The sequence below is a fragment of the Leptodactylus fuscus genome, chromosome 6, assembly GCF_031893055.1.
Source record: "Leptodactylus fuscus isolate aLepFus1 chromosome 6, aLepFus1.hap2, whole genome shotgun sequence".
NCBI lineage: Eukaryota > Metazoa > Chordata > Amphibia > Anura > Leptodactylidae > Leptodactylus > Leptodactylus fuscus.
Window position 1 is genome coordinate 44,647,840 of NC_134270.1, and position 144,179 is coordinate 44,792,018.

Genomic DNA, 144,179 nt, shown 5'->3' on the forward strand with positions numbered 1-144,179 from the left:
TTCATTTCCATCCTAAGCCCCGGTGAAACTGCATAGGGGACGGCTTCCCGGCGGTCAGTTTTAAAACCCATTCATTTGTATGGGTTTTAAAAGCAAGCCGCGGGGAATCGTTTAATTTTTTTTTTGCATGGACACAAAGTCCTGGATGTCCAACTTTGAGTCCAGCCAAAAAAAAACAATTTCCCCGCAGAGAGGCTGCATATGGATACCGATGGTGAATGGATTTTGCTGCAGCCATGTGACATTTAACATCTTTCATGTGAATAGAGCCTAAGAGACGATGGTCTTAAGCAGAAGCCACCACCCTATGAACTCAGGAGTCCGTAATAGGACATTTGAAACTGTTTTTCCAAAACCAGACAAGAAACTGTTATATTACATATAAAGAGCACATTAAATGCTGAGAAGTCACGTCATGTGTGTCTGATTCCTATATGGCGGTTTTTGCAATTGCTGTTCTACATAAAATATATTTTAGCACATTAAATGGACATTTCTGTGAAATAAAATAACTTTATTGTGCTTATACAAAGTGAACTAGAAAATAAAATTACAGGATTTAAGAAGAAACATAAAACAAGTGACAAGTACAATCTTATAAAACGAGTAGATTCTGTGATGGCTTCACTTCGCCCTCTAGTGTACAAAGCAAGAATAGCACTATGTCCTGATTTATAAAATATTAGTCTACAAGGCTATTGAGTGACACAGATCAGTGTCTTCACCCCTGGAGATCTGGCTGTGTCATCCGGGTTATACATTAAAGGCCGTGGCTAAATCTATTCCAGTGTGAATGGAATGACGTGGTCCTGAGTGCTGGAATGCAGGTATCCTGATAAAGCGGGCAGAGGGATTGTATTGTTACAGGGGTCTCAGTGTGAGAGAACCTCTTTAATGCTGGAGTTCATGGAGTTGTGCACTCAACATTTACAAGGTCTCTGCTAATGTCAGTGAATGGAAAAAAATTCTGTTGACATTCGGTGGGTAGAAAATAGAGATAATCGAGTAGGTATTCGATTGAATACTACGGTATTCGAAATACTCGTACTCGATCGAGTACCACTCGCTGTTCGAATGGAAAAGTTCGATGCAGAACCAGCATTAATTGGCCGAATGCTATACAGTCGGCCAATCAATGCTGGTTCTTCTCCTACCTTTAGAAGTCTTCTCCGTGCAGCTTCCCCGCGGCGTCTTCCGGCTCTGAATTCACTCTGCCAGGCATCGGGCCTGGGCAGAGCCGACTGCGCATGTCTGCTTGTAGTGCGGGCATGCGCAGTCGGCTCTGCCTAGGCCCAATGCCTGGCAGAGTGAATGAAGAGCTGGAAGACGCCGCGGGGACGCTGCAAAGAGAAGACTGCACGGAGGATCCAGCCCGACCCTCACTCGTGGACTTGGTAAGTATAATTTGATCGAACGTTGCCTACCCCTCAAACGAGCATTTTCCCTCCATAGACTATAATAGGGTTCGATATTCAATTCGAGTAGTCGAATATTGAGGGGCTACTCGAAACGAATATTGAACCTCAAACATTTTACTGTTCTCTCATCTCTAGTAGAAAAGCAATTCTGACCTAGTCCTGCTCACACAATTGCTGTCTGTTACAATGTATAAGGCTTAGGCTGCCGTGATTTATCAGTACAAGCTGCACACGGGGAAGACCCCATGTGTTGCCCGTGCACAGGCTGTGTGTCCGTGGCTCCTTTCATTAAGTGAATAGGAGCCACGGACGCACGGGCCGCAAAATAGGACAGGAATAGGACCTGTCCTATCTGATGTGGCCCGGACTGTTAGCCCGCACATGGGACAGTGAAAATCACGGCCATGTGTATGGACCCATAGAAAAGAATGGGTCAGTGAAATACACACATAGCACACTGACCCACTGCACAGTCTGAGTCCACAAAGACTGAACATTTTCCACTGAGTATTTTGGTGCAAATCTGCAGGGTCTTCCACAACATGAAGCCTTGATTTTTGCACGACAAGCTTTTAAAAGTCCATATATATATTGTACTGGAGAATCTGCAGGGCAAATGTATTGTGTTTCTGCAACATCTACATGTGGCCTTAGTGTAGGAAATCCTTTGTAAGGAAAACTACACAGCAAAATAATCTATACAAGTCTGATCGTACATTGTAATAAACTGTGGCTGTATGAGCAGGACTAGCATTGGGGTTCAGTATCCACATGTGTTTACATTCCCTGGCAGCAAGCAAAGATATGGGAAAGGTGTATTATCTATAATCCTTTTTATCACTTAATATTTCAATAGGATTTCTGTAATAGAAAATCTCACTTTATGGGTTCAAAACTGAAAATTTCGCATATACACTGAGATACAATGGAAAGGACATGGATGAGACTGAAATCAATAAGGTATGTAAACCGCACGGTATGGACACCAAGTGTACAGAGATGTATATTTCCAGTTCCTGACATGGTATGGCGCATTAGTATATATCCAGCAGTGCACTGTACTGCAACCCCTTGTGTGTCAGTAGTAGTAATCCTTATATAAAAATCTAATAAAGCATCAGCATGGTGTAACACACAAATATATACATATAGCTATGGCTTCTTGATTTCTTACATGGAATACCCGGCAAGCTTTTCTTGATGAGATCTGTAACATTTCCTACCCACAGAGGGCGCCATTTCCATAGTAAAAGTGATATATCTTCTTTTTGTCTGTGACTGCCGCTATACTTTTTTGCATTTGTGCACATAATAACCAGTGACATAGCCAATGATGAAGATTATCCAGAACAGGGCAATTCCTGCCACCACCTTCATGGCGATCCCAATCCTCCCTGTGCATAGTAGATTGTTGGCTCTAGGGAAAGAAATGAACATATTAGATGACTCTCGGCTCAGCATGGGTAGTTTGTTGGGTAAGGTGACCTAGTGGAGGAGGAGGGTAATATGGGTACACCTGACAAATTGATGGAGAAAAAGCATTGCGCACAGTCATGATGGCTTCTAGCTAAGTGTTCCCTGGCAAACATATAGAAAAGCCTGGAGTCATCAGTCCACGTATCCATAGGGTTGCTATTTTGCCTGGCCATTTAATTTTACTAGATTCCATTTTTTTTTAACCACCCCCAATGATATTTTTAGCTTGCAGTCTAGCAGTACAGTCCTGGATTTCAAGCACTGCCTGCCCCGTGCTCGATTTAAGCTCTGCCTGCATCTTTAGAATGCATATAGAGTTTAACACACAATGGTGGAGCAGAAAGCTGACAACTCCCTGCTCCACCATTCACCCTGGTATCTATATTGTCTGCTGTTGACCCAGATGCAATATGATGAGATTATAGTGCTTGCTGCATCAAGCCACAAACAGGACAAGTCAGAAGAGACCTTTCCATGCAAGCAGGGGCTAGTTGAGTCATATATATATTTTTTTTTATGGCATGACGTCTGCATGGGGAGCCACTAAGGAGCATTATTATCTGTTGGAGCCACTAAGGCCTGGTTCACAAGTTTGTGGATTTCCCGAATGGAAACCTAGATGCGTTAAAAAGCGGTTAGCTAAGAAACCACACGGACCCCATTGAATATAATGGATTCCATGTGTTTTCCGTACTGTGTCGGCACAAATCATGCGGAGAGAAAAGTGCTGTGGTAGATATGGCTGTATGGCTGTGGCTGTATTGTGTGAGGGCTTTATACTATGTGGGGACCCTAAAGGTTCATTTTATTGTGTTGGTGCATTATACTGTGTGGGTATCACTAAGATGGAATTTATATTGTGTGGAGCCATAAAGGGGACATTACACTGAGTAGAGACCATTCATTAATATAGTGACACCCCTATATAAACCGTGTGGAGCCTCTACATTTACATTATTTATTTATTTAGTTTACTTAAATAGCACCATCATATCCAGAGAGATATTGTCAACACTGTCCCAGGCAGGACCCTGTCTGTACGTCTTTGGGAAGAAACCAGAGTACCTGGAGATACAAACACTGGGAGATCATACATAAGTCCTTGGCTGGATTTGAAGTCAGGATATACACTCACCGGCCACTTTATTAGGTACACCTGTCCAACTGCTCGTTAACACTTAATTTCTAATCAGCCAATCACATGGCGGCAACTCAGTGCATTTAGGCATGTAGACATGGTCAAGACAATCTCCTGCAGTTCAAACCGAGCATCAGTATGGGGGGGAAGAAAGGTGATTTGAGTGCCTTTGAACGTGGCATGGTTGTTGGTGCCAGAAGGGCTGGTCTGAGTATTTCAGAAACTGCTGATCTACTGGGATTTTCACGCACAACCATCTCTAGAGTTTACAGAGAATGGTCCGAAAAAGAAAAAACATCCAGTGAGCGGCAGTTCTGTGGGCGGAAATGCGTTGTTGATGCCAGAGGTCAGAGGAGAATGGCCAGACTGGTTCGAGCTGATAGAAAGGCAAGTGACTCAAATAGCCACCCGTTCCAACCAAGGTAGCCAGAAGAGCATCTCTGAACGCACAGTACGTCGAACTTTGAGGCAGATGGGCTACAGCAGCAGAAGACCACACTGGGTGCCACTCCTTTCAGCTAAGAACAGGAAACTGAGGCTACAATTTGCACAAGCTCATCGAAATTGGACAATTGAAGATTGGAAAAACGTTGCCTGGTCTGATGAGTCTCGATTTCTGCTGCGACATTCGGATGGTAGGGTCAGAATTTGGCGTCAAGAACATGAAAGCATGGATCCATCCTGCCTTGTATCAACGGTTCAGGCTGGTGGTGGTGGTGTCATGGTGTGGGGAATATTTTCTTGGCACTCTTTGGGCCCCTTGGTACCAATTGAGCATCGTTGCAACGCCAAAGCCTACCGGAGTATTGTTGCTGACCATGTCCATCCCTTTATGACCACAATGTACCCAACATCTGATGGCTACTTTCAGCAGGATAATGCGCCATGTCATAAAGCTGGAATCATCTCAGACTGGTTTCTTGAACATGACAATGAGTTCACTGTACTCCAATGGCCTCCACAGTCACCAGATCTCAATCCAATAGAGCATCTTTGGGATGTGGTGGAACGGGAGATTCGCATCATGGATGTGCAGCCGACAAATCTGCGGCAACTGTGTGATGCCATCATGTCAATATGGACCAAAATCTCTGAGGAATGCTTCCAGCACCTTGTTGAATCTATGCCACGAAGAATTGAGGCAGTTCTGAAGGCAAAAGGGGGTCCAACCCGTTACTAGCATGGTGTACCTAATAAAGTGGCCGGTGAGTGTATAGTGATGCAAAGTATCAGTGCTAGCCACTGAGCCACCATGTGCTAGGTCATTTTACTGGGTGGAGGCAAATAGGGACAGGGAGCAGTTTTCAGGACCTGAGTTGTTTGTATATTGTTTTGTATTTTCTGGTGTTGTTTGTCTGGGGATTTGGGCCGGTGTTCTCTGGCTCTTGGGTTGATCTCTTTGCTACTGAGCTGTGGAGTCAGGGGTTTGGTATCTGCCTAAGGGCTCGTTCACATCTGCGCCCAGGTGTCCGTACTGCAGGTTTCCGTTTCCTGCATAAAACAGAGCAGGAGACGGAAACCTGCAGGAGTCTTTCTCACCCATTCATTTGAAAGGGTGGAAAAGCTGTCCGGCCGTGAGCGGCGATGAGCGTTTTGCGCTCTCCGCCGCGAAACCGGGTTTTATAATCCGGACACAGAGTCGGACATGCAGTACTCTGTGTCTGGATTAAAAAATCCGGTTTCGCGGCGGAGAGCATAAAACGCTCACCGCCGCTCATGGCCGGACCCGGTCTGTGGTTTCCGTCTTCTTGCATGCAGAAGACGGAAACCACAGAACGGAGAGTAGAACGCAGGTGTGAACCTAGCGTCAGTGTATACTTGAGCTGGCTGGGTGTCTCAGTAGATGCGAGCTCCAGGTGTTTGACGTTGTCATCAACCAATCAAGTAGTTTCGGGGTCTGTGAAAGACTCACTACTGGCTTCAAGTCCTTGCTGGTTTTTGTTGTTACCAACTAGGATTCTTGGCCCAGTTTAGGAGGAGTGTTTTGTGGAAGTTGTACAGTCTCAGGAGCTGATTTGGAGGTGGTGTGAGTTTGTTCTGTTTGTCTGTTTCACCCTCAGCATTTATTCTCAAACTCTGTCCTGCATTTTCTGGTTGCCTGACACTGTTTTGGTATTAGTGAGTTTCTGTTTAGGGCTTCAGGTTTATTTTGGCCCTGTCCTGTAATACCCTTTCCTCACTACTCCACTGTTCCTCTCCTCACACTCCTGTTGTGTGTTTATGGTTGTGCTGCACCTGTTAGTTCTCCAGCACGTCCCTTCCTAGTTGTTACTGTTTGCAGCTGCACCTATTCTTCGTTAGGGGTGACCGCCTCTAGTATCCCAGTCCGTAGCCTCTTTTAGCTCTCACCCCACCTGTCTCTTAGGTCTTCACGTTTAGTGAGCCAGAGGTTGTCGGGGCCAAGCTTAGCTTGGGTACAGCTGACCAACACCCTCGGTCAGGGCCTAGTCAGCCGTCCTAGAGCCAGGCAAAGTTTTCCTTCCCCATTTCCCTAGAGGTGCAAGCAACATTCAGCATACAGTTGCTCGGGCATTGGCGCAACTGTGACCTCAGTCAAAGGAAAGATGGACAGGGTTAAGAGCATGGCTTACCACAAATACATTTGCTATGGTGCGCACTGTAAGACTTATCCCTCTTTGTGTCCCAGATATTTTGATATAAAGATATTTTCATGATTTTCCACAAAAAAAGCAAACTGGTTGACAGCAGGAACTGGTCTAAAATGAAGTATTTTTCATCTCTGCTTCTACCAGCAATTCCAGCTGAACCCACCAAACCTTGACGCCTCCTTTTCTTTTTATTGTGGGCAATATTTTTTGGTCCAAAAGGTAGAATACAGAGATGAAGAGAAAATTTTGACCATTACCAGATTCCTATTTGGCCTTCAAGTTGGAGACAAGTCAGCCTATAGCTGAAGACTACAGCCAGATTATTATACGCCAAGGAAGCAAAAGCACATTAGATAAATAAAATCCAAGACTTGTATTTCCCCAGTGTGCAGCGTACTTCCTGAATTCAGTAGGACAGTCCCAGATTTCAGGTGCTGTCCTGCTTTTCCAGGCAGTGGGCACTATATCCTGGCTTCAACTATATCTGTATCCTCAACACGCAGATAGAGATGAGCACAGAGGAGAAGCAAGGAGTCAGAATGAGATCCGGGACAGCAATCAGTGAATTGCTATGACAAATGGGACCCTATTGAAGGTTCCCAGGCTTGTTACAGTATAATTCTATCTATTACAGGCTGTGCTGGGTAGCCTCTAATAGATGTATTGGAATTTTACAATATACTGCAATGCATTAGCTTAGCAATGTATTATATTAGTGATAAGACCCCTAGGGAGTCTAAAAATAAAAGTTAAAATAAAAATAGTTTAACTCACCCCCCTTTTCCTAGATTAGATATAAAAATAAATAAAGTAAAACTCATCCACATTAGGTATCCCTGGGTCCAAAAATGCGCGATCTATAAATGAATGGAAATATGTGTCCCATACAGTGAACACTGTAGCCAACACAGTGTAGTATCTCATACTGGCCCATCCACACAGTATAATGCCCCAGAGTGGGGTACAGTGTTTGTTACATATATTGTAAATATCTTGGGTTCGGCTAATCCTGAAATTTTTGGGGTTCACCACCCACAAACTATTATTATACGCTATGGTCTCTTCAGACCGCAAAGTATAATGAGGGGAAGGGATTAAACATAACTAACAACAATGTTACCAGTCTTAGGGCCTCTTCAATGACATCACAGACCACTGAGGCCTGTAATTGGGTTACATCACATGGGTTAAGTTGGTATTGTGACACTGGCGTGACCATTGGTCTTAGCGGTCATTGAGGAGGCCCGAAGACCGATGCCAATCCCTAAGAGAGGTGAGTAACACTGTTTTTTATGTTTGCTGACCTCCCGTGGGCCACTACTCATTGTATCATAGGGTCTGAAGAGAACCCAGAGCATAATAATAGCAGTTTTGTTTCAGACGTTTTCAGTATGAACAAACCCGCTGGGTGAACCTCACAAGACAAATCTCACGAGGTTTACCTTACAAATACTCTAAGTGCCGTGGCCCTACTTACTGAACCTTGATTCTGTACACTCTCCCTTCAGGCTCAAAGGGGCCGATGCACCATGCTGCATAGAGTTAACAATGTCCTGATGTATGCAAATCCCGGGAGAGCTGAATTGGAAGTTGAGGTGGCTGTGGGCAGGTATCAGTAAGTAAATAGGGGCTGTTACCTGCTGATGTATTCCATCAAGTAACGGCCTATTAAAAACAAAAAGTAGCATGGATGTGACTGCATCCCCTAAGGTTGCAGGCCCTGAAGCAGTCGCTATGATTGCTATGGCCTTGGCTCCACAACTGCTGCACAGTGGACGCTCTAAAAATTAAGCTCATAAGAAAGTCACACAAATGCAGCTTCCCAGTACATTGTACAGAATATTAAATGTTATCATTGCAATGTACAATTTGTACCGCAAAAAAAAAAAGCTCTCATCTGACTCTGTGAAGAGAAAAATATAAAAAAAAAATATGGCTTTTGGAAGGTGGAGCATAAAAAACGAAAATCAAAAAATGGCTGTGGCAGGAATGGGTTAAAAATGGATGAAAATTAAAAATAAAGTCATCAAAAGTCTCCAAAGTGTTAGGCGCTCTGTACTGCGCATGCGCGGGTTATGTCACCTACAACTGGAAGAAAAGGACCACGGCTTCAGCTGGCTCACACTGGATCCAAGCAGTCAGTGCACCAATTTTAGGCAGTGTAAGGCAGTAGGAAGCAGTCTTTTACATGCTTGGCTCCAGTGTAGCCATGGCCTGGGGTCTCACCTTAGGTCATCTGTATAATAATAAAAAATGGATTTACATTACAGTAGTCCTGACACGAAATGCAGTATTGTGTTTAGGGCTTTGAGCGCTATAAAGTACTATGGATGGTTTAATGACATTTTTCCTTTTGACAGACTCCCTTTAAAGAGTCTTGAAACACGATGAGGGATATCAGCCAAACCTGAGACAACCATGGATGGTGTGGTTGATTCTTAATCATGTTTCGAAGGCTCTTTAACGGGCCAGACACTGATACTACCCTGACAGCTCTCCTCCAGAAAGGAGAAAGTAAATTTTTCCCAGTAATCTCTGAGTATGAGACTTTCTACACCAGTTTAGTCTCTACAAGGAGAACCACTAGCCCTATGAGCTTCGAGAAACAATCTGAAGTGAAACAATAACCACTGAACTTCTACAGTTGATATATTGATATATGGGATCACATTTGGAATAGTAGAGCTAGGCCGCCATTATGTTTGCCGCTGGGTAGCTCGTCCATTATCTTATGGTACTCACCTCCTCCAGGTAGATACTTCTATGTTAGACGTGTTTACACTGACTTCATCTTGGTTTCTTTCGTTCCACCGACTATACTGAACGCCAGGAGTTTCCTGTGACTGCATCCTCTGAACCTGCAGCTGTAAAGAAGCAACCGCAATAGATAATAAGTCCCCATGTCACATCCTGAACTATATATATATATATATATATATATATATATATATATATATATATATATATATATGTACTTTGTGTCACAATTAGGTAATGCTTGTTTCATTGCCCCAATTGCTGTATTTTTATAGGGGCACTGAATGTAGACTTGACCTCTAACATTGGATATACGCATACACTAGAAAGCTCATGATCCTTAATACTTCATGACACGTACCTCATAGATGTTATAAAAGTTGGTCATGTATAAACTAAATTTCCTCAGCCTGGTTTCCTTTCATGACTTGAGGCGACACCTCTCCCTATTGTTTTAACCTCCGTTCATAATATCCTGTATTGTCGGACTTCTCCCTCACTATTCGCCATAAACATTCGCAAACAATAAAATCAGACATATAAGGTGACGTGCAGGTCGTGGAAAGCTAAACTTGTGGTCAAGAGATGGCTTGGTAGGTCATTAAAAAGACTTGGAGATGATAAAAGGTTTACAGCGCCATAGTATGTTCTAGAATAGACCCAGTTCACTGTGAGAGCAGAGAGCAAACACATATACACCTACCTACCTAAATATATATATATATATATATATATATATATATATATAGTGGATAGATAGAGTATTTATACAGCACCATTAATTCCATTCTGTACATTATATTAATTTCATGGTGCTGTACATTATATTAATTCCATCAACATGTGAGGTTTACCGACTGGCCCAGTGGGGTAGAGGGCCCTGCCCACAAGAGCTTACAGTCTATGAGGGAAGAGGAGAGAGACAGAAGGAGAGGGGGGAGGCTGTGCAGATGGCAGTGCGGTGATAGTGCTATTGGAGGTTGGAGGCCTTCCTGAATAGGGGAGTCTTCAGGGCCTTCTTGAAGCCTGTGATTGTGGGGGTCAGTCTTATGTGTCTTGGTGAGGAGTTCCAGAAAATGGGGGATGCACAGGAGAAATCTTGGAGACGGTTGTGTGAGGAGCGGATGAGGGCAGAGCGGAGTAGGAGGTCATTGGAGCATCTGAGGTTACGTGTGGGCAGGTAGCGGGAGATGAGGTCAGAGATATATGGAGGGGACAGGTTGTGGATGGCTTTGTATGTCAGCATTAACATTTTGAACTCTATTCACTGGGCCGATGAAGAACGGGGGGGGGGGGGGGGGAAGAGGTGTATTAAGCGAGCGGCACAGTTTAGGGTGGATTGAAGGGGGGTCAGAGCATTTGCTGAGAGGCTGTGGAGAAAGGTGTTACAGTAGTCTAAGCAGGAGATTATGAGGGCATGGACTAGCATTTTTGTAGTTTCAGGGATGAGGAAAGAGTGGACTCGATGGATGTTCTTGAGTTGGAAGTGGCAGTAGGTGTTGAGGGTTTGGATGTGTGATCATCACAAGTGGGTTTTATTTATTAGGCTTTTGACCTCACAAGCCAGGTATATGTAGAATGATATCTAACCTCTTCCCACTTTGCACCATACTATTATGTCATGTACATGTAAAGAGATTGTCTAGGCAAAAATGGACAACCCGTTTAAACATTAAAAAAATGTAAAAAAAATACTCAGCTTTCTCCCAGCACGGTCCGGTTTTCTCACTCCTGTGCTGACATTTGGCGGAAGTCCCAAGTCACACATGTGACCGCTGAGACTAATCAGTGACTTCAGCGGAACTCAGAAAGAGACCTGTGAGAAGCCGCCGGAGAAGAAGAACCAAAATGCAGCAGACGGACCCCGGATCATCAAGGACAGGTGAGTGTGAGTTTTTTTTAAAAAATTTCACCTTCCCTTTTGTTCAGGCATTAAAAAAAAAAAGCCTGGAAACCTCTTTAATGCTCAGCGACATAATAGTGCAGCATTCTCAGGCCGCAGGAGTGTAATACAACCAAGACTAGTCTCCTGAATTAGAAAATGCTCTGGATTCATTCCTTAGAGGCTGTGATGAGATTGCGGTGTCTGAGGGGTTGCCATTGCACATAGGGATTCTATGTGTGATGTAAGTGCATTGCACTAGGGATCAAAAAATCCCAGGTTCCAGTCCCCATGAGGACGGGGGAAAAAAGGGAAAAAAAAAGCCCAAAAAGTAGAAAAAAAAGAAACCTTTAGGGCCCGTTCACATGGAGATTACGGGCGCACAATCTGGCACGTATACATGTGTCAGAGTTTGTGCGCTGAAATCAGATTCCATTCATTTCAATGTCGGGTTACGGGCATATAGCCCGCAAAATTACGCGCTTTATACTCCCGTAACCTGACATTGAAATGAATGGAATCTAATTTCAGCGCGCAAACTCTGACACATGTATACGTGCCAGATTGTGCGCCTGTAATCTCCGTGTAAACGAGCCCTTAAGTTATAGTCACATAGAGTTTTTTGCAAAACTCTATGTGACTATAACTTTAGGACACTTTAGGACACTTATTTTGATGCATTGTTTTACGTGATGTGTTTATGATGTGTTTTTTTGACAAGGATTTTTACTCCGGCACACTGTATAGACCTGGAAACTTCACTTTAAAAAAGGTAGTGGCTTTTAATACAGTTTTTGCAAAAACTGAATCGCGTTTTTCCACCGCCCATTGATTTCAATAGATTTTTCAAGGTGGAATCCGCCTGAAGATAGGTCATGAAAAAATCAGTGAGAGGAAAAAAATCTGCTGCTGACTCCCATTGAAATAATTGGGAGGTGTCTTTGAGGGTGATTTTGAGGCAGATTCCACATCAATGTCCTCCTGCAAAAACTCTGTGTATATTATTTATAACATGAATAATGTAAACTAACATATTGGGAATATCTTCCTCCTCCAAAAATAGCAATAAAAGTGACCAAATAGTTTAACCCCTCGGTGTTCGGCCGCTTACAGGAATACCTATGGCGGGAAGGTATTCAATCGAATACTACTTGCTCATCTCTAATACATACCCAAAATTGCTGCCACTAAAAACTACAACAAGTCAAAGTGCCAACATCAAACCGTAAAGTAAAAGTTATACCCATCAGAATACGGTGACAAATTTTTGTTTTGTTTTTCAAAAGACACGATTTATATAATAAAAGCGGTAAAACATAATAAGACCGATATAAATATAGTATCGCCGCTATCATAATGACCCATCGGACAAAGCTGCCATGTCAAGGTTAATGCAGAGGGAAAGCCAATAAAAACAAAAAATAATGATCAAATTTATAACACAGACCCTACAAAAACATTAATAAAAGCTCATCACAACATTACGTGTACCCCAAAGTGGTACCTACTGAAAGTACAACTCGTCACGCAAAGAATAAGCCATCACATAGCTATATCAACGGTAACGCCCAAACTACCCCGAATCAATAAAGGGCTAATGTTCTCTGTTATCAGCTATTCTGGCTTGGCTGACTATTTTTCTTATGTTGGTGCTATATAAATACCCACTCTAACTCTTTTGGGGTATCAGAATTCCCCCCTGCCATCCTTGGTCTCTGAAGTTCAGCCTGCTAGCCATCATTCCTCTAACTTCCCCCGACTCATAGGAACCATAGAGATGTCAAGTTCCTTCCACCCCTATTTCTTCCATGCCTGTCCATCCTAGCTATCCGTTCTGTATTTTTACGGGACGATAAGTTCTCCAGCAGCAGTTCTGCAGCCTAGTATACTTTGAAGAACTTGTACAGTTCCTTACGCATTAGAGCGAGACGTCTTCCTGGAGCTGATGACATTCCTTCACAATCCACAGAAGACACGTACATGACATACACTAACTCACCTCCCTGGGCCCCAGGCGTTAACTGTATCTCACAGCAGGCAGGGCGAGAGCTTCTGTAAAGTGGGTCACAAACACAGGGCTGCAATGCATATGACAGGGCTCCATGCACCGCTCAGCTGACTGGAGTTAGTTCCTTTCTGGACAGAATCCAGATTCTTCCCTTCAAAAGAGAGGAAAAAAAATGAGACTTTTCTGTTTAAGCCAATAGTAAACCTACGAGCGGCAGTGGAGGAGTTGTGCAAGAATGGGAAGATATTCACAGGAGGGGGGAGCTGAATATGTGGCTCAGGAGGAGGGAGTAGGAGAGATTTACTGTTACTGGGCTCTGCAGGGCCGTATTATGTATCATTATGTGTTATTTATATAGCACCAACATATTTCGCAGCGCCTTTCATTGAGCCTAACAGGGGCGAGGGTTGTAGTACAGTAGCTGGAAGTACTTTTGGACAGACAGACCTCATTATAGTCTATGGGATCCTTTTTAAGTGAACAGGCTCTCCAACTTTTGGGTTCTCATGCAGATCCGAAGGACTGAGAGCCAAACACTAGTGTGATCCTAGTAGCAGCTGTCATTACAGGGGTGGACAAGCCATATGTACCAAAGTCCTGCACACGGGAGGGATGAACACTGCAGCCTTACAAAATTGGCCCTGTTTTCTAGCATATTAAAAATAATTGTCTGATATATGGCTTAGGACGGTGGTGTGTGATTTTTGGAGAGTTGTATATAAAGTGATCTATGGCATCCTACTGCCGTCAGATTAGCAAGTGACAATCAAGGAGCCTATGTACTGTTGTTATTTACCTTGACCCCACAATGCATCTCACACAACTAGCCAGTAGGGTTGAGCGATCGGGATCTGGAAAGATTGGATCCCGATCAGCGATCGAGCAAATTTAACGATTGGGATTGGGATTGGCTGGAAAATGATCGGAAATCGGATTTTAAAAACAATCCTGAAATCTCAAGATCGGCTCAACCTTACTCCATAAATATAAAGTAATTAGGGTTGAGCGATCGGGAAAGATCGGATCCCAATCAGTGATCGAGCAAGTTTCACAATCGCGATTGGGATCGACTGAAAAATAATCGGAAATCGGATTTTAAAAACGATCCTGAAATCTCAAGATCGTCTTAACCCTACTAGCCAGTTATTTAATTCAAGTTTAATTCAGGACCGCTGCGATGACATTATAGGTGGTCACAATATTTTATAGACCCTTCTTAAAGGGTTCATTCAATAAACAAATTCAGTAAAGAAAGCTTTATAGTCACTAACGTATCCTCAGACTTTGCATAAATCAATAGTACAGTGTGACACCATTTCTGACTTATATTTTGCATCTTTAGCAGGTTTCAGCCCTGTATTCTCAATCTGTATTTGTCAGTTCTCTCTGAGCTGGTCAGGTTTCTGTCACATGTCCATTTTTTTAAAAACTGAAATTGCTGGATGAAATATCTGGGGTGTTAGTGCGCTATCTAGTCCAGCAGGTTATGACAGATCTGCTGCAGATGTGAACCTAACTTTACTTGCAGTATTTTTAACCCACACCTGCCTAAAAATTTTCATGGTACTGTATAGATTTGGTAGGGGAGAGGTCTGAGTGAATGTCAGTTGAGGAGGAGGGGGAGTAGAAAAAGAGGCAGAAAAGTGGGGAAAAGTGCATTTTTCTCTGATAAGATGTATTACAAATTTTCTTATATTTAATGATTAAACATATCTAGTAAGATCCGGCTTAACCTACAACTCATGACATCTGCTCATCTACGCCTTCATGTAACATTAACAGCTTTTCGGACGTCCGTAGCAAAGTACAGGCACTAAGCACAGTGTAGATAAGGAGGAAGGTGGCGAGGGGTCCTGTCTGATAGCATGCATAAGCTGTGTGCAAGACACTTCACATCAAGACATAGTTACATAGTAGATGAGGTTGGATAAAGACATCAGTCCATCAAGTCCACCCTATAACCCTACATGTCTGTGGCTTTCCAGTTTCTGTGAAACTACAACTCCCAGCATGCATGTGATAATGTTGTCTATACCTTTTTGGGCATATTTGTATAAAAGAAATCCAAGGGGCCTAAGTTACAATATAGATCTTATGTCAATGTCCAGTATTACCCAATGTACATTAAAGCAGCTTCACCAGCGGAAGATCGTCACCACATTCCTCGACATCTCCTTATAAAACACTAAGTATTCCTTCCCTCATCCCACGGCATTCCTCACCAGCACCTGATACTCCACTATTTATAGGCTTGCTCCCTCTTTTGGCAATATTACAAAGTGTTATTTTCTTTAACACTTACACTTGTGAGACATTCCTCAATTTACCAAATCCATTATCTCAATGTCTAATAGGATCCCCAGAACTATGGCCCAGTTTTCTAGCATAAAAATGTAATATTTGCTGCATGATGTGTTTGCACCACATTTCCAATTTTCTGCTATGTCCACCAATTCATATAGGAATGGGCAGCAAAGTAGCAGGTCTTCACAATGCAACTCATTTACTATTGCTTACGCCAGAATACTAGATGCATCATTTCAGTTTCTGGCACCTCCTAGGCTAAGGCTCCATGTAGTGGGCTGCAGCAAAAAGGCCCTGAGATAAAAAAAACATGCTGTTAATACATCAGGGTTTTTTTCGAAGCATTTTTCATAGGAAGTCCGCAGAGGTTTACTCTGTGGATTCCTGCTTCCATTATACCCAGTGATTAAATTGGGGGGGAACTCTGAATTAATGGCCAAACCCCCCAAAGACCCTGACCCTGCACATAGTATTATGCCTCATAGTGGCCCCTGCACACAGTATTATGCCCCATAGTGGCCCCTGTGCACAGTATTATGTCCCATATTGGCCCCTGCACACAGTATTCTGCCCCATAGTGGCTCCTGCGCTCAGTGTTATGCCCCATAGTGGCCCCTGCACACAGTATTATGCTCCATAGTGGCCCCAGCACACACTAATTTACCTCATAGTGGCCGCTGCACACACTATTATGCCCCATAGTGGCCCCTGCCCACAGTATTATGCCCCATAGTGGCCCCTGCACACAGTATTATACCACATAGTGGCCCCTGCACACAGTATTATGCCCCATAGTGGCCCCTGCACACAGTATTATGTCCCATAGTGGCCCCTGCACACAGTATTATGCCCCATTGTGGCCCCTGCACACAGTATTATGCCCCATAGTGGCCCCTGCACACAGTATTATGCCCCATAGTGGCTCCTGCGCTCAGTGTTATGCCCCATAGTGGCCCCTGCACACAGTATTATGCTCCATAGTGGCCCCAGCACACACTAATTTACCCCATAGTGGCCACTGCACACAGTATTATGCTCCATAGTGGCCCCAGTACACACTAATTTACCTCATAGTGGCCACTGCACACACTATTATGCCCCATAGTGGCTCCTGCACACAGTATTATGCCCCATAGTGGCCCCTGCACACACTATTATTCCGCATAGTGGCACCTGCACACAGTATTATGCCCCATAGTAGCACCTGCACACAGTATTACGACCCATAGTGGCCCCTCCACATAGTATTATACCCTGTTGTGGACAACCATGAACAATTATTATTCTCTGGGTCTTTTTAGACCTCAGAGTAAAATAATCGGAGACCAAGGGGAGGATACAAAAGTAAAAAATACTGTTACTTACCTCTCCCTATCTCTAGTGCACTCCCTGCAGATGTCAGCCATCTTCAATGATGTACGGGACATCGCTTGAGCAGGGGCTTGGGTCGTGACGCATAAGGACACAAGCCATGGCCCTCGTGATGTCTGGGACATCACCAAGTAGGCCTGAAGCCTTCTAGAGCCAGGAGAGGTAAGTAACAGTGTTTTTTTATGTTCCGCATTTCGGTTCAGATTATTGAGGCTTTGATTTCTTTATACTGGAAAGCTGAAAGATAGTTTGTAATTATGACGCAGAACATTCCGGCCCAATTTATGCACTGATTATACTTATAGGAAACCACTGGCGTTTCCGTAGGTATAATTGACATGCTGCGATTTCCAAAACTGAACTGATTTTAGAAGTCACAGCGTTTCGGCTGCCCGTATTTTTCTGAAATGTGTGGATAGGATTCTCTAGTATCCCATTCACTTTGCAGTGACTGTAAAATGCCACGGCCATAATAAACTTAGTACAGTCCTATGAAAAAGTTTGGGCACCCCTATTAATCTTAATCATTTTTAGTTCTAAATATTTTGGTGTTTGCAGCAGCCATTTCAGTCTGATATATCTAATAACTGATGGACACAGTAATATTTCAGGATTGAAATGAGGTTTATTGTACTAACAGAAAATGTGCAATATGCATTAAACCAAAATTTGACCGGTGCAAAAGTATGGGCACCTCAACAGAAAAGTGACATTAATATTTAGTAGATCCTCCTTTTGCCTCTAGTCGCTTCCTGTAGCTTTTAATCAGATCCTGGATGAAGGTATTTTGGACCATTCCTCTTTACAAAACAATTCAAGTTCAGTTAAGTTTGATGGTCGCCGAGCATGGACAGCCCGCTCTCAAATGATCTGAAAACAAAGATTGTTCAACATAGTTGTTCAGGGGAAGAATACAAAAAGTTATCTCAGAGATTTAATCTGTAAGTTTCCACTGTGAGGAACATAGTAAGGAAATGGAAGACCACAGGGACAGTTCTTGTTAAGCCCAGAAGTGGCAGGCCAAGAAAAATATCAGAAAGGCAGAGAAGAAGAATGGTGAGAACAGTCAAGGACAATCCACAGACCACCTCCAAAGAGCTGCAGCATCATCTTGCTGCAGATGGTGTCACTGTGCATCGGTCAACAATACAGCGCACTTTGCACAAGGAGAAGCTGTATGGGAGAGTGATGAGAAAGAAGCCGTTTCTGCAAGCACGCCACAAACAGAGTCGCCTGAGCTATGCAAAAGCACATTTGGACAAGCCAGCTTCATTTTGGAAGAAGGTCCTGTGGACTGATGAAACAAAGATTGAGTTGTTTGGTCATACAAAAAGGCGTTATGCATGGCGTCCAAAAAAAAAAAAAACAGCATTCCAAGAAAAACACTTGCTACCCACTGTAAAATTTGGTGGAGGTTCCACCATGCTAAACCTCATTTCAATCCTGAAATATTACTGTGTCCATCAGTTATTAGATATATCAGACTGAAATGGCTGCTGCAAACACCAAAATATTTAGAACTAAAAATGATTAAGATTAATAGGGGTGCCCAAACTTTTTCATAGGACTGTACATCTCACACCAGTCCTGAAGATGTTAATGAATCTGCACCATCGTGTCTCGGATTTGTCTGATGCCCTCCTTACCTTTGAGACATGGTGCTCATGTTGGAGAGTAACATGTCCTGAATGTGAAATGTATTACCTGTGTTTGATGATCTGGGATGTACATGGATTAATGGAGGTGGTTTTAGGCTGGAGAATGGTCCCATAATGTAACTTTGTTTAACCTAAAAAGTCTATGAGATTCAGAGAGCCCTTCACACAGCCAAAGGGTTACATGGGAAACATATTTACATGCGGCCACCATCATAGGAACTCACTGCAGGGTTCACACAGCTCCGACTGAACTCTACCATAAAGCCATAATGTAAGATATAAGTGTCAGGGTCTTGTCAATGGTTTAGAGGGGAGTTGTCAGGCACTTGAAAGAGCGCTTCATATTGTCTTCCATCTTCTGTACAACCGTTTTTGGCAGATGTTCCAGTGGGAATCTCCATCAATGGGATGCGGCTCCGGAGATAGTAGATAGTTATAATGTGTCTGAGTGATAATTCAGCATTGTTCAAGCATGGGGACTGTACAAATGATGAGGGGAGTAGTCGTATATGTGCAACAAAACACAACATGACACAACCATACATAACCATAAAGAACACAATAGCTTGTAACTTTACCAACCATTTAAAGAATGTAAATGTATAATAGATATGATACCATTTTACATGACATTTGACCCATGAATAAATACACAACATACATTTATTCTGTAGAGGACTCTCGTTCACAAATGGTAGGATGATCAAAAGGGGCAAGCTATAAAAAGCAGTGGGATCCTTAGCAATAGTGTGCCTACATTGTATGGCTTGTGTGGACTTATATGGGGTCTGCTCTTTCAATAAGGGTCGTACAGGATTCTAAAAACAGTGCGCCACCTGTCCATGAGCGGTACTGCAGCTCATCTTTATTATAGTACGTGGGGCTGAGCTGTAATACTACACATTACCTGTGGACAAGTGTGGCACTGCTGTTGAAAAAAAAGCAACCATTTTATGTTATTTAACCAAAGAAGTGAGAGGAGAAAAGGCCAAAGAATCATGGGACCCTTCTGTCCAGCCTAGATAAGGAACTACAACAGGTGTCAGGCCTTTCTGTCCTGGTAATGCGACTCATGATAGGAAAAAACACCTACGTCAGATGTTGAGTTTTAACTTTGGCGTCCACTCTACTCTGGTCTAGGCCTAACACTCCATGCACACGACCGTGTGCTTTGTCAGTGTGCTAGCCATGCTTTCACGAATATCGAAGTGACCTATTATCTTATATGGCGCCATACACACACCTCTGTATGATCACAGGTCCGTGTATGGGGCAGTAAGTCTGGGGCAAAACTCAGGACAGGTTACGGGTTTACTGAAGAAAATCAATGGGTTAGAGGCGGCACGCGAATATCATCCATGTTCTGTCTGTTTGATTTCACCACGGCCCTGGCACATGCAGACATTTGTGTACAGATAACCTAATATAAATCATGTTATACAGGATTATATACAAGTCATGACTTTATTCAGGACACTTAAAGTAGCTTGTGTGGAGCACATGAGCATAGTCTGGAGATGGCGTCACTCTTATGAGGCTTTCTTCCTTGAAGGAGATGATGTATGCTTGACAACAGAAGAGGTGTCTGATATATAAAGTGGAGGGACCTTCACTCCTTTCTGTTTTAGTTGTTGGTGAAAATCCGACCGATCTGTAATTATTTTCTACAAAAGATAAAAAACAGAAGAGATGCAGTAATGTGTATACAAGAGTGAGACGGCATTGCCATACATCGCGGTAATACCAGCATCTATATCGTCCCCATGTGGAAGTAATCTTTTATAATACTACGGTAATATACTAATATAACACTACTGTATAGCAAGACACTTAACCCTTGGAAGTATTTTGCAGATAAATCTGGAATGTATATTACATGACTTTCAAAAATATAGATAAAACAAGCCAACACTTCAAGCTAAAGTGCAGCACTCCATGGAAATCCTCTCCACGGTGGGTGCGCATTTACCGCCTCTGTACAAATAAAGGATGGAATGGGATTAGCCAGAATCCCATCCACTTTGCAGGTAGTGTAAAACACAGTGTTTTCGCAATGTGGGGCCCCAGCTTTAAGAATCCTTTTTCTTCATTACATCTCATGTAGTTTGAGTCCAGAATTCTGCTGACCTTCAGGTTTTGACCCACTAACAACTTACGGTGTCAAAAATTCAAAGAAAGCCCCATTGAAGTTCCTACAAATCATTTGGTTAAAACTGGTTCTTTCTAGGGAAGAAGCTAAAGAAGCCATTGTCCCCCAACAGGCCGTGTCCTCTATCCAATTGTTACAAGACTAGTTACAGACTGAATATAAACCAATGTCCACTTGCCACCTCCAACATCTGTTGTAAAGGTAACAGGTACAGTTTCGTTGCTAGGCCTTGATTCATTGGAGGATAATATTCCGATCACTGCTCAGCCATATATAATTGACAAGTGACATTTAGTATATGCCACAGTCCGCAAGTTACAACCCTGGTCAAACAAAGGCAAATAAGACTGTGGTCCATATTATGGCTGGAAATGGCTCCGATGGCCAAAACCTTGCCTGTGTTATGGTATATAATACCTAGGACATGTTCTATGGTTTGTTCTATGAATATAGGGCGAGTGTTGGGCTTTACATGTCCGAGATTATAAGACCTAGGAAAGGTGAGCCATTCATGTGTCCTGTTACAGGACTGGCTCTATACCCGAACCATGATGAGGATAAATACTTCACATTCTTGGTAGTCACCTCCTGAGAGACACCTGTCAGCAGCTTTATATTACCAATGGCCACTAATATAACAAAGCAGACATATTACTTCACATCTCCATGTGTACAATGGTTACCGGCATTGCAGTGAAAATCTCCTTAGGACTATTGTGCACTAGAAGTTTATGAGCCTCCTCCAAAAAATCTGAGATTTTTCCCCCCACCATAGGCATCTTGAGATTAATGTGTGTATGTGGGGGACAGGGAGTTATACTGAAGGGTCGGTCAAAATCGTACACCTATGTGCACTTTACAGTAGTCCTTAGTCTGATAATGTTGTGCTATAGAGTATGATAAAGTAGACTGTAAGGGTTAATTGACACCGCTATAATGCATCCATATTTCAGCTGCAAATCCTGCCCTGACTGCAGGTCTAAGAGGGGATTCACACAGAGTAAAGTGGCGCTGATTCTGCCATGATAACTCGCGGCAGAATCAGCGCTGATAAAAAGACTCCCATTGACTTTAATGGGTTCCATTTAATGCGTGTAACACATTGAAATCAATGGGAGGCTTTTTATCAGCGCTGATTCTGCTGCAAGTTATCGTGGCAGAATCAGCGCCACTTTACTCTGTGTGAATGCCCCTTTTGGTAGTATTTACACACAGAAATTTGAGGCCCTCAAATCAGCACCAAATTCTTCCCAGATTCTGCCTCCCATTGTTTTCAATGGGAGTCAGAGACAGCTGTGAGGGCCGTCTACTTCCAAAGACTCTCTGCCCACATCCCAGAATTCATATCTGCAGATGAGAAGAGGAAACTCTACATCCTACTGGGAGAAGAAGAGGCCACTGTGGAGATCGCTGCCCAATACGTGTCCAGCTGTCACCAACTAAGAGAAAGATGAGACCCCACGGACTGTTATACCCCAAATCACCCCCCCCCCCCCCATACCCACCACTCTCCCCCACAACCCCAACTCTCCCCCCGGCCACTTTACTGGCTTTGGCAATGCCAAATATCTATACTGACGTGCCAATAAAGCTTGTTTGATTTGATTGCAGAAAGACGCTGAGAAAATAAGTGTCCCACTTGCTGCGGATACTACGGTTGATTTAGCTGTGGAGTCGGCGGCTCCAGACTCCCCACCCATTCATCTGTGCCTAATCAGAGTGACATTGCACCGTGGGGAGCTAACGGCCAGAAAATGAACTGGAATTCCTGTTTGTTTTCCGCTGTGTGAAAAGCGTCTAAGGCTGGGTTCACATGGGGTTTTTTGGAGGGGAATTTGAGGTGGAGGCCGCCTAAGAATCCAGTCCTAAAATCGTCTAGCCCCGACTGGATGCCGGTGCAGTGCATACAGTGCACAGGCATCCAGTCGCGGCATTCCACTCCGGATTAGGCCCAAATCAATGGGCTTAGTTGGGAAGGAGTGTCGCGAGGCTGAATCTGCCGCGGAATCTGCCTGAAGAAAGGGCATGTTGCTTCTTTTTACTGCAAGCCAAACCACTCGTGGAAAAAGGAAATGACCGGCTCCCATTGAATTCAATGGGAGGCGGTTTTGAGCCGGATTTTGACACAGATTCGGCGTCAAAATCCGGACCAAAAAACCTCATGTGAACCCGGCCTAACAGTTGTATGATGTTCTAAGGTTAGGTCATTAGACCCTTGGTCAGGATTGCATTTGTGGCACTATTACATATAGGACTTACTGTCTTACCAGTACCAGATTACAGCTACATTCATACAACTGAGGTGCAAAACGGCGTGAAAACTGTTTACTTTTCATGGTCATCTTGCACACAAGGGGCCCTGTTTTCACAAATCCCTCATACATTAAAATGGACAAAAATAGAACATGACCTATATTTTTAGCCCACATTCACTGACATTGAATTTAATGATGCCATGTGACATCTGATAAAAAACACAGCCGTGACCCGGCCATAAATCACTCTCATGTGAATACAGCCTTACCCTGACAGAGCTCAGCTTCTCACCTTGTACATATACTGACGCTCGGCCTCTCATCTTGTCTTATATCTGTTCTCAGTATAAATCACTTTGTCAGGGGTAAGAATCATTCCAGTTTTTCATTGCAGTTATGAATAGCATATTTCTACCACTACAATAACCAAATAACCGCTTTATGCACAATGTAATCTAATAGCCGCTCTATGTAATGTCTAGAATAGAGTTAGTTAAGGCTAGGTTCACACCTGCATCGGTGTCTCCGTTAGATGACTTTTCTTTCTGTCAGTTTCAGTATAAAAACCCAGCAGACCCCATTATAGTTCATACGGAGGAAAATGGTGAGGAATTTGGTGTGAAATTTCAGCACTGAAAAAAAAGCCTCCCATTGACTTCAATGGGTTCCTTTTTCTGCTTGCAATGGCAGGCGTTTTTTTCAGCGCTGAAATTCCACACCAAATTCCTCACCATTTTCCTCCGTGTGAATGGACCCTTAAGTGGCACTGATTCTGCCATGATAACTGGCAGCAGAATAAGCACTGCTAAAAAGACTCCCATTGAGTTCAATGGGTTCCGACTTCCGCACGGAGTCAATGGGAGTCTTTTTATCAGCGCTGATTCTGCTGCGAGTTATCGTGGCAGAATCAGCGCCACTTTACTCCGTGTGAGCGCACCTTTCGAATCCCACACGCAGAACCCTCTTACCTGCATGGTTTCCAGGATGTCATGATCTGAGATTTCCACCTGGGGACCCTTAAATCCCGGGGCTGTGTATGCCGCCTGTATTATCTTACCGCGCACTCTTTCAAACTAAAAAGCAAACATGAGATGATAGGTATAATGCAATGTGAACTATGTCACCCTATATATTACAGAGCAAGAGGAGCTGAGCAGATTTGGGGGGAAAGATTCAGCATAACTTCTCATTTATCTATTGAATCTCTGCTCTTTCTATATTGAGATGTCACATAGGCAGTGCTCTTAATGACTGACAGCTATCTCTGTATGTACAGTCATAGACGGGAGGTTGTCAGTCACTGATAGCTCCTCGTCCTTGACGTCTCAGCATAGATAGAGCTGAGATCTTAATGAGTAAATGACAGATATCTGCTGTATATATCAGTCCTGCTCTATAACATGCTGCTTACAGGATATTCAGCATTTTTCATGTGACAGGATCCCTTTAAACTAACATAACTGTTATACAACATATATCAATATAACTTATCATCTGATCACATATATATCCCGGTATATTTTTAACTTGTAAGAAGTTACAATAGCAGAAACATAGCCAGCCTGCCTCAAGTAACAAGAACAGGTCTACAGCTCCACCTTGTGGTATAAATGTAAGTTGCAGTAACCTGCACAACTACCTATGCACACAATAATACCCACAATCCATCAATGGACAATTCCTGGACAACCCCTTTAAATCTATGCCAAATGTTGTGACTGTAGTTGTAGGCGCTACATTTCAGATCATGCAAATTGCTGAATGATGGAAACATAAGTAAGAACATAACATCTCCAAGGCACCTGCTTCCGATATTTCTTCTAAGTTGTGGAAGTGAATTTAATCCGCACCGGTAAGTTTCATGTCTCTAAAATTCTGCCTAGTAAAATGATAGATGATGACTTTTACCCTGGTCTGTAATGTCTCCAAAGCCACTTTAAGGTGTTGCTCAGAAGATGCCAAGTCTTCAGCCTTGCTCTGGATCTGACTCCTCTCCTCCTCCTGCTTCCTCGCCTCTGTCTGATATTTGCTTATCTCCTTTTGCAGTCTGTGAACTTCATTCTTTAATTCTGCAATCATCCCGCTCCTCTTCATCACCTCAGATTTCAGTTCGCACATCATCTGCAACGTCACATATGTTCAGCACTAGGTGGCGATGTTGTGATATTAAAGTGACCCCCAGACTCCCCTCTTGTGAAAGTCATTTATAATATCAGTCTACGCTAGCTGCAATGAAAATCTGCCTTCCATGCACTGATCTTCTGGTTATCCTGTCATAGACTTGTATTTATACATGGTAGCCAACCAGAGGACTCAGAGCTGCAGGGGGAGGGAGAGATCAGCAGCCTGAACCTATAATAAGACAGGGGGCGTGTCTCAGACTACCTAAGACTGCCTGTAGGCACAGTAAGTAAACTGTAGTCATAGATCACAGCTCTGATCTAATATACTTGGGCTAAGAAGCACCCCCCCCAAAAAAAATATCTGATAAGTAAAGAACATGTTTTCCGCCCCTATAGGGTCTGACGTACTTATCAATTTTGGCTCTTGACTGGACACTCCCTTTAAGTTTTCACAGAGGCTGTTCCTACCTTCAATGTTCATCAGCGTCATGAATTATATCATCTACCCTAGATTTATGAAATATTGTAATAACTGGGGATTGCGGACACTCTACATTACTGGGCTTTATCATTTGTATGCTCCATCAATGAACATGAAGGATCTCTTGAAAATAGAAGGTAAAAATCATCCTAATCATTGTGATGGAATAGAGGAAGCTTATAGCCCATGAACGTTAGTTGGGAAGCATTGCCTGCACGTTATTCATGATACCTCTCTAAAACTGCAGTTTTCCTTCTCTAAGGACATCATCAATTCTTCATGTTTTCTTTCTTCTCGCAAACTTGAAAACTTAAATAAGAATGAGAAGAGACATTAATAAGCCGCTGTAAGAACAAAGGTTTTAATGCTTATACCTTGTCTGTGAGAGTTTGGGGGGTCCATGCCAGATGAGTATACCACCCATCACTGGTGTCTGTGGTGACAATTCCATGTAGGGACATTACATGATTGACTGCAGGACCAGTGCGGGCCACCAGAGCAGCCGTGTTGTAGCCAGTGGAAAATTTAAGTGTGAATTTCTTAATTTTATTCCATATTCTACATTGCCGGACAGTCCTTTAGCTCAGGCCTGGTTCACATCTGCGTTCGAGCCATTCCGTTCCCCTATCCGCATTAAATATGAGTGCAAGCAGCACTTTTGTCTCCACATTTTTTTGTGCAGAAACCACACGGACCCTATTATAGTTTATGGGGTCCGCGGGTTTCCTTCGATAACCGCTTTTTTCATACGGATAGGTTTCCATTCCAGGGGTCCCTAAGCGGAATCCCTGAACGGAAACCCGAACGCAGATGTGAACCGGGCCTCAAATTTCTCTAATGGGGTATTAAGATCTGCAGTATCCTGGGGATCAGACACTATAGTGGGAAACCATGTTTTTTTAGGTGTCTATGGCCAGCATTGTGACAAAAGACAGGTTTGTGGTTGTAATGTGCCATCGGTTTCTGATGTATGATGCTGAATTGTCATCTACACTGCATCAGATAATGCCTATGACCACAAAATGGGGCATTCTAGGGTGACGTAAATATGGGACATGCCTGTCACCAATGTCACGCTATTGTACAGTAAATGCTGAATGTATATTGCAATACAGAATACACAAAAGATAAATGAAGTATCTTCTTAGCCACCAAACTGGTAGAACCAGTGCAGATAATTCGAGATAATGGTTGGTATTATCTGGATAACAATGGTGGAGTGACTGTATCCAGCAATCACGTGACCTGTAGTCGTGCAGGTCTCAAGCTGATGACAACCTGATCAGGTCTACTGTGACCTCTGATGTTTGACCCCTGTCTGTACCTTTTTGGACATGGCCTGTATCTGAATCTCTCTCTCCTTCAGTTCCTGCTGTAAAGCTTCTTTCTCAGAGACAGATTTTCTAAGTTTGGACTCTTGAGATGAAACTGCTTTCTGCAGGGAAGAAATGACTCCTAAAATAAAGATAATACACTATACAGTATAAGGCAAGGAGAAAATGTATAATGCATTGTCGGAAGCTAAAAACATTCAAAATGCCAGGGCCAGAATTTTTTTTAAAGAGGATTTGTCACCAGGTCTTACAATGACCTAGATCATCTGATAAGCGCTGCCAATCTGAGAATTCTGGTGTTTTATTTAGTCAAATCTATTCAGCCATTCCAAAGATAAAAGCCCTGTTTAGTATACTAGCCAAGTGGGCGGTAACACTATTGTTTTTTGTAGGGGTGGAGTCTCTGTATGTCAGGCAGTGCTACCAGTCTCTAGCTACTATACCCTAAGTTGCATTCACACCAACAGGGCTTATATCTTAGGAATGGTTGAACTGATTTGGCTAAATAAAACACCAAACTGCTCATGGTGATAGTATCTATCAGATGGTGTATGTCCTTGAGCTTTTCATGATATGGTGCTGTTTTTCGAAGAAATCAGTATATTTTATGGGACTAGAATCCCCGATCACACCCATCTTGATAATGAACAATATAATGGTGGTGATCTCAGTCTAAGACTATCAGAATTGGAAATATGGAAAAACATTTAGTTTTATATTATAGGTGGAATTATTACAGACAGGTTGTTACCTTTTGACATCTTATAGTCCTTCCTTATGGTCTCTATGTCCTCCTTTAGTTTTTGAATGAGTTGACCTTTGTCATCAGGTTGCTCTATGAATACATGAGATGCTTCTTCATCTTCTTTTCCAGTTATAGGGGATCCTTTTCTATTTTCTGATGTGGTGTCATCAGTTAAAATCTGAATGAAATTGAACATGACATTTCCTGGTTGTTATTGGAAACAGTCAACAAGTTCTTTGTCAGACAACATCCTGCAGAGCTCCTATAATGCACTTACTTAAGTTTATATTGTAAAAATAACACTTAAAGGGTAAGTATTGTTTCAAATACTTTTTTTAGATGAACAATTCAGGTGAATATAAGAAGCTTTGTTACATAACTTATCAGAGGAAGATGCTCCTATCTCTTGTTATCAGCCTTCTCCTGCCTGGTAAACTACTCAGTTTAGTGGAAGAAAATCCATCTTCACGGAAGACAGGCTGCAGTACATACAATCCTATGGAGGGAGGAGGAGGGGGCAAGAAGAGGAGGACTTCTCCTTCTGCTCTCACTCAACTTCCCATAGACCACAATGTAATCTGATCTGTGAGTGAGCTAAACCCATCTTCACAGTGAAGACAGATCTATCTGGGAGCTGAGCAGTTTGCCAGGCAGGAGAGGAGCTAATAACCAGAGATAGGAGGATGTTCCGCTGATAATATATATTACAAAGTTTCTTGAATTCGCATGAACTGTTCAGTTGCAAAAAACAAAAATAAATCTGAAACAACAGTTACTTTTTAACCACTTCCTGACCACCCTTTGGATATATACATCCAGAGAGTGGTTGTCTTGTTCTTCAAGGACGTAACATACATCCTTACAGTTTTAAACAGCTTCTCGAAATTGTGCAGCTGCAGAAACAGGGAGTCAGCTGTAACTACACATGAGAAGGCAGGGATGGTTTATTACTGTCCCTGCCTTCCCAATCGCTGTTCCTGGTCTCTGGGATCAGAGGAGTCCTCCAGGACCCAGATCAGCTCTGTAGTTATGGGCAGGAGTCTGTATTCCTCCTGCAACTGGGGCTAAATAAAAAAAATTTAAAACATGCAAAAATAAAAATAATATAAATATAAAGCCTTATGTGTCACTGAAAAAAGACACAGAAATTAGTTGAATTACCCGAATAATAATTTTTTTTATAGCCCTCAAAACAGCACATACAAAAAAAAAACCATAAAATGTGTCTGGTCCTGAACCAGAAATTGGCCCAGTACAAGTGGTTAAACCAGAAGGGAATAATGGAAGATTCCAGCTCTGAAGCCTAAAGACTTGTGAATGCAGTTGTGAAGAATGAGACAGGCTCAGATCAGTACTAACTAAGCAATGTGATCTACTTACAAAGTGACTCCATTTTTAGTATATGTAAATGATACAATGGTTGACATGTACTATCATTATACTGGTGCCACATTACATATAGGACTTGTCACCTCTGTTTCCATTGGTATAATTTGGCTTTTTCCCTGTTTCTCAGACAAACTCTCTGCCAGAGATACAGCAGATTCGCTCCTTTCCAAACTTGTTGTCAGATCCCTATGACTTGATCCTGATTTTTTCTCTGTTACAGCTACGGGGTATTCTTCGAAGACGGGAAGTTCATTTTCTGTGTGTGAGCTTAGGTGATCCGACTGGTCTATAGAAGACTTGTCCTATTGATACAAAAACATCGATTGTCAGCAGGAAGAGCATACAGTACTTGGTGTTATTGGCTGCATGTGTCCATCTGGAGGGCTAAAGCCAACTGAATAATCATCATTGGAATTCAGCAGAGCTGGGATTATATACGACCTAGATTCCCAACCTGTGTCACATGCACCACCTTGGGGGGATTATGATGTCATTTATTTTAGTAGTAGGTACTTGGCTTAGATACATTTTCCTAAAGGATACAGTCATTAAAGTGAATGGGGCTAACTTACAATATAGACACAACCTGTAGAACATTCTGGCCATTTGTAGGAGGATGCATGTTTTTCTAATTCTGGACAACCTCTTGAATGGGGCTGAAGAGTTCCCTATTACTCACCTCTTCTCTCCTGGTCAGTGAGTAAGAAGATTGATGGAGATCATTTTGGATCTGTAATACTTCATTCCTCAGATTGGAGATGATCTGATCTTTCCTCTTGCATTCTGCTTCATATCTGGAAAGCCGGTTTATCTCTTCTCCCAGTCTCAGAAGACAACGCTCCTAAAGACATAGATGTTCTTATAGAAAAGCATGATAAATCTTAATGATGAAAAGTCTTCTGTCTTTGTGTTTGTATCTGTAGTCATTTCTGACAACTATAGTTATCATGTAGTCACAGAGCCGACCAGGCTCCATAGAAATGTACCCGGACTGACTCTGCTCTCTTCTCATTTAACCCATTAGTGTCCAATCAGCAGGAATGTGACCTCCGTGTCCCTCTCTGACTGCGAAAACTAGGAAATTGCATTGCATGCATGGTATGTTCTATAGGTCGCATTTACAGCACATGTTAGCTAAGGCGTATAGACAAAGGGTACAGAGTATTAATATCAGATGAATAAAATGGATAAACAAATGGACACATAGATGAATGGAAAGATAGATTTAGAGATAGATATAGGATTGGTGGCTAGAGGGATGGGTGGAGAGATGGATAGAGCAATGCATGAATAAAGAGATAGATAGATAGATAGATAGATAGATAGATAGATAGATAGATAGATAGATAGATAGATAGATGCTTTACACTTTTACCTTCTCATTGAGAACACTTATGTACCATGGAGTCTTAATCTCTACAGACGTCAGGTAGGTTTGAATGGTTGGATTCCCGCAGTAATGTAGATTTACTGGGGAGCCGTCTATGGACGTGTTACTCTTGGACAGCTCAGAAGAGTTATGGATGTGAGGAAGTTTTCTGTCTAAATAACATAACATGGAAAACTTGTAAGGATATGGTGTAACATACATATGCTGTGTAGATAGATAGATAGATAGATAGATAGATAGATAGATAGATAGATAATACATGGATGGATGGATAGATAGATAGATAGATAGATAGATAATACATGGATGGATAGATAGATAGATAGATAGATAGATAGGAGATAGATAGATAGATAGATAGATAGATAGATAGATAATACGTGGATGGACATATAGATAGATAGATAGATAATACATGGATGGATAGATAGATAGATAGATAGATAGATAGATAGATAGATAGATAGATAGATAAAAATACATCAGTTACCTGGGAAGAAAGCAGAGTTGCTAAGTTTACAGGATCCATGTGATGTTCCATTAGATGTGTGCAAGTCAATAACTCGAGAGGAACTAAAGCTTTCATTGGAGGATGCCGAAAATGTAGGAGACTGCAAGGAAATACACACTGCTGGGAATGGTCAACCAATGTTATTTAAAGGTAACTTAAACATTAATAAATAGGACCGCCCCCTGGACTCCTAAGCTTAGCATCCACTGAAATTAAAATGAAAAAGTACAAGTTACACTGGAATCTTATCCAACAAAACTATATACAGTATTATACTGCGCTTCAATATTGCACATGTATTGGTCCTCTTTAATGGCTTGTTCACATTAGATTTTGTTTTTTGAGCCAAAGCCAAGAATGTCTACAGTTATGGAATGACAGCGCTGTATGTTGTCACCACATACAAAATACTAAATGCCATACATCATTTGGCGGCCTCTGGGTCTTATTTTGACTTTTTTTTTATTAATTCGCTCCCCTGTTCAAACAGATATGACCCCAAAATATACAGCAGCACAGCGGTAGTCAAATGATGTCTGGTATTTAGCATTTTGTGCTTGGTGACAGAAGCCCTTTAATATTAGGACTGGAGGTCATACACATCACACCCCTGTATACATTACTTGGATTTCGTTGGTATGACTGTGCTCCTGGGCTGACTTGCTGTAATTGTCCCTGCGTCCATCGGATTTCGGGATCCTCCATACGGCTGTATGAGGTCTGCGAGTTCCCGTCCACTGCAGCTCATGATAACTTCCCATCTTCATCGCAGGATTTTCTTTCATGTCTTCTTTTGAACTTGATACCATTTCAACGCAATCTGAGAAACAGAATTCTCCATTTATTAAAATAAAATAAAGGAATCGCAGTAGAGTATATAGGATGTGTAAGAAGCTGCAAGGTTCCTCCAACATGTAGTTATAAGTCTGTAGGTGAGATTGTACAAGCTTTTGTACTGGGATGTTTCCTTGGATACATATTAATGAATGTGCAACCTGGAATTAGTGACGTTCTCTGCTAATTAAACCTGCAAAGCTCATGTAAGTGTGGTATCTATGACCTGCAAACCTGGACTAGGTCACCTGAGAAGTTAGATCTCGTTTTAAGAAAGCTGAGTGGTAAGATGGACACCTTACTATGAAAATTCCAATAGAGGGTGTCACCCTAAAGTCTTGACCTTTGCTGTAGAGTACCAGTAACAATTTTCATCCCATGGTTTTTCTTGTTTTTGTGTTTTATTTTCTTCATGGTAGATTGATTTTGAGGATATGAAAACTATAAAGGGACAGATATAGAATGAAGTAGTAAAAAAAAAGAATATGTTTTAGATTTTTCATACTAGCCCCTTTCTGCTTTACACACTCTTGGCATTCTCTTAAATCAGCTTCATGAGGTAGTCATCTGGAATGGTTTTCAGTTAACAGGTATGTCTTGTGAAGAGTTAACTTGTGGAATTTTTTCCCTTCATAATTAGAGATGAGCGAACAGTGTTCTATCGAACACATGTTCGATCGGATATCAGGGTGTTCGCCATGTTCGAATCGAATCGAACACCGCGTGGTAAAGTGCGCCAAAATTCGATTCCCCTCCCACCTTCCCTGGCACCTTTTTTGCACCAATAACAGCGCAGGGGAGGTGGGACAGGAACTACGACACCGGGGGCATTGAAAAAAATTGGAAAAAGTCATTGGCTGCCGAAATCAGGTGACCTCCATTTTAGACGAATAGTGGATTTCAAATCCGGGTCATATGAGAATGTGAACTTTGTGACTATGAGACAGGGATAGCTGTACAGGCAGGGATAGCTAGGGATAACCTTTATTTAGGGGGGAATGTTATTAAAAATAACTTTTTGGGGCTCTATCGGGTGTGTAATTGTGATTTTTGTGAGATAAACTTTTTCCCATAGGGATGCATTGGCCAGCGCTGATTGGCCGAATTCCGTACTCTGGCCAATCAGTGCTGGCCAATGCATTCTATTAGCTTGATGAAGCAGAGTGTGCACAAGGGTTAAAGCGCACCCTCGGCTCTGATGTAGCAGAGCCGAGGCTGCACAAGGGTTCAAGCGCACCCTCGGCTCTGATGTAGGAGAGCCGAGGGTGCACTTGAACCCTTGTGCACCCTCAGCTCTGCTACATCAGAGCCGAGGGTGCGCTTGAACCCTTGTGCACACTCTGCTTCATCAAGCTAATAGAATGCATTGGCCAGCGCTGATTGGCCAATGTATTCTATTAGCCCGATGAAGTAGAGCTGAATGTGTGTGCTAAGCACACACATTCAGCTCTACTTCATCGGGCTAATAGAATGCATTGGCCAGCGCTGATTGGCCAGAGTACAGAACTCGACCAATCAGCGCTGGCTCTGCTGGAGGAGGCGGAGTCTAAGATCGCTCCACACCAGTCTCCATTCAGGTCCGACCTTAGACTCCGCCTCCTCCAGCAGAGCCAGCGCTGATTGGCCGAATTCCGTACTCTGGCCAATCAGCACTGGCTAATGCATTGTATTGGCGTGATGAAGCAGTGCTGAATGTGTGTGCTTAGCACACACATTCAGCTCTACTTCATCGGGCTAATAGAATGCATTAGCCAGTGCTGATTGGCCAGAGTACGGAATTCGGCCAATCAGCGCTGGCTCTGGCTCTTCATCGGGCTAAGGTCGGACCTGAATGGAGACTGGTGTGGAGCGATCTTAGACTCCGCCTCCTCCAGCAGAGCCAGCGCTGATTGGTCGAGTTCCGTACTCTGGCCAATCAGCACTGGCCAATGCATTTCTATGGGGAAAAGTTAGCTTGCGAAAATCGCAAACTGACAGGGATTTCCATGAAATAAAGTGACTTTTATGCCCCCAGACATGCTTCCCCTGCTGTCCCAGTGTCATTCCAGGGTGTTGGTATCATTTCCTGGGGTGTCATAGTGGACTTGGTGACCCTCCAGACACGAATTTGGGTTTCCCCCTTAACGAGTTTATGTTCCCCATAGACTATAATGGGGTTCGAAACCCATTCGAACACTCGAACAGTGAGCGGCTGTTCGAATCGAATTTCGAACCTCGAACATTTTAGTGTTCGCTCATCTCTATTCATAATGTGATTGAGGCCATCAATTGTATTGTGCAAGAAATTCTAATGTCTCTGGGAACGCCTATTGGAAAACCATTCCAAATGACTCCATCATGAAGCTGATTGAGATACTGACAAGTGTGAGCAAAGCTGTCATCAAAGCTATAAGGGACTTCTTTGACGAATCTAAAATATAAAACTTCTGGTTTGTTTAACACTTTCTTGTTTCCTACTTCATTCCATATGTGTCCCTTCATAGTAGAGAGCCTTGGACTGTATAAGGGGAGGGCTTTGGACTTATTGGCTAAGGGGCTGTCTTATTTTTAAAAGATGGTGACGTGGCTATAAGGAGGAGAAGGAGTTAAATGGGTCCATGAATAGGGGGCACGTAGGTGTTGGTGCTAACCTTCTGCCGTGCTGGGGAGAGGAACACCCGCGCACCCTGCCCTTCTGGTTTTCATTGGTTTATGGACTGGTGTTTCTTGGTCTTGGCTGTTTTTTCTTTGTTTTACAGGGATTTGTTGTCACAGCATGGCGGGAGTCCATATCCTGGAAATATAGAAAATGGCGCTCCTATGAGCCCGCCGTGTTACAGCAGGGCATCCAGGAAGAAGAGTAAGTTGATAAGGGTGGGCAAGGAATGTTTTGGTTGTCTGGTTTTGTTTATAAATTGGTGTAAATAAATCTGTGGCCTACCCCACATAGTCCATATTTCTGGTTTTTCTTTCAGGGGTTATGGTAATGCTAGTCACCAAGGTTTACTTTGCTTTAAAGACGGGTCCAGTAAGTCTTATCATAACCTTGAAATGTTATTTTCTGCATTGATTTCTATAATGCAGAAAATAACAACAAAACAAGTAAAAGCATGGAATAAAAAGGTGTTTCCAAACTTCTGCCTTGTAATTATAATATATATCCTCCAGAGGTTACATACAGTACAGTACATGACTACCTGGGTAGCAGCTACCTCAGTGTCCATACTGGTTATCATCCAGCTTTCCAGATGCCCTGAATAACATATACATTTGCATTGCTCTATTTTTATTTGAACATTTCCTTCTGTACTTTTCCCAATGCAATGTCAGTCTTAACAGTAGTTCTTGCATTCTATTCAGCAGCCGGGAAGCTCAGGATAAGGAGTGCAGCAGTACTCAGACATAGTGTGTGGAAATTTTGCAATGTACAGTGAAAGCCTCTAATGGCTGCCATTAGAGCTCCCATAGGGATGGCACCATAGTGAAGAATGGATGTGCAAAGCAATGCAGAGTTACAGTCTATGACATTTATGACCAGTGATTTCTCTGTGGTTGTCACTCATGTCGGAGACCAGAGCACTATAAGCTTTAACAAGAGGGGAAGGAATAAGAGGCATATTGTCTCCATTAGCAGTCACATTGTGAAGTTTGTTGTGTACCTGTCACCTCTCCGCACACTATTAGTACGGATTAATGTTATGGAGACTTGCAGAGTCAACGACTTTGTGGCTTCTAGTATCCAGGATGTAGATATGAGCTGTAATTCAATCGGAGGCTATAGAATGCTTTCTTGTATGATATCAAGGGTTAATCCCTGACTTTTGACTCTACTTGAGATATGAACCTGAGACCTCCTATATATACCATCCCATGTAGTCTAGGAATTGTACACTTATGTACACGAATAGTCACACTAACATAAATGCCTGTTGCTCTTATCCATCATAGACTGCAAGCAATAGATTTTAATGATACTAGAGTGAGGTCCACGTAGGAAAGCCCTGTCCGTCTGCATCCATTCCCATGGACTCTAATGAGAAAAACATGGCGGACGCTTTTTTTTTCCTGTTATTTTAGTTTATTTTGGTAACAAAAACAAAAGTCCTGTATACACGTCTTCTGTCAGAAAACTAATGGCTTCCGCACTACAGAGGGACACCACACCAAGGGGACACTGTCTGCATCAGTCCCTTAATGTCCGTTGCTCTCATCCTATGACAGATATATATATATACTGTATAATGCAGTAGTTATCCACTTAAGGGTATATTCATATATTCACATATGCATCAGAGACTCAGTTTGGAGCCTTCAGCACAGAGTCCTTCTAAAATCACATTATCAAAATGACAGCAAAAACATAGAGATACCTAACAGAAACCATTATAGACAATAGGGTCCCTTGGGATCCGTTGTTGTCTTTCTGTTCTTCAACTCCTATGAAGGAACAGAATAAGAGATGGAAACAGAAGAACAGATATCACCAGCCGTTGCCTTAGCTGCATATCAATATGCCAGTGCCAACTGGTGATATCTCTGGAAATAACACAGATAGAACTGTAATCTTGGTGCTGTATGAAAGGCAAAGCTTTTTTCTAGGTTTTATAATTCTGGAGATATATTTGTTTGAAGTGACCGCTGCTCTAAGTTTCCTGTACACCTGTACACCGAGTGAAGGCAGGGTACAGCTCTGAATACAGAAACAAGGGAAAGCATAAAGACATGCAGGATTTCACAGAAACGAACCAATAGGTGTTAATAAAGTATATTACAAAATATATTAATGAGACGTATACTGCCAAAAAATCAAAGGTCCAAAACTTTAGTTATGTTTTAAGGAATCTTCCCTTATTGAAGGGTCCATGAACATAAAAGGTTTATAACTTGGAAGTTTCTGTGAAGGTGAATATGCTAAGTGTATACTCTGACCTCACATGTTTGACTTCTGCCTGATTACCTGACTCCATACCTGTGCCGCTTCACTCCATACCTGTGCCGCCTGACCTCTGTCTGAATACCTGACTCCATACCTGTGCCTCCTGACCTCTGCCTGAATACCTGACTCCATACCTGTGTTTCCTGACCTCTGCCTGATTACCTGACTCCATATCTGTGTCTCCTGACCTCTGCCTGAATACCTGACTCCATGCCTGTGCCGCCTCACTCCATACCATTGCCTCCTGACCTCTGCCTGATTACCTGACTTCATACCTGTGTTTCCTGACCTCTGCCTGATTACCTGACTTCATACCTGTGTTTCCTGACCTCTGCCTGATTACCTGACTTCATACCTGTGCCTCCTGACCTCTGCCTGATTACTTGACTTCATACCTGTGTTTCCTGACCTCTGCCTGATTACCTGACACCATACCTGTGCCTCCTGACCTCTGCCTCATTACCTGACTCCATACCTGTGCCTCCTGACCTCTGCCTGATTACTTGACTTCATACCTGCGTTTCCTGACCTCTGCCTGATTACCTGACTCCATATCTGTGTCTCCTGACCTCTGCCTGAATACCTGACTCCATACCTGTGCCGCCTCACTCCATACCATTGCCTCCTGACCTCTGCCTGATTACCTGACTCCATACCTGTGCCTCCTGACCTCTGCCTGATTACCTGACTCCATATCTGTTCCTCCTGACCTCTGCCTGATTACCTGACTCCATACCTGTGCCTCCTGACCTCTGCCTCATTACCTGACTCCATACCTGTGCCTCCTGACCTCTGCCTGATTACCTGACTCCATACCTGTGCCTCCTGACCTCTGCCTGATTACTTGACTTCATACCTGTATTTCCTGACCTCTGCCTCATTACCTGACTCCATACCTGTTCCTCCTGACCTCTGCCTGATTACCTGACTCCATACCAGTGCCTCCTGACCTCTGCCTTTTTTTCATTTTGACCTTGTGCTACCTGCCCTGATTACTGCCTGATATAACATATTTCACATACTCTGCCTGACCTGACCTCAGTTGTCTTTTGAGCACCTCTATGTCTGACCCTTGAGTGTCATGCACCACTGTCTTTTAACTTGCTGTCACAAATACTGGGACTACTCCTAGAGGTACTGACCTGGTGGCAATGAAGTACAGAACCACATATATGGGATAAAAGGTGAAAACCAAAGAACCACTTAGATAACGTCCTCAGGAGTAGCTCAACGTCAATCCAATTTAGTGACCCACTGGAGCTACAACCACTGTGTTACTTGTGTTATTACAACCAGGGTCCCTATTTGAAATAGCTGCACCCCATACATATCACAGCCCACTAAACTCTATCTCACATCCTCTCTACTCCATCTAGTACTCCATTTATGGAGCGTTCACACTACCGTCGGTGTCCGACATGTAGTGTCCGCTCCTAGTGTCCGCTCAAAATCTGTCACTAGGAGCGGACACTAGATGTGTCCGTGACACCTGTCATTCACTTGAATGGGCATCGGGTGCGTTCTTTTGCACTCCGTGCCCGTCCTTCCCTGTCCGCAAGAGAAGATGTCCGACTTCTCAAGCGGATAGAGGAACCCTGCATGCAGGGTCCATTATTTGTGTTACATAGAGCCCATTCATTTAAAGGGATTCTCCATAACTACAATGTTGACAGCTTAAACATAGGGAGCAACTTATCAAACACAATAACCCCCAACTGCGCCAGTGCTACAGGAAACGACTGGCTTAGCACTTTGTCAAAACGTAACATAGAAGGCTAAAGACACACAGCAACATTAGTCACATGATTAAAAATTGCATTAAATGTGACGTGATGTCACAGCTATGTTGCGATTTTGTTGCAATTTCGAGAGAGCCAGCAATTTCTTGTTTTATTTTGTTACACAACTTTGGTGAGATTTTAAGTCTCGCAACAAATGTCGCCATGTTGCTCTGGCCTAAAAGGATCCAGAACTCTTACCAAGCAGAATGTATAGGCAGGGTTATTAAGCTGCCATGGAGGCAAATAACAAACATATCAATGGAGTTGGACCTGGGCCAGACAATGCGTGATATGTGGGCCAGCCTGCCAACAAACAGTAACTCATAACATTACTGGATGCTAACAAGTTACTTGATCAATGTGTACAATGACAACAACAGACGACTATGACGGATAACTACTGCAACACAATGGCTCACTGCAAGTATACAGTGATAATACTGACCATGTCAATAATCTGGCTGAATCTGAAAAAAACAATGGCAACAAATTTTACAAAAATGAACAAAATGAGAGGGGAGGAGAGCAGTCTGATATATAGAGAAAGAAGCATTTTTCTTTATTAAAATATATTACAAAGTCTATTATATTCACTTGTGTTATTCATTTATGATAGTTCTTTTATAATTGGGGGTACACTTTAGGGCCCCATGATCATGTGCTTTCTACTGTCCGCAAACCCACAGATCATGTCAATATCGCATCCACATCATCTGTAATCATGGAACAGCAAAAAAAAAAAAAAAAAATTATTGTACGATCCCGTAGACTTGAATTGGTCAGCTTGTGCAGCAAACATGAACAGGAGCTTCATATATTGGGGATGGTTTCTATGGTCCAGACAAGAAGCTGTCTGCATGAGACCATAAACAGGAATACAGGATCATATATAGAAAACAGCTAAAGTCATGTGCATGGGCCTAAAGCAGTAGTCCTATCTCAGACATGTATGGCATATACATACATATTATTACTGCATATGCTTTATTTGTGAAATAAGAATAGAGTGCTGTGCCAAAGTTTTAGGCAGGATGGGGGGGCTAAATGCTGCAGGAAGAATGCTTTCACAAATAGAAGTGTTAATAGTTTATTTTTGTCAATTAACAAAGTAAAGTGAATGACCAAAAGAGACCTCTAATCCTATCAATATTTGACTTGGCAGCCCTTTGCCTTCCATCAAGTCTTCTAGATACACTTGTACACAGTTTTTGTAAGATCTCGGCAGAGAGGTTGTTCCAAACACTTTTCATTTTTCCATCACTTTCTATGTAACCATCTAGTAAGGCCTCGTTCACATCTGCGTTTGGTAATCCGTTCGGGTAGTGTGCATGGGGACCCCCCTGAATGGAATACCAAACGCATTGGCAACCAGTGTGCAGTGAAAGCACATGGACCCCATAGAGTATAATGGGGGCCGTGTGCTCTCCGTGCAGTGTCCACACAGAACATGCAGACAGAAAAGTAGATCGTGATCTACTTTCATGTCCGCATGATTCCTGCGGGCAGCGCGCGGAAAGCACACGGACCCCATTATAGTCTATGGGGTCCGTGTGCTTTCACTGCACACTGGTTGCCAGTGCATTCAGTAGTCCATTTGGGGGGTCCCCATACGGACTCCCCGAACGGATTATCAAACGCAGAAGTGAACTAAGGGTAACCTGGATCTCAAATTGCTCCACCTAAAATTGTGCAGAATGCTGAAAGACCAAATCTATATAAAATAACCTCTGGTTGCACTATTACATAGAGTATAATGGGGGTCGTGTGGTCTCCGCACAGTGTCCGCACAGAACATGCGGACAGAAAAATAGATTGTGATCTAGTTTCATTATTTTGTTCTGTATCAGAAAATAATGGTGTTTTCTTCCCCCTTCGCATGTCAGTATAACTATATAAACACTTTCGTCTTGTCAGAGGGGTCCATCCACATGCACCTGTCACCAGAGGTCCCACTGTGATCTGTGAGGGTATCAGGAGTAAGTGCACCGTTTCTCTACAGTGCCACCACAGGAGAAATGAAGCATTACACAATCCCCTTTAAAATCATTAGGCTGCACATGTAATGAATCCACATATTAGGTCCTCCAAAGAGAGGCACAAGGTAGGCACTCTCCACTTAGATGAGGGTCCTGAGCATGGAAATAAATAGAATTAAGTAAATGACATCCCTTAAAGTCTCACCTCATCTTGGAGAAAGGAGGCAGCTGGGGAGGACTGTACCCCTAACACCAGAGTAGTTGTGACGGAGCAGGGTGCCCGGGCTGGTACGTGCACAGTAGTGACCACGTGTGCTGCCTTGTCACCTCCACAATACAACTTGCTATATCCTTTCATTGAGGAATGTCAGGGTGAAGCAGGGATTGGTGTGTGCGCTCGGTTACCAGGAGACTGATTGTTTGCTGGTGGGGACCAAGCACTGACTGCAGAACACTGTGCCTTGTTTATGAATGACACAGACACAATGTAAAAAAGATACGGACGGCAAATAAATAGAAAACTCACTGCCCTAATAGATACATATATGTGCAAGTATCCATGGTATAGTTCCAGCAGATCTCATAGATGCAATATAGGTATGTTGCTGGTACAGTTGTGGGAAATTCATGCACTTACCCTGTTGTGGGCACAGTGGAGCAGATTTACTATTGTGGTTACAATGCTACTTTAGCATAAAATGCACCAAATGTGGCACAGTTTGGTGCATCTAGTTTTAGATAACATTAAATTGACACCTACAAAAAGCGGGTGTATACACTGTCTACCTATAAGTATTTGGACACCTGTGGTCCGAGCAGCACGAGCAGTAATTACAGCCTCAGCCCTCCGGGGCTTTCCACAAATCCTTGTATGATGGCTAGTGGGATTTTATTCCATTCGGCTTGGAGAAGACAGGTAAGTTCTTTCACCGATTTTGGACGGCTGCTGCACCCCTTAGTTTGGCGATCCAACTTGTCCCAGAGGTGCTCGATAAGGTTCAAGTCTGGGCTCTGGGCAGGTCAGTCCAGTCGGTTAACCTGATTGTCACTGTACCAAGCCATGGTAGACCTCGCTATATGACAGCTGGCGATGTCATCCTGGAAGTAACATTGGTCCGAACCATGGAACCGCCATACTGTAGGAAGCACACTGTTATCTAAAATAGTGCATTAGGCGTCGGCGTTGAGTTTACCATGCACTGGGACCAAGGGTCCATACCAGGACAAACACCCCCAGACCATAACTCCACCTCCGCAGAACTTTACTGGGTGTCCAAATACTTATTGGTAGACAGTATATTTGTGGGAAAAGGCTTAAATGTCACACAAAATTTTGGCTTAAGGTTAATACCCAACACGTAGCGGGCTGCAGCAAGAAAGCACTGCAGGAAAATCCATGGCGGAAATGCATCACGGTTTTTCCCATAGCACAGTTTTCCACTGTGGACTTTCTGCTTCCATAGGGAAACTGCCGGCTTTTCTATAGGTATAATTGACATGCTGTGATTTCTAAAAATGCAATGTTTTTGGAAATCGGATCATTTCTGCTGTGCGTATCTTTTTGCAATGTGGGGATGGGATTTGAGAGGATCCCATCCACTTTGCAGGAGTTGTAAAACACCATGTGGGGCCCTGGCCTAAAGGGGTTTTATGGTCCCAAGTAAAAATTTCATACTAATGTGCAGGATATCCACAGGTGCTGGAAGCTGCTTCAAGTAACTGCAGTATGGTTCCTATTCAAGTTGTACAAACTTAAAGGGCTTGTCCAGGACTATAAATATCTAGTTGGGGGACGACAACAGTCAGCTGTATGAGGTCGCTTCTGGTGTCCCTGGTATATACAACAGTTGACTCCATGCTCTGTATAGTAGCCAGACAACAGTACTGCAGTTCAATTCTCATTTAGTCAGATGCTTATGGTTTATTCTAAGTGTAGGCCAGTGGATCTCAACTTGTGGTCCCTGTACCCCAGGGGGTACTCTGCACAGTCTCAGGGGGTATGCACAATGGCTAATAACTAGAGATGAGCGAACACTAAAATGTTCGAGGTTCGAAATTCGATTCGAACAGCCGCTCACTGTTCGAGTGTTCGAATGGGTTTCGAACCCCATTATAGTCTATGGGGAACATATACTCGTTAAGGGGGAAACCCAAATTCGTGTCTGGAGGGTCACCAAGTCCACTAAGACACCCCAGGAAATGATACCAACACTCTGGAATGACACTGGGACAGCAGGGGAAGCATGTCTGGGGGCATAAAAGTCACTTTATTTCATGGAAATCCCTGTCAGTTTGCGATTTTCGCAAGCTAACTTTTCCCCATAGAAATGCATTGGCCAGTGCTGATTGGCCAGAGTACGGAACTCGACCAATCAGCGCTGGCTCTGCTGGAGGAGGTGGAGTCTAGATCGCTCCACACCAGTCTCCATTCAGGTCCGACCTTAGACTCCGCCTCCTCCGGCAGAGCCAGCGCTGATTGGCCGAAGGCTGGCCAATGCATTCCTATGCGAATGCAGAGACTTAGCAGTGCTGAGCCAGTTCTGCTCAACTACACATCTGATACACACTTGATGAAGCAGAGTGTGCACAAGGGTTCAAGCGCACCCTCGGCTCTGATGTAGCAGAGCCGAGGGTGCACAAGGGTTCAAGTGCACCCTCGGCTCTGCTACATCAGAGCCGAGGGTGCGCTTGAACCCTTGTGCAGCCTCGGCTCTGCTACATCAGAGCCGAGGGTGCGCTTGAACCCTTGTGCACACTCTGCTTCATCAAGCTAATAGAATGATTTGGCCAGCGTTGATTGAAGCAGAGCTGAATCTGTGTGCTTAGCTCAACTACTCCACCGGTGTAGTTGAGCTAAACACACACATTCAGCACTGCTTCATCACGCCAATAGAATGCGTTGGCCAGCACTGATTGGCCAGAGTACGGAATTCGGCCAATCAGCGCTGGCCAATGCATCCCTATGGGAAAAAGTTTATCTCACAAAAATCACAATTACACACCCGATAGAGCCCCAAAAAGTTATTTTTAATAACATTCCCCCCTAAATAAAGGTTATCCCTAGCTATCCCTGCCTGTACAGCTATCCCTGTCTCATAGTCACAAAGTTCACATTCTCATATGACCCGGATTTGAAATCCACTATTCGTCTAAAATGGAGGTCACCTGATTTCGGCAGCCAATGACTTTTTCCAATTTTTTTCAATGCCCCCGGTGTCGTAGTTCCTGTCCCACCTCCCCTGCGCTGTTATTGGTGCAAAAAAGGCGCCAGGGAAGGTGGGAGGGGAATCGAATTTTGGCGCACTTTACCACGCGGTGTTCGATTCGAACATGGCGAACACCCTGATATCCGATCGAACATGTGTTCGATAGAACACTGTTCGCTCATCTCTACTAATAACCACTATTTGAGAGGTGGCAGGTTGAGTGTTCAGGTTCCTGGCCGGCTAGTTCTGCCAAAACCACTCACCATCTTCAAATATTGATACACAGTGGTTGGCAAGCAGAGGCAGGTGCCAAAAGAAGTTGCATTAGGGTTAAGGGGTCTCCTCTACACCAGCGGGTAGTCTGTGCTAATACTTTCTGATCTATCATCTGATTTTTCTGAAACCATATTTTTGTAATCCTGAATAGCCTACTATACAGTCTGTGCAATGTAGTGGGAAGCCGGGAAAAAGCAGAATGGGGTGGAATTGGGAGAAAAGCCAAAACACAATTGTGCCATTTTCTCTAGTGTTTTATTTTTATAACTTTCACTATGTAGTAAAAATGACATATTACCTATGTTCTGTGTTTCAGCCTGATCTCAATACAAAAAATACAAAAACTTTAAAAGAAGCAAAAACTTGTTTGTGTCGCCATCTTGTGATTGTAACTGAGGTGTATTTTTTTGCAGGGCAAGACGTAATTTTTCTTGATATAATTTTGGGGAATGGGTGACATTTAGATCACTGTTTATTCAAATGGGGGGGAGGGAGTGAAACAGCAAAAAATAGGCATTTAGACATCTCAATTTTTTTCCTGCACTCGATTTTGTGGGATAAATAAGTTCATATTTTTATAGTCCGAGTTGTGGGGACATGGACTTGGCGACACTGCCGGGCAGTGTGGTACGAGTCAGAGAAAGCCAGACACATAGCGCTCCACAAATCACAGCAGAACCAGAAGCTGGGAACTCTTATCAGCAGTTCTTCAGAGTTGAGATGCAGGTCAGAGGAACCAGAATTTAGTGGCAGGCAGTAGTCAATAGGTGGCAGCAGAGTGCCAAAGTGTAGTCGTCCAATCCGGGTCATCAACGAGATGACAGTGCAGTACAGAGGATAATCCAGAGGGGAGGTCAAACAGTGTCGGTAATATAGAGCAGAGCGGTACAATAACAGGTAGGCACAGTATAAAAGTAGTACAGAAGTAGGCACAGTACAAAATCAGGAGGCAAGAGTCAGAGTCAGAAGGCAAAGCAGGGGTCAGAAACTGAGCAAACAAGACAACAGGAGATGCTTACTATCAAGAACCACGCACAGTGAATAGCCAGTGGCAGTCCAGCGCGACAGCCCATCTTAAATAGGCTCCAGTCTGCCACCTGGCCGAAAATGACAGAAGTCCCTGGTCCAGCTCAGGAGGAGACTGGCAACCTCGGCACATCACTGTGGAGGTTTGGGCATTTTTTCTCTAATTCCACCCCATTCTGAATTTTTTCCATCTTCCCAGTACATTGTACACCACTGCGAAGTACAGAAATGAAGCTTTGTGAAAATCAATGGGTCAGTTGGTAAAAAAGGATGCCACACTGGTGAAAAAACATGGCCATGTGAATATAGCCTAAGTGATGGCAAATTAGTGAAAATTAAGAGCAATGACATGCAATGTCTGACCAGCAGATGGCGCTCTTACACCTTTCTTAGGCTTAGGTCGCTGACTAAGCTGCAGCCTCAGTCATTTGTGGCTCTACATGTTATACCATATTCTATACTGACAACTTTCTTTTCGATTTGCGTTGTCAGAGTAATAAGTAACACAGTAGGTTTAATAATACGTCATTCTATAAACTTTAGTTTTGTGCTTTGGTTATAATAGGACACTGTTCCTTCTGTAATAGTTCATATCTAACAGGACGATTTATACTCAGCCATATTATTTCATACCGTATAGTAAATATAAAGGTTTAGTGTCACAAAACAGGAACAGTTATTTCACACTGGGAAATGATCAAATCTATTAATATTTGAGAATTAAAATCTGATATTTTAGTAATCCATTCCACTTCAATACTTCTCCTTAAACTGCTTTCTCATATGTCAGCCATTTATATTCTTCTTTTCCTTATAGTTGTATTGAGGATGTAACGATGGCAGCAATTTTAGAAAAGTCAGCGGTTTCCATTAGTCACAGAGTCACCCAGGCTTCTTACTTTTACATAGCCCCTGTTCTCCCCGCCTTCACTATGTCCTTGTCTCACTATTCTATGGCAATTCAATACTAAAACAATTTGGGAGCTCACCATATGAGGTTCACAGAAGCCATTGAAGATCTGGATGACACATCATGTGGAAGGTGTTGCACTGCAATGACATAATCCTTTGCAAATCTGTTCAGCCGCTTCCTACTACTAACAATACCAGCTATATTTTTAGTGACATGAGTCTCATCTTATTTGTTCAGGGCCAAGAGAAGGGCAGGTGGAGAAGCCTTAGGTGTAGCTACCTACCTTTCTTAGGGTTACAATACAATCCAATAAATAGATACACAAAAGTATGTGTGCACTAAATCAATTAACAAAACAAGGTTTTAGGGGAATTTTTATGCACACTAAAATATAACTTTTAATAGTGATTGTTAAAAGTCACAATGTAACAAAATTACACACTTAGACGTTCCTCACGTAGTGTGTGGTCATGTGGCTGCTGTGTTTAGACACCAAAAGAGGGTTCCCCCTGATTGAATACAAGGGAAAAACTCTCAATAATTTGGTGTTCAGTTAGCATCCCACCCAATTATAGTTACTACCACCCAATGTTCCACTATAGCTGCATAGAAATGGTGTACGAATTGCCACTAAGTATCCACCTAGCACACAGAGTACCGGTTCTCTGACAAACACACCACCAAGTATTCACAATTGCATGCAGCAAATGGCTGGGGAGGAGAGTGACATTGCTAATCTCAGTTTGGGCTATTCTCGGGCATTGGGATATAGGCTATTAGACACAAGCTGGAACCCACATACTTAGACACACACATAAACTTGTTAAAATAAAAGCGAGATATATGTAGTTCCTGACGCGTTTCAGCTGACTGATTCACAGTGCCAGCATCATCAGAGGCTCACAAACATACAGTTATTAGAACGTGCTGTAGATACAGCGCTATTACGAGCTCTTTTGACTGCTCGGTCGGTCATAGTTTCTGCTGGTCAGAAACTATGACCGACCGAGCAGTCAAAAGAGCTCGTAATAGCGCTGTATCTACAGCACGTTCTAATAACTGTATGTTTGTGAGCCTCTGATGATGCTGGCACTGTGAATCAGTCAGCTGAAACGCGTCAGGAACTACATATATCTCGCTTTTATTTTAACAAGTTTATGTGTGTGTCTAAGTATGTGGGTTCCAGCTTGTGTCTAATAGCCTATATCCCAATGCCCGAGAATAGCCCAAACTGAGATTAGCAATGTCACTCTCCTCCCCAGCCATTTGCTGCATGCAATTGTGAATACTTGGTGGTGTGTTTGTCAGAGAACCGGTACTCTGTGTGCTAGGTGGATACTTAGTGGCAATTCGTACACCATTTCTATGCAGCTATAGTGGAACATTGGGTGGTAGTAACTATAATTGGGTGGGATGCTAACTGAACACCAAATTATTGAGAGTTTTTCCCTTGTATTCAATCAGGGGGAACCCTCTTTTGGTGTCTAAACACAGCAGCCACATGACCACACACTACGTGAGGAACGTCTAAGTGTGTAATTTTGTTACATTGTGACTTTTAACAATCACTATTAAAAGTTATATTTTAGTGTGCATAAAAATTCCCCTAAAACCTTGTTTTGTTACAATACAATCCCCTTAGCAGTATTGCTCACACCCTCCGATATTACAACCCTACTAAGGCCCTGCAAGCAGCACTTAGTGCGGAAACAGAGCAGAAACCACATGGACCCTATCATAATCTATGGGGTCTGCAGGTTTCCTTAACTGCTTTTTTTATGTGGATAAGTTTCCGTTCGGGGGGTTCCCAAGCGGAAACCCAAATGCAGATGTGAACCAGGCTTGAGGCTGACCCGGAATCAAAGAGCAGACACTCTATAAGTGGTCTTCATCCTGTGGTCCTCCATCTGGTGCAAAACTACAACTCCCAGCAGCCCTCAGGGCATAGTGCAGGTTGTAGTTTTGCAATGACTCAGGTGAGACATGGATTGGAGACCACTATAGATAGGACTGTATGTAAAGTGTGGAGACAGTGGAGTTGGTGATACTATCTGATGGCCAAGTATGATCAGAGCACAGCGATGTGCCAGTGTCAGCCATTGTACATCCTATTATCCAGAGTGAACACAGCAAACTGTACAGAAGCACAGCGACCTATAGTCCAAGAACATCATGACTACCCTAGAAATAGATTTAGGTAAGGAATTGAGCCAGTGAAATGTATAGCTGATACTAACAGGTGGATTGTTAGATTGAGATATAAGAGGTGTTGTACAAAAAGTTACTGGAGATCATGAGGTCCATATATTGTTCTAGCACAGGGCCCTCTTCTATCAGTTCACACAATCATATCATCAGTGCTTGGGCTCCTTACCAACTTTGTATTATTGAGCTAACACTATATCTGTCAGCAGTATTGGGCGTGTGTCTATTGCCTGTCATACACACACAATTTTAGTGACCATTTCCCTAAACATTACGGGAATTGGCCTTATGTGCCGGTGTTTTGTACTAATAGCAACCCCTGAAAAATACAGTGAGGGCTCACCCTAGGGTGTAGCTATATACTGGTTCCCTTACATTTTATAGGGGAGTATTTTGCATTTTGTTATTGGCAGCAAACGTGCCATTATTTAGGCTTACACAATGATCATATCAACCAAAGACACCAACAGTGTCCACACGTCGACAAAACTGTTGGTCGCCCTCGTTTAATGAATGAAAAACCCACAATGGTCACAGAAATCACTTGAATCTGACAAAAGTAATAAATAAAGATTCTATGAAAATGAACAAATGAAAGTCAGACGTTGCTTTTCACTACAACAGAATTTTTTGAAAAATAAAATTGATGAAACAGGCCTGGACAGAAATGATGGTTCTGTAACTTAATATTTTGTTGCCCAACCTTTGAGGCAATCGCTGCAATCATACGATTCCTGTAACTGTCAATGAGACTTCTGCCCCTCTCAGCAGGTATTTTGGCCACTCCTCATGAGCAAACTGCTCCAGTTGTCTCGGGTGTGAAGGGTGGCTTTCCCAGATGCCATGTTTCAGCTCCTTCCAAAGATGCTCGATAGGATTTAGGTCAGGGCTCATAGAAGGCCACTTCAGAATAGTCCAATGTTTTCCTTAGCCATTCTTGGGTGTTTTTAGCTGTGTGTTTTGGGTCATTATCTTGTTACAAGACCCATAACCTGCGACTGAGACCAAGCTTTCTGACACTGGGCAGCACATTTCTCTCTAGAATCTCTTGATAGTCTTGAGATTTCATTGTACCCTGCACAGATTCAAGGCACCCTGTGCCAGATGCAGCAAAGCAGCCCTAGAACATAACAGAGCCTCCTCCATGTTAATCAGTAGGGACAGTCTTCTTTTCAAGGTATGCTTCATTTTTCCATCTGTGAACATGGACCTGATGCGCCTTGCCAAAAAGTTTGATTGTTTCATCTGTCCATAGGACATTCTCCCAGAAGCTTTGTGGCTTGTCCACATGTAGTTTGCTTATTATTTCTTTTATCAGATTCAAGTTATGTCTGTGACCATTGTGGTCACCAACGAGGGATACCAACAATTTTTTCCACGTGTGTGAGTATATATATATATATATATATATATTTTATATATATATATATTTATATATATATATATATATATATATATATATATATATATATATATATATATATATATACCCACACTTGTGGACAAACTTGTTGGTATCCCTCGTTGGTGACCACAATGGTCACAGACATAACTTGAATCTGATAAAAGAAATCACCTACTGAAGACTAGCAAGTTTTTTGTTTGTTATATTTCTTACCCACTGGCTAACACGGTACAAAAACAAACATTTTCCTTATATATAAATATGTATAATATAATATATATGAGCTGATGTTATGACACAGGTGAGAAATTTTCCTAATGTCTATTTTATTACATGAGCCCCAGTATCCTTATTGGAGCTGCTAAAGGCATACATCTTAGGTCTTGTATATGTGGAGCAGTCAGTGACACCTTCACATCAGCCACACAGCCCTCTGGATACTGAGCTATAGCACAGCCTGCTAGTGCTGGTGAGTGGGAAGATTGTCCCCCCGCGGCCTCCGTCTCTCCAGCTTGTTACATTGTTGCAGATACAGCTGTGTGGGAGAAGGAGGGAGGAGAGAAGCTCTGTCCGCCCAGCACACAGGCAGCAGCAGCAGCAGGAGGAGGGAGGAGAGCTGGGACCCAGCCGGCCGGGGGAGCCCCGCATCTGTACAGGTACAGGGGGGCACTGCACCATTATATAGGGGGAGGGGGGGCTCACTGCTCTATTGTCCTGACAGGCAATCACTGCAGTCTGCACATCTCCCATCACCATCACATCCAGCAGGCTAGTACTACTACTGCTCCATCATTATAGGAGCATGTACACATTTCCTTTTATGTCTTCCCCATGATAGCAATGCGGCAGCTGCACCAACACCTAAGCATTTACCGTAGGCAGGCAGGAGGGCTGGTAATGAATAGGTTAATAATGGATGTCTATAGATCTGCAGTGACAGTCTGGTACTGACAGTGTTAATAATTATTTCCCTTGTATGATGTGGCATTGACAAGATCTATGAAATCAAAAGGATACTGCATCCTGGCACTGAACAGGTTAATCATTCTGTGTATCAGTGGTCGCATACATTGGGCCTATCTATCTATCTATCTATTTTTTCCAGAGAGTCTGCACAGCAGCACTGAATGTGTTAATAATTATCTATCCAATTTATCTAATCATCATTTCTAATGACAGTGTCTTCCAAACTCCTGCTGAATGGGGGTTGTAATAATCCGGGTATCAGCAGGATGCTTCCTCCTTTTGTCTCGCTGTCCATAGGTGTTTGTTGCATTTTGTATGTTTGCCACTATAAATACATGTATATTGTTACCATGAGTCTGTATGTATCTGTCTATATACAGTCATTGTTGGGGGGCTGGTTCTGAAAGGGTTAATAATTAATCCAACATGTATGCCGGCTGAATAGATGGCTAACCTTTTACAGAACAAGAGTTGGGAAGCCATTCGGGAACAAGGTTTGCAGGGTTTATGTTTGCATAGGATGAAGTGTAGATGATGAATGATAACCCTACAGCCCCCTCCCCATTATAAGAGGGCCTGGATGGAAATATGGTCTTGTAAGGAGCAACCTTAAAAGGCTCCGACATCTATCCATCCACTAAAAGCAGCAAAAACCTGCCCTATCTATCTATCTATCTATCTATCTATCTATCTATCTATCTATCTATCTATCTATCTATCTATCTACTATATCATCTGTCTATCTTTGGCTACTTTTAAACCTCTGTTGTGTTTTCTTCTCTTTGTACTGTTCCCTTATAGGAATGAAAAAATGATGGATCCATGAAATGAAGGACTCCATTAACTGTAATCTGGTTTGTCAGGTTTCCGCTATGGGGTCTGTCATTATGTCTGTTATTTTTTTATGTGGATTGAGCCTATACAAACATCTATCTATCTATCTATCTATCTATCTATCTATCTATCTATCTATCATGTGATCATTGATGCCTCTGACAATAGGAATAGTTCCATTTAGTCCTAATGATAATTTGTGTATATATAATGTATACAGCTACTTCTGTTGGACTAAGTAGAAGGAGTGGATGGAAGAAAGTGTGGCAGCAGGATCTGACTACAAATGGTATGTTTGTAGTCTGTTACCATGGAGGCACATAAGGATTGTATGTACAGCTTGGTAGGAGATTTTTAATCATAACTAATATAATAGTTTCATCCTCTTCTTATTTTTAAAAATGTATTGAAGGAATAGGTCTATAGGTCTAGATAATTCTATTACCACGTTTTATGCTATTTGTAGGATATTGGGGTGCTTCTGCTCCCCTATAACATTTAGGGATTTGACTCCTCCTTTTAGTTAATAAACTCCCCGGTCCGGGCAGTAGATCAGGTTGCATTCTTTTCTCTGATCATTAAAGGGACTTTTTCCGCACATCACTCAGTACAGTTCATCAACTTCTGCACCCGTCACCCCCCCCCCCCCCATCCTGGAAATTAATAGTAACCTCACTGCTCTTGCTTCAGAGACAATAGTTGTCATGTATCTGTGAGTTTTGTTCTAGATACAAGTGTTGGACTATTGAGGTTTCCTGACGGCTGGCCTGTTCTCACTAGGTCTATTCGGTCCCAGTCATTGGCAGTGTAATCCCTATTCATTTCCAGATATTAATTTTTAACTTGTTGCTGGTTTTATTTTTTTCTAAGAATAACTGTTGTAAATAATTGATTGTTTTTGTATCCATTACGTCATAGCCTGATACTGAACTTGTGTGGTGCGATATAATGGGGAGAGCTAAATATATTTATTTTTTTAATCTATAATCCACTGTATCCTGGTAACATAGTGAATAATGACATCACTGCCCAGTGTTCCATATGGAGACCAAAATGGCTGTTCATATGCCTAGAATTTGCAAGAGACAACTTGCACTCATGCCACCTCTAGCACCTAACTGGGTCCACCCTTATACTGTGTTGTGACTCGGCTTTGGTGCTTACCAGACATGCCACGTGTTTGGTGCATTTGCCAAATTCCATGTCAGACACCCCCCCCCCCCCCCGTGCCAGTAAAGAGAGAAGCATATCGCCAAGGGATGTTGGTGACTCTCTGCGCTCAGCCAGCCATCAAATGATCTTGCCACACCAGCTTTTAGACACTTAGGTAATTCTAACATAAGGCTATGTTCCCACATAGCAAAAACGCTGCAAATTTTCGGTCCAAATTTGCAGGCAAAAAAATTCTAATCCAGGCAGAAGTGTGAAGTGTGGATTTTAAAGTCACAGAATGTCAGTACCTTCTGCATATTCTTGCCGCAGATTTTACCCTCTGAAATCCCAGCAACTCCGCAACCAAATCCACATGTTAGGGTTAGTTCACATCTGCGTTTGGGAAGTCCGCATGTGGACCCCCCCCCCTCCACCCCGAACGGAATGCCAAACGCCTTGGCAAGAGGTGTGCAGTGAAAGTACACGGACCCAATAGACTATAATGGGGTCCGTGTGCTCTCTGCACGGTGTCCACACGGAACATCCAGACAGAAAAGTACTTTGTGATCTACTTTCCTGTCTGCATGATTCATACGGGCAGTGTGTAGAAAGCACACGGACCCCATTATAGTCTAGGGGTCCGTGTACTTTCACTGCACACCGCCTGCCAGTGTGTTCGGTAGTCCTTTCGGAGGGTCCCCATGCAGACTCCCCGAACGGATTACCAAATGCAGGTGTGAACCAGGCATTATACTGATTTTTTTATTTTTTTTATTTCTGCCTGTCATGGTAAAGATCGGTGCACTTAGGTACAAGGCTGTAGATCAGCAATGGTTTTGGCTGGAGTTAGAAGAAAAAAAAACTTCTGATTGCGGCTTCAAAATAAAATTATACTTAATGATATAGTAATTGATATTGTGTAATTAATTAGATGCAGAGCTTGTTACAGATTTACTTACATAGGATTTCAGTCACTGCCTTTTTGATGGATTAGAGAAGTTTTATTGCTTTCAACTCACCATGGCCATTTGTAAAGTGGTCGGAATCAGTCTATGGAAAAACAGGAGTCTGAGTCAAGGGTTTGGCCAAATGACTCCACAGCCTTGTCTATGTACAAAACACAAGGTTAGAAATACGGCTGTTTTCTGCTCCAAAAAATAGATAACACAGAAAATCCTCAAAGCTTTTTTTGCAATGCGTTGCCTCGTCCTTAAAGACAACCTTTCATGTCCTCAGCCACACGCGGTTTTATATACTGCTAGAAAGCCGACAGTGCGCTGAATTCTCCGGGCTGGAGATTGTTAGTTTCGGCACCGATCTCTGTCCACTGTCAAAGGGCGTTCCTGACAGTCTAACTGTACTTCACATCTTAGCATCGTTGCTTGGCGGTAAGGAACGCCCCCTCTAACAGTACAGAGCTATGGACGAGTACTGCTGGGCAAAGGGGGGGGGGTGTTTCTCACAGCCCACCTAGACTGTTAGTAATGCTCTTCTGGCAGTGGGTAGAGATCGGTGCCGAAACTAACTGCACCAATATCTCCAGCCCAGGGGTACATAACAACAAAGCCAACAATGCGCTGAATTCAATGCACTGTCGAGTTTCTAGCGATATATAAAGCAAGTGCCCCAAGACATGAAAAGTATTCTTTAAGGCTAAGGCCCTACGGGCCGTAATTGCAGCGCTAAAGCTCTGCGGAAAGAACCGCTGCGTGAACGCATTGCAGTTCTTTCCGCAGCGCTTTTAAGAGAAAGTTCACCTCTGAGTTTTCCTCTGCGAACTTTCTCTTAACATTAGATATACGGGAAAGCCGCCGGCATGAATCCCATCCCCTTTGCTTGCACTGTAAAACGCAGCGATTTTTCCTGCAGTGTCCCCACTGTGAGCAAATCGCAGCGTTTACGTCCCGTGGGGCCCCGGCCTAAATCTGCAAAAGCTGCTTTTTTTTTTTTTGCCAAATCCAGGAGTGGATTGAGCAGAAGAGAGTAGTATAACAGATTCCTATATATGTCCCATTCCTTCTTTAGCCACTACTAGGTTTGGCTCAAAAAACGCAGCAAAATCTTCAATTAAAAAAAAAAGCCTTGTTTCTACAACATGGGGTCTTAGCCCAAAATTATTTTCTAAGCTTTTGAAAACTGCAGTTTAAGCTGTATATGGTTAAAATGAAGAATAGGCACATGTACATAGCTTTGTGACATGTTAGATTAATAGGTATATGCTGGGTGCTCGCCACACTGAGTCCATGGTTACAAACCCTCCAAACAATATCACTCAAAAAAGTTGAGAGGAGGATTCCAAATAGAATTTAAAAAAAAGTTTTTTTCTTTTTCTTTTTTCTATGTAAAAGCAGCAATGTTTCAGTCCTATGTATCTGGATCCTTTTTTTGTTTGAAAAAAGAACAGCTTTGTAGAACTGAAATGTCTGTAAAGAATCAGATTTTGAATTTTTATTTGGGATCCTCGTGCTACAAGATTTTTTTACATACTTAGTACAGTTGAAAAAAGAAGTCCATCAAGTTCAACCAAGGGATTGGAATGGGAAACTGCTGAAGGGAAGAGGCACGAAATTGGTTTTGAATTCCCCTTATATTCTTGTTCTGACTGTTACAGTGAATAGGTAATGCTTTTGACTGGAATACCCCTTAAGGCCTGGGCCCTAGAGCTTTGACCGCGGCAGAGATGCTGTGTATTACAGTACCTGCAAAGTGGATGGGATTCTGGCTAATCCCATCAACATATTGCAGAAAAAAATCCACAGCGGAAATGCTGTGGTTTCAAAAACTGTCGCTATTTGTGAGTCGCAGGATGTCAATTATACCTACGGAAATACTGGCGTTTTCTGTCTAGTTATAATAGAGACAGAAAATCCGCAGAGGCAAACTATGCAGACTTATTGTGAGAAACACTGCAGGAAAAAAGGCTCGCTATGTGGGGCCTTAGCCTAAACCGGGAATGACACAAGCATTCTTTTGAGGAATTAATTAAAATAAATATGTGTGTGTGTGTGTATATATATATATATATATATATATATATATATATATTTATATGTGATTTTTTTACCAATTTTTCCACACATTACAGTAGTCTTCAGGATACAATATTTTCAGCATACTGTGTTCTTTTCTGGACCATTGTGTCTTGAAACCAGACTCAACATACCATGCTTGGCTAGTGGTTCCAAAAACTCAGCATGGACATTTAACTGGTACCCCTGTAAGCCCCGTACACTGTCTACCTATAAGTATTTGGACACCTGTGGTAGAATAGAAAAACAACATTTATTCATATTCAATAGTTGGTAGAGCCTCCACGAGTGGCAATTACAGCCTCAGCCCTCCGGGGCTTTCCACAAGTCCTTGTATGACGGCTAGTGGGATTTTATTCCATTCGGCTTGGAGAAGACAGGTAAGTTTCACCGATTTTGGACGGCTGCTGCACCCCTTAGTTTGGCAATCCAACTCAATAGGGTTCAAGTCAGGGCTCTTGGCAGGCCAGTCCAGTCGGTTAACCTGATTGTCACAGTACCAAGCCATGGTAGACCTCGCTATATGACAGCTGGTGTTGTCATCCTGGAAGTAACATTGGTCCGACCCATAGAACCGCCATAATGTAGGAAGCAAACTGTTATCTAAAATAGTGCAATAGATGTTGGTGTTGAGTTTACCATGCACTGGGACCAAGGCGTGACGTACATCACGACCGCAGATATCTTCATTTACATGGGTATCCAAATACTTATTGGTAGACAGTGTATTAGTAAAGTGTAGACACTGATGTGTGGACTAGTGGCCAGGGCCAGTTGGGACCAATTTTGGTTGGAGACGGAGTTGGCAAAAATTTACCAACTTTGACTTCAAAATTAAATAATTTGTAATTATATAAAAGCACTTTGAATAATTAATTTTGTAATTATAATAATTATTTCATATTTACCTGCATATGAATTAATAGCTTCAGTAGATTTTTGATGAATTAGAGGAGCTATAATGCGTCTGTCTGATCAGCCCTGCAAGTATCGCCTATCTGCAGTAGGCCAGGGCCGGGCTGAGCTGCTCCTTTGAACACTAGTTGAGGCCCGGTTCACATCTGTGTTCAGGTCTCTGTTTGGGGAGTCCGTTTAGGACCCCAGAATGGAAACCTAATCTGCAAAAAAAAGCAGTTACCTTATGAAACCCGCGTACCCCATAGACTATAATGGGGTCTGTATGGTTTCTGCACGAAAAATGCGGAGAGGGGAACGGAATGACCCAAATACAGATGTGAACTGGGCCTGAGAGTGTCTCCATGTTATTTGTCAGATACACTGTGTATATTTTTCAGAACCCTGAAAAAAGTCCGTCATAGAAAAAGCTGCTGGAAGCTGTAAATTACTTTCTAACCTTTATGTGTAAGGATTTCCTCTATCTAATATTAGTTCTATACATATTCTATTCTAATATATATAATAATAATGTGCGTGTGTCTGTTATATCGGACTATTCTCTAAGTTTAAGTTTTTGAAATTTTTGGGCCCTGTGGAATTAATAATTATTTTCTCTAGAGTTATGGTCTCTAGATACAATTGTTTCAATTTGTCATCCCTCAAGCAATTAATGTTGTAACTTGAGGGATCACTGTACTTGAGAGTGTGTGTGACACTGGTCTCACTTGAGAGAGGTCCCAGTGTGGACCGATACGTGGGACCGATACGTGGTGTACTGCTCTTTCCAATAGAAGGACATTTTCCATCCATACAAGTTGCTTACAGACCGGATTGTTTTTTCTATTGCAAACCTGTTTCCCTGGAGAGAGGTTTCTGCCGTGCAATTTGTGGGATGATCCCCAGATTTGCTGGTGCTGCTGTAATTGTTTGTCTTAAAAAAATAAATAAATAAATAAAATAAAAAAAAAAATAAAAAAAAATATATATATATATATATATATATATATATATATATATATATATTAGCTGGTACCCGCGACTTCGTCTGCGGTGATTGTAGAAGTGGGTATATACAGGCGCGGGTAAGGTTTTTGTACTGTGTATAAGGTATGGGATATAAAATGTAACTGTGTATCTTGTTGTTGCTGTAATTCTGAGAGCACATGAGACTTTTGTGTTGAATGTAATTTGTATTTCAGCCGCTATACGGTGTTGGTATAAACTGTACATAGTGTCTTTGGGACAGAGGTATTTCAGGTTAATATACTTCGATATACGACATTGTATGATTTGTTATTTTCCGCCAGTACATGTAAGTTTTGGGCACAGGATACTCTTGAGTAAGCAACATAAAGTCTGGCCCTGTGCATGACAGTTTAGTAACTCCATGTGCCTCTTATTAATAGCAATTAACCCCATCATGTCCCTCACATTAACCCCAGTGTAAGAGTTACTGATAGAGATGAGCGAGTACTGTTGGGATCAGCTGATCCGAACAGCACGCTCGCATAGAAATGAATGGACGTAGCCGGCACGCGGGGGGTTAAGCGTGCTGGCTACGTCCAAGCGGAAGTACCAGGTGCATCCATTCATTTCTATGGAGCGTGCTGTTCAGATCGGCTGATCCCAACAGTACTCGCTCATCTCTAGTTACTGATATGTGAGAGACTTGGAGGTAATAATTAAGTATCTTCATTACTGAGGTCTTTTATTAGTACCTCCATATGTCTCACATATTAGTAACCTTTATATGGGGCACACAGGGGTTAATATGAGGGACATGATGGGGTTTATTCCTATTAATGTGAGGCACATGGAGTTACTAACACTAAACTAATAACCCCAAATGCCGGACATTAATGAGAATAGGAAGTAAAGGAAGGGAGCTGTGTGTTTCTTACTTTCAGTTTGCTAGCAGCTTCGGCAGGAGCTATTACTATAGCAGGCAGAGACCTGAGCGATTAAGCTCCACCCCCTGGGTTTCCTGCACATCTCTCAAAGGGGAGTGTCCTTATGCCTCAGCTCTAGCACAGACTTTATTTAACTCTTGCAGGTCCTGTGCTGCTGGCATGCCAGTGAAATATGGCAGGAGTGCCACTCTTGGCATGTGTGCCAGGGGTTGCTGACCTCTGCTGTAGGGGGTAATATGAATTTTGTGGCTTGCTATGGTCCAAAGTGTGTGAGATTGCAGAGATAGTGATGTGAGTTTGGGTTTTGTGGGGGTCCTGGGAAAAACGTATGTGCGCTATTGTGACGAAAAGTAGCCTATTGCGCAATCGAGTGTAGGGACTATGTTTGTGGAAAATTTCAGCCAAATCGGGGTCCAAAGTGTGTGAGATTGCAGAGATGGTGGTGTGAGTTTGGGGTTTGTGGGGGTCCTGGGAAAAACGTATGTGCGCTATTGTGACGAAAAGTAGCCTATTGCGCAATGGGGTGTATTAACTATGTTTGTGGAAAATTTCAGCCAAATCGGCCAAGCGGGTTTTGCGTGATTGACTAACAAACATCCGAACACACAAACCCACAAACATCCAAACTCACAAACTTTCACATTTATAATATTAATAGGATATATATATATATATATATATATATATATATATATATATGTATATGTTTGTCATTAGTTAGGTGGCAACATTATTTATTAATTTCCTCATTTGTAATAGTATATTGTATATTTTAGTTTGAGGTTGAGGCTAGTGTTGCAGATTTGACTTGAGGAGGGAGATATGTCATGTTTTTATTTTAATATTTATTTTTATTTTATACATTTATGATGTTATTTCCAACCTTATTGATTTTAGAGCCGTCCTAGTTACAGGGGAGAACAGCCCTGACAAGTGTTGACTATCACGGTCTGGCAGCCGGTGCTGGGTTTAGGTGGTCGGTGGGACTAGTAGAGGCGGCAAATAGTGATATAGTGAGATCATAGAAACTAAATGATCATTGCTGTTTCCTCTTCAGGGAGGGTAGAAGTCCCTTAACCCCTGGCAACATACACTGTGCTAGTGAGGCTTCTAACCACAGAAGAAAAACATAGCCGTGGTCATCGGTGGAAATTCTCTGAAGTGAAATGCTTCAAACTTACAAAAACTTGCACGGCTCCTAATAGGATTTGTACAGTTACGGCTTCATTCTGATTAGGAAATCTGTTAACATAAATATAATTATTTTTTTTTTTAATTTTTTTTTTTTGAAGAATGCAGAAATATAGTACTGTATACCCTACTTTTGTGTCTGTTCAAGGAAACAGACCTGATCTGCATAGAGCCTTAATCTGTCATGTCAAACTAAAACCTGTTGTACACCTGCTATAAGCAGGAATAAATCTGCGCTGCAAACTGTGACATTTTCTGCCGTTAAAGGGGTTGTCCAGGAATTATATTTTTTTCCTGGAGGCTGTGGTATATAAAAAAACTTCCAAAAAACAAGAAACGACTCACACTCACCTGTCCGTTAGTTCCTCAAGCTATGAACATATTTATACGGCTCTGGGAATTTTACAGAATCCCTTTTAATAAAAGCCATATTATAACTTCAGTTTTCCTTTAAGGCAGGTATTTACTATTTGGCGGCACATACAAGCAGGGTGTGTGTGTTCCTGTTGTGTCTTGTGTTATGTCTTGCTTTCACTGTGGCTGGGAGTTCACCTTGTGTAATTCCTTGTACTAGAAATATCTGTTTGGTTCCCGTGCATTGCTTTGCGGTTTGCCATGTGTAGCTTTTGACATGTTAAACCTCACCCATAATAGGAGTGATGAGCTTATTGACACTCTGTCTCTATAATAGTGTATCAAAGGATCAAGTCATAGGTTACACCAGTGATCCCTAACCTGTTGTTGTAAGCCGACTGCTCTCAGCATATCCTGAGAACCTGCTCCCTGTATTATACACACCAGAGCAATATTCACAGTTCTTCAGACTTCAGAGCTGAAATCTCCCATTACAGATTTTGCATTAGGGCCCAGGAGCTTCCTGTTTGGCCATTAGCTATAGCTCACCATCGCTGTTGGATATGTAATGGTTTTATGACTATAGATCTATCCTATAAATAATCTTCAAATTGGTGTCTGAAGCGAAATGTTCAGTCTAAGAGCTTCCCATTGACGCTGTAATTTTGTTGCACTTGTATATACAGAGCTGTGGAGTCAGGACTAGTTGGGGCAAAAAGTTACTGACGCCAGCTTCAATGTAAAATTATTATATTAAGAACTATACAATTATTAATATTGTGTAATTATTTAGATGTACAGGTTGTTACATATTTTACAATTTTTTTTTCCCCCTTGAATTAACTTTACTACTTCTTCATAAACGGCTCAAAGCCATTGTCAGACAGGAGTCTTAGTCGGACTGTGAGGAGTTGATTATTTGGTCTACAAACTTCACAGCCTTGCTTATATAATCCGACACAATCTTTAATGTCTACATTTCATTCTAATAAAGTAGAAATAACATTAAAATCCAGGATAAGAACAACTTACACTTGCATTTGAACATTAAGGAATTTGATATAGTGCTTCTATAATATACTAAAGGGGTTCTCCAGACTAAAGGTATTGATCAGATTGATGGGGTGTCTGGCAGCTAGCACCCCAACAATCAGCTGTACCCAGCAACTGTTACACAGAGAATGGAACAGGAAGCAGACAGTGCTGTTCTATGTGTAGTGGCCAGAGCAGGTACTGCAGATCAGCTTCCATTCCGGCATTACACAAAGAACATAGTTATCTGCTTCTTACTCCATTCTTAGTGTATCAGAGACTCCCACCAATTTGGTATTGATCCTTAAGATAAGTCATAAGTCATCAGTCTCATCAGACCCCCAACGATCAGTATTCATCTTCTATCCTGTGAATAGAGGATAAATATTCTTAGCAGCATAATCTCTTTAAAGAAATCTGTTTCCTTCTCCACTTCTTTATCTTAACTTAGACTCTTTGTTTACATAGTCATATCTAGCTCTCTATGGAGAGGGGAGTGGGAGGAGATGACTGCTACTGGGCTTATTGCCTCATTCCGTACAGTAGTAGACTCTTGTCTTGAGGACATAGCAGTGTCAGATGGGTTTCCTCACTCAGTGCACTAGTCGCAGCTATTAGTGTGTCTTTTCCTTCTCCCCCCTCTTTTCCCCAATCTTCTAATCTGCCTGTTCCCTGTGTATGGACTGGAGTATGGATTGCATGAGTGTGGTCCAAATCATAGTGGGGGGAAGAGAAGGCAAATAACAGGAGAGAGGAAACCTTCTATTTAATGGAACATCTTACAATGTTTACTATAATTACTTGCACTATTTAGTCATAATTAGGTTTCTTCTGATTATATATTCGGCAATTGTATTTATACCACTAATATTTAGCAGGTGCTCAGTTTGTCCTGCATTGTCCTATTGCCTATAATCCTGATAGTAGAGATGCATTTACCTTATATACTTCGATGGGCTGTGAGAGGGCCCCTCTGAATGCTGGGGTGTGTCATCCTCCTCATCCATCCTGCAGCCTTTAGGCACCTGGAGCTTGGCTCTGCACACTACTTATAACATTACTATCCTATATTATCCATACTGGTAGGATTTACTACTGCACTCTATTGTATGTGCTTGTTATGTAATACTACACGCCTGTGTTTTAAGGCATGATACATTAGTGACATATTTCCTGGCAGCTGTCAGATCCCATTCACGTAGTTTCCCTTCCTGATGATAGGGCGTGATCCTTCATTTCCATAGAATAATGAGGATGTTTTGCGCCATGTAACGCGCCTTTTCAGTTGTATGAAGACGATTAATGGTGATATACATGACATTACCGTATTATAACCGGTGACACAACATCTTACTGGTGTCTGCAAAATAGTTTGAGAAAATTGTTGTATAAACTGTATGATTCAGGTCTACGGAAAATAATCCACCATGGATTGGGGGAGGAGAACCTTATTTGTCAGGATTTATTATTAGTCATGTAGCTTTTGGCTTCCATCTTTTGAGGTTCTGCATCTTCTTAAATTTTGTTTGTCTTCTTTTTCAGCTTCTTTCCATGGTTCTTTAGCGTGAATTGAAACACTGGATTCAAGCAAGGGTTAAATCAAGAGACCAACCATGACCCATATTCCGATTGATAAATCAAATCTGCCTCGGGTCAATGAAGGTTAGTGACTGCTTATGCCTATGTATATGTATTTTTTATTTTTACAGGTTTCCTCCATTCACATCCAAACCTGCTATCGAATGTCTCTTGTTTGCCATTGGAAACCAGCATCAGTTGACTTGTTCTTTGCAGTTACGTTTGTCATTTGTGTAATATAATGTGTCCACATTTTACGCTTTGGTAGCATGAAACTAGCAGTCTGAATGCAGCCTTAGTTGTGCGTAAAGAAGTTCTTAACCAAAGTAAAGGTTATAAGGTTACAAGATGGTGTCCCGTTAAGCTACATATTGACGTGAGCAATGTATTTACTGTCTTCATTGTTTGTGACCATCCCCTGTTGGGGTCTTCTTCCCCCCTCCCCTGCTAGAGAATGGCACATTCCTCCGGTTTGTGTGCTCAGTGTCTGTCTTTCATTACCAGAATGACAGATACTTTTATGAAAGTCGCACAGAAAATACAGAACTCTCTTTCTCCATCCTTTGTGCAAGCGGCCCCAGGATTTATAACCGCCACTGGTGGAAAGCTTGACCTTCTATGCATTGTGTGATGTACGTGTAAAATTTATCACCGTGCCAAATATACTTTGTGTGAAATATTTCTGCTGCACTTCATGTATGCAGGTTTTGCAGCCACAGCAATTTAGGGCTCATCTACCAATCTGTCTGTGTCAGAAAGTGAGTCAAACTGTGCCATGTTTACTATGGGATTGTTCTATGCCAGAGCTGCACTAGACTAGACAGCCACAATATGGCATTGTATGTTACAGACTGGCTATCTTCTGGGGGAGGCAGACCTATGGGTCACTACTTTACTTCTCATTCAGTTGTGTGACAAGCCTTGCGGTATATGTAATGGCAATGAGGTTTGTCTCCCAGATTTCTTAGGAACTATTACTGTAGTATGTGATCTGTGGGGGGTCCGACACCAGGACCCTGCACTGATCAGCTATTCCGGCAGCACCTGGCACCGGAACCAATAGCATTGTGCAGGCTCTCTGATTTGAGTAATAGCAGCCCTATCCTCTAGATAGTGGTGGTTCTGAGGAAGTGCTGCACCGCTCCTATTACTTGGTTTGAAGAGACTGTATGTGCCCCCTGTTTATTGCTGTAGCTTCTAGCATCCAGACACTGCTGGAACGGCTGATCTGTGTGGGGTCCAGGTGTGATCCACACTGATCACATACTAGTGTCCTATACTGTGGATAGGCCATCTCTATGAAAGATAAATTTGGGACTGGACCACCCCGAGGGTTTTTCAAGCACCGTTTTTTTTTGTTTTTTTTTTTGTTGTTGTTGTTTTTTTTAATGTGGGATTTTACTGTATTAGATTAAGAAAAAGGGTCTGCTCCTTTTCCTAAAACCGCACCACTCTTGTTCATGTCTGCTATTCTTAGGATAGGCCATTAATATCGGATCCATAAGGGTCCGACACCCGGGACCCCTGCTGATCAGCTGTACCTGGACAGCACAACTCCCGGTAAACCTAAACCCACTGCTACAGTTTGTATGACAAGTAAGGAGTGTACTTGCTAGAATATAAATGTTATCGGGGCGCCATGCTGCCCTGGTACAGCTGATCTGCAGGGGGCAAAGTGTCGGACGCATGCAAATCTATTATGGTATAACCTTTAATAACCCCTTTAAATCTGCATCAAAACTGAATTAAATGAACTCCATGAGATTTCTCAATTTTAGAGGTGAAACACATTAATTTACTATGTCATCTGTACAATAAAAAAATACTGTATACAGTTTATTTCAGTGAGGTTTTAACTGCACTGTGTGAATGCACCCTGATGTGTTGTAGCAAGCTGTCAGGGATTTGTGCAGCTGATGTATTTGGCTAGACTGGAAGAGAATGCAACCTGTATATGTGGAGATTGTCCTCATTCAGTGATAGTAGACTTATATCCTGAAAATAGTGAGGAATAATAAGACAATGTATACTACATACAGTATATAGTAAGGAGTATCTTCTATTGATCAGATTAGGATTGGTCTGTACCATCATTAACATGAATGGGCTGGCCTGCAGTACTAGAAAGCAACGCTATAAAGCAGGAGCTGCAATGTTAGAAAGCCCTGGAGGTCTATGAAGTTGTAAATTTTTTAACTTTCAGGTCAGAGTTCAGTGTGAGTATGACAGCTGTTCAGCGGCAGCGTTTCATTCATTCACTTCCTCTTTGAAAATTTACTTAAGGAGCAACTCCGTCACAAGTGGTATTACTATCAACATACAGAATTCAGATTGGAGACCTTTGCAAAGGTTTGGATTGATATTCCGAACACTGATTTTTAGATTAATTGATTTTTACTTTTTTTCTGGCTTATGGCCCCCTGAATAAGTAAGTGATGGCATTTTTGGGTTTATCTGCACCTACTAAAGGGCCTATTGAGCTTTCACCAGGTTTAGGGCTGACACAGAACATTTTGGCTCTATATTTGAGTGTCGGTATCAGGGCCTGACCGCAGGTTTGCTAACAAATCTAGAACATCTTACTGATCTATGATGCTCTAAACGTGATCCAGTAGTCTGGCTGGGATGTAGAGCCATAATATGGATCCAATATTCATCAGGGGAAGGATTATTTGTCCCCATCAAACAACAGTGAGCGAAACAACTGATGAGACTCCTCCTATGGGACGTGGACACAACTCTAGGGGTGCATTTATACATTCAGGTGTTCAGATGTGGATTGTAAAAGGAATGATAGTATACAGCAGGGGTAGGGAACGTACGGCTCTCCAGCTGTTGCAAAACTACAACTCCCAGCATGCATACTCGCTCTGCTGTTCTTGGAACTCCCATGGAAGTGAATGGAGCATGCTGGGAGTTGTAGTTTCACAGCAGCTGGAGAGCCGAAGGTTCCCTATCCTTGGTATAGAGGATGTGTGCTACCAGTGCTCTCTTTACCAATCTACTCTGGGTTTTGGCTTCAAAAACTGCATCTAAAACTTGAATGTGTAAACACACCCTAAGGAGACGTCATGTGGGCCTATTCTATGGAGATTTAGTCTTGTGCTACACATATGCCAGAATGTTGTGTTATCTTACATCATGGTCCGTTGCTAAAGAATTTCATTGCACCTGTCTGCAAACAGGTGTGACATTGTATGGCTGCGACCGAATAGTTACAGAGCAGTATTGTGGGCCATAATGCACAGCTGTTATCCCTAGTCTAGACGGGGTTGCCCAGCAATAGCCATGCCATAAATGACTATTTGTAAGGGGGTTGTGTGTAGTCATCTCCAGTCATGGTCAGAAACTGTGATCTAAGTTTGGTTAACTTTAACCACAAAGGCAGTCTCGGCCTCGAGGTCACATTACGGGTATCAAAAAGTGGCCGTAGTGTAATAAGAAGGAACAGAAATAGCCAAGTGGGCGCAGTGATACTAATAGTATAGTAAGGAAGTTTATCGGCAGTCATATGGAAATCCATAGGTAACAGAATCCAATATAATGAGTAGTTTCTGAATGTCAGGCTCTGCATCGTGCTCTGCTATTGTGTGCAAGTAAACTTTTACAGAGAAGGATTGAAAATCCCATCTGTGCTGCAAGACTTTAGCTTTCCTCTGCTATAAGGAAGACAGGCCTGTTTTGTCACTTAGCTTTAGTCTAGTTCCCTGTCCCCATGTTACATGTTGGCAGATTTGCTCTTTTTCCTTTCACAACTCTGCTTCATTTAAGACCAAATTTGACACCGTGTCACTGCCAGCATCTTCTAAAATATGCAGCTAGATTCTCAAGAATAATAAAAGAACAGCGACCAAATGTTCTGCCATCGCAGCTTTTTCTACCGCAAGTAACCTGGAGGCCAAATGTATGAAAAATCTATGGAGCGATTGGAAAATACTTAGACTCTCACATTATTAGGGGAAATTAATTTCTCTAGTTTCTACTCACCGGGTCCACACTTTGCCTTCAACTTTATACAGATTCTCCATGTGACTCAGACAAAAATACAACAACAACTTTGAGGTCTGATTCGGATGAGGCAGTTGGTGCATTGGGGTCGGGCCATCAACTCTCTGGAGCACTGCCCTTGCCACTCAGATCCTTACCATCTCCTGCCTGTGCAGTCACACTTGATCCTCCCATGGTTAAGACATTGCCCGTCCTACTTTAGCAATAAGAGTATTGCTCTCAGGGCTGAAGGCCCGCCCCCAGTGCACTAGCTGCCTCATTTGCATAAAAATTCAAAGTTGTTGTTGTTTTGAAAATTTTTCAGACTGCCTAGGGTAACGATACACCACTTATTAGTCTGCTTAGTTTCTCACCAAAAAAACACCAAATTTTGGCACACTGTGTTGCATATCAAGCCTTGCCCAGTTTGACAAGCCCTATCTACAAATTGAAATTTATTAAGGCTAGCATTTCCTACACCAGTCTTCATAACGTCCAGGCTGGTGTGAGATGTGCCTGATTTATTAAGATGCTCCTGTGGATCTGAACTGAAATCTATTCTAGTTGGGACCTGGTAAAGACTTGAGGTATAACTCATGCCAGTATTTTTACCAAGACTTAACAGACGTTCAGAGGGCACAGGTAGCGGCATGTCACAGTGAGACCTCCAAAGCATGGCCTTAAAGGGGGTATGGGATAATAAACTTATCCCTATTATGCCCTAATCTGTGTCCCGATTGTCCCATTAAAGAGCTCCCTCCCTGACAAGGACAGTACCCAAATGACTGACCCTAAAGCAGTGAAACTACTTATCCCTAAATACCCTGATACGTTTCATCGTGCATACCCCAGGGCATTTTGGGGTTGTTACAAACAAGGTCACCTATATTCGGCACTCTTTGTTCATGAATGGCACATTACAGTACAAGATGTGCCAGAACTGACAACTATTTGGGTACGTGGTTGTTCACTGAGCAATCTTGAATGTCCATGTTTAGAATTAGAACCAGTGAGTCTTTTATGGTCTTATATTTGGTCATGCATATATATATATTTGGTTATATGTATATTTTTGAAAAGCTGAATCCAATATATCAATCAATCTTCCCATAGGTTACTACATGACAAATGTATACCAAAGTGATCCAGACACATTACAAGAGGTCACTGACCAGACTGATCCAGCCATATGGTTATGGCATAGATTTGCCCAGTTTAACAGTAGTCTAGTTATTCCTGTATACAGCTCTACATCTGTATCCTCCATATATTATAAAGGCTGTGCTTCCTGTCTAGATCCACCATATGGAGCAAACCATTTGTATATGGACAGGACAGAATAATTGTCATTGACTCCAGGCCTTTACTGAATAGTACCAGATGCTCAGGAAATTGGAGCCTCTTATTTGTATCACTCAGAGGTAGGAAAGCGGGAGTGGTTGATTTAGAGTTTTTACTTTCGTGGGGGGGTTTTCACAATATTAGGTACACTTGCATTTGCATATTATATAATTGCATTCATAGCTGTTATTATATGATATTAATAATCTTTAGTGTGTATAATGCAATGTTGTTGTTTTTTTTTTCTTAGAGATATGCTACTTCTAGAGGAACATTCTTGGCTGTGAAGGGGTTAATGCAATATATTCCTTTTTGGGCTTTTATCTTCACTGTGTATTTTCGCGTTTCTTTATGTTTGTCGTGGTGTCAGAGGGCGAGAGAAAGGAAACTTGCCCTGAAGATCTGACCCTATAGAGTTGTAGTGGGTTTTTTTTCCCACTTTTTGTCGCTTTTTTTTAATTTTTTTTATAAGTGAGTTAATTTTCTGTAGATCTAAAATAGCTTTTTTTTATGACCAGTGATACTGAAAACTTACTGGTATTTCTACTACTCGACTCTATTTTGGGGAAGGCTTAAAGATTTCATAAATGAAAAGTCATTGAATTAGAACTTTTTATCCAAAACTATTTCCCAATGGTATCTGTTGGGTGGCAACCAATATGGCCAACATGACGGCGTTCTCAGATTCTTCAATGGCTAGTCTGTTTAGGTATTCAGCTATATAACGCTTTGGGATGTAGTGGTGCGTTAAATTTGGTATCTTCTCACTCATGAAAGTAGGGTGTCAACCTCTGCGTGAATGGTGACCATGTTGAACTCTATGCAGATTTCTCATAAATTTTTATTATTCAGACATCGAGATAATCCAAGGAGGAGAAGGGACAGTGGAAGATTCTAGCATACGTTACAAATCCTGAATCTCCAGGAATGTCCCGTCCCTCTTGGACTGTAAATTGACCCGTCCCATTGAAGTCCAGTTGGCAGAACATTTAGCTGCTATGGGGCAGGCTCTGCATTACATCTACCTCGTGTTCCCGGCCATAATAAACCCTACTGGCACCTTCCCCTCTGTAAGTTTTCCGCAGAAACTAATGATATCTATCAGTCTTCCACCAGAACGAAGGGAAAGAATTAATTTCTCATTTGCGATGACTGTTTAGCTTGGTTTGGTGCCAGCTGCTGATACCAAGCGTTGGCTGAATCTGCGAGTACAGCTGACACCAAAATAGCGGAGCCATCCACTCACTGATCTGTGCCTTCTAGAAAACAAACAGTAACAAACGCGGGACTGTGGGGGCACATTGCAGTCCCATGTGTCAGGAAAAGATGGGTGACTAAAAGTCTGACCAACGTTAAGGAAGAGACTGGAAAGATTCGGAACAGAAGCAAAGAGGGACCAGTACAGAAAATATGACTTGCCTCATTCTGGCAGGGCACGCTCCCAAAATGAAACGCCCTATAAAGTGAAAATTGGCATATATCTGCCCCTTTTTAGTCCAAATGCCCTGCTAAATTGGGACTGTTGGCACCAGGGGTGTAACTAGAAGCCCTATAGCAGACTTGTCAGTGGCGCCACTCCCACATGGTACAGCGCCCCATTTAATGGCTGCCACACAGTATACTGCCACCTTGACTGGCTGACACATGATATGCAACCCCTTTTACTGGCTCCCACATAGTATAAAGCCCCCTTACTGGTGCCTACCTACAGTATATTAATCTCCATAAAGTATACTGGATGCTTACCTGGCCTCCACACAGTAAGTGGCCACCATATAGTAAATGGCCCCAATACAGGGACCTTGAGCTGCTACCTAATGGGTTACTTCAATAGGTAATGGCTGCTAGTCACTTACGTGCCCAGTTCCTGCCCACACCCTCCTCTGCTTCCCCTTAAGCCTGCAGGGTGCCCTATGAACGTGATGCTGAACATTGTCTGGATGGTGTCCATTTATGGATGTGATGTGCGGCACAAGGGGCCCCCTGGAGACTGAAGGGAAAGTGGAGGATGCTGTGTGCAAGATCAGAGACTGGTAAGTGAATGGCGGCCATTACCTGCTACGTCTAGAAGAATTGATGCGGTTTTGAAGGCAAAAGGTGGTCACACAAGATAGCAATGCGATTTAGACTTTTCTTTTGTTCATTCACTTTTTGCACTTTCTTAATTGACAAAAATAAACTGTTAACATTGTTATATCTAAATTCACACCCACTAAAACAATTGCATGGTACGGTATATCTGATGAACCAGTTTGTAGTATACTTGTGGGGGATATTTCTTCATATACAGTATATATAATACATGCTGGGTAAAAAATACCATGATGTGCCCAGTATTGGTCATCTACACCAGTCACCAGCAGGTTATGAGTTAATTCTCCTGGCAGTCATTTACAAGTAAAGTCCTGTCTCCGGGGAGCGGGCAGAGTAATAAAGTGGTTTGGCAGTTTTCAGTGATTCCATGATCTCACTCCGGTCTCCCGTGGGCAGCGGGCAGTCCGTTCATCTCTAAAGTCCTTTCATTTCTGCATTTTAACATGATCTCACCGAACATCTGCTGGAGTGTACAAAGGTTTGTGTGTGCTGCTCCCTGGCAAGGCCATACCGAGCTCCCTTATCCAATGCCCTATCCTACAGAAGCATCTGCCTGCCTTTACCATACGCCTATTATCTGACCCCTGTATACGTCTGTAGTTCATTTACATATAGGTAGAATACATGGAATTGGGATCACAGGTGCACTAAAAACAAACAAAAGCACTATTCATTCTGGATCCTGAACTGAATACCAGTACTACAGTGAAAACTGGCGTGTTGAGTTTGTATGTTCTCCCCATGTTTCTGTGTTTTTCCCCCAGGTACTCCAGTTTCTTCCTCCTATGCCAAAAATATACTAATAGGTAAATTGGCTTCCTGTGCAAATAGCTCACCCCTGGGGATGTTGGGAATGATCACCTGTATGGTACAAACTAAGTTCCCCTACTCCACAACCCTCCCTGCGCTTTGACCCTCCGTGAGGAAAGCACATTACAAATGTTTGTCATTGCCATATAATCACAGGTGTGTATAACCCATAATTGGGGCATTTCAATCCCAGATGGATTTAGTTGGGTTTGTATAAACCTAAATGTTTTCAGGGGTCAGGTTTGTCTAGATTTGCGCAATCAAGTGGCATGGTTTCCTAACACCACGGCTGCTTGTGCTGATCGCCGATGATCCCAAGGGTCTGCCAGATCTTAGGATAGACCAAGGGTAGGGAACCTTCGGCTCTCCAGCTGCTGTGAAACTACAACTCCCAGCATGCTCCATTCACTTTCATGGGAGTTCCAAGAACAGCAGAGCAAGTATGCATGCTGGGAGTTGTAGTTTTGCAACAGCTGGAGAGCCGTACGTTCCCTACCCCTGGGATAGACCATCAAGAGGTTCAAAGGAATTAGAAAGTGTTCACAGTATCTTACAGAAATGACACCACTCTTGGCTTTATATAAGGTATTGAAGCTTCTATTTGAATGGGTCTAAGTTGCAATACCAGGCACAACCTATAATACGAGAGTGGCACACTTTTACTTTTTTTTTGCCCTCTAATCCCAGATGATTTCTTTAAGTTCTGAAAAACCTTTCTTTATCATTCTAAATCTAGCTTTGTATTATTCAGGATCTATGGACAGCTGGGTGACGACACCATATTGTTTCCTTTTGTTGTGTCTCCTATATGTATGAAGTATTAGGCCTGTGCAGTGAAAGGACACATGTATGCTTATTAATCGGATTCCCTGTACACACTGATAACTTTCGAGGCGTGCCAGATACATATCTAAACATGTCGACACAATATATTCTGTGAAAACCACCTCGATCTATTTCCAGTGTAAGAGCAGATGGGGAACCTGTGCGGGATTTGTCATCTAGAATCTGATTTTACTGGTTTCACATATCAGAAGATAAAGCAGGTTTGGAAATGTTCATGTTTATGCTTCTATGTAGGCGGTTTTCCCCATTGTGATCAATTGGTAAGAACAAGCTTTTTGGGAGATTCCGGAGGAACTTCACCTATGTAACCAAACCATATCTATATGGCTCTGATGGAATTCTCCAATGGATGGGGCCTTTAGGAATCAGTTCCTATTAATATAGGGGGAACTTTAGGGTATAGGGGTTGCTTTACCTGTAGCAACACTGTATTTTCTTAAAGGTTCTTTTTTTATCCTAGTTTTATGTAACATGACTTGACAGCCGAGGGTTGAATACAGTTAGATACAGTATAATCCGCACCGCCACAGTTTCCCTAAACTGATAGTTTATAACAATGTATCAGTGCACATGAAATGTATCCTTCTGGAGTCCTGTTAGGCTGTGTTCACATCAATGCTGTTTATTTAATTTGCTCTACTTCTATAGCAGAGTGTAGGTAATGAAGCTTCAGATCCATTGTATGAGCGAGGCTAAATACCCATCATGATCATGTATTGCTGAAACACATGCCTGGCTTTCTTATCATAGTGGAGCGCTCTTGTATCCTTGTGAGCAGGACCAGATCAGGAAGGAATCTCAGCCTGCACATGTACACAGTAACCTACATTTACTAACTAACTACAGGTATCTCACCCAAGTCCCCTGAAAAGGAGAGGGAGAAAGTCACTGCCAGACAGGCTTATCTTACTGTGAACAAAAGGATCAGGATTCTTATCAGGAGGACCTCAACGTGGAAGGTTCAGCTTACATATATGTAATATGTATGGGCACCTGTAGACAGGCATTCTGGAAATGCACAAGATCTAGGACCATGGCTGATGCTGGCAGCGAAATCTGGGGCACACATTGTCACTAATCTTAAGCCATATTTCTTGGCGACATTCACGCTAATGTTCATGTCAGTTGCTGTCATCTGTCATAGGATAGCAGAAACGGACATTAACAGTAGCAGAGTAACAGAAAAGCTGCTTTATTTTTCTGTCTTGTGTGGCCTCAGCCTCAAGGACCTTGGCCATACAGTTTGTTCTTTTAGGGTACGGTATATATGCTTTACCCCTCTGATATCAGACTCAAACGTTCCTTATACTACATGGATGACCCTTAGCTGCTACAGTACAAAATGCCTGGTCGGCTATGGCTTTTCCCTGCAGAATCCTCAGTTTGCAGGGTGCTAGCTGCGGGATCTGCAAGGTTTGGTCGATCACCCCACTGGTTCTAGTTTGAAACTAAAATGGACCTTCCCCTTTGCTAATACTTACTATATTATAATGCTGTATATTAATACATTGTCTTTGGCTACAGACCTAGTAAGTGCAGACTTTCGCAGCGTCCTATAAATAACCCTTCACCAGAAGATCACATGGTCTTGTACTTTATCTTCTCCATTGTTTGTACACACTTGGAACGTTCCCGTTCGTGTTCTGCTATTTGCCATTTGGTGTTTGTTTTCATTCTGACTCCATCTCTAGGTTTTGTTCTCTAGTTCTTGTTCTTGGGCACAGGCCGCTAACATTGCTTGCAGCTACGTGGACTGCTCCATAGAAACCAAATGGATTTTTTTTTTTTTTTGTAGTCCAACAAGATTGTTTTATATAGTTTGGTTACAGTAAAGCTGCAGATCTAGATCAGTGGTCTCTAGTATAACTCCCAGCATTGGGTGGTATAGTATGCCTAGAAAACCTTTTTAAGCCAGGAACTGACCCCATCATGATTCACTTGACCCTTGGTACACACATTGTATACCAGTCACATTTATCTTGTGTTATTTTTGCTATAGTACGGTTACTTTCAACAGTTTGTGTATTGGATTAATCCAGATTATAAAAATACTCACTTGGAACAGTTGGATATCTGAAGTCTATTGCATATGTTTAAAATCCTAATTTTGTAACCTCACCTTTCTTCCCCCTTCTTCCTTTTCTTGTGTTTTAGTTTGCCGGGACTTTGCGGTTCTTGAAGATGGTGCACTGGCTCACTGTTTGCAGGAACAGGAAAGTGAGTTGTATGAAAACCTGATTGTGCGGTATTAAAATGAGATTTCTTGTACAAATTTGTTGATCCTGTCTGTTAGATGGTTAAATTCTATAGTCATACACATTTTGAAGTCATGGAAAATTTTAGAGATTGTATTGTCCTAAGACTCAAGTAGACCCCTCACTTGTTTTTCACATAGGTTTAATCCACAAAATACTGCCATATTATGCCAAAATAATACAACACACATAATAGTCCGCATACTAATTTTCTGTAAAGCATAATACTGAGATGCTTTCCACATAAGGCTGCAGTTCATCTAAACCAGAGGTTCTCAAACTTATTTTGTCTACCGCCCACTTCGAGAATTAATTATTTTCTAGGGCCCCCCCCCCAAAATTTTTTTACTTTACTACATCTTAAGAATCACAATCGCAGTCATTATGTTAATAATTAAATTATGTGTGTCATGTAAAAATAAGACTTTCTGATGAGGGTAATGTAAAACACCATTTTGTAATATTAGGAAAACTTTTATTCATGTTATTAAAACAAACATTTCAATTTTAAAACTAATCTAATGTGAAGGATGAATTTGATGATTTTTAACAAGTTTGTTAATATCAGGCTCGAATTTACTCAAAAACAGCCGTAAGTCACCGCGTTTGGTAATCTTCAACCGATTTGCAAATCTGCAAAGTTTGTGTTAAAAGCAAAAAAACAATTTTAAAGGGGTAGCCTCATGAAGCTTGATCTGCCTTCTAAGCTGCCTAAAAATCTTCTTTCTTCCTGTTTGCTCGCGTAAATTAACCCCGCCCGCAAATTAGCGTGTAGCTCCGCCCACCACATAGCATGATCCTATGGGATGACTGAAGGGCCTGTGATGTCATCAAAAGATCCTGTAGACTTGGATTTACCTTGTACGGAGTTTCCTAAAGGACCTGGCTCCTCTGCCCACTAGCAGCCTGCTCTATATAATAAAGCTTTATCCTAGTGAACAGAGAGACCAGGTCCTTTAGCCCAGTAGGATTTAGACTGCTTTATATAAGAAAGCAGCACTTATTCCACCCCCCCTGTGTCTGCACCACATGTGATGTGTATGTGTGGTGCAGACACAGGCTGGCTCCGTACACTCAGCCCCCCCTCTCCCCCCACACAGCAGGGAGCTACGTCATGTGGCTCCCTCAGCAATGAGCAGGGGGCCAGGTGCTAGTGTCCATAATGAAGTGAATAAAGTAAGATAGTGGACAAACAAAGCAGTTTTGCTGAAGCAATGTATTTAGGAAAAGTCTTAAATCCACATTAACAAGCAGTATAGATAGTATCATTGTTATGATACCACCTCTTTAAATTAGCCATCGCCCCCCTAAACCGCTTCAATGCCCCCCAATCTTCTCTGTGCCCTTTACTGCCCCCCTATAGGCCTCCAGCGCCCACAAGGGGGCGTTATCGCCCACTTTGAGAAAGACTGATCTAAACTCTGAGTAATATAAGTTGGATTGTGGGGTTCCCAGCAGTGGGATTTATATTTATAACCGGTTCTCTGAGGGTCAGGGGTTGTTCAGCCGCACTTTCTTTAGCACAAAGTAATGTCCTCTTTTGGAGACCCATACAGTGCCTCGGGTCACCCAGAGTGTTCCCTGTCCTTTGGTATAAATTATTTCTCCATACATTAGATGAGTTCTCTACGTTTCTTCTAATATTGATGAGCTATCCTTAGGATAGCCCTACTGTATTACATTTGCAGGGGTCCAACACCCGGGACCTCTGCAGATCAGCTGTTCTGAGACAGCATGGCTTCCTGTAACGTTAATCTGCCACAGCAAGATTGAGCAGGACGCTTATTTTTTTTTTCAGTGTCCTGCTTCAATCTCTTCCTCCCATTGCGAACAAAGAGACAGAATAAAGACGGAATTAGTGCTGATTAAGGCGCAGAATCCAATCTCAAAATCAACACTAGATACCGCCATGTGAACATACCCTTTATATTCCCCTTTTATGTTCCACACAGTTCAATATCCCCAAACAATATAGTGGCCCCCATCTCTGTTCCCCATTCAGTGGCCCTCATACAGTATAATGTGCTCCATTTAGTGTATATTAACTTACCTGTCTGATCTCGGCCATGCTCTTCCTCCCTTTGGCTCAGTCCTGCTCTAGCAGTGTCCCTGGAGCAGGGCTGAGACTGGTACACTAGTACACTAATACTTACAATTGCAGCCTGCGCTTTACAAGTCAGAAAGCAGTAGGGCAGGAAGCCTAAGGCTTCCTGCTTTACCAGCAACAGAACCAGGCTCATGTTTCCAGTTCTGTGATCAGGTTGTAATTTTAAAACCGGTTGCACTCCACCTGTGGGAGTTCCTATTCTTGGTACCCTAAGTACCCTTGTTCTGGTGTGATGCATGTCTACCTCTTCTCTTTAGTTGAGCAACACTATGCCTCCAACGTGCGGAAGAATAAGCTGGTCCAGAAGGACATCCGTATAGCCAAGAAGCTTCAGGATGAAGAAGATCAACAAAGCAAAGTGTTCAGCCTGGAGCAACAAAAGCAATTGTGAGTGGATGAACTGTTGGGCTTTGCAGCATGCTTTGCGCCCATGGACTTTACCTGGTGTTGCAGTATTGAAGTGAACGGGGATAAGTTGCAATACCAGACATGGCCTACGGTCATATATGGTGCTGTTTTCATGTGTTTCTAGCTATAATGTCAGTCTAAGTATTATCGTTCCAAATTACTAGTTAAATACCTGATACATTTACGTAGCCACATATTTATCCATTTTTATTAACGCCTCCTTATATTTTGCTATATTTGGAGTAAGATTTCCCATCCGCCTACTCCTGATAAGATCATAAAATTGGCTACTACCTTATAGGGGTTGTTCAGGCATCCTCTCGAGTAACTTGATGCAGGATGTTTGATAGCGCTGGATGGACCTGTGTGTAAGCTGAGCGATGCATCCTCCAGAATTGGGTTCCTTTGTAAGAGAGAGATTTGCACACCAAATAAAATTGTAACATTTGAGCTAACGTATTTTTTCCCAATGCAATATATTAAATATTTGTTAGTTCACCCAAATTAAAAAGAGATCGATCTTTTTTTTTTTTTTTTTTTTGGAAATTCTCTTGTCTTAATATTGCCATGTCCACCCCCTGGTGTTTTGATTCTCTTCCAGTACACTACCCTAATGTGGGTGTGCAGGACCCAATGTGGCTGTGCAGGAGCTAATGTGGCTGTGCAGGAGCTAATGTGGCTGTGCAGGAGCTAATGTGGGTGTGCAGGACCTATTGTGCTAATGTGGGTGTACTGGAAGAGAATCTGTCCTAGTACTAGTGACAATTTGTCTCTCTCTAGTGCATTGTTTTTTGGGTTTTTTTTTACACTGGGTTGACTCTAGTGTCAGGGTATCTGTTCTGGTCTGTCTAAGGACCAGAACAACGGACAAATTGAATGCTAAAATAGAGGACACTAACAGTGTCTGACGACTCCATTGCTTGTATGACAGAGACTTCAGCACAGTTGTGAACCCAGCCATACTGGCTCATCTTCACAAAACAAATCACTTTGTTGACCATGTGCAAGAGGATCCAGTTGGTCTTGCAGAGCTACTAGCATATGGGACCATTGACATTGCCTCATTAGGTGAAACTTTGAGAATCCAAAGAACTATGTAAGAGCAAATCTGCACACAGTATCATGCAATTGGAGATCTGGGGTATGAATAGAGTGAATAGGAGTTGGATTCCATCTGGAATTGGATGACAACACCTTGGACAGAATGAATTGGTAAACTTTTGGATTTATGTCACAGCCTTGTCTTCTAGAATTGTACACCCAGTTGTAAAGTGATATTTGCATAAGTTGCCTCTGTTGAAAGGGATGTGGCCAATCATAATATATCCTTTGGAAGGTGAATATGATATGAAAATGTCTACTATGTATTGCCTTTCAATGACTGGTCTTGTTTTTGTGCCTCTAGAGAAGAGTTAGACTCTGAATATGCCCGCGCTGTTCAGGAAGAGCTACAGAGGAAAGCCCAGGAATGTCTGCAGAGGGAAGAAGAAGACAAGGTAACTGAAGCCAGAGCTATATAGAAACCATTTCTTAGTGGTCCACGTGTACACAACTAAATATAAAGGGCCAGCTGCAAAGCTCAAAAGTGCAAACTATAAAAAAGAGCTGCTAGGATTTTACACGTACCGATGTATATATACTTCCATATGTCCCTGCTTGTTATACAGGGAGACCAGGTGTGAGAAAATTTTTGAATTCTGTACAAAGCCGTTCCCCATTGGTAATTCCCTTTTTTATTTAACAAGGACAGGCACATAAAGTGCACATGTTACTTATAGTAAAACCATGAGCCAAGGGGATGTGGAAGCATACCACTAGGCCTGCATGGGAGACTTGCCCACCCTTCCTGGACTCCAGGAGGCCTCCCTGTTTTGCAGGAGCCTCCTGGATGTTTGAAAAAGTCTCTACTTGTTTGTTTGGGTTTTTTTTTCTTTGGTTTTTACATGGGAGCCAATAAAATCTAAGGATCATTTCTGTGTCTTAAAGGAACATCCGTGTACTACAACTTTTGAGAAGATTCATATAAACCCAAAGTACCCCAGGCCTAAAAATATTTGTCCTTAACCCTTTGCCCTGCCCAGTGACATTGTGCCTATAGTGATGTAACATCTGGCAGCAGTTATTGCACGATGTGGCACATGATAATGGACTAGCCCCTTAGAAAATAAAAGAGGGTTCTAATAAGCCTGGTATTCCTCATGGAGAGCTGCCGTCTTGGAAGATGAAGCCATAAATCCTGTTGGAGGTTTTCTTGGTAAGATGTCTTCTGAAGCTGAGACAGATTTTTAAGTTTTTCCATATCTCTGGTGCTGTAATCCAATCTGTGCAAAAACTTGGAGAGCAAAGATGAATGTTAACTGATGGGGAAGCGGTGATGTCCATTATCCCCGTATCTTACAACCCCCATCGTATGGCTAAACAGTCTAGAGTTTTTGTAGGGTAGTCCCATAAACCAGGCAGGTTTTTATAGTAATTTACCCCATGGAGTGTTTATGCCAGGACTGCGGAGTCTGTAGGATAACTTCCAACTCTTCTTTTCCACAGCCCAACTCTGACTCCTTCATAAATGGTCAGACAGAAGCAATAAAGCTCCTCTAATTCATGCAAAAACAGCCACTCATTGGATTCCTATGAGAGTAGATCACAATACAATACAATTGATTCAATATCAATATTTGTATAATAAAAAAACAAAATAATAACTTTAAACTCCATCCAAAACAGAGAACAACTCTGACATCACAACCCTGGCGTTGGGGTATTTTGGTGTTTCTGAAAATCGCGAAAAGGGTGTTGAGCTTCAAAATGTGATTTTGATCTTTTTGGTGTTTTTTTTTTTTTTTTTTTAAGTACACAAAATTTTTTGTCTCTTTGGTTCCTCTTGACACATTGGGATGACAACTGAGTCCTTGTGTTAAGAAGGGCTAGAAAATCGAGACTAGAGGGAAGTATTGGAACGCAGGAGCAGTGGGGAATTGGAAAAGGGAAGTATTACTTCTTTTGTTTCGTTTTTTTTTAAGCCATTCTTATCCTTTAGAAAAAGTTGGCCCAGAAAGCCCTTTAAATCCACACACTGGTGACTGTGACAAATGCAGTTTTGTTCACTATAATATTAATTGGTATCCAAATCTCTGTATGAAAAGATTTACAGAACGTGGAATGTGTTCACAAAACCCAACACATGACTCATATTAGCGCTTCTATTTTTACATGTGGTTTTGCATTGTTTATAGGATTACTCCCAATTGCACTTCCCCGCAGTATGTTGGGGGTAAACCAGCATGTTTATCTAAGGTTAGAAACCACACACTCCGTGCCACAAATGTTTCATCCTTTCTCTAGAAGGTCAAGAGGGATTCCAGCAAGTTACTCTTATGATATTCCCATAGGATCGACTGAAAGGGGTTTATAGAATTAAAAAATTCAGCTTAGCGCACTTCAATGGAGCTGGGCTGCAATATTAGACACAATCCATGGTTTATAATCCTATACAAGTGTCTGATCACCAGGTGGACCACCACTAGGACCTCCACCTATCACAAGAACAGAAGCCTTGAGTTCCCCCATTTGAATGAAGTGCCGGTTGTGCATATCTGTGGGAATTCCAAAGATACAGTGTATGGCTATGTTCAGGAGTCCCATACAGTAAGGCGGAAGGGCAGACTGCATTCATTCAAAGATGGTGGCTCGGGACCACCATTCTCATGCTTGATCCCAGTCGTCTGACACTTTTCACCTTCCCTGGGACAACACATTCAATTTTGTTTGAGGCAATGCAGGGATGTTATTCCATTTGCAGCAACCCATGTTATAGGGATAAATTTGGTGGAGAATTGAGGTTATGGTGCTTCTGAAAACATAACAGCATTTAAAATTTGGTCATGGAATCCCACTATCAACCTCTAGTTTGTCTATATATATATATATATATATATATTCCCATTTATTTGGTATACCCCCTTAAGTGCCTGGGTTTGAGTGATGTTACTTTTTGTTTTTTACACCAGCGACAAAAATTTAGCAGGTGACACAAAGTGTGCGACTCCTTAGGTGGAGGAGGTGTTCTTTAAGACCTTGGATTCTTCTGCCAATAGCGGTTTCTGCAGCAATGAGAAGACATTGAGATTGTGCTGTGATGTAGAAGTACAGTCTCCTCTTTTTGCGTGTTCAGTCTTCCGAGTCGCACATTTTGAAACATTTTCCTAATTTAGTGTTAACTGTTTTTTTTTTCTGTTTGAGGATGGATGAGTCTTGGCAGAGCGTGGGAGATGCTTTATGGAGTAGGTCAATCGCTTGCCAGTGTCTGAGTCAGGCTGCAGGCTTTAAATGCCACCCTGTTCAGGAATGATCGTGTTTACCTGTAAAATATAATGGGGTTTAGCGGAACTATATATTTGGGAATGGTAATACAGTGGCGACTTGAAAAATCATGACATTATTGTGATCACAAGAAAATGTCAGTGTCCCCTAATGGAACAGAGGTGTCTCCAATCTTCAGACCATTGCATAAGAGCCAATCTGAATAAACGTTAGCCCATGTACGGTATATAGTTTACATGTATGTGGAAGCCTATTCAAAGAGGTTACAAAGAATTTGAAAAACTTTTCTAAAAATAATGTCACTCTTGTGTAAGGACTGAGCCCCATTAAAGTAAATGTATCTGGAACTAGGTTCACATTAGCCTTTGACTCTCCATCCTTTGGGGCTGCACAGAGACCTGAAAGATGGAGAGTCTGTCTGCTTAAAAAGAGGTTACCCATAGACTATAGTGGGTCCTCCAGGTGTCCATTGGTTTCTGTATAAAAACAGCAGATAGAGAAGTTCTCCTTTACAGGACTTTTCTCTCCGCCAATTTTAGGCAGAGTCTGTTCACATCTGCTTTGGAGTCTCCACCGCATAGTCTGAGCTGCAGTACCAGGCTTAGCCCATGGACAAGATCTATGCAGGTTCCCCAAGCAGGGGTCTCACTCACCAGTTACACACATTGGGAGTGGAAACCCCCCTATAAAATAACCTATAGTAACTATTAAGAGCTGGTATATCTCATCCGTTTTCCTGCTTTGGGTTGTATTGGCTCATTCAATGGAATGCTGAGACTTACAGTTCCACAGTGGCTGGAAAGAGAGTAGTATCTAGTTTAGCGTCCTCCAGATGGCGTGAGACTACAACCCCTAGCATGCTTTGACATTTAGGCGGTGACAACTGTCATTGTTGCTAAGCTCATAATACATGGCAGCTTTTTTTTTTTTATGGTGACTTGGATTTTTTTCAGCAAGCAAATATTTCTAATTCTTCCAGAAATGTGCACAGTCATGGGCGATGACAGATCGAATTTCTGAATTTCCTCTGCTCAACAAAAGCCTTGGCAGGTGCAATACATGCCGGAGTATTTTGTACAAATATAACATATTTTTCTGCTGCAATGCAAACTTTTCAGGCTAAGTAATCCGAATACAGCATAGATCCTGGATTTTACTTTCAGGGTCTTCTAAATGTCTCCTTAGGCCAGGGAACAGTACAGTACATGTATGGTGGAAGGGATTTCAACAAATCCCATACAAACTCTGCGGGGGAAAAAACACATGACAAGTATTCCTGAGTAGAGATGAGCGAGTACTATTCGAAACAGCACGCACCCATAGCAATGAATGGAAGCGGCCGGCACGCAGATGGGGCCGGCATCCTGCCACTTAACCCCTGCATGCTGGCTGCGTCCATTCATTCCTATGGGTGTGTGCTGTTTCGAATAGTACTCGCTCATCTCTATTCCTGAGTATTTGCTCGTGGTTTTCAACCTTTGCAATGCAAAAGGCTTGGTCCAGACACCTGAGAATCTCAGCCAGAATCCGCGTCAAAAAGCATCCATTATTGCCAGTTTTTAGCCATGGTGGACAAGGTGGGACAAAGTGTCACCAGTGTTCGTTCCAGGTCCATACACAGTAAAGGTGCCATTAATGGTAGGAGTCTGACTATAGTTTTAGAGATTTGGCCACGTTTGAGACACTTACAAGGTGAAACTTTTCGATACAAGTTATTTTCTCAGGAGATAAGTCGCGACGTTTTCTTGGAGCCATGGTAGACATATAAGGTTCAAGATTCATGATGACTGTCTTTTCTGTGTTCGGACACTCACTTCGTGGCGGGGGTTGGGTACATGTGTTGTGCTCTATTCAGAGTCATCAACACAGATTAGAGATATTTTTATAACTGCAGCAGAACAAATGATTCTCTTCTATTAATAACCGGTCTCCTGCCATTGGTCTCATTGAAGACTGTAAGAGGTGCCGCCAGACTGTCGCATACTTCCTCTGGGTCTCTTATAGTTTCGTAAACGTTATCAGCAGGATTTCACAGCGAGATTCACTATTTATTGTGCTTTGGTTTCCTGGAATTGTTGTAGTGGGTTCTTTTTGTTCCAAGTAGATCATAAATCAGAGGTGTATTTATTTATTTTATTCTCTTAAATCCTATGGCCAAGAAGCTGTGGATTTATATGTTAAAGGAGACTTGCCAGAAGAGAGCTGATGTCAGTCTCAATCATTAGATACAGCAATATGTATATGTGTGTTACGGGATCAGTCTTCCCTGGTATTGTTGGCCCTATGAGCAGTATATGTTGGGGAACCACTTGAGGATGGCGCAAAAACTTTGGTGGACACAGCAGATTAACGGAAACTTATGATTTGCTCAAGTCAAGAGAACAAGACTGATAGTTGCAAATAGTTTTACAAGAAGCTACGAGCATACGCTTGGTTCTTCTGGTCTGCCATGACTGATGCTAGATTCAGACTAGTGTTTGGTGTCTTTATCATTTGGGGTCTTGATCGTTTGGGTCTTGATTGTTTGGGTCTTGATCGTTTGGGTCTTGATCGTTTGGGTCTTGATCGTTTGGGTCTTGATCGTTTGGGTCTTGATCGTTTGGGTCTTGATCGTTTGGGTCTTGATCGTTTGGGTCTTGATCGTTTGGGTCTTGATCGTTTGGGTCTTGATCGTTTGGGTCTTGATCGTTTGGGTCTTGATCGTTTGGGTCTTGATCGTTTGGGTCTTGATCGTTTGGGTCTTGATCGTTTGGGTCTTGATCGTTTGGGGTCTTGATCGTTTGGGGTCTTCATCGTTTGGGGTCTTCATCGTTTGGGGTCTTCATCGTTCGGGTGTGCATGGGGACCTGAAAGCCTGAGACCCTGTCCGCTTAAATAGTGGTAACTCGTGGAAACCCGTGGTGTCCATTTGGGTTTCTGCCAGTTTTATCCTGAAACTGGTGGGAGAGACAAGTCCTCCTTGCAATACTTTTATTTTCTGCAGAATATACACTCCAACCCAGATATGGATCCAGCCAGATTCCGACAGATCACATTGACTGTTTTGGAGTCCTCAGATGTCTATTCTTTTAACTGCAATCACTGGATGAATAAGTTGGGCTCTAGGACTTTTTCGTCTGGCAATTTCTGACTGATATGCACCAGAGACTGAACAGAGACTTCCAACGCAGATGTGAACGTAGCCTTAGAGGTAACAAGAATCTTACAAGAGGAATCTAGCTTTCCAGTGACCAATGGCCTCTCAGTGAGGGCACCGACTTGGTGGTCACAAACTTTTACAGAGTCAAAGCTCTTGGCTATTTCTCTTTAGGTAAAGGCACATGACCAAACCCATTCATTGTATGTAATAATCCAGCTTCTTAGCAAGCGAGTGTGTGTGTCGGCCGTCTCATACAGTGTATCTCCTACTCTCCGTAGCAGCAGGTCCCTCAGGTGGTGTTACTGCGCCAGTCTGATACCTTGATGACCCCACGATCTGTTGTTAGTACAGTTTGGCCATGGGTCTGTACAGGCTCCAGTCTCTGTGTGGTAGCCTCTCTACTAGTCGCAGCAGGTCACTTTACTGGATCTTACTCTTCACTTTGATTGAGACGGGTTTAAGACTGTGTGTCGCTGTAGGCAGTCACAGTAGTCATGGTCTCCATAGTCTCAGGGCTACACTTGGGCTGTAATGCTTTCCCAATACCAGGTCTAGCAGTTCAGTGTCAGTAGAGGAGATTTATCAAACATCTGTCACCGTAAAAAGTCAGATATTAAAAGCCTTTTCATATACCAGCCTATACCACCAAGAATGGCTCCAGGTATATATAGTCCCTTGGATGTTAGAGTTGCATATGACTTAGATCAAGTTTGCCCAAATTGTCATCGGCCCCGCTTTCCCAAACCAGCCAAGATTTGCATTCATATGGGGTTTATAAAGACTAATAGACTAATAATCCTGGCGGCGACTGCTGATGTCCCCTGACTGATTCTCCCTGTCCTGGACAATTGTTGGTTTTGGAGCAGAGTAAAAGGAAGCAGAATTCTTGTCTGGCACATCCCAGTCACTGTGCAGACAGTCCTCGCTGCATGGTATAGAGGATTAAAAGAGAGCTTTGAAGGGGTCTTTGAACTTTTAGTTCTCTTCTGTTACATAAAGGCCCTGGGTTCCAGGCTGATACAGTTTACATCTCCTGATACACTGCAGCAAAGTATCACAAAGGATGCAATTGCAGCAAACCCTCAGCTGTGGTGCGGTACGCCTGTAATGTAAGCTCAAGTGTAACCATTCACAAATGGCAAGCCCAGATCTTGATAATGACTAGGAATTAGGAAATATATTAGAAATTTGCTGAATTCTTCAAGATATTCTGCAAAAAGAAAATCCCTTTTTAAGGCTCAGATGAAAATTTGTTTTTGTGATTGATTGCAAAATTCCTGTCTGTCGTGTGCGTCTGTACTGTAGCGGCTGTGTTGTACCCCTTTGTTGCATTGTACAGGCTGCTGTTACTAATTGGGAGAAAAAACTGGATGTGGTCTGGATCTCCACCTAGTGGCCACAAGTGGTATAGTTACCTAAAAGTCATTTTTTTTCAATCATTGGTGCTTATTTTGATGCCAGGTGATATCCACAGCGAGTCACGTGACATTGTTCTTTCCTGCTACACGTCTTCGCATGTGTCAGTCTTCACTGTAATTTTAGCATTTTTCTCATAGACTTGCTTGATAATGATTTTTGTTTTGGGTCCTGTCCAGTTATATTGTAGTAATATACAGAGATGCATACATTTATAACTGTGCTATGTTTAGTAACTCCAGTCATATAAAAGTTTTTCTAGCTACTATTTCACACTTTATTTTCCCCCTTCTCACTTTTGTCCTGTGTAAAATCCAGTCTCATTTGCCAAGTCATAGTGGCCGCCAGTAGTCGCACATAACCACTATGGTTAACCAGAATTATGACTCACGGTTTGCGAAACCTGTTTTATGTTCTATTATGCGGGAAGTTGTGATTTGTGTCTGGCATGTATACTGATGTGAGGCTGGAGTCGCCGTGTTTGTTTTTTTTTCTTTTTCTTTTTTTTTTTTTGTGAAATTTTGAAATTTTTCCAAATTGTCATTTATAGAAATAGAACAACATCACAACCGTAAAATTCGGTAATATGAGCAAGACAATGGCCGTGGGCAACACAGCTTGTCCTTCAAACCCCTGACCATACAAATCATTGGGATATTTGGATGTTATGAGGGTGGACAGTTCAGGACTAGAGATGAGCGAGTAGTATTCGATCGAGTAGATATTCGATCGAATACTACGGTATTCAAAATACTCGTACTCGATCGAATACCACTCGATATTCGAATGGAAAAATTTGATGCAGAACCAGCATTGATTGGCCGAATGCTTTACAGTCAGCCAATCAACACTGGTTCTTCTCCTACCTTTAGAAGTCTTCTCTGTGCAGCTTCCCCGTGGCGTCTTCCGGCTCTGAATTCACTCTGCCACGCATCGTGCCTGGGCAGAGCCGACTGCACATGCCCGCGCTACAAGAAAATGGCCGCTTTGACTGTAAGTGGCCATTTTCTTGTAGTGCTGACATGCGCAGTCGGCTCTGCCCAGGCCCGGTGCCTGGCAGAGTGAATTCAGAGCCGGAAGATGCCGCGGGGACGCTGCACGGAGAAGACTTCTTGGAGAATCCAGCCCGACCCTCACTCGTGGACTTAGTAAGTTCTATTTAATCGAATGTTGCCTACCCCTGAAACGAGCATTTTCCCCCCATAGACTATAATAGTATTCGATATTCAATTCGAGTAGTCGAATATTGAGGGGCTACTCGAAACGAATATCGAACATTTTACTGTTCGCTCATCTCTTTTCAGGACCCTTCTTTATTGGCCAAAGTGGGGAGCAGATGCAAAAATCTGGAGGTCTTGGGGTGACCATGTAACACATTTGTATGGCACTATGTACTAACTCATATCCATTTGTAGCTTTGGACAAGGAAACCTCTTTAGCTGTTAACATTTTATTAAATGGGTTTTCTGAGTTAGTTAAATTTTATACCTGTGTCTTTACAAATCCCTCAATGCCATCAGTTTTAAATCATGGGGTCCAATGCCCAGCACACCCACTGATCAGCGATTTTCAAAGGGCTGCAGTCTTCTGATGGTTCACCTCAGGTTCTGTACTTTTTGTATCGGTAGTTTTGAGTACCACACTCTTGTTTAAGGTTGCGATATTCATCATACCCACACATATACTGTAGCTCCTAAATCATCCTGTTCCAATGGTGACCACTGTAAATGGAGCAAGTGTGCTTGACTCTTTGGGGTTCCATTGCACATCTACAGCCATCTCTCCATTAACTACAGTACCAGTCAAGATAGGGTTGGGGGAACCCCTCTTCTGGGTGTAGGTGGCATCTCTCAGTCTATGTGGACAAGAGGTGTCAAATGTCCATGATGGGTATACCCCAATAAGTATCAGTAAAGATATAATTTAGGGGCCATCAAGCTTTCATATAAAGAGCATTTAGACCTAACAGTAAATGGCTTAACTGGAAATATGTCCATTAAAATTCCAAGAACTCCTCTTTTTGTGCTGCCACCCAGTGGCGACTACTGTCATTAATACAAAAACAAGACCATGTGGCATATGATACATGTAGGTACTGCCTAAGCAGATCTGTTCCTTAGTTACCCCGGTTTATGAGGAAGTTTAGTGTATAGTTAATATATCACCTTGTGTTATCGCTCATGTCACTCACTGACTAAGCAGCAAATTTCCCTCGTAAATTATCATGTGGTTCATGTTGAAATGTTTCCTGCCGGGAAAAAGGCCGACGTCTGATTCTTTTAAATGACGGCCACAAAGTAGTTGTACTATTATCTAGCCGTGATCTGTGGTTGTCCTGCTGTGACTACAACACCCAATGTATGTAGGATCCTCCCTTGTGTACTTTCTGTTGGTCCCTCATCTATGTTATACACAAATGACACATCCATATAGTTACCTAAAAAATAATACTATGTAATGCCATTATCACTGTATACCGCAGAAAAATAATCTATATACAGTGCCTATCCAATTATTACTAGGCTGTGTGGTAGTCCTAAACATCCCTGTTCTTGATTCATAACCTTTACTACATGCGGTGAACTAACAATTCACTTACTGAGGGTGTCCCCATGTGATGACTTTTATACGCCCTGTGGGGAAGGTAGCTTGGTAGAAGCAGAGGTGCGGACCCAAACAGTCAGAGACAGGGACACAAATCTTGCAGCAAAGCGCTTTATTTAAGGAAAAACTGCAAAATAAATAACGCTTTACTTCAGGCAAAAAAATTTGCAAAATAAAATATAGCCTTTACTTCAGGCAAAATAACATCAAACAAAATCCTGCTCGTTTGAGCGCTAACTGAACAGAAAATACTAACTGTACATGTGGCTTACTACCAGCCACATAAATCAACTAAAACAAACACTGTACCGTATCACAAGTCTCTTAGTGTCAGACCCAGGCACTTCCTCTCCTCCCAGGATCTGTCCTGAAGTGCAGACTCTGCAGCCTTTTATGGCCTAACTAGCCTCTGCCTGCAACTTCGTCTGAGTGTTGTTGGCTTCGATGATCCGCCAATATTCAGCAAATTGCTGCCTTCCGTGGTTTGCCTGCTCCAGCATTTCGGCAGCTGTTAAGCTGTCCTGCTGCTGAACGTGTTCCTCGTGCTTTGCCCGTGATTGTTTTGGCATCTCAGCAGCTCGCTGGGAAGCTATATAATGAGCGTGTTCTTAGCATTGATAATCCGCCTGCTCCCTCATTTTGGCAGCTGTCAAGCTGGCCTGCCGCTAAAGTTGTTCCTCATACTGTGCCCGTGATTGTTCCGGCATCTCAGCAGCTCGCTGGGCCGCCATATAAGGAGCGTATTGTTGGTGCCGGTGATCCCCCTCAGCTCCGCTTGAGGAGAACTCTGTTGACTTCTGGCTACCTTCATTGCTGCCGTTGTTTTAGAATTTTGCAAAAAAAACTAGATTTTCTCTTTTTCCGGCATGTTTAAAAGTAGCAAACTGCCAATTTGGATTCAAGGTGTTTTCCCATCCAGTCTGTCAGCATGTTGCCTGGAGCAGATCAGATATATGCAAATGTGTGTTCCAAATCCACTGAGGGTTAGCTGTGTATTTACACAGAGAGATAACAGGCCTGGCTTTATCAGAACCTGAGATAAGCTGTGGCCAGGAGCAATTTAATATAGTATGTGAACATAAATTCATATTAGTCGTGAAGCCATGTCATTTACCGGGATAAAAAGTAGCCTATGTTTTAATCGAGGTTACAATCTATTTATGTACCAAATTTCATCCAAATCTGTTCAGCTGTTTTTGCGAGATTGAGGAACAAACATCCAAACACACAGGATAGGATAACGAGCCTATGACCCACACCTAGGGCTGAAACGTATTTCACACCCGCCCTGGACCACACATAGGTCAGGAATCTGGGGCTGATATAGCGGGACTCCAGCACTCTGCCTGTCACCTTCTCACAACCCTTAGTAGCTGTTGACCAAATACTTGTGGCGCTGACCTCTATTCCTTGGGCCTTGCATACCCCATGATAAAGAGGTTTTCCAGGGAGTCTATGTATACTCACTTTCTCACAGGGTTTTAGGCACCAAACCTAAGGTTTTGGGGCTTATTTTGACCTCTGGTCACATCATCGGAACCATCACTTGGCTGTACTATGGGTTCTAATACTGTAAATAATTATAATATTAGAGCCAGCCCAAGATAAGATGAGATAAGATCCTTTTATAGTCCCACCATGGAGAAATCCAGTGGTGCACACATGAGAGGAGGGAGCATTTGGGGTTACTCAGGTTCTGATCACATAACCCAGGGTATGTAACCAGGCAAGCACCTAAAAACTCCAGAGAGAAGTGTACACAGACTCCAGGGAGAACCCCTTTAATAAAGTCTCCCCCCCCCCCTCTCCCTCCCATGCATACGAGCTGCATAAAGGTAACAGAACAGTAAAGTGCCATGAAGTAGCTTTGTTCTTCTAAGGGGGGATTTCCACTATGTAAGAAATAAAGTTATATGGTGTTTTGCTTTCATTTTCTTCTTCCATCGCCAGATTTTGCCCCTGCTTCATGCAATAATAAATGTGCACCTTTTGCTAATTGTAAAGGTCACTCTAAAATTCCCCTGGGGGTGTTTGGACCTTTTTAGCTTCTGTGAACAAACACAGGAAATATGAGATCACGTCAGTCTTACTCTTGCTCAAACAGTGTCATCAGTAGGAGTAGAGACTTTGTTTTATCGTCCATAGATGATGGAGGCGGAGCTTAATTTTAATTAAAAAAAAATAATTACTTCTCGTAAGTCTCTCATGCCCATTCTAAATTCTAAAATTTTTTACAATCACTGAAAGAGGTTTTCCAGGAAAAAAAAATGTTTTTAATATAGGCCGGGGAGGTAGAAAAAAGAAAAATCTTACTCTCCTGTCCTCGGTGCTCCAGTGTCGTCTGAAAGGGAACATGCTCACCGGCTGTCACGTCATGGATCCCTTCCGCTGAAGCTGGACTCAACTGTCACCTGACCGCTGTGGCCAATCAGCGGCCTCAGGAAGAGATCTCCTGCCTGGACAACCCCTTTAATGTTAGACGCTCAAAGCCTGAGGCTGCACTACTGAGAGATTCTAGTCCCTTCTTATTTCTTAGAGCAGTGCTTTGGGCCTGTAATGTCAAGTCATCAGAACTCTACTGTATATAGATATAGAATATCTAGAGGCAATCTCATCCCACTGGCTTCTAGAAGGGGGACCAGCCATATACTGTTCAAATTGGATGAACATGTCTAGAGTTGTGTTAAGGGCACCAGACTGTGACATCGCTTTCGACCTTCACACTCCCCCATCTTTCTTTTTGGTTAGGACTACAGCTCTGCATTTAGCTACCTTCTCATTCTTGGCACGGTTCTCGACGATGAAGCCCCTGCAGTAATGAAACGGAAACATAAAACTTCAGATGAGAACATGACTTGTGTTCTGAAAGTTGGCGCCGTCCACTAGAGGGCACCAGCTAACTACTGATAACACCATAACTACTCTTAAAGGGGTATTCCCACGAACATAACCATTTTTAAATTTGTAGATAATTTAAAGTTAAATATTTTTGCAAATATAAGTAATTAAACAATTTGCAGAGTTTTAAAGATTCTCTAAATATCTTGTGGTCACCGTCTTGTTGTCTTGATCGGTTGCCAGTGGATACGACCATGAATGCAGGAACTTTCTAAGGTCAGAGAATCTGCTATAATTTCCTTATTGTGGCCGGGATATCTTCTCATACATGTTGGGTCCCTGTCTGATATCCCAGCTACAATAAGGAAATCATGGCTGGGTTTTTGACAAGTCCCAGACCATAGAAAGTTTCTGCATTTGTGGTCGTGATCAAGACAACAGATTGTCACAACGAAGATGGTTTAAGAAAATCTATAAAACTCTCAAAATTTTTAACTGCTTATATTTGAAAAAAATGTTTCACTTTTAATGATATGTTCATGGGAATACCCCTTTAAATATGTTTTGGTTCGTTCACATGAGCTTAGTGGGTATTGCTGCTGTTCACACAGGCAGGGCCGCCGATAGGCCAGTATTACCGCTACTGGCGTCAGGGGCCCGGCCAAATTGAAAAATGGGGGGGGGGGGGGGCCCGGTTTTGGCCGGCCCGGTTTTGGCCGGCCCCCTGGCGCCCGCAGCAGCAACTGTGCCCTGGGCCGGCGTCACTGTAATATAGCCTGTCCCGCTTTCAGCTGAGTTGAATACACAGGCGATTAAAGCAGGAGCGCGTGTGTAGGCGCAATGTGATGACGTCACATCGCGCTTACACCTGTCAGTGGAGTGAGAGGAGCGGCGAGGGAGCGAAGGAAGGATGAGTGTAAATAAGTGTTTGTTTTGTGTAACATAACATAATGAAGGGGGCCCATGAAACTGGGGCAAATGAAGGGGAGGGGGGGAACGGCATGACACTGTGGAAGATGAAGGGGGTGGGAAGGGAATGGCATGACACTGGGGCAAATGAGGGGGGGAGAATGGCATTACACTGGGGCAGATGAAGTGGGGAGAATGGCATTACACTGGGGCAGATGAGGGGGAGGAGAATGGCATTACACTGGGGCAGATGAAGTGGGAGAATGGCATGACACTGGGGCAGATGAAGGGGGGGAGAATGGCATGACACTGGGGCAGATGAAGGGGGGGAGAATGGCATGACACTGGGGCAGATGAAGTGGGAGAATGGCATGACACTGGGGCAGATGAAGGGGGGGGAGAATGGCATTACACTGGGGCAGATGAAGTGGGAGAATGGCATGACACTGGGGCAGATGAAGGGGGTGGGGAGAGAATGGCATGGACACTGGGGCAGATGAAGGGGGGGAATGGCATGACACTGGGGGAGATGAAGGGGGGAATGACATGGCACTGGGGCAGATGAGGGGGGGAACGGCATGACACTGGGGCAGAGATGGGGGGACATGAAACTGTGGGCAGTTGAAAGGGGGAGAACAGCATGAAACTGGGGACAGAGATGGAGAGGGGGACATGAAACTGGGGGCAGAGGAAGGGTGTATATGAAACTGGGGGAGAGATGGAGGGGAGGCATATAATTTACAGGTGACTAGGAGGATTATACTGTGTGGGAACACATGAAAATGAATGAGAATGGGTGGAGTCAGCACATTTTCTCCCTCTTTCTACTCTTCAAAAGTTGGGAGGTAATACATAATTGGTATGTCACAAAATAAAGTAGTGTTAAAATGGCGGGGGGGGGGGGGGGGGGTTTAGTCACTTAGGGTGTATGGGGCCCCAAAATTCCTGGTGACGGCCCTGTGTAGTGTTGTAGTGAGGATGCAGGTCTTCTGGAATAAGTCCACTATGAGATGGTTACTCTTGTAGATCAGAACCCTTTATTCCATGCTCCATCATGGCTCCCTGTCTAACAACTCCTCCCCCTAAGCTCAGCTCCTCCTCCATTACTACCTCACTGTTGCTAGGCAGACAAAGCAGAATAAGTAAGCAGAACAGAACATACAGAACATACTTATAACAACATCACACCCTGCACACAGGTGACACTCTCTTGCACATTTACGTTTAGGCCTCCGATTCCTTGCGATGTAGAAGTTGCTTCGCAAGACAAAACAGTCCGACCAAACCAATCTGGGTATGAACTGCCTGGAAAGGCACAAAGGACACTCTTTTCTACAACGTGCTTTTACCCAGTGTGACCCAAGCATGTGGGATCATACCAAGGGAAATCTCCCAGAACTTCTCCCATGGTGCAACCAATGCTCTCTCCTCATGTTGCACCTACAATGGAAACCCAACAAGTCACTTTGCAATACCAGCAGTTACTCCACATATTGCGAAAATGGTGACAAAGGAATGAAAAACTGAATCAACATCATTTCAGGGGATTCTAACCTGTTCCCATTTATGGGTCATCACCTAGGGTTGCATACTAAGAAGGTTAACCCTTTCCTCCTCCCAGTTACATGACCTGTTTGCAGCTAAGTACCAAGCACAGCTGCCATGCAATGTATGGCTCTGCTTGGTAGGTAATGACGAAGCCAATGTGTGTGTTAAAATTACATGGTCTATTCATATAACTTCTTGATGGGGGTGCCTGATTCCCAGCGATCTGATATTGATGATGTATCCTAAGGCTATGCTATGAATATCTGAGACCCAGAAAGCCACTTTTAGGTTAATGCCCCATGTAGCGATTTTCAGCCAACAAGCGCAGTGAGAAAAACCATGGCAGAAACACATTACAATTTTTCACAAAAAGACTTTCTGCCTCAATTATACCTATAGGGAAAACACCGGCGTTTCTGTAGGTATAATTGACATGCTGCAATTTACAAAAAAGTTAAAAAAAATTAAATTGCAGCATGTCTGCGGCGAGTATGTTTCTGCAATGTGTGGATGGGATTAGCCAGAATCCCATTCACTTTACAGGTGCTGTAAAATGGCATTTATACTACGTGGGGCCCTGGTGAAATATCCCTTAGAAATAATGTCAGGAACACAAGGATTACTGGGCAGGACACAAATAGGTTCAGGCAGATACTTATCAGGAGGTTCCTCCACCAGTGGTGACATCCTAGAGAAGAAGGACTTGTGGTTCCTGGTATTATTTTCCACAATTCCACCCCTCGTTCTTGGATTTTTTTTTTATTTATTTTTTTGCGTGCTTTTTGTCAGTAATTTTCTTTTTTCCTGGCAATGAATTCATCATAAACCATGGATGAGTGCACTTGAAACCTCGAAAATAGTTGACACATCACAATGACTACACTTTTCCATAGCACTCGATGGATCATTCAAAAGTGGAAGAAAAATTTAGTTTTTTCAGAAAAGGGTATATTTAGTTCACGTGGTGTTGTTGTTGTTGGTTTTTCCCCTAATTCTAGATAATCCTTTTAATGAATGACTGGAAAATCTAGTAATAGGTCTTGTGGTGTCTACTAGATCATACTGTGGGAACGTGTGAGCTGCATGTGATGAGCTTACAGCCTAAGATAACCTCAAGCCAGACTTCCCTGTCAATGTGACAGAATTCAATTGCTGTGTTTAGAAGCGGGAATATTGCTGCATTTATTTCTTACTATATTTTTTTTATAAGAATCAGGTCTGTCTTTGCTGACACACTGTTCCAAATCCACTGCATAGCCCTAGATTTAAAGTGGTAATTTTTGGATATGGCATAATACGTTATGCTGGCAAAAGGCGAAGCGTCAAAAGCAGAAGATCATTTACCCCTTCCTGATATTTACAAGTCATTACTTCTGCAGTACAATGATAAAGCATGACTGATCAAACATCTCATGACAATCAGCCGAGTTCTAGGTGGAAGTCCCCACTCCCCTGGACTTTTTTTTATTAGTATGGCATTTATTCTTAGGAATTCTGATGGCTCGGAGCCTAATGTAGAGCCATAGGCGGCACACACCAAGGAATATGGGCAAAGGGTTAATGTAATTGCAATCTCCGCCTGTGATGCTGAAAAACATCCTAAAAAAATGTGTAAATGATTTGTGCGGTATCGGCGGCTTTCTTTGGAAACAGCCGCAGCTGTCCACAGTTTGCGGTATTTCTAATATTGTATAATGAATTAGATGCAGAGTTTGTTACTTTCATAGGAATTCAATCACTGGCTTTTTCTTCACGAACCATGGCCATTAGTCATTTATAAGGGAGTCTTGAGTCACACTGCTTAAAAATAGAGGTGTAGAGTTTGGTCGACCCCACAGTCCTACTTTTTAACCCCTTTAAAGACATAATTATTTTCAGAGTTCTGTGGAAGGATCCACCATGGAAAACCTTATAATGTCGTGAAAACCTTACCTATGCCGGGCGTGCGTCTGCACTGAAATCTACGCAGCTTGTAAAGGCCCAGATTCCTGCCGCTCACCACGTTCCTTTTCAAAAGTGGTGCAGAAAAAATTGCTAATTTTTGCACGGAAATTTGGGACTTTATCATGTCTTGTATGCTGGAAAACTGGTGCACTAGGCATGATCAAGCTCTCTAGCAGAAGGGAGTTTACCAGCTAGCAGCCATCACCTATCACAGGTGCATGGAGGTCATGTTCAGTCCAGCGGGTGAAATTCTGCATGAGTACAAGGATCCAGCACTCCGTGAATAAAAAATCAACTATATTGGCACATACTAGTGGAATCTTTCTGGTCGAAGCGGCAACCAGTCTGCAATTTCACATGACCACATTGAACAATTGTCTTCTGAGGCTGGTAATCTCAAAGATGGTGGAACTGAAAACCTGTGATAGGAAATCTGCTATGGATAAGGGAGTGGTCTTCTCAAAGAGGTAGTCTTTTGGGGACATGGACAGTCTGAGTAGGAGTCAATACTTGTAAGGGGGCCTTTGCTATCTTATTGACAGAGGTTCTGTGCGTATGACTTCTCTGTATGACTTTCATATGCCCCAATAAGATAAATGGACAGGGGTGCAGTAACATACATGCTCCCTAAAAAAATGGTGTACACAGTGGTTTGCTGTATCGTATTAGATTTTTCCATGTTCTTTCAAATATCTTGAAGGATCTCAATCACTGCTTACTATACAGAATGAGAAATCAGAAGCCATGTTTGAGGACACGACAAGATTACCCCCACAATGTATGTCTTGCAGATATTTTAAATGGTCACCCTGACTCACTTCTTCCCGTACAAGCTTGAAGGGTGTAATAAATTGTTTTACCACATTTACTGAAGTTCTTCACCAGTTAGCTGACCTTGACAGTCATATTTGTGACTCAAGAAGAATCCTATTTGTCAGTGAAAGGTTTGCGCTTCTGTGCATGGCCTATAGGCAAATAGACTGCCCAATACGACTCACTTTAGGGCCTACAGACGTCTTAAAGAGAGGCTTCTTTTAGCTGTTGAACTTGTACAGAGAGAAGCGGCTCAGTAGACTGCTTTGATTTGGAGGCGTGAGATTAAAGTGGACCTTCCACCACGTCACCAATTCCAGTTCTTTGCCTCTTTCAACAGGTGCCCATGTACTAATTTTGGAGCAGTTGCAATTTTTTTATAGTATTGGTGTAAGGATCTGTTTGCGCCAGCAGAGTTGTGATTGCAGCTCTGGGGTAGAATACAGGCTGTAACTCAGGAACAGTATAAGATAAGTAATAATTGTACATGGGACGACTAAGATGTTGTGATGGTTAATAACTTGTACAAGTTCAAGAGCGGCCTGAATGCCTCCAAAAGAAGTTTTGGATGTCGCTTTGATCGAAGTGATGTCACTATTGCTATATTTAGATTTGAGAAGAAATCTTTTTCATTATATGGGGCACTTGTCATCTGCCTTTTTTTTATTTTTTGCCTTCCTCTGCATTGAAATGGCAGTATCACAGGTTATACTTGATGGACTTGTGGCTATATCCATCCTTATCAACTATGTTACTATTTTGCTGGTGGAGTCACCGTTTTTAACACAGTAAGTGTAACCCTGGGGTATAATACAGGATGTAGCTCAGGATCAGTGAGAGTTAGACATTGTAATATATGCACAAGGTAACCACACCAGCAGAATAGTGAGTGCAGCTCTGAAGTGTCATACAATGCATTTACTCTTCAAACATGCAAAGTTGTGTCAGGGATCTGTGTCACCGGCCACACAAGTACATGTGACCTTAAAAGGGGGAACTCTTCTTTCACACTTCTTCCTTTCAGAAGAGGGAAGAGGTCCCAACATCTGCACATCCATATAAATAGCAGTTACAACCCTACACTTAAGGTAGGTGAGGCACCTAAATACCAAGACCATTCACAACTATGCCTTGGGGGTAATGTAAAGAAACAGGCCTATTACTAAGCCTGGCATTGCAGATTGGCACAGAGTTTGGTTGTATCTCCAGGTATCTATTGATCATGCTTTGTCCATGATCAATTTTTGAAGTAGCCTCTTTTTAGAACCTCTGAACTGTGACCAGGGCTGGAGAACTATATGCACCAAGTCAAGGGTGATGTGGCTTATTTTTGGAATATGCTGGAACGCTTTATGGGTAAGAATGCCCTGCATGTGATGCTGAATATTTTTACAAGTCCAGGCATTCCAAACATGAATATGAAATTCTTAAGTCTTTCCGCTGATACATAAATTGATGTTGTCTTGAAGGTTATTCAGTCCGGTTTATTGGGCATTGAGGAGCACCTGTGTGTTGATTCTTATAGAAAGTGAAATACAACCTGAGGTTTCATTTTTTTGCTTCTTCCATACAGAAGCAGATGAGACTCCTAAGAAGTTGCTATAACTTTTTCTTCTTTGTTGTGGTCTATAGAACTTAATTTTTTCACTTTCTCTTGTATTCCCATTTCTCTTTTAGGAGATTGCCAAACGGTTACAGCAGCTAGAGGAGGAAGAGCTGCAGAGGAATGTACAGGAAAGGTCCCGGGGAGGTATGATGACTCCATTATCTGCATTGTGCCCCCAGGGGGCTCCACAAGACGGCTCATTGTGAAACTCCGTCCCATCTGCTTGCAGTAATTTCATATATTAGAGCTGTTTTTGTGAAGGAGGGTGCTGAACACAACTACAGCACTGACTCACTGGAATTTCTCACTGTCCTGTAAATCTTATTACTCATGACTGACAACACCTTGTTCGGTCCTTTTATTGAAAAATCGGCTCCACTGCTGTATTCACAGAGCAAAAAATACCACTGAAGACCTGTAAAGTGCCTAAAATATAACTTTTATAAAGAATTATTAAAAAGTGGGACTTGTTCCGTTAGAAAATGGCACATAAATCCCATGGGATAGAAGCTCAAAAAGAAGCCAAGGGGGTGTGGGGCTAAGTGAGACATCCAATATGGACAAAATAGTCCCACAGGGTGTGACACTAAGGCTTAGTTCACACGGGCACGGAATAGCGTATTCTGGTCCTGATTTTGATGCGGGAAGCCGCATCAAAATCGGGACCAAAATACGCTTGCCGCGACTGTCTGTCGTGGCTTCCTGCTCCGGAGTAGGCCCAAAATGAATGGGCCCAGTGTGGAGGGTGCTGCCGCGAGGCGGATGCCGCGGCTCAATGAGCCATGGTATCCGCCTGAGGAAAGGGCAGTTCGCGGTTTCCATAGACCGCCATTGTGAGGGGGTGGATTCTGCGCCATAATCCGCCTCCTCTGTGTCCGTGTGAATGAGCCCTAATACCCTGTGTCTGCAGCTAACTTGACAATAGGAAAGACTACAGCCAGCCTATTGTCTCCCATTATGAGCACTTGGCCGACCAAGGGCCAGTAAAACCTCAGTCTGCTCCTTGCACATTCTCTGCCCCTACAGTACAATAAGTATCGGTAACTTCCATCCCTGTCTATCATATTCTGTTCTTCAATTGATTTCAGTGGATGAATTGAAGAAGGTAAATACATAGGCAAATTTTTTTTTAGTTATTATGGTTAAACATCTCGAACAGCCATGCAGGCCGGTAGCCACTACTGTATGTCTGCATGGTATCGGCCCGTATCACTTGGGGTTTATATTCTGCTTTTTAATGGAATAGGACACTCTATTTAGTTAATAAATTATACTTTACGAACTTTCTTGTCCTTCAGTGATACTTGTGTTTTGTGTTGAGAGCTACTTCACTATATGAATGGTGATCCAATACTAATGCATACTAAGAGAAAAATAGTGCAAAAACTATATTTCTCAATACAGGTAATGTATTGTGCTATACTGGACACATTTAAAGGGTCTTTAAGACCCCCACTTTTCCTAGATGTGCTGTAGCATACATAGCTGCTTTGATGCCAATAGACTACAGCATAGACTTGCATTAGGAGGAAGGAAGGTAAGTGTTCTGCATTTGATGAGAGAGGATAATGCTATCGATCATTGAAGGAGAAGTGTCAGAGCCTTAAAGAGAAGCTTTGGGGATGCAGGAAATGATACTCTGAAGCCAGAACAGCCTGCCTTCTGACTAGTCTACCTTCTGCCATGCCATGCCCTGTGAATCTTGCTGGGGCAGTACCAACTTGGGTATGGTCAAATCACATATATCAGAAGCTCTTATGATATAGATCAGTATGAGGAGGAAACTGTAACATCACAGGTGCGGCACAGGACAGGAAAGGCTTATGACTGTGCCCTGTACAACACACAGGGTGCAACCTCCAGCCCACTGCAAGAAGGAACAGGAGCAACTGCTTGGCCATAGACTTCCTTTACAGATAAAGATTGACCACAGCAGAGTGCCTATAAATACGATGTTTTGCGGTCGTCACTCTTGCAGCCAGGCACATCCTTCCTTATTATTCTACAGAAACCTATAAAAGCATGATCACACGTTACACTTACACTATTGTAATGAAAGGCTATTCCTACACCCATCACCTAACAATGCGTGCTTTGCATGTCACTTTTGCCAATAAAGTCTTGTTAGTCCCTCCTGTCCTACAATATTATATGTGCCTTTCTGTTTTGTCTATAAATAATGTTACAGATAGGGCGAGGCCATAATAATAATAAAAGTTATGGAAGGCGTTCATGGTTCTGGAAAGTTCTACTGGATAATGACAGAGTACACGGGTCTGTGTCATGTAAGTGTGATGACCAGGGCTTTCATAGATCTTTCTATACATATGGAGGAAGAGTTCCCACTAGGTAGATTCGATTTTATCTTGGCCTTTATATTAAAGGGGCTCTATCTGCAAAATTTTGCTGTATGAGCCCCACATATGCGTGAATAGCCTTTGAAAAGGCTATTCAGGCACCGGTAATCTTATTTTAAAGCCCGCTCCCGTTTTAAAATAAAACTATAAAAACATATAGGTAAATCATACCTTTGCATGCACGGGGGGCGGTCGTGCACGATCCGACGTCATCTTCGGTCCCGCCTTCCTCTTCTTTCTTCTTCCAGCGACGTCCTCCAGTCCTGGCTCTTCTCCGCCTTCATCTTCTGTTCTTCCTGTGGGTTGCATTCAAATCCCACGCGTGCGCAGTAGCGCTCCCTCCGGAGCACTACTGCGCACGCGCCAGCGCCATTTTTGTGTAGTTCTAAGTATCCCTTAGAGCTACGTGAGCATGCGCAGTACGCTCGCGAATGTCTTCACTCCGGAAGAACAGAAGATGAAGGCGGAGAAGAGCCAGGACTGGAGGACGTCGCTGGAAGAAGAAAGAAGAGGAAGGCGGGACCGAAGATGACATTGGATCGTGCACGACCGCCCCCCGTGCATGCAAAGGTATGATTTACACATATGTTTTTCTAGTTTTATTTTAAAACAGGTGCAGGGTTTAAAATAAAATTAGCGGTGCATAAATAGCCTTTTTAAAGGATATTCACGCATATGTGGGGCTCATACAGCAAAATTTTGTTGATAGAGCCCATCTAAGGGCTAGTTCACACGTGAACAAACGGGGTGGATTTTGACAGCGGATTTCGCTTCAAAATCCACCCCTTTACAATAGTGGTGTGTGTAGATTGCTAGCTTTTTTTTTTTCTGCTAGCGGCAGCACCCTCCAATGTCGGCTCATTCATTTGATGGTTGTGGCAGGCGGGTTTTGACCGGAGAGTGACGCAGCTCCCCCCACCACCCACGTGTGAACGAGCAAGAAGTTTCCAGGTTTTGGGGGGGTTTTTTGTGGCTTTTCTTTAGGATAGGCCATAAGTATCTGATCGGTAAGGGGCAACAGTCAGCCCTTGTACGGATCAGCTATCCTATACTCTCCATAGAGTCGGCAGCAGATAGCATGTTTAGTAACCGAGCACCATAACAACAGGTCAGCTCCCATTGAAATCATTGCAGTAACCGCGCCCGGCCACTATACAGGGTACGTAGCTATCTGGACATAATAATACAGTGTATGGAGTTTGCAGTAACTGAGAATTCTAGACCCAAAAGTGGGACCCACCACTCTTTTATAGCATATCCTTGGGTTTGCCCAAAAATACCTAAGATTGGAATACCCTTTTTAGGTAAATGTCCGTGCAATAGGCAATCTGCTTATCACCATTAGTCAGAAATAAAAGTGTGAATATTCATTTTACTATGTATGTTTGGTTCATAGTGTTGCATCCGCTAGCTTAAATGGAGGCCTTGGCATTACTGACTAGTATGGTCTAACTCCGTCCACCCTAACCCCTTTTGGCAGCACATGTTCACGCTGGAATGTATGTCTTAAATCTATGTCTTGTACAATAAGGTTAGTGGTTTTCTGATCATGTTTAGGCCATTGCTCTTGCTCACCCACTTGAATGCTTTTCCATGTAGTCAAACCTGTTCTGTGTCAAAAGTTACAAGATGATGCATAGGTTCTTCTGCGCCTTAAGCGTTTGTACCTGTTGTATGTGCACGCTTACTAATCTCAGCTTTGTGTTGTTGCATGTATACACAAGAACACAGCAGCCGGCAGCGGCAATACCTGACGTCTTTGGACAATGAGGAGGAGGAAGGATATCCCTTCCAAAATGATAGTTCTAAGCACCATAATGCCTCAGAATACAGGCGAGGGCACAGAAGCTCAGAGAGGGACCATAGCTCAAAAACCCCAGAAGAGCATCCCGGAAGAATGATCAGCAACCGCGTGTCCTTTGGCCAAGTCTATTATGACAGTAACAGCTCTAAAAATTCCAAGACTCCAGACGTATGGAAGGAGCCCAGCCGTAAAGATCAGCAAGTGCAGTTTTCTTACAGGAATCATAGGAGTTCCTCGGAAAGAAGCCCTTGTCATCCCAGTAGCTCAGAGGGAACTTCTAGCCATGAGCGGGATGTGGGTCGAAAAGAGGAGAAAGTAAGGGGTCATCGAGATAAACATTGCAGGCATCACTCTGAGCGATGCAGGCGCTCCAGCTCGGACAGTGATGACTGCCCAGAACACTGTGTTAGGGATAAAAGGAGTCGACGCTCACAATGGAACCAAAACCATGATCCTCGTCATCATCGACCATCAAACAAGCCTTCATGTAGGATATCAAGTCACGGTCTGAGCACAGGTATTATACTTTGAGTGGTCCTATATATTTACTAGGAATTGGGGGTATTACTATGGCTGTGAGTGCACTTCATGTGTTGAGCCTGTTTACAATGGAATCAGGGGCATAGCTACCAGGTTATCAAGGAGAACATTAACTGTATGGCCTAGTAGCGTCCACCTTCTTTAGTGAAGTAAAGATGAAGGGCAATGAGTAGATGGAAGACCCCTGTACATGGCTTGTGGGTTACAGTCAAAATCTGATAGAATAGATCAAGGTAAAAGATATGTGAATCGCTGAGAGATTGAGAAGGTAGAACAAACTATCAGAACAGGGATGTGGCAATAGATGACACAGACACAATCTCACTCTGCTTTGTTTTTTTGTTCTCCTGGGATGTCCATACATGTTGGTGAAATTGTAGACTGCAATATCTAATTTACAGTTTGGGGCGCAGACCATCTTTCCCAGCCCTGGCAGAGGAACTTGGCAAAACATCAGTCGTGTTGATCTTCAGCTGTACTGGGTATTTCCTGCCCATTACCCTAATTGATAAGAGTTACAGCAACAAAGGAAACTTGTTAGGATAATAAAGGGGAATACCGGGGGGTGGTGGGGGGTTCTGTTATTGTGCATGTGGCCAGACTTGTCATATCCAGATGTCCTTCTTCTTCCTGATATATTACATTTCACCAAAACAGGTTTTTATTGTTGCTGGAATTGTGTTGGTGAATTTTTCTTTATTTTACGTTTTTGTGATTTAAATTCCGTGAGATTCGGCAGAGGGATTTCCAGAGCTATTGGCAAATACTGTAGCATGTCCAAATAAACTACAAGGTGGAGGGTGTAGGTTAAATTCACACAGTGGAAAACAAAGAGAATTTCCTCCTCATTTTCCGCCGCTGTTTTACTACCACATTCGCATGTCATCGCGGCTTTCCACTGCTCGTCACGCCCAGATGAATGGGATCAGCAGGGAGTTTGCAGCAAGATTGAGCAGGACGCTTATTTTTTTTCTGCGTCCTGCTGCAATCTCTGCCTCCCATTGGGAATGATTGGAGGCAGAATCTTAGATAAAAGTTATTTCATTCTCCCTTGTTTGCATGAGCTGAATCTAGCTGCACAGCTGTAATATAACACAGAATTGTCCTATGAACATAATAGCGTGTTAGAGAGTTGTAAAAGATTGTAATGTAGTGCTGACTGGTAGCCTTAGGCTGGTCTTACACGACCGTAATGCTTTTACGGTCCGCAAGTTTCTGATCAGCAGCACTAGTTGCTGATCATCAACATAGACTTCGCAGATGCCCGTAAACTGTCGCACTCGCCCATAGAGTTCTATACCAGCCTGATGAAGGAACCTTATAGCAGTTCCGAAAGCTTGCAATATGTCATCATTTTGTGTTATCCTTTTTCCTTTTTAATGGCTATCAACTACTGAGAACTCTCAATCTTTACATTTCATGTTCAAAATAAGGAAGATTAAGGAGCTGCAATAGGGTCTCACAGTCTCCTTCTCAGACTACAAGCTTTCTTCCATTGTAACCCTCATGTTCCTGCCAGCCCGAATGTGATCCCATTATCCACTGCGTTCTGGTTTCTAATAGTGGAACGGAATTGTATATCAATAGACCAGAATACAACAGAGGAGGAAGATGCCAGAAGGGCAGTAGATGATGTAGTGCTTGTAATACAAGGGTCACACACACAGGTTAGGTACTTTTCGCAGGTATCTTGAGCCCTGTTTTACTGTTATAATCTTTGCAAAATGATACATAATGCCTCTTATTGTTTAGTTACATAATAAAGTGGCATAATGTTTTGGTTTTTTTTTTGGGGGGGGGGGTTCAAATCTGTTTTTTTATTGGAGTTTTTAATGATGTACAATAAGCATATGACACAAATTGAGTCCGACAATATAGAACAGACCATATAATGCAGAACAGAGGCATGGCGATACTAAAGAAAAGTAGAATGTGAAATAAAACCCTGAACAAATAGAACTATACACCGAATGTTAGAAATCCTCTGTAGAGTTAGTGTGAGCTCAAAAAGTTATAAAACAGACCAACTTACAGGAGTGTGGGGAGCGAAATAAAACTGACGTAAGTCATGCGAATATTCGGACTTCAGTTAACTCATAAGGAGTAGTGCAAGTGTGGGCATCGGGGACCATCGGCCCCACATGTCCAGGAAATGGCTTAAATATGTCTTATTCCAAATGAGTTTCTCCAACATGTATAGTTCTTGTATCTCGTCTTACCAGTGTTGGAGAGTAAGTGACGTCATCTCCTTTATGCCATGTCTATACTTATTTCTCTGCCCTGTCTTGCGGCCATTAAGGTGTTTACTGTCACCAACTAGGTGACTTTCTTCTGTTATTGGGGAATTTGTGCTGCACCAGTGCTAAGGGTTAGGGAGAGTTTTTACATGCAAATATTCTAAGTCACTTCCAGGCAGTCAACCCTTTGTGATTGATTTACTGTCATATATCCCCATATACCATCCGGCTTGTAGAAAGTGTGGTTGAAGAGCTTTCCTGAAATCTATGTACTGATAATGTTTATTGATTTACATTTTTTTTTTTTACATTTATTATAGTATCACATAGAGGACTGAGGTTAAGCCAGTTCTCTAAAGGTATCATAGCAGCAGGGGAATGTTGTTCTGACAACGAGAGAGGTAGTGACCTATTGTTTCTTGCCACATCTATTCTGTGGACAGGGCTGGAGTCATGATATGAAGAGGGAAATTGTAAAAAAAAGATATAAGGTCACAGACTTTTGAAAATTTTTTGCCACCAGAATATTTCACAAAACAAATGTGTTAAATCCTGTGCGGGCCTAGAGGTGCCCACTTATAATTATTTCAGTAATGATGGAAGTGTATGTAAGGGGGCTGTATCCTTATGGGAGGGTAGGAATAAAGACTTGGTGGAGGTCAACCTTACCTTTGATGACCTTTGATTGTTAGAGGGATGATCCATAGAGGGTGATCCTGCACTCGGACTTCCTTTTATGAGACAGAAAGTAGTGGCCTCCATATTGGTGGACTGGATCAATCTATGTACTGTATTATAAGGAATGCCATTCATTTGCAAATGATGAGAATACTGAACATGTCTGGCCAGGCAAAGCTTCTCCTGGCAAATTTGGCTGTTTGTTGAAAATTCCAAGGCCAGAATGTGGGAGTCAAGTTGAGAGGTTAGCTGTGTTTTATAGGGGTTGACTAATCAGAACATGGTTAATCCAACCCCTCCTTGTGCATCTTTACAACCTGATTTTTGCAATAAAACCTTTGTTTTTTTCTTCCTAGGAGAAGAGACCAGGTCAAGCTTTAGTATAGAACCACTTGACTGGAAGATGGCAGAACTTAATGTCCAAAGTTCTGACCAACTCTTAAAGGATGAGGAGTTAGCTCGTCGGCTCCAGGAAGAAGAAGAGAAACGTATAGTAAGTGCAACAATTTGTACGTCTGGAGTCTCAAGGGGAGGTAGAGTAGATGGTATCATTTGTTGTTAATGTCTTCTACAGGCAAAACTGAAGCGTCATGACCAACACGAGGACTTCCGAGCAGCCCAAGTGGCCCAGGATGAAGTAAGATGAAGATAATGGACTCATTGTAGCAACTAGGATTGTCTGATGCCCATATAGTTAACTTGCCTGTATAAAAGTAACCAGCCATGATATTCCTTTAATTTGATATTATTTTCCAAGTTCAACATTTTTTTTTTTTATTTATTTATTTTATTTTTAATGAAGCCAGAAATGTAACTATAGTGGTTCGTATTTGCATTTCAGGGCTGGTAAGACCCATTGGCCCCCTTCAGAACACCAGTGCAATAAATGGCATATATTACCACCGTTGTAGAGATTTAGCATAAGGGCCCAAAAGTATCAAGCAGCACCTCTGCCTGAAGCACAAATCCATAATGAATGTATGATATTTTATAGACAGTTGTTGCACTAAAGGCAATCTACAACTCCCATTGTAAGACAGTCATTCATCAGCGCTGAACATAGGTTGGACTTGGCTTAGCACTAGGAACAAAGGTGGAGCTGTGACAGCGATTACATTTGGGGCATTGCATGTAATGATATATATTCTTGGGATATGTCTAAGCAGTGGCTGACATCAGGGGTGTAGCTATAGGGGGTGCAGAGGTAGCAATCACTACTAGGCCTTGAAGCCCCTGGGGCCAAAGGTCTCTCTACAACATAAGGTACTAGTATTATAGATGGTGCATTACATATTTTGCATTGGGGCCCTGGAGCTTGGAGTTGCGCGTCTGGCAGACAATACAATACAGTCTGCACCACTTGCTGTAACTAATCCTCTTGCTTATCTGTCTCCGACTCTCTGCAGGAAATAGCCAAGTACATCCAGCAGCAGGAGCTGAGAGCTCACAGGAGATCTGAGGAGCTGGACCTGCCCGCAGACAGCGATGATGATGATGGAAGTATATGTAGCTTCACTGACAGGAGAAGCATAGGGATGAAGGCAAGTACATGAGACCTAAATAGGAACTACACCTAAAATACAGTATCATATATTAGTGACCGAGCACAAAGGAAACTGCCATGAATGCTTCTAGGTTCTGGCCAAACATGAAAATGACCCATAGTAACAACTACATTCTTATTTACATGTGGTCACTACTGAGTCCAGAGGGACGGTCAGTCAATTGCTTAATACTGTTCTAGAAGTGGAGTTTTTCTTATAACTTTATAATAGCAAGATTTATAGCAACAGCAACTCATTGTTCTTCATAACCAGCCATGAAAATGAGAAAATGCAATCCTTAAAGGGACTCTCCATCACTAACAGATATGATGCGTCTGATTCCTTTAGAGTAGATCTTGAGGATCCCAGTTTCATATGAGTGACACTGCAGAGCTCTACAGAATGTGCAGGGACTCTTTCACCTGGCTGCAGGGACTCTTTCACCTGGCTGCAGGGACTCTTTCACCTGGCTGCAGGGACTCTTTCACCTGGCTGCAGGGACTCTTTCACCTGGCTGCAGACTTCTGGGAAGAGACCAACAATGCTCCTACCTCTCCTTTGCAAGTAATGTTACTGCTGAAGGACCTGCACAGAAACGGTCACATGGCCAGATCAGTGCAGATTCTGAAGCCAGAGGACGAGGAGAGGAAGGCGAGTTGCTGGAGCCGCCATGTAGAAGTGTGGGGTCTTGTTTGGGCGTCTCTATTTTGAAGGTTGGATATTTAGGGGTCTTGTCTGGAGGTCTTTGCTTTGGTGTTTTGTTTTTTTTCTTGGAGTTTGTGTTACGGGAGATCTCTATTACAGCTATCTTTATATATTGCTGTGAATTTTTTATTTCTACTCGAGCACAGGGCTGTGGAGTCAGAATTGGGTCAGTATAGGGATTCATCTTTATTTTGTATATTATATATTTATTGCTCATTGTATATTAACTTTCACGGGAATTCTCTCGCTGGCCTTTTTTCCTGAATTAGAGCAGCTTTATCGCTCCTGATCACAACCCTGCTGGGTCACACATTTATACAATGTTCGGGGGAATATTCATTAACCCTTTCCACTGGGTCCACCAATGTGGTAAAATGACCAGCAGGGGGTCAGGAGTGGACTATAGTTAATCTAGTGTGGTTAGCCCAATAGTTAATCTTCATAGCATGCTCAGCCATCTACTATATAAGTGATATGGCACACAGCGGTTCCAGTGGTCTACAGATACCTCATTATTACACTATTGCAACATTTGCCTCTATTTATAGACTTGTCATTGCCCATATTCACTTCATTTACCAGAAGAAGCTGACAATGATTTCCTCAGCTGACTTTATCTTCAGATGCATGTGCATGGTGGTGACTTCTGCTGTGGTTACTTTCCGCTGTAATTCTGCAGTCACATTGGTGTAGATAAGCAGCTATATACTGGCGTGAGTTCAGCAGGTTCAAAGGAAAGCTCTGTATATAGTGTTTCTGAGCCTGCTGTTGGGCACGTATTTGTTGAGGATCTATTTGCCCAACAGAAGATTGTGACATATGCCATACAGTGGCACCCATCACCCGTAGGGTGTGCCAGCAAATACCATCCTAAGGGAGGCCAAACAAACTCTGTTGGCCTTCAATTGGTGAATTGGGGTCTGTAGAGATGTTAAAATATGTCATATGATTAGACTAACCAGACTTTTGAAATGTAATGTAGCAAGGCTTACCAAACTTACAAGATGTAGGATTTTTCATACAAAGGACCTATTCTGTGGATAAATCCTCAATATGAAAAATGGCTATTTGTTGAATTTCTTCTTTAAAGTACTTTCCATTTTATTACTTATATATGGCAAGATGCACCTTACATAACAAAGTCATGGCTGCCTGTGTCCTCCTGGCTGCCTGTGTCCTCCTGGCGGCCTGTGAATCTGTATGTGAATATGTAATCATGTAATATTTTCTCCACTCTCTTAGAATGATGTGCCTTCTTCTAACCAAGGACCACTGGACTCTGAGGGCCTGGCTTCACCAACTGAGTGTCGTACTCCCGAGAAAATGGAGTTTTCAGCAGTAGAAGGAACTCTTGACCAGACCAAGTATGTCATCTGTTTCACCATTCCCTCTAGTTTTTAGTGACTGTGATAGTCAGACCTTCTTTTGCCCTGAAAGCAGTCTATAGCCTTCCCTTCTTCCAGGGAAGTCCACTATCTTACTTTATTCAATTCATTGTTGACACAGCTCTGACTTATCTGCTCAAAAGTCAAGTGATGTATCTGCTGCTCTCAGGGGGGAAGGGCTAAGTGCAGGGGAGCGAGCCTGTGTTTCTAGCTATTCCTGTGTCTACACCACATGACCTAGCTTCCTGCTCTCAGATAGAGGAGAGGAGCTGCTTTCATTTCTGAACTCGTCTTCTGTTCTCCCAGTTATCAGGCTAGCTAATTCAATTGTGTTCATTATGGCAGAGACAGGCAGTCTCTGTATGTAACACAGAATGGAGTTGCTCCTGCCTGTACTTCATAGTCCAATATTGTGCATATAGTGTTGTTTGAGGACCTTTGATGACATCACAGGCCCTTCAGCCGCCCCATAGGATCACGCTATGTGGTGGGCAGAGCCACACACTAATTTGGGGGCTAAACGGCAGGTTGCATGAAACCCCGCCCACCAAATGACGCAAAAAATCAGGAAGAAAGAAGATTTTACAGCAGTGAAGACTGGTAAGTATGCGACGTGGGAATACCCCTTTAAGATCAGAACTAGATGAAGCTTGTACTGTATATTTAAAGTGCACCTCCAATTATAACAGAACTGTCCATAAATTAATAGTGCAGGTGAATATCAGAAACTTTGTAATATATCTTATGGAGGAAATCTATTTCTTACTATAATTATTAAACTGCTCTCCTTCTTATCTTCACTAAGTCTGTTTGTTTACATAGAGTCCATATCAAGCTCACATACAGGAAATATAGATATACATATGGGGGAAAGGGGGGCTGATAATTGATTTATTGCCACATTCTGTGCAGTGGTCGATTCATATCCAGAAACCTAGCAGTGTCAGAAGTGTTAGGCCGGTCTTACACGGTCGTAATGTAAGTCCGCAAATGGTCCGCAATTGAGGGTTTTCAATTGCGGACACATTGTATTCAATGTGGCCTCTTACACCACCTGATGTTTTATCCGTGGTGTGGCCGGGCCGCAACCGTGGTCCGCAATTTATAGCACATGTCTGTAATGGCTGAGAATTGCAGCACTGCACGGACTCGCCCATAGAACTCTAAGAGCGAGTGCAGCAGGACACGGACATCTGCGGAGTGTATGTTGCCGATCAGCACCTAGTGTTGCTGATCAGCAACTTGCGGACTGTACATTCAATACGGTCGTGTAAAACTAGCCTTATAGAGAGAGGCAGCTTTAGCTATTAATGTGCCTTTTCCTCTCCCTCCCCTCTCCATAGACTAACATGTAATAAGTAACACAGTTTGATAAGTTGTGAAGGAAACCTATTTCTTTAATAAGATCTATTACAATGTTTCTTATATTTACCAGCACTATTCACTCATGAAAAGTTGTTGTATAGTTGGAGGTACACTTTAAGTTCTCCAGAAATATCTAAATGTTAAACGTCATTACTAGAGATGAGCGAACGGTAAAATGTTCAAGATTTGTTTCAAGTAGCCCCTCAATATTCGACTACTCGAATCGAATATCGAACCCCATTATAGTCTATGGGGGGGAAAATGCTCGTTTCAGGGTTAGGCAACGTTCAATCAAATTATACTTACCAAGTCCACGAGAGAGGGTCGGGCTGGATCCTCCGTGCAGTCTTCTCCTTGCAGCTTCCCCGCGGCGTCTTCCGGCTCTGAATTCACTCTGCCAGGCATCGGGCCTGGGCAGAGCCGACTGTGCATGTCCGCACTACAAGCGGGCATGTGCAGTCGGCTCTGTCCAGGCCCGATGCCTGGCAGAGTGAATGAAGAGCCGGAAGACGCCGCGGGGAAGCTGCACGGAGAAGACTTCTAAGGGTAGGAGAAGAACCAGCGTTGATTGGCCGACTATATAGCATTCGGCCAATCAATGCTGGTTCTGCATCGAACTTTTCCATTCGAATAGCGAGTGGTACTCGATCGAGTACGAGTATTTGAAATACCGTAGTTTTCGATCGAATACCTACTCGATCGAGTACTATTCACTCATCTCTAGTCATTGCCAGTTCCTAGAAAACATAGCTTTTATTTTTATGCCATACATTCATACATTCTGCAACTTTCTAAGTTTTTTTGTTGTTTTTTTTTTTTTTTGTTTCAGTTCCTCAGAGTTGTTAAGATTTTGGCTCGCTTTTAGTGAAAGGAATCATTCTTATTTACTATCGCAGGCTGGAAACTTGTACAGACCTATTTTTTCCCACAGCTGAAGGTTTTATACATTTGGTCTGATGGAAGATGGTGAATGTGGTGGCTTTGAAATGTTTGGATTTCTGACACTTGTCAATGCCATTTATGTTGCAGTTGCAATTTTGTAGCGCAACATTGCAGTCGTAATGCTCCCAGGCCAAAGTAGCTGTGCAGTCCTATCCTAAAGGGTATCAGAGCCCGAGTACCTGGGAAACCTATCCTAATGTCCATTTCATCCATCTCTGGATTTTTGAGTTCCATTCACTGACAGCAAGCAGAAATCCTGAAGTCATATTGAAACACAGTATTTTAGTAGTCAATGTAAAATTCTGTTGCTGGACTGGAATCTTCAGACTTTTATGAATGTGATTTTGTGTAGCACTTTAGGTACAGTGGTCGATTTTTGCAGTGCAGACCCCGTTTCCTGTTCTCTCCATCTCTGACGTCTGTGATATCGGTTTCTTTCATTTTCCATTGGCGACTGATTTGCTTTCTTCGTTTCTGTACCACGCAGCGTTTCACACACTGGATCTTTTCAGTGCATATACTGTAGCTCCTGCAAAAAATAAACCAAAGCAAGTTCTATAAATAACCCTGATATAGACCCACACATTGTGGGCTGCGCTCCCCAATTCACTCAGAGAGAGACTACGGAAATTATCAATGACGTGAGGCACTTAACCATTTCATCTCTGCTTACTGTATCTTGCAGCATAAAACTGCTCTGCTGAGTCAAGAGGGTTAAATGGAGATTTCTAGGATTCCAGAAACTTATGTGCATTGATTTCTGCTGAATTGTGCACTTGTATGAACTGTAACTTAAGCAAAATACCTATAAATATGGTTACTTTTACAATATCGGTGGGTTCTCACTCGGCTTTCCTAGGCATCTCAATGGCATGTTGTCTTATTAATGCTGTTGTATAAGGGGGAAATTGCTGCATAAAAGGTGAGATATGCCAAGCAGTGGTATGGGAAAGCTGGGTCACAGCCCCTAAGGAAATGAATATTGTTTGTCCTCCCGCTTTCCCAGAAAAACTGGTCCCACGTTCCAAAAATAACGCATTTTCCAGTGCTTGCAAAGTGAATGGGATTCTGGGTAATCCCATCCACACATTGCATAAAATACAGGGTGGGCCATAAGTATGTATACACCCAGATATGGATACACCCAAGGGCTTGCCATATTGCTTTCAGTGTGTCAAGAGTGGGAGAAGAGAATCGTGTTGACAGTTCAACATGTAGGGGACGTCAAATGGTCCTCAATATGTTGCAGGGTTCCAAATTAAATAATTAATTAACAGGCCGAGATGGGCTACCACCCATTGGGCCTGGAGAAGCCACACACACACACGCAGCTGATAGTGTATCAAGTGAGTTCTGATTTATTGTTACAGAGAGTCAATATTTATACAGACAAAAGCAGGTTGGACTTGACATGATTGGTTATAACATAAGCTGTGGCACATGACTATTGGATAAGGTCTGCATCTCATTATTACACTCCAACCTGGGATGACCTTTCTCATGACATGAAGAATCTAAGATATTTATGTGTAAACCAACATCTTACACTAATTCTAGATGTATATCACAGCAAGAGAGATAATGATCACATGCTGGTCCGCTCCGGCCTTGGGGCTAACGATCAACAGGTTATTTGAACCGGTTTCTACACCCACCCTCAAAGATGAATAGTCTTAGCACAAACAGATAAGGAGTTATAACCCAACCATCAACATTCCACGCGCCTTATCCCCTAAAGGGGTCTCTTAGACTCTAAACAGACATCCTTATGAAGCTTATATAAGAAAAAGGTTACAAAATGGCTGACAGAATACAAGATGGAAGATGTGATCCTAACAAACACAATGGGCAGCACTTTGAGCACATCCTTTAGTGGGTTACTGTCGTTGCTCCATGTCACAAACATGTCAATAACTCGATAATGAATAGAGCTACATTAAAAATGAGCACACCATTGTTTTTCTGGTGCAATTTTCCAATGTGTTTGATATGTCACATGGCCCTCTTCCAATTGAAAAAAGTAAAGTTGAATCCAAAATGGCGGCTTTGCAGATGGTCACCATGGGCGTCACCCGGCCTCAAATGTTTCCCCCATTCCCATGTACTAATAAGCCACAAACGGTAAGGTGATATCAGCATCCACTTCCCTTTTATCTGGGTGTATCCATACTTATGGCCCACCCTGTATATCAGGGGCAGAATGTCTGCAGAAAATCCAACTAAACTCTTAGGGGCCATTCACACAGAGTAACGCCGGGCGTGTATCTCAGCCGTACACACCGGCGTTACGGCAGACTGCCGAACACTTCCCATTCACTTCAATGGGAGCACTCGTAAACGCCCGCGTGTACGGCTGTGATACACGCCCGACGTTACTCCGTGTGAATGCCCCCTTAGAGGTTTCCCTTCTATTAAATCCATTCCTGCAGCAAAATCTGCAACAAAAATCGCTGCATTTCTGCAATGTGGGGCCACAGCCTTAGTCATTTTTTAGCTTTACCTTCCGTGACAAAAAAAAGCATTGACTCTGCAACTTTTTTTTCAAATCGCCTCCTCAAAGCATTTTTCAGTTAGTAAAGGGTAGTCCCACAATTCGGGATCCTTCTTTAGTCGCCTGAGTAAAGAGCAGGTGCCAAGATTTTTTTCTTTTGAGGGTATCTGGCACTTCTGTGCGTTACACAGGCAGTCCATTGATTTTAGTAAGGACTGTAGTTTTTCATTTGACCTGTAGTGGCGCTGCATCGGAATATAATACTTGCTGCAGGGTTTCCCTCATTAGTTACAGCTGATCTGTGGAGGTCTTGGCACTTGCGCACTTAGTGATCAGCTCCCTTTTCCTTGGCTATAATAATTCCACAGAACTTTCCTACTATTAGACTAGAGGAGTGAATGTGTATGTGGAGTGCACAGTGTGGATTCACTTTTTGTTTCCATGTCACCTTTTTGGCTTATAGATTATTTTTTTGTTTGCAGACTCCAGTCACCCAGGAACATTGCTGAAGAACTTGACCCCACGTTTAAGTCAAAGAAGGAATCCCAGCCTGAAGTATTTGCAGTCTGCCCACAAGGTATGACAGGGATTGTTTGTAGTCTGTCATTATGCAGATCAATGAAGAGTTGGGGTTCGTTCACACTTGCGTTTGTTGTCCAGTGTGTGCTTTCCACCTGGTTTCCGTCTTCAGCCCCGGCAAAACTGGATAGGAGACGGAAACCCAGTGGTCAGCTTTAAAACCCATTGGAGGTAAAGGTGACCGCCGGTGTCCGCCTGTAGTCTGTTCACGGGGAAACTGTTTTTTTTAACCAGACACAAAGTCCTGCATGTCCGACTTTGTGTCCGGCTAAAAAAAAAACTGTTTCCCTGCGGACAGGCTGCAAGCGGACACCAGCGGTCACCTTTACAAAACCATTCAAGTGAAAGGGTTTTAATGCTGACCACCGTATTTCCGTCACGTGTACAGTTTCATTGGGGCTGAGGATGGAAACCCGGCGGAATGCACACACCGGACACCGAGCGCAAGTGCGAATAAACCCTGAGATGTCAAGCTGTCGCGACTCCATTAATGTTTCTGGGTGTGCCTCGCTCTCCTAACCAGAGTGGAACCAGGCCCTGGAGTTCTTCACTAGAGCTCCTGATGGTGGAGTTGGACTTGGTAAAAGTCCGAGACCCAGATCCACAACTGCCCAGAGAGTGACACCCAGTGAACCCCAAGTAGGAGGACTCAGAGGAACCCAGACACTAACCTGAGAGTGAAGTCCAAGAGAGCAGGATGGACTGGAGTGCAAATCAGCAGGAGGGTAATCCAGGGGAGTCACGCAGATGCCCAAGAAACAGATATGTGGTTAAACAAGCAGAGTCGATAACTGGAGGTCACGTGGTAGCAGAAGGCAGAGGCAGAAGCGTAGTCAGGGAAGCCGGGACATACACTGGGGGTAAACGGAGTAGCCAAAAACAGGATCTAAAAGGGAGGTCAGGTGGAAGCCAAAGGTCATACACAGGAGGTCAGGAAGGTACCAAATCCGTGTCATGGAGGAGAGGTCTGAAAAGCAAGCCGGGTCATACACATCCAGGGAATCCAAGTTTCAGGGACAGGAGGCAGGAGACAGGTGACAGGGAGCAAGGAAGGAAAACAGGAGGGCTCGTCGCTAGGGGAGCTGATGCCATTGGTAAACGAATAATCAGCAGTGGGCTGAAACCAGAATGAGGCCTAAATAGCCTCAGGCCCGCTGCTGACCTCACTGACCCCGGAACTGCTGTTCCCAGCGCTAGGGAGAAACCGGAACCTCTGCACACTGAAGCGGAGGCCTCTGGCCTACCACAGCGCCAGAACCAGCAGTGACTCCGGCGCGGGACAGGGATAGGGTCGGACGCCTCCGCGCAGCACAGTGGAGGCCCCGTCCTGTCCTAACACATATGTACACTCACCGGCCACTTTATTAGGTACACCTGTCCAACTGCTCGTTAACACTTAATTTCTAATCAGCCAATCACATGGCGGCAACTCAGTGCATTTAGGCATGTAGACATGGTCAAGACAATCTCCTGCAGTTCAAACCGAGCATCAGTATGGGGAAGAAAGGTGATTTGAGTGCCTTTGAACGTGGCATGGTTGTTGGTGCCAGAAGGGCTGGTCTGAGTATTTCAGAAACTGCTGATCTACTGGGATTTTCACGCACAACCATCTCTAGGGTTTACAGAGAATGGTCCGAAAAAGAAAAAACATCCAGTGAGCGGCAGTTCTGTGGGCGGAAATGCGTTGTTGATGCCAGAGGTCAGAGGAGAATGGCCAGACTGGTTTGAGCTGATAGAATGGCAACAGTGACTCAAATAGCCACCCGTTACAACCAAGGTAGCCAGAAGAGCATCTCTGAACGCACAGTACGTTGAACTTTGAGGCAGATGGGCTACAGCAGCAGAAGACCACACCGGGTGCCACTCCTTTCAGCTAAGAACAGGAAACTGAGGCTACAATTTGCACAAGCTCATCGAAATTGGACAATTGAAGATTGGAAAAATGTTGCCTGGTCTGATGAGTCTCGATTTCTGCTGCGACATTCGGATGGTGGGGTCAGAATTTGGCGTCAACAACATGAAAGCATGGATCCATCCTGCCTTGTATCAACGGTTCAGGCTGGTGGTGGTGGTGTCATGGTGTGGGGAATATTTTCTTGGCACTCTTTGGGCCCCTTGGTACCAATTGAGCATCGTTGCAACGCCAAAGCCTACCTGAGTATTGTTGCTGACCATGTCCATCCCTTTATGACCACAATGTACCCAACATCTGATGACTACTTTCAGCAGGATAATGCGCCATGTCATAAAGCTGGAATCATCTCAGACTGGTTTCTTGAACATGACAATGAGTTCACTGTACTCCAATGGCCTCCACAGTCACCAGATCTCAATCCAATAGAGCATCTTTGGGATGTGGTGGAACGGGAGATTCGCATCATGGATGTGCAGCCGACAAATCTGCGGCAACTGTGTGATGCCATCATGTCAATATGTACCAAAATCTCTGAGGAATGCTTCCAGCACCTTGTTGAATCTATGCCACGAAGAATTGAGGCAGTTCTGAAGGCAAAAGGGGGTCCAACCTGTTACTAGCATGGTGTACCTAATAAAGTGGCCGGTGAGTGTATACATTTAAGGGCAACACTACTGTGTAATTCCTGGGCAAAAACTTCTGTCTGGGTATGATCTGTTCTCACAGTCTGTCGTCTTCATCTGGTGTCCAACAGTGTGAGGTCCCCATGTATAATCTTCCTTCATTGTATGGCTGCTCTACAGAATTGTCATGCTCTGCCCAGCATGTGTATTGAGGAATTCTTGTCTAAGGGATTGTACCCTAATGGGGTTTGTGGACAGCAACCAGAAGGGGTACCTCTATTCACTGGATTAAACAGTGGCTCCCCCTCTGGATGTGGATTTGTTGGAGACCTCATGATACATGGTTCTACTAAGGCTCACTGCCACATTTACTAGTTTTTTATGGGTGCATGATAGGATTCCCATAGTCTACTATGAGTCCATACTGTACCTGTGGCCTCCAAATTTACATTAGATGTTCAAAGAACATCTTTTTTTTTTTTTTTTTCTTATGGTAGAGTTGGAAGGGACCTCAAGGGCCATCGAGTCCAACCCCCTGCGAGTGCAGGTTTCCCTAAATCATCCCAGCTATATGTTTATCCAGATTCCGCTTGAAGATTTCCATTGATGGAGCGCCCACCACCTCCCGTGGCAGCCTATTCCACTCTCTCACTACCCTCACTGTCAGAAAGTTTTTCCTAATGTCTAATCTGTATCTCTTTCCCTTTAGTTTCATCCCATTGCTTCTTGTACTTCCTTGTGCTAATGAGAATAGGGTAGATCCCTCTGCACTGTGACTACCGTTCAGATATTTGTAGACTGCTATTAAATCTCCCCTCAGCCTTCTCTTCTGCAAACTAAACAATCCCAATTCTTTTAGCCGCTCCTCATAGGACATGGTTTGCAGACCTTCCACCATTTTGGTTGCTCTTCTCTGGACTTGCTCCAATATATAAATAAAATGTATTATTATTATTATTATTATTATATATCTTATGGGAGGTATTCTCAAGTAGGCACATGGAGTAGTAGAGACTCTGCGTGGATCTGTGTACATGACGCTTAGTTTCCCCTTTCCTTAAGGGCATGTTCATATGGCACGTTTAACAAGGCTGGAATGTCCTTAATGATCATTAATGACACTTTTTTAGCAAAGAGTTCATTACAGTCTTCCATTTTTAGTTATCATGCAGGTCGCCCACTTGACATACTCTCCATACATTTGTGGTATTGTCTTCTATTGTGTTCTTATAATATGTGGGAAATTTGTACACGAAGAACTCTTCCCCTTCTGGACTTATATAGTGTACTAGAATAACCCCCTCCTCCTCCACTTCCTTCTTCCACCAACCTCTCCTTCTTTCTTGTTACACTTTTGCTTTTGTTGCCTAACAGTATACTTCTTATGTTTATGGCTTATTCTAGTGACGACACAATTCCTTATATTTTCAGAATTTCCAGTATCCACTCAGACCCAACCTGTCCCTCTCGACGGATTCTATGACTTCATGGATGACGGTGCCGAACCGATATTTATACCACCGACCAAGCGGCAGCCAGAGAAATTGGGACGCAGTAAACCCAAAGACAAGAAGGAGGGATGCAAGCAGCAGTGACTTACCAGTGTTTCCCATTCTTACTATTATTTGTAGCAGTCATCTTCTTGCCAAACTTTTTTTGTGTTCAGTGTCAATTCATCATTGTGGACGATCTTCAACGTGCGTCAACACAAGTGGTATTAACTCATTCAGGGATGAAGACGATAATCTGATTTTCTCGCATTCAGGTGCCTTAGGCATTTTTTTTACTCTAGAGAATGGCTGTTTTAATAATATAGAGCTGAACGGCCCAGTTCGGCAATGAAAAAGCACATTTTAGTAACCTATTGTCCAGTCTATTAGAACAATATTAGCTGTGTGCTATTGAATCTGCATATGACGAGCATCGTGGCTTATTCATCTAAAACATTAACTACATGGAATTTTTTTTACAAACTTTTTTTTTTTTTTGCCCCCTACCCCCTTTTGAAAAACTGAAATGAAAAATATCAAATTGTATTAATCTACAGAGGTGACCTGCAAAACATTACAAGTACTAATCTAATTAATATTATTATTTGCAGTTATTCTCATATCGATATCACTAGTTTGCTTATTTTTTTTAATTTTTTTTTTATTTTCGGATTTACTGACTACACACGTTAAGTGTTTATCAAACTTTGTATTGCGGCAAAATGCAGCGTTTGATAGGAGTCCAATATTTTTAAACGATTTTGCACTGACAAATTTTTGTTTTCCATTTTTTTATTTTTTTTATTTTTTTTTTTAATTTCAATAATAATTTCTGGTGCTTTTGTGTATAGATCCCAAATGCCTTTAGAATTTTACTTTTAAAGGATTTTTTTATATATATATAAATATATATGAAATACAAGAAGTATTATTTGTATTTCTAGTTGGTCTGATTCATTTTACAAAGCAGGAAATACAGTACTATCAGAATTAAAGGGGAGCTCCACCCAAAACCTGAAGTCTGTTTTGGTTAGGTTTTCAGCATTCTTCTGTCTCACGAAGTTGTACTTACTTTGTTCAGTGTGGTTATTTGAATCTATCTTTAGGCCGGGGCCCCACAGGACAGAAACGCCGCGATTTACTCGCAGCGGAGGTGTCACAGGAAAAATCGTGGCGTTTTACAGTAAGAGCAAGCGAATCCCATGCCCACTTTGCAGTAAAAACTGCAGTATGGATACGCCGCGATTTCCAAAACCGTGTCGGTTTTGGAAATCACAGCATTTCAATTATACCTATGGAAACGCATGCAGTTTCCCCATAGGTATAATTGTAAGAGAAAGTCCACAGAGGAAACCTAAGCAAATTTTCTGTCTAAAGCGCTGTGGGAAGAACCGCGATGCGTTGCCACCACGTTTTTTCCCACAACACTTTGCGGGACATCCTGTGGGGCCTTAGCCTTAAAGGCTCTCTTTCGCTAGCTACAAGTCAAAGGGAGTCAATAGATCTAAAAAAAAAATATTGGTGGTCTTGTTGCCTCTATAGAGATGTGACTTGAAGGTCCTGGGTTCCAATACAAAATCTGCAACTCTCCGCCTAACGTGCCATTTCTAATACTGTGTTACCGACATGTGTTTGAGCCCCCGTCAGATAGCAGTGCCCTAGTGTCTCCCCCTTCTATAGCCATCCCAGCAATGATTTCAGGTGTCCCATACAGATCAATAAAGGATGGTTACCAGTTCACCAGTTGATAGGGTTAAAGGAAATAACCGACGTTGCAGACTGTCGAGGCTTCCTGGGAGTTGCAGCAAGCCACAGGCTGGAGATTGCGTTTTGTGTTCTAGAGCCAGAGGGAGCCCAAAACCACTTGTGCTTCATAAGAGAGCAGATATACATGATATGTTCATACCGTCCATTTGTCATTTTTGCAATATCTGCTTCCACCCACATGTTGCTCTTGAAACGTGCACATCACTTGTCTAAACACAACTCCAGCCTGCAGCCTTGGGGGATTTGTACAAAGCGGATGAGACATTTCCCAGAGGGTCGGGAACTTCCCTGCATAACTAGGAGTCCAGTCATTTCCGCCAATGCGCATGATGGCATTTTCTTGTGGTATGTCATCAATTGACAGAGTTCTGTCTGGTTTGACCCCTGCCAATCACTGAAATGAAGTGGCAGTAACGTCTAGGAAAGTTCCTTTTGCACTTGGTTTTATGACTGCTTTGCTCAGATTTCTTCAAAGACCTCATGGTTGGCCCAGTTCACGGAAATGGCCTCAAAAAGGCCAACTAGAGCCATCAGCAAATGATTTGGTATGGCAATATTCAGTCACTGTTGCTTCATTCATGCAAACACCAGAGATTTTTCAGAATGATAAATTACTTGTCAGCTGATCATTAAAAGTTACATCTGTCTTTATGGGAAAAATGAGATCTGACTTTTGGCCATGCTGTAATACTCCACTGTCTGTTTTCTACCCCTTGTTGTTTCCACTTTTTTATTAGGGAAAAAAAAATCCAAAATAGATCATGATAGATATTCCCTCCAGCGATCCACCTTGTTAAAAAGTTATCATCGATTCTGCATTATATTTGGGAAAGCCATGAGATATAATCCATTTTTCCCAAGTAGTCAAAAAACTTGTTCTCTTCCCCCTGTTGGAGAAAAATCTAATCTTCCATGTGCATAATTTCATTAAAGGGGTTGTCCAACCCCAAATCTATTTTTCATACTGATGACCAATCCTGCGGAAAGGGATCTCTGTTAAAGGGGTTGTCCCATCTCAAGGATCCTCTCTTTACTGATGGCTTATGTAAATTGAAGACTTTTCCTAAATATATTGCTTTAGAAATTCTGCTTTGTTCTCCTGCTATGTGACCTTATTACTCCCATTGTTTACACAGCGTTGCTATAACCACAGACCTATAGGACAAGTCATGTCAATCACTGCTCTGCTGTCAGGACAATCATTCAGCTAATCGCAGTTTGCTGATAAAGTTGAATCTGTTATCTCTCTATGTAAACACACAGATAACACTGAGCCTGTTCTGTGCACACATCTGCATATTATCTGATCTGCTTAATCTGTGGCCCATTCAGCAGAGGGAGGAGGGGGAAGAGAGCAACAGGAAGTGAAAAACAGACACTCCTGTAACACTGAGATGGGAAAACCCCTTTAAGTAGAGAAGGGACTGCATGTAGGCTGCTCATATTCACACCTGTATATTACTTGAATAGGAGCAGACTGTACACAATCGTAGTTTACTGACAGTGGGCAGATGCTGCTAGAACAGCAGATCTGTGTGGTGTCGGACCCTACAGATCACATATTGATGACTGGCACTGTATGGAAGTATGAAAAACTGATTTCATTCAAGGCAACCCCTTTAACTATCACCATCCCATGTCTCACTGATTCTCCCAGAACACAAGAGTGCAGGCTGTCCACACATTAACTATCAAAGTAGTGAACTCTTACAGTATATGCTTAACACGTATACCACTGGGATGCAAAAGGAAGAGCACAACTAACAATTTGTTATATTGCCCACTAGGTAGTCAGTAGGTCAGACAGCCTTTCCAAACAGGTCCGAGAACTGCACATTCCCAAAATATATGCTAGATTGATCCTTTCATATGCCCACATCTAAAGTAGTCGGACAAAAAAAAGATGGGTTAAATCTGGATCTATAAAGGGGTTTGTCCAACCTCTGTTATCTCCTATCAACACGATAACATGCCGATGGTTGGGAGTCTTACCCCTGTGATCTCCATTACCATGATAGTCCCGTTTCCCCTAAGCATGAGTACTATTGCTTCATTCCTTATTGAGGACCTTCCCCATCTCTAGCTCTCAGCATCTGTTAATAAGCACAGCTCCACTTATTCTGGATTCTTAGTCTCTGTACCATCAGGTGGGTGGTGTCAGACAGGAGCAAAAAAAGGGGTGCGATTCTGAGCTCTGACACCGGCTGCCTATGATTGGAGCTCTGAATCCCCACCTCCTGCTTGACACCGCCCTTCTGACATTACAGAGCTTAAATAGCACATCAGACACCAAAAGTAAGGGAGCCTTCACATGGAGTTACGCTCCGCTCATTCTGAACGTAAAACTCATTCAGAATGAGCACCTAAAAAACAGATCCCATTGATTTCTATGGGTGCCGACCTACGCGCATATCACATTGAAAGCAATAGGTAAAAAAGCCTCTCATTGATTTCAATGGGGAGCGCGCGTATGCCAGCACCCATAGAAATCAATGAGATCTGGTTTTTAGGCGCTCATTCTGAATGAGTTTTACGTTCAGAATGAGCGGAGCGTAACTCCATGTGAAGGCTCCCTAAGGGTGCATGCACACTACGTAACGCCGGGCGTGTATGAGAGCCGTACACGCCGGCGTTACAGCAGACTGCCGAACACTTCCCATTCACTTCAATGGGAGCGCTCGTAAACGCCGCTGTTACGAGCGCTCCCATTGAAGTGAATGGGAAGTGTTCGGCAGTCTGCCGTAATGCCGACGTGTACGGCTCTCATACACGCCCGGCGTTACGTAGTGTGCATGCACCCTAAGTGTGCTTGTTGCTTTGGAATGGTGGAGACTAGACAAAAACAATAAAATGCCGACTGTGCCAGAATCAGTGGAGCGGCGACAATAGCTGCTAAGAAGTTGAGTTGGTAGAGGAGGAACTATGACCTCTTTAAGGTACTGCCAGGGATAGCTTGAGTAGTGTCCTCTTGCTATCTTTGGTACTGTCATAACCTGTAGAGGCAAAGGCATAATGAAAGGCTCACAGGCCATGATGCAAAAGCTCAGTTTGGGAATCCCTTGTGCCAGTGGCGTAACTAGGAATGGCAGGGCCCCGTGGCGAGCCTTTGACATGGGGCCCCCTCCCGACTAAAGCCGAAGACCCCGTCCAAACACCCCCCGCCCCACGTTCCTGCGCGCACTATTATGCCCCATAGTTGCCCCTGCACACAGCATTACACCCCATAGTGGCCCCTTCACCCAGTATTATGCCCCATAGTGGCCCCTGCACACAGCATTACACCCCATAGTGGCCCCTTCACCCAGTATTATGCTCCATTGTGGACACCCATTAACAATTATTATACTCTGGGGTCTTTTCAGACCCCAGGGTATAATAATCACAGACCAAGAGGGTGATACAAACATAAACACTGTTACTTACCTATACCTGTGCTCTCCGCTGTCGGCTATCTTCAATGACGCCAGGGACGTCATGTGACTGGGAGCCTGCGTCGCGACGCATAAGGATGCAGGCCCCGGTCATGTGACGTTTGAGACGTCACACAAGTAGGCCCCGAAGCCTTTGTGGAGCATGGATAGATAAGTAACACTGTTTGCTATGTTCGCTTACCTCTCCCGGGCCTCTCATATACTATGAAGAAGTTATCTAACAGTCTTTCCTGTTTGTTCTCATGTAAGGAAGTTTCTACATAAGATGGTACAGACATCTCTATGTGTCATCTAACCTATTGCCCAGCAGTCTGTCTTCTTGGTTATTCCGGTATACGCAAGCACCAGGTCCTCTCCATCCGCTGTTCAGATACTGGACACTAAATTTATACTCCGTCCTGTTCCTTGATGTAATGGACACAAATGGACTAAGGACACATGAATCATATTTCATATGTAATGTTGCAAAGTTAAGTTGCTACATATGTCAAAATCAGACTTCACTGGAATTCTGTTCATGAACCAGGCAGCTCTGGATGACTAGGCCTGCTTAAAACTGTGCTGCAGCTCAGGGACCGCCATGAACACTATGAGAATGGTTTCTTTACTGACATGTAGCAGACCTAAATTTGTCAGTAAACTCTCAATAATGTCTTTAACATTGCAGTCTCCAGTTTTTCAATAGGGCGGTCCTATATGAATCCACAGGAAGCCCATTGTGTTGAATAGACGTTCAGCTCTGCTACACCTGTACTTGTATTAGTCATCTTTGTTTTTCATTTACTGCATTTTTTGTTGCTGGGGAAGTTGGAGGTAAATTCACAATTTGCATACTGTGGGACTTTTGCTAATGAAATAACAGCTACTATAGAGATTGCAAAATAACATAATCTGTAACTATTACTATTCCAGCCCATTTACCATAGACAAAACAGAGATGGAACGATAAGTATCCCATATGGAGAAATGTATAACTACTGTAATACTGCCCCCTATGTTCACACATATACTTACTATGACATTGTTCTCTGTGTCCAAGAATACACAGCTACTATATTGCCACATCCAAAGCAATTTACTAAAGGAGGTCAGAAAATGGTTAATTCCTATGGATGAGTTGGGGTCTCCTTTTACCATTGTACCATATTGCCGGTTTAGCCATGCAGGCCATGCTGTGGCGTATACATAAGGGGTCAGATCTGTCATTACTTATGTAGGAAATGAAGATCCTTGGGGCAATTGAAATTGGGCATAAACCTGTAGCAGTACGTGGTCCAGCGTTATTATAGAGCAACATATGGAGGAGCCGTAGCATGAATATAGGGGCAGAGGCAGATCCAGCAGCACAATAGAAATAGGCATCTGTTCACATCCATAGTGTTGGCTGCTGGGTTCAGGATCTGCTAAACATTTGGGACAATTCCACCATTTATTGTCCCCTCTATTAGCCATGGGAGAGAGAGCCACAGCAAAGAGTTGCTCACTCAAAGGGAGATGGATGGGGGTGATAGGGGATAATCCTTTAATAGTCCCACCATGGGGTATCTACTTACATGGTTTCCCAATGATCAAGGACAGCATGTAATACATCGCTATAGCAGGGCTGTTATTATTCCTTGGCCACGACCCCAGAAATGATCCCATTGTATTGTCTAGGGAATTGTTTAAAGCAGCGTTCACACTACCTCCACAGTCCGCCCCGGGGTTTCCGTCCTAAATCCGTTAGTGGAAACTGAACAGGGGATGGCTTGCCGAATGCGGCCTGGAAACCTTTTTTTTTTTTTTTTTGTACAGACACAAAGTTGTACATGCGGACTTTGTGTCCTTGCAAAAGAAACGGTTTCCAGGCGGAGAGGCTGCATACGGTCACCGGCGGTCACCTTTAAAAACCCTTTCAAATGAATTGGTTTTAAAGCTGACCACCGGCAAGCCGTCCCCTGTCCAGATTCCCCAAGGTTTGGGACAGAAACCCCAGGGCAGACAGCAGCAGTAGTGTGGACACCCCTTAGCAAAGGGAGAAGATTACAGATGGAATAGTCCCAAAATACAGTGATGTGCAAAAGTATTAGGCTGGTGTGGCTAAAATGCTGTAGTAAGAATACTTTCAGAAATAGAAGTGATGATAGTTTATTTTTGTCAATTAAAGGGGTATTCCCACATCGCATACTCGCTAGTCTTCTCTGCTGTAAATTCTTCCGGCTTTGTTGCGTCATTGGTGGGCGGGGTTACATATGCAAAGCCAGCGGTGAGAAGTCGTCGCTTCTATGCCGCTGGCCCTGCGTGTGCGCTGCCGATGCACTAGGCATCGGACGTACAGCCTTCACAATGTAATACAGACCCGGCATCCACTGTAATAGAGAGGCGGATGCCGGGGAGTGTAGATGCCGGCACAGGTGAAGCCAGCAGTGGCAGGACCGATGCTGCTATGCTGTATGTGTGTGTGTCTATATGTGTCTGTATGTATGTGTGTGTCTGTATTTGTGTGTGTGTGTGTCTATATGTGTCTGTCTGTATGTGTCTGTCTATATGTGTGTGTCTGTATGTGTGTGTGTGTCTGTATGTGTCTGTCTGTCTATATGTGTCTGTCTGTCTATGTGTCTGTCTGTGTGTGTGTGTCTCAGTAACCTAGGGGCAGAGATGGAAGGGGAATGTTATACTAGGGCAGAGATGGCAGATGGAGGGGGGGGACATGAAACTGGGGGAGAGATGGAGGAGGGGACATGAAATGGGGAAAATAAAGGGGGATATGAAACTGAGGGAGAAGTGGAGGGGGGGACATGAAACTGGGGGTAGATGAAGAGGGCACTTAGACTGGGGAGACATTAAACCGTGGAGGAAGCTGTAGGGGGACCTGTCTGCCTCTAGTTACCCCCAGTTTAATGTCACCCTCCAGCTACCCCTACGGTTTCATGTCTGCTTCCCGATTTTAATGTCCCCCTCCAGCTGCTCCAGTTTCATGTCCCCTCTAGTTTCCACCAGTTTATACTGGGGCACCAGGAGAGGGACTTAATACTGTGGGGCAGTTGGAAGGGAACATTATAATGTGGGGGCAAATAACGTGCAGGTGACTGTAGGGGGATTATACTTTGTGGGGGCACATGGAAAGACGATTGGGAATGGGCGGAGTCAACATAGAAGTGGGTAGAGCTAAATTTGCCGTGGCACGGCCCTCTAGCATAGTTTCAATTTCTTATGCGGCCCCATGGGAAAATTAATTGCCCACCCCTGCCCTATAGGTATAATGGATGCAGAAAGTCTACAGAGAAAAACTTGTTTCTTCCAAATTTTTTCCGCAGCGCTTTTTGGCTGTAGCCAGCTACATGGGGCCTTATCCTACCGCTTCTATTTCTGAAAGTATTCTTACTTTACAACAGTTTTTCTCACCTACCTAAATTTATTGCACTATATTTTATATTCAAAGCGGTGGGGTTGTCTTTTACTTCTTAAAACAAAGCCATGTATACAACCAGCTGGGACAGGGAAGTTGAGCATTGCTTTAAATACTGGGGTCGCAGCTGCCAGTGGGCCAGAAGACAAGGGGGCCCAGTGATCGCTCTAGGCCTGGATAAATATTGATCTCCTTTCTGATTTCCTATGATGACTGGCAGTTTGGGCATTGTAAATGTATAACCTATGCCCTCTGGGTTGCGGGAGGCAGAAGATTTATGATACACAGCCTTCACCTTTCAGAAAGGAGAAAATGAACTATTTTGTGGGAAGATATCAGTCGGTCTAAAGCACATAGTCAAGGAGGGATTCTGTGGGGGAAGCTGTGGCACAGAAGTGGACATGATAACTATGGGGGGGGGCACTGACGGGATGGCAAGCTTGTGTGCAATGATGTGAATAACTCTTCATGGTGGGTCTGTGCTCAGATAGAGAAGGAAAGGGAAATCTATATATGTAAATGCAGCTAAAATGATGTGGGCAGAAGTTGCAAAGGGCCCCCAAGCCAAGGCTTTTGCACCAGGGCCTGTGAGCCATTAGTTACGCCCCTGGGGCTGAGAATGACATTCGGAATACATTGCAAAACCTGACATTTTATGAATATCATGAATAACCACAGACCTGGAAAGAAAAAGTCAAAACTTTCCTCCAGCCCTCTGCAGTGACACAGGATCAGACAGCGGCGTATCAAGCGTGTGATCTTGTGGTTTTCTTTTACTACAGCTACAAGTAATACCCACACATTCATGTACACAGAAGCAATTTTTACATATTCAGTCTTGAAGTAAAATGAATTGACATTTTTGTTACACCAGAGCGTATTTCATAGACTTCCTTTCTCTAAAAAACGTAACCTTGGCTACATTAGGAACACTCTGCATCTCTACATCACATCTAGTTAATAGATGGCGGCCATATTTTGCAGTTCTGGAGCATTCACTGAGTCACAGAGTCACCCAGATTCTGCTGTCTCCTCCTACTCTATGTCTTAAGTGATTCAGATATATGGGGCATGAGGGGGTGCATGTCATGTCTAATTATTTGCTGAATATACGAGGGTAGTCTGAAAAGTTTCCAACTTCCACATGTGGATGACAACACTTGGCAAGCAAAGTTGAGGAATGTGTTCGCGCATGCGTTGGAATGTACTCAGAAAAATTTCAGCCATTTTGTACCAGTGGTTTTTCTTTGACAATCCTTGAAGTGAGTCGACGCGAGTGATTTTGTGAAAATGGATAAAATATCAAGATATTTGTTTAACTAAAGATGAATTGGACGCTGTGTACGGGGACTCTGCACCATCATGTACCACCGTCAAATTTTGGGCAGCTGAATTTAAACGTGGTCGTACCAGCTTGGTTGACGATGAACATTCGGGACAGCCAAAAAACTGCAACGAAAACATTGCTCAAGTTCACCAAATGGTGCTAGAGAGATAGCATATTAAAGCAAAACACTACAAGCCTAAAATAAATACTTGAAAATTAAGATTTTTTTTTTTTTAATTTACTACATACAATGAGTAGAAAAATAGAACAATTACAAAAATATATATATTTAAAAATAGACAATTAAAAGTGGAGCTTGTCCTTAGGCCTTTTGCAGATGGCCACATATGGGTTCGCTATCACATGGATCCTGGATATGTTTAATGCATTACGATGAACCTATGCATACTGTACAATATACAAGACACAGTAGTATATGGAATGTGCTATATATTTATATACTGATCCCCTTGAAGAAGTGATTTGAATACTTTGCCCATGATATGGAACCTCCCACAGAACCATGTGAATGAGGCCTAAAGCCAGTCATACACATCAAACTTAAGTTAGCCCAAATGTTTCAGTCCTAAGCAGCCCGCCATAAGCAGACATGAGGTATTACACTATACCTTCTGAAATCAATGGCCTATCCATGTATTCCAGACACATTAGAGCTTGGCTCACGTGGCGAATTTTATGGCAGAAGCCACCATCCAAAATCCACTGTGAAAATCTTTGTGCTGGCGGCAGAATGATTTCCTACTCCCCTCCGAAGATCAATCAGGATGCTTGAATGAAATGTCTGCCACCAATTGGAATGAATAGGAAGTGAAATTCTTGTTGCAGATTCTGTAGGGAAAATTTTACCAAGTGAACCTAGCCTATGTCCCTCAGTCCTCTGCTCTGGTTATTAATGGAGCAACCATTATTGATCCAGAATTCTCTAATACTTTTCCTCCATGCTAACCCTTGTCTATTGTAAGTTTGTATTATTCTAAGCGTCCTCTATAAAAGAAAAACAATGAAGTGCAGAATAGATTTTAAAGGGATTCATTACAATCCTTTTTTTCAGGCCTCCTCTGTGCTGTCTGCAGACTCTCCAGTGATGCCCTCCATCTTCTTCTTACGACAGCCTCTTCTCCGCATCTTCAACCGAAAAGAAGGCCACAAGACAATGGACGTCGCACATGTGCTGTCGGCGCTTTCGTTTGAAGACGCAGAGAAGAGGCGGTCACGAGAAGAAGATGGAGGGCGTCGCTGGAGAGTCTGCAGGCAGCACAGTGCTGTTTGAGTTAAGGGGGACCACCCCCAGTGCTGTCTGGAGACTCATTTGCATACGGTGAAAACCGGGAATATCACCATAACAGCGGCACAGAGAAGACTTCTAAAGGTAAGGGACGAATAGCCTTTCTTAAGGCTATTCTGACGTAGTAGGCCTGAAAAAAAGGGATTCTAATTATACAATCCCTTTAACAAAATAATTGCAAACCTAGCAAGGGATATAATGTAACATTGGATGATGGGAATATGATGCAGGAAGACGACATGTAACATATATAAAGATATATTAATACAATGATCACTGCAGAACTGTAAAAATATATAACAAAAGATATGAAGTTCAGCTCAGGAGACAACGAATACAGCTGGAATTTTTGTAACAGAGTAAATACATTCTGTACAACATATTTTCCCCATTTAGCTATCAAATGGTTGTATCCAGTGTTTGAGGTTTTTCCCCCCAAAAAAATTATTAACAAAAAACCTAAGCGAATATATGTATGTATTTATATGTATACTGTACAAATAATGTACATTGGTATAAAAAGATAGATACTATTGTAAACAGACAATGGACCATAAACCCCTGTAGTATTGCAATACACTGGGCCTACTGTCAATCCGTACAGAGGTAAGTGGCCCTTTTATCTTCAGGTTATGTATAACTTAACAAGCTATTTTTATTTGTTGTGATGTATCTAAGGCCTGGTTCACATCTGCATTCGGTATTCCCTTTAGGGACTATTGACAAGCGGTGAGCTTAAAAAAGCACATGGACCCCATAGACTATAATGGGGTCCATGTGTTTTCGGCGTGGTGTCTACACTAGTCATGCGGAGAGAAAAGTAGTTCATGAAGTACTTTTCTCTCCGTATGTTCCATGTGGACACCGCATGGAAAACACACGGACCCCATTATATTCTATGGGGTCCATGTGCTTTCATAAGCTCACCGCTTGTCAATGCGTTCGGTAATCTGTTCAGGGGGTCCCCATGTGGACTCTCCGAATGGATTACCGAACGAAAATGTGAACCGGGCCTAAGTTTACAAAAGATAAGACGCAACTTTAAAATTCAAGTGCCTTGTGCTTTCGGGACCTTTGCAACCCTAAGTGTCTCCACGGTTACAGACTACACCAAACTCTTTGTAGTCATATTTCTTTACATCTGTTCTTGTTAACCTGCCATATGTGTAGTAACAGGACGCAAAGTACAGTGGGAAAGGAGTGCAGTGTCTACAGAATCTGTCTCCACATAAGTCGGCTTGTAGTCTGTAACCAAGAAAACACATAGGCCTTACCAGAGAGACAAACACAAAATGGTAGAAGATTATAAAGAAGGCTTCTAAGGGCGGCTTCACACCTGCACCCGGTCTCTGCTTTGTGGGTTCTTTGTTTAATCACATTAATCTGCAAAGTTGGCAGTGAAGGTAGACTATGGGACTGATTTATTAAGACCAGAGTTTTGTGTGTTGTCTTAATCCATTCCTCAGGTAGCGTGAGATGTGAAACTATTTATTGACCCCAAATCAAATTTTTGTACTGATGACCTATTCACAGGACACCCCGACCCTGGTTATAGCAAATTTGTTGGGTTGAAGAGCCCCTTCTCCAGCCTGCCTAATCCCTGCCCCACACATTGTATACCAAAGTGGCAAAAAGTTGCTATTTTCGAGGAAAAATGACATGCACCAAAAACTACAGCCTTTCTCATGTTTTTTATATGAGGAAACTGCCATACAAGTCATATTAAATAGGCCCCATTCAGTTTATGTTGTAAAAAATTGTCCTCAGTGCCTATGTGCCCTATCCTCAAAAAGGATTAAATCATTATTTCAGGCGAAAATGTGAAAAACCTCAGTAGTATGCGACGCTTACACTGCTTCTCTATCATCTGCTTCTATCATCATTCTGGATCCCGGGCTCATGGGCTGGTCCTTGGGTCCTCCAGTAGGCCATTCTGATCCAGCTATAGGTATAAGCTGATTTTGGATACAAAGCTGGAAAGTAAGCTCAGTAAGTTGGATACACATTGCTCTCCGTTTTTTTCTTGGTACCTCTAGATGTGGTTTTCTGCACCATGAACTCCTAATATAAAAACATTGGATCCGGAATGAATAATTGTAAAGGGTCCTCCTAAGTTTTTGCCTCATTCTTTTTGTAACTGGATCATTTCTTCACCTCCTACACAATATGGAGGTCTCGTGTAACGCTATGAGAAGAAAGCAGATTTTGTCCACAAAGAAAAATAGAGACGTGGCAATGTCAGGCCTCTAGTGTCATAGGTTCATTTTCCCCTCCGTTTTCCTCCTCTGGGAAATGGCAGCTACAGCCGTCTTCTTCTTCTGTCTGCTTCACTATAGGCTTCGGAACTAAGAAGAAATAATAAAGGTTTTGGTTGAAGTCAAGTGTAAAGTATGAAAACTGGTTTTCTAACAATTTATTTCATACTACTCTTAGAAATAGGGGATGACCGCAGCATTTCCTAACCCCAGGAACTTTTAGAACAGGGGTGCCCAATACGTTGATGGCGGTCTACCGGTCGATCGCAAAGGACGTATGGGTCGATCGTGGGATGCAGCCAGGGATCCCCGGTGTATGCTTGTTCACAGTGCAGGCTGAGAGTCGACTCTCAGCCTGCGCTGTGAACAAGCACTCTGGACACTTGCAGGCCGGGCAGCAGCAGCTCCGGGGATGATGCGCTCCCCGCACTTAGGGATGGAGGGAGCCGGGGTGCTGCTTGTTCACAGCGCAGGCTGAGAGTCATCTCCGGACACTGGCAAGCGGGGCTGCCGCAGCCCCAGCCTGCCAGTGTCCAGAGATAACTCTCAGCCTGCGCTGTGAACAAGCAGACACCGGGGATCCCAGGGCGGCCACAGAACGCCGCTGTCTCCTGCTCTCACGCTCCGCCCGCCCGCCCCCGCTCACAGATATGCCCCGCCCACATGTCCGCCCTGGGTCCGCCCACAGGCCCACCCACAAGAAGTGGGTAGTAGATCTTTTGCCTTGGTCAGTTTATAAAGTAGCTCACATGCTGAAAAAGTGTGAGCACCGCTGTCTTAGAACCTAGTTGCCTGGGAAGACAAGGATAGCAAACATTATTACTTTTTTTTTTTTTTGGTAGAGTTGGTCGTTGGGTTTCTTAAGAGAAGAAAAAGTTGAACATAGGCTATTCCTCCATTATGGATCACCCCACCATTAGTTAAAGCCAAGAACAGAGTCCATATGCAGCTGAAGAATTCTATCAGTGGTGCAAAAGAACTGATGGATTCCCTAGCTAAAAAAACAATGCCTCATATAGTTTCATTCCCTGCAGGCGTGCTGTACAAGTCTACAGCTGGCCATACATCTCATAACTGAGGTTTAACAAATTTCCTAAATACGGTTCCTCACAATTGGCCTAGAACAGGATGACACAATTTTTTTTAAAGGGATTGCAGAAAATGATGAGATATTTGCTTTGCTGTCCTATCGTGCGCTTATAAGGATTCACTTACTTTTTAGGAAAATATGTTTAATTCTTTCTGTCAGTTTCTGACGGCACACAACAACAATCACTATCAACAATAAACCGACTGTACAGGAAACGACAACGTAGATGATTGTCAGATTGCTGTCTCCGGGTGATGGTTGCACAACTGGTCTTATCTCTAAAAATAATAAAGGTAAAATTCTATGTATTAATAGAAAAAAATATCATACATAATGTATATACATTGTACACAAGATTTAGAAAGTATATGGCACTGATATAAACTAGCATATAGCATATATAGGCCTACAGGCCTGATGGTTATCAGTATACAACCACAGGTTGTGGGAACCAGGCTGCAAGCTTCTGCATAAACTGTGATGGGAAAAATTTTGGAATAGCCCTGCCAGGATGTTTCTTTAAATGATATCATCATAGTACAATTCCCAGTATTCCCTGGTGTATAGTGTGGTTGTAAAATGGTGCAGAAATATAACTTGAACTTTTGGCTTGTTACATAGGATGGGTTAACTCCCTAGCAAGGTGCCACGCAAGGTTGGCACAGAATGCCTATTAAACCATTGTGAAATGTTGCCATTGTATCATGTGTTTTATGTCTATGTCACTTTAAATGGTGCAGGACACAGTCACTAGGACACAGTTGGTGTCCTAGTGTTTTATGGAAGCTGCATCATAAGCTGTTGCACCTATAATTTGTTCTTTGTTGTTCATCCATGGTATGATGTCAGATGTTACCCAGATCTCTGCATTTAAGAGCCTGTTCCCATGTTCTCAATAACTGAGCTGGCTTGGAGGAAATGTAAATTCTCAACTTTCTTAATACATATTTATGTCCATGAATTACATCCCTTCTTACTTACTTCTTGTAACAGTGGTGACCGCTGATGATGAACCTGGTGACTCAGTAGGTTTAGTAATGTGTACACCGCAAACCACATCTGATGTGCGGCTCCCATTATTAACTATTACACGTCCAAGGGCGGAACAACTGTGGACAGAAATATAGTTATAATGCACAAGCGTACAATAAAGATTTCCACAGTCTCTATACGTAACATATCCTAAACCGTCCTTAGAGATTAAGACTCTACAGAGAATTTCAGTCCCTGTGGCCAATGATGCTTTTTATTCATGTAATACCCACTTGGATGCATCTGTGCTGCTGGCAAAATTCAGGAGATTGGGGGCAAAAATATATGAAGATGATAAGTACCGTACATGATGAGAAAATTGTCTTAAGCTCTTCTCCTATCATCATTTCCTTTCTTTTGCTCAATTTTTTCTCCGTCTTACAATTAAAACTGAAAACTTATATAAATAAATCTCTATATACTAGTAGCTCAGCCATGTGCCCCTGTACCTCCTTCTTGTCCTGTGATAGATTGTAAGACAACTGGCTGCAGCAGGAGCCAAATAGCTATGCTTGGTCTGTAAATGGACGGAATTGTGTTAACCAATACACAAAAGTCCTTACTTTTTCCATGGTATACATCTGTGTTCTGCTCCAGAGTTGAATGTTCCAGGGGGGCAATCCACACATTCTGTTGGAGAAAAAAATGTCAGTAAATTGAGATTTACCCAGTTTCATATTTAACTTACAATGTAACCTATAGATTTCACTTGTTTATAGGACTGATTGACAAGAGTGGATGAACAAGTCTATGCGGGCTTGGGGATTTTAGGAGAACTGACCCATCAGTCTTGTGGTCCCCAACAGGACGAGCAGTGATGACATCATATACAGTATATCGCGTGTGTGGAGTAAGGTGACACTACCAAGACATGCACCGGCCAAAAGGTAGGGGTGATATTATACGTAGTATCAGGGTGGTGCTCACAGTGAAGAAAAGTCCAGGTAACCTCAAAAAATAGAAAAACTGGGCACTCACCCGTAAACTTTACGATAAAACTCCAAACTTTATTCCAGATATCCAAGTAAAAATATACACGGGAGGAGGCACGCTCGGTGAGGGAGAGCGACAGCTGTTTTGTGCTGCTAGCACTTTATCAAGCTCTGTAATAGAGTTTGATAAAGTGCTAGCAGTACGAAACAGCTGTAGCTCCCCCTCACCGAGCGTGCCTCCTCCCATGTATGTTTTTACTTGGATATCTGCAATAATGTTTAGACTTTTATCATAAAGTTTACGGGTGAGTGCCCAGTTTTTCCATTTTTTGAGATATACAGTATATCCTTCATATGCCTGCCTCACCTAACCAATGGCCTCAGTAGTCATACATGCCAAAATGTTCAATAAGGCAAGTCATTGGATGCTGCCGTCAAGTGAATGATGTACATGTCATGCTAGCAATCCTAGACAACCCCTTTAATTTAATGATATCCTTAGAGCTCTATTGTATAGAATTCCCATAGCCATGGAGATAACTAGTAAAATCCTAGCTGTCCGCAGTCAGTTGGAGGGAGTTTACTGGAGACAGATCTATACAATTCCAGCTGAACTCAGTAATAAGACAGATCTATACAACTCCAGCTGAACTCAGTAATAAATCCTCTTCAGGAAGCTTCTATATAAGGGAAAGGTCCTCTTTAACAATAAATCTCCCCCTTAAGCAAATTCCAAAAGTCTTGCAAAGAAAAGAGCAGACTGCAAAATAGTCTTACAAAGAGGACTTACTTTGGCCACCAAACTGCTGCCCGGCAGGACAACGGTCCCTTCTGCACTGTGTGCACTTTTCATCTGTGCATATTCTGCCAGGAATACATGTACATACAGCGTTGCTTGTGGATGTGCATTTTTCTTTATAGAGAAATATTCCTGTAGAAAGAGTGAAAAAAAAATCTCATGTACTCTGTATGGCATCACACGTATCCTATATATGGACAGTTGTATTACTGGGCTTAAAAGGAGACTGTGAGCAGAGAAATCTGCAACAAACTAATGCTAGTACCTTGTAGGGCGACTTCTACATATTCCAAAGATGTTTTCCTTATTCTGCATTGCAGCTCCATTTTAATGAAATCAAATAACTGACGACAAAGTGGGAGATGTCACCCAAGCGGAGGAGGGCAGAAGTTAGAGGAGAGCATAGAGTGAAGCCCCAGCAAAAGAAGAAACGCCCCTAACACTGATATGTATAAGAATAATATTCTCATTTTAGTGAAAATGGAGCTGCAATGCCAAATAAGATCCTGATAATATTACACGAGGCATCTTAGTGGTTAAAGTCACACTTTAGAGTTCCCTTCACCACTGGTGGGTGATAGTGGGGTTATAGGGTTACAGACAACTATACAATGCTATAACCAGCTGCATCTTAACTTTTAAAGGGTTTTTCCAATTTCACCAAATAATATTTGTATATTGCATAATCAAAAGTTAAACTTTCTAATATTGATGATCTATCCGTAGGATGAAAATCTGTCGCAAATACACAGGCGCGAAACTACAGCTCCAATAGCTGTACTGTAAGGAACCATATTCTTGTGTGAACATCACATGGCTAGACTTTGATCTAGTGAATGAGAAGACTATAAGCAGATATCTTGAACTGCTACACAGGAAAATGGCCGACGGACATGCGCTGTCGGCGCTTTTGGATGAAGACACGAAGGTGACGTGAGAGAAGAGGCGGTCAGGATTAGAAGATGGAGGCGTTGCTGGAGAATTTTTGGACAGCAGAGGGAACGCCCCCAGTGCTGTCTGAAAACTCATTTACATATGGAAGAAAGAAGATATGTCTCAGGAACGGCGGTGCGGATCAGAGTAATAAAGGTAAGAGGAGAAGAATAGCCGTTCTTAAGGTTATTCCTACATGTACTTATTTAAAAAAGGGATTCTAATGAGAGAATGCGGACCCGACCACTAGTGTGAACCTAGCATAAGCAATATTGGGAAAACCTAAGAATATTCTGCATGTGTGTTGTTCACTTCCTCTTTAGTGAGTTCATGTGTTTTCCACATCGCGGTCATTTAGATATCCTCATATAGTATTACAGCTATTAGTCATATTTTATTGCATTGCTTCATGTAAGGTAAATTCCCATGAGCTAAGGGACAGCTGGAGGGATCCTCTTCGAAACACATAAAACAATGACTTGCACATTCAGTGGACAGGGTATTTTCCCATATGATGTTATCACTGTAAAAGGAGTTGGCCACTTTCAGATGAATATTGTGAAACAAATGTTATTTTTTGTATAATACAAAGTTGTACAATTTCCCAATTTACTTTCTGTATCAATTCCTGACAGTTTTCTAGATCTCTGCTTGCTGTCATTCATTCTGTTACTAGTGGATACAATTCTGACCATGGTCATGGGATTTATGGTCCATGGTCATGTGATGGACATACAGGTGCACAATGTGTTATCAGGCATGACCATCACATGACTGTGGACCATAAATCACACGACCATGGACCATAAATCACATGACCATGGTCAGAATTGTATCCACTAGAAGTAACAGAATGAATGACAGCGAGCAGAGATCTAGAAAATCGGGAGGAATTGATACAGAAAGTATATTGGGAAATTGTACATCTTATAATTACACAAACAATAACATTTGACTCTCAGTATTGGTCTGAAAGTGGCCAACCCCCTTTTTTTAAAAACTGAATGCTCTGAACAGGAGAGAAAACCAAACATTGGTCATATATTACAGTTATTAATAGAGATGAGCAAACACTGTTCGGATCAGCTGTTCCAAACAGCACGCTCCCATAGAAATGAATGGAAGCAGCTGGCACGTACACTTTGCCGGCGGCCGGTCGCTTAACCCCCCGCGTGCCGGCTACATCCATTCATTTCTATGGGAGCGTGCTGTTCGCAATGGCTGTTCCGAACAGTGTTCGCTCATCTCTAGTTATTAAGTGGAGTTAGCATCCCCTTTAACATGCCTTGGCCAACTAAGTGTTTTATCATGCAAATTCTGACAATTATTTCATGGGAGGACAACAGAATGGTGCTGGAAAATTTAACCTGTCCAGCTTATTTCACCACCTGCCCATGACGTCTGTGTCCACATATGTTTGCCTGAAAAACTCACTGCACCCTCAATGATCAGCTGATTGTAGAAGTGCGGCAGTGCTGGAAACAGCGTATCTCCATCTACTATAGAGTGGGCAGAATGGCACTACTGGTATCCAACATCTGCATAGTGGATGGAGTTGTATTACTTCGGACACTGCTGTGGCGTCCTGGATCAGCTGACTGGTGGGGGTATCCAGAGGTGGACTGTCCAGCACCTTCAGCATTATTAATTTCCAGAGCTACAGGTTTCTCCATGTTGGCTTTAGCAGATAAGTATTAACTTATATCACCTATAACTCATTCGCAGTTAAGACATCTATTTCCTATATATGCACTGCTTTTTTCGGATATGTACATGACACTGTGCATATGTACTATCCAGGTTCATGCTCCCCCCAGGTTTCTTCCGTAGTTTCACGTTGCCCCCACAGTTTCCTGTTCTCCCTCCTATTTGGCCCCACTGTATATATCTAATCATAAAAAACCTTAATACTCACCTTTCCTCATTCTCGTGTTCTTTCCTATCTCTGACCCCAGAGACTTCAGGGAGCTGAGGCGCAGTGTAAGTGATACCACTACATCGTGCTTACTGCTCCAAGACACTGGGAACAGAGACAGGGGCCAAATGGGGAAGCAGTAAGAAAGCGACTCCTACTTCACCACTGTATTGGACGTAGATAAATTGGAGTTGGGGCAGCCTGAGACAAGCACTCTAAATGCAGGACTGTCCCATGCCCCCTCCCCTTCTGTCAATGTTAGCAGAGCTGAAGGACAACAATTACCGTCAAGAGGCCACTTGACTCTTCCTTTAGTTTTCCAAACCCTTGACTTTAAGAACCTAATTTTCATGCAGAATGTAAGTGATTTTTCTGCTGATAGCAGCGTTATAAAGACACACTATGGGACACTAAGGCCGGGGCCCCACCGGACATAAATGACGCTGCAGGAAAAATCGCGGCGTTTTAAAGTGCAAGCAAAGGGGATGGGATTCATGACAATCCCATGCCCACTTTGCGGAAAAAAACACAGTGCGGACACGCTGCGATTTGTAAAGCCGTTGCAGCTTTGTAAATCGCAGCATGTCAATTATATCTACGGTAACGCCGGTGGCCTTCCCATAGACATAATTGGAACAGAAAGTCCGCGGAGGAAAACTCTGCAAACTTTCTGTTGAAAGCGCTGCGGAAAGAACCGCAGTGCGTTCACGCCGCGGTTCTTTCTGCAGCGCTGAGATTACGGCCCATGGGGCCTTAGCCTTATAGCAGTTTGGGTGTTAAAAGTTGCTGACAGGTTCTCTTTAAGCAAGTGAAGAATACTAAGCCCGGAGAAGTAATCTCTGAAGCCTGCAGATTTGTGTTTGCGGCTCAGCATTACATGTCACTGGGAATCCCATTGTGCTGGTTCTGAAAGACTGCGTTCATCGAATGCGAATCATTCACAAGTATACAATATGCAATAAATCCTAGCTTCAGGTGGGTTTGGGGGGGTCTGTATAACAGCCCCAAATCTGGGTCCCTTTGGTTTTACTAAATCACCATGATCACATTTACTTTGTGACATTCTATCACTTACCTTCACAGCGTTGACAGTGATCACAGTATGGCTTGGTATTTGGCTTGTCTGTGTAGCCTGTGGCAGGACATGGGAGACAAGGCCCACAGTCGTTAGGCCGGAAATAACCTGTGTTATATAGTGAAGTAGTTATTACATCATCAATCAGAAATATGTATCAAAAAACACTTCTGAAAATAACACAGAACTAAATGTATAATATATAGGAGTACAATGCTTAGCACCAATATAGTGTAGGGTAGGAGTAGGAAATCTTCAGCCCTGCAGCTGTTGTAAGATGTTGTAAGATTACAATTCCCAGTTTACATACTTGCACTGCTCTTCTTAGACCCCCCATAGTAGATAATGGAGCATGCTGAGAATTGTACTTTCACATCAGCTGGAATACCAAAGGTTCCTGACCCCTGGTCTAGAGTACCGTACAGACAGTGGGCTTCATGCAATGTGCTCTACCACATTAAAGGATTTTATTGAATGTTTTTATAACTCAAAAAAATCACAGAAATCCAGTTTTGAGAAATATCGGAACGGCATGTGTGTGTTATCTAACACCGCAACCTTTTGTTTTATTATTCTCAATACATTTCTTTATCACTTGAAATAAAATATGTAATTCCTGTTGTAGAAATCCCCTAAATATGATTTATGTGCTTTGGAAAAACCTGAAGATCCAAAAATACTACAAGAACAATTGAATCTGTTAAGACGTTGATAACGAAGCACAAAATGATGACCTCCTGACCCAACCATCCTGTAAATCTAGAAATAATGGAGGAAATTTATTAACCCATCTATGACAGTTTTCTGGCATAGATGGGTGATGATGTGGCCCATCTTATGTTGTGCCAAAGTCGCACCATATTACAATCTGTGCCTCACTCACCACTTGCTGCGAATTGGGGTGGAGTTGACTGAAGAGCGGGATTGGCAAGGTTTGGACACCTTGGCTGACATGTCTACTGTATTATAACTTACACCAGTTTTCCGCTGTGAATTGTACAGGAAATCTATGCTAGTTCCTGACTGGCGTAGCTTTCCAATCTGGTGAATAGGAGTATGTCTGATTTATTAACCTCCCACAGTTCTGAACAAATCCTGCTTGGGATACGTTACAGTTTACCCTGAGCAGAATATGTTCATTGAACTCCAGGGGCTAGAGTCAAGGATCTGCCTGTAGCCTGTCTAGATGTTGAGATATCTCTGGTTAAAGCTGAGCAGCATATACTCACACCTTCACTTCAATCAATGTTCTAATCTTGATAAGTTAATGTGAATGGAAACATTCCAGTTTCCATAAGAGTCTCTCTGGCATTCATACAAGTTTAGTATATAGGGATGTATAGAGGTCTGCCGTGTATGTATGATGTCATCCTGGAATCCATTATATTAATGTTAGAGAGTAGAGATGAGTGAGTAGTATTTGATCGAATACCTTGCCGCCATAGGAATGCGTGCAAGTGGCCAAACACCAAGGGGTTAAGTGCATCAAACATTCGATGCGCTTAACCCCTTGGTGTTTGGTCGCTTTCACGCATACCTATGGTGGCGAGGTATTCGATCGAATACTACTCGCTCATCTCTATTAGGGGGCATTCACACTAGCGTCGGTGTCCGACAGCTAGTGTCTGATGCCAATGTCCGCGCAAAATCTTGCGTGGACATTAGCATCAGACACTAGTTGTGTCTGTACATTTTGCATAGATTTAAATGGGACATCATGTCTGTTCTTTACAGTCCGTATCTGTCCTTAAGTGTCCGTTCACAAAGATGTCCAATTTTTCAAGCGGACAGCAAAAACCTACATGCAAAATCTTGCGCGGACATTAGCATCGGACACTAGCTGTCTGACTCCAACGCTAGTGTGAACGCCCCCTTAGAGAGGACTAAGGTAGCCTTCACACAAAGTAACGTATACGTATATGGCGTGTGAGAGTTTGCGCACCATATACGCTCCCATTGATTTCAATGGGAGTTAGGATCGTATATGCCGCGTTATTTTGCGGCCGTGATTTTGCGGCCGCAAAATCACGGCCGCAAAATCACGCGGCGTATACGATCCTAACTCCCATTGAAATCAATGGTAGCGTATACGGCGCGCAAACTCTCACACGCCGTATACGTGCCACATCACGTGGCACGTTACTCTGTGTGAATGGACCCTAATACACTGAAGCAAAGCCTTATCTATGAGCAGAACAAACACTGGAGCTCCACAGCAATATCTGATCACAGTAAAACTTCAGTATGACTCCATCTATCTCACTACCTCAATGCCGTCCCGTGACATCACCCCTGCACTCATACAGAACACCAGTGACTGTCTCTCTGCTGTCTCAAATATCATGTCCTCTCTCTATCTGAAACTAAATCTCTCCAAGACTGAACTACTACTGTTTCCACCATCTAATAGATCTGTCCCTGATATATCCATTGCAGTCTCAGGCCTTACTATAACTCCTAGGCAGCAGGCCCGCTGCCTTGGGGTTATGTTTGACGCAGACCTTTCCTTCACCCCTCATGTTCAATCACTTGCACGTTCATGTCACCTCCACCTCAAAAACATCTCCAGAATACGCCCTTTCCTTACCAGAGATACACTAAAGACACTTATTGTCTCTCTGATTCATTCTCGCCTTGACTACTGTAACTCCTTACTAATCGGTCTTCCCCTTACTAAACTCTCCCCTCTACAATCTATTCTGAATGCAGCGGCCAGGCTCATCTATCAGGCTAGACGCTACAGTGATGCCTCTGGTCTGTGCCAGTCGCTACATTGGCTGCCTATTCAATATAGAATAAAATATAAAGTTATCACACTCATCCACAAGGCTCTCCATAATGCCGCTCCTCCCTACATTTCCTCCCTCATCTCTGTCTACCGCCCAACCCGTGCTCTCCGCTCACTCAATGACCTAACACTTACATCCTCTATTATCAGAACCTCCCATGCTCGTATACAAGACTTCTCCCGAGCTGCACCACTTCTCTGGAATGCTCTACCCCGGACAATCAGATTAACTCCCAATTTCTACAGTTTCAAACGCAAACTAAAGACGCATCTTTTCAGACAAGCCTATCACAATGTCTAACGTAAACCCTTAACCTTCCTCTGTCTCCGCTCCCACATTACCCCACATGATATGATGTCATCTCAGGATAACTTTATAGGTCCAAGCTCCATCCACATGTTACAGGACACGACTGGTGACGGCTCATAAAGTTTTATGTTTGTGTAATGGCAGTCACCTCTATTACAGAAGTGTCTGACCCCTGTATAAGTAATGCCGCCCCTGCTACCTCTTGTGTCACCCCCTCTACCTCATAGATTGTAAGCTCTTGCGAGCAGGGCTCTCAGTCCCATTGTGTGAAATGATTCTCTTTGTAATGTATCTGTCTGTATTTTAACCCTACAAATTGTACAGCGCTGCGGAATATGTTGGCGCTATATAAATAAAATGTATTATTATTATTACCATGTCTCACCGCCAGCTACATGCCACCATTTAGCCCAAGCCTCAATGATATTTAACATATGATTTTCCTGTATCAATAATGACTTGCAAAACCACTTACCGCTGTCACACAGGATACAACAACTTCCCTGGGATTGAAGGCAACCACTGCCGAGAACAGCCTGAATGTACAGGATCTGGAGGACCCCAGATAGGAAACTCAATGTTACTGTGTCCATTCTGTATAGTTAAAGCACTGAAGATATTAAAGCACCGATTCTACTTGAAAGTTGATCAAAATCTACAAAAAAAAAAAGACAAAAAATTTACACACAAACGGAACTGCATTCATCTTATACAATTTGCGGCAATGGGTTTTCCCATAATACAATGATAGTGACCATTCTTTGATTTGAGAATGTGCAGCTTGTGCCGGGTGGGAAGATTCTCTTTCTGTGCTGCTTCCTCTTCAAAAAGAGGATCTGCAGCAGTTGAGGTTTGTATAACAACAATATAATAAGCTATCTCTGAGATGTTCTGCGTGCAAAATTACTTGGTGACGTCTAATATTCGTATAATTTATATTAGGGAGAGGCGTACAGCCCATATTTATAACCCAAAAAATCCATGTTTAATGGAGCCAATTTTTCCTCTTCTTTATAGCTCGCCTGGGGGTCTGAGGTGACTAAATGAGGAAGAGGAGCAGGTTGTCAGCTCTCAGCTTGCTTCCTGCCACTGCCTGTGTAGACGAAAAGTCATAAGCTGCAGGTATAGACATTGCTGCAAAGCGTGTTAGTATCCTATGGAGCATGCCAACGTCTGACAACCCCATTCATGCCACATAAGGATGCATAGTAGCAAAGCCCCAGCTGTGAGGTCAGGAATTTTTCAGCCGACAAACCATAGGGGTCTTAAAACTTACCTAAACTTTGGAACAACTTTTGAATTTCCGTTCCTTTGTGCCATTAATACATGTTGTTATATACTATATTAGCTGAATTTTGCTCCTTTTTGTGAAATCTGCACTGCAATCCACTTTCTGTCCCATCTGTATTCTTTTCCTCGTGTCTCTCGCTGCTTCTAAGCTATAGCTGAAGTGACAAGAGCCCGTACGCCATACTCCAGTGATTGAGATAAGAGAAAGGCGTACAAAAGAAACACAAAGTGTATTCATGGAAAGAAGATAGAATCTGTAAATCTGCCAAAATTGTGATCAAGAAACGGTTTAAGCTCAAGCTTTGAGAATTTCCTTCTTTACGCACATGAAGCATATAAAGGTTATGAAGGAGGAAGTTCTAGGCGACTATTTTCCTAAGTAAACAAATGGTCCATTAATCTGATTGTCAATAATACTCATCT

At 42.8% G+C, this 144,179-nt stretch overlaps 4 protein-coding genes across 5 annotated transcripts in view; 1 reads left to right on the forward strand and 3 right to left on the reverse strand.

The window, feature by feature from the left end:
• Positions 1-1,382: 1,382 nt before the first annotated feature.
• SMIM1 (small integral membrane protein 1 (Vel blood group)) lies at positions 1,383-13,509 on the reverse strand. Its single transcript, XM_075279843.1, has 3 exons — positions 13,280-13,509; positions 9,384-9,505; positions 1,383-2,835 (listed from the first exon to the last, which is right to left on the reverse strand). Exons 2-3 carry the CDS (start codon positions 9,488-9,490, stop codon positions 2,703-2,705), a joined length of 240 nt encoding a protein of 79 aa, XP_075135944.1. The 5' UTR covers positions 9,491-9,505; positions 13,280-13,509; the 3' UTR covers positions 1,383-2,702.
• Positions 13,510-20,150: 6,641 nt separating this feature from the next.
• Positions 20,151-31,807, reverse strand: CCDC27 (coiled-coil domain containing 27). Its single transcript, XM_075278498.1, has 11 exons — positions 31,622-31,807; positions 30,978-31,098; positions 30,473-30,639; positions 29,773-29,938; positions 29,181-29,383; positions 27,715-27,886; positions 26,954-27,084; positions 25,861-25,938; positions 24,934-25,146; positions 23,994-24,098; positions 20,151-20,285 (listed from the first exon to the last, which is right to left on the reverse strand). Exons 1-11 carry the CDS (start codon positions 31,805-31,807, stop codon positions 20,151-20,153), a joined length of 1,677 nt encoding a protein of 558 aa, XP_075134599.1.
• An 18,266-nt stretch (positions 31,808-50,073) lies between these two features.
• On the forward strand, positions 50,074-118,616 carry LOC142210576 (uncharacterized). Of its 2 annotated transcripts, none has more exons than XM_075279836.1 (13): positions 50,074-50,191; positions 62,443-62,562; positions 73,711-73,773; positions 76,176-76,305; positions 77,732-77,822; positions 97,535-97,607; positions 101,545-102,141; positions 105,436-105,572; positions 105,654-105,716; positions 106,486-106,620; positions 108,571-108,692; positions 113,994-114,088; positions 118,060-118,616. In XM_075279836.1, the coding sequence occupies exons 2-13, from the start codon at positions 62,514-62,516 to the stop codon at positions 118,221-118,223; spliced, it is 1,719 nt and encodes a 572-aa protein (XP_075135937.1). In that variant the 5' UTR covers positions 50,074-50,191; positions 62,443-62,513; the 3' UTR covers positions 118,224-118,616. The 2 variants fall into 2 exon arrangements, with proteins under 2 accessions (XP_075135937.1, XP_075135938.1); XM_075279837.1 differs by lacking the exon at positions 50,074-50,191 and adding an exon at positions 61,960-61,982.
• A 12,959-nt stretch (positions 118,617-131,575) lies between these two features.
• The window catches only part of TNFRSF9 (TNF receptor superfamily member 9), a 17,184-nt gene continuing 4,580 nt past the window's right edge, over positions 131,576-144,179 (reverse strand). The window contains exons 2-8 of the mRNA XM_075278499.1: positions 142,942-143,121; positions 139,369-139,476; positions 135,437-135,577; positions 134,278-134,344; positions 133,664-133,791; positions 132,808-132,960; positions 131,576-131,682 (exon numbers count right to left, since the gene is read on the reverse strand). Of these exons, the coding sequence (XP_075134600.1) occupies positions 131,576-131,682; positions 132,808-132,960; positions 133,664-133,791; positions 134,278-134,344; positions 135,437-135,577; positions 139,369-139,476; positions 142,942-143,059 (822 nt within the window). The 5' untranslated portion in view covers positions 143,060-143,121. The remainder of the gene's footprint in view (positions 131,683-132,807; positions 132,961-133,663; positions 133,792-134,277; positions 134,345-135,436; positions 135,578-139,368; positions 139,477-142,941; positions 143,122-144,179) is intronic.

Excerpts from the sequence above, each read along its gene's own strand:
- SMIM1 (XM_075279843.1), bottom strand. The coding sequence starts at position 9,490 with ATGCAGTCACAGGAAACTCCTGGCGTTCAGTATAGTCGGTGGAACGAA. Across the intron at positions 2,836-9,383 it reads GAAGTATCTACCTGGAGGAG|AGCCAACAATCTACTATGCA; the intron begins GTGAGTACCATA and ends TTCTTTCCCTAG.
- CCDC27 (XM_075278498.1), bottom strand. The coding sequence starts at position 31,807 with ATGGTATCAAGTTCAAAAGAAGACATGAAAGAAAATCCTGCGATGAAG. Across the intron at positions 29,939-30,472 it reads TAAGTGTTCTCAATGAGAAG|GAGCGTTGTCTTCTGAGACT; the intron begins GTAAAAGTGTAA and ends CTATGTCTTTAG. Across the intron at positions 25,147-25,860 it reads AAAACTGCAGTTTTAGAGAG|ATGATGTGCGAACTGAAATC; the intron begins GTATCATGAATA and ends GTGACGTTGCAG.
- LOC142210576 (XM_075279836.1), top strand. The coding sequence starts at position 62,514 with ATGACCCATATTCCGATTGATAAATCAAATCTGCCTCGGGTCAATGAA. Across the intron at positions 106,621-108,570 it reads GGAGAAGCATAGGGATGAAG|AATGATGTGCCTTCTTCTAA; the intron begins GCAAGTACATGA and ends CCACTCTCTTAG. Across the intron at positions 108,693-113,993 it reads GGAACTCTTGACCAGACCAA|ACTCCAGTCACCCAGGAACA; the intron begins GTATGTCATCTG and ends TTTTGTTTGCAG.